General features: G+C 52.3%; 6 protein-coding genes across 12 annotated transcripts in view; 4 read left to right on the top strand and 2 right to left on the bottom strand.

The window, feature by feature from the left end:
• The window catches only part of IL2RB (interleukin 2 receptor subunit beta), a 19,226-nt gene extending 13,361 nt beyond the window's left edge, over nucleotides 1–5,865 (top strand). The window contains exon 10 of the mRNA XM_055396351.2: nucleotides 2,439–5,865. Coding sequence (XP_055252326.2) covers nucleotides 2,439–3,194 — 756 coding nt within the window. The 3' untranslated portion in view covers nucleotides 3,195–5,865. The remainder of the gene's footprint in view (nucleotides 1–2,438) is intronic.
• A 21,093-nt stretch (nucleotides 5,866–26,958) lies between these two features.
• Nucleotides 26,959–60,742, top strand: TMPRSS6 (transmembrane serine protease 6). Of its 3 annotated transcripts, none has more exons than XM_088836719.1 (18): nucleotides 26,959–27,154; nucleotides 31,964–32,097; nucleotides 33,509–33,576; nucleotides 34,161–34,345; nucleotides 34,603–34,644; nucleotides 38,745–38,949; nucleotides 41,687–41,823; nucleotides 43,212–43,324; nucleotides 43,621–43,730; nucleotides 52,213–52,358; nucleotides 52,721–52,819; nucleotides 53,801–53,914; nucleotides 55,282–55,398; nucleotides 55,690–55,858; nucleotides 57,216–57,487; nucleotides 59,419–59,581; nucleotides 59,614–59,659; nucleotides 60,086–60,742. In XM_088836719.1, the coding sequence occupies exons 1-18, from the start codon at nucleotides 26,959–26,961 to the stop codon at nucleotides 60,242–60,244; spliced, it is 2,475 nt and encodes an 824-aa protein (XP_088692845.1). In that variant the 3' UTR covers nucleotides 60,245–60,742. The 3 variants fall into 3 exon arrangements, with proteins under 3 accessions (XP_088692845.1, XP_088692846.1, XP_055251134.1); XM_088836720.1 differs by lacking the exon at nucleotides 59,614–59,659 and adding an exon at nucleotides 57,557–57,591 and having other exon boundaries at nucleotides 57,216–57,521; nucleotides 59,419–59,555; XM_055395159.2 differs by lacking the exon at nucleotides 59,614–59,659 and having other exon boundaries at nucleotides 59,419–59,555.
• A 3,154-nt stretch (nucleotides 60,743–63,896) lies between these two features.
• On the bottom strand, nucleotides 63,897–74,868 carry KCTD17 (potassium channel tetramerization domain containing 17). Of its 3 annotated transcripts, none has more exons than XM_055396185.2 (7): nucleotides 74,639–74,865; nucleotides 73,358–73,466; nucleotides 70,972–71,063; nucleotides 69,943–70,038; nucleotides 67,806–67,931; nucleotides 66,391–66,460; nucleotides 63,897–64,778 (listed from the first exon to the last, which is right to left on the bottom strand). In XM_055396185.2, the coding sequence occupies exons 1-7, from the start codon at nucleotides 74,831–74,833 to the stop codon at nucleotides 64,399–64,401; spliced, it is 1,068 nt and encodes a 355-aa protein (XP_055252160.2). In that variant the 5' UTR covers nucleotides 74,834–74,865; the 3' UTR covers nucleotides 63,897–64,398. The 3 variants fall into 3 exon arrangements, with proteins under 3 accessions (XP_055252160.2, XP_055252162.1, XP_055252161.1); XM_055396186.2 differs by lacking the exon at nucleotides 63,897–64,778 and adding an exon at nucleotides 65,699–66,198 and having other exon boundaries at nucleotides 74,639–74,868; XM_055396187.2 differs by lacking the exon at nucleotides 66,391–66,460 and having other exon boundaries at nucleotides 64,609–64,778; nucleotides 74,639–74,868.
• Nucleotides 74,869–89,616: 14,748 nt separating this feature from the next.
• On the bottom strand, nucleotides 89,617–100,187 carry MPST (mercaptopyruvate sulfurtransferase). Of its 2 annotated transcripts, none has more exons than XM_055395140.2 (3): nucleotides 100,071–100,187; nucleotides 94,331–94,952; nucleotides 89,617–91,255 (listed from the first exon to the last, which is right to left on the bottom strand). In XM_055395140.2, exons 2-3 carry the CDS (start codon nucleotides 94,923–94,925, stop codon nucleotides 90,957–90,959), a joined length of 894 nt encoding a protein of 297 aa, XP_055251115.1. In that variant the 5' UTR covers nucleotides 94,926–94,952; nucleotides 100,071–100,187; the 3' UTR covers nucleotides 89,617–90,956. The 2 variants fall into 2 exon arrangements, with proteins under 2 accessions (XP_055251115.1, XP_055251114.1); XM_055395139.2 differs by having other exon boundaries at nucleotides 99,975–100,128.
• A 128-nt stretch (nucleotides 100,188–100,315) lies between these two features.
• On the top strand, nucleotides 100,316–107,804 carry TST (thiosulfate sulfurtransferase). Its single transcript, XM_055395142.2, has 3 exons — nucleotides 100,316–100,446; nucleotides 101,096–101,712; nucleotides 107,337–107,804. Exons 2-3 carry the CDS (start codon nucleotides 101,118–101,120, stop codon nucleotides 107,633–107,635), a joined length of 894 nt encoding a protein of 297 aa, XP_055251117.1. The 5' UTR covers nucleotides 100,316–100,446; nucleotides 101,096–101,117; the 3' UTR covers nucleotides 107,636–107,804.
• Nucleotides 107,805–112,145: 4,341 nt separating this feature from the next.
• Nucleotides 112,146–128,424, top strand: CIMIP4 (ciliary microtubule inner protein 4). Of its 2 annotated transcripts, none has more exons than XM_055396418.2 (5): nucleotides 112,146–112,182; nucleotides 115,163–115,614; nucleotides 117,635–117,779; nucleotides 128,031–128,141; nucleotides 128,336–128,424. In XM_055396418.2, exons 1-5 carry the CDS (start codon nucleotides 112,161–112,163, stop codon nucleotides 128,422–128,424), a joined length of 819 nt encoding a protein of 272 aa, XP_055252393.2. In that variant the 5' UTR covers nucleotides 112,146–112,160. The 2 variants fall into 2 exon arrangements, with proteins under 2 accessions (XP_055252393.2, XP_088692844.1); XM_088836718.1 differs by lacking the exon at nucleotides 112,146–112,182 and adding an exon at nucleotides 113,576–113,783.
• Nucleotides 128,425–138,975: the final 10,551 nt, after the last annotated feature.

Here is a 138,975-nt window from a genome sequence, read left to right as displayed (position 1 = left end):
TGTTGGAGCAGGATTCACCAGGTCCAAGTTCTCACTCTGCTCTCTTGTGCAGATCTGCTCTGAGGGGCTAGTGCTTTCCCTGCTCTTGAAAAATTCTCCCAGCCAACCTCCCTGACTTATCACAAATGCTAGCAAGGCCTCTAGGCATTTCTAGTTACAATACAGATTCATTTTAAAAGTGCATGCCTGTATGTTGGAACGCTCTGAATGCCACGCAGAGTTCAGTCGTCTTCCTCAGCCGACACACACTTCAGGAAAGAAGCTTCCAGGAGGGAGGGGGGTGTGGTGGGCCGCTTATGCCACCCCACCCCATACTCTAGGCTCCCTAGATTGGTGTTGGTGGAGGGGAGTGAGGTGGGAGTGGACAGAGATGGAGAGAAATGCCCAGAGGCTGGGAAGCCATGCTGGAGCAGGCCTGTCACAAGTTGGCTTTGGCGTTCTCTATCGGGGCTGATCAGGGCCCCTTCTGGAAGTCTCTGGAAAACTCCCAGGACTGGGCACATCTTGCCTTCAGTGCTCTCTATGTGGGGGAATGTATCTCCTTAAAACTTTTCCTTTAGCACAGGTATTCAAGTCAGCCTTGGCTGACTATGTGTTGGTCACATAGCAGAAGGGATTCCTAGTGGGAACTGGACTAGATGCAGCCTCAGACCTCTTCCAGCTTGAGGTCCTTCTGAGTCTATGGGCTTGGGACATCTTGAGGCAGGACTGGGGTCCTTTCTAGAGAGCTGCATCTTCCCATGAGATCAACCCTAGATCGAAATGCTTGGCCCAGGCCTGCTGTGTGTGGTAGGGGGTATCGCAAAAAGGCCCTGGGGATGCAGATGTGACTGGGGGTGACAGATGACTGAGAAGGACCCCACCCTCTCCTCTGCATCTGGGTAACAGGCCAGCTTCTCTCTGTCTCTCTGCCCCAGAACCCCGAGCTCCAAGACCCCAGGACCCACTGCGTGTCCGTGGGACCCAGGAGCGCGTGTGCCAGTGTGTGTGATAAGGCTGAATTTCTTCCCGTGCCACACCACAGTCCCCCCTCCCCCACCACGTCCATTTCAAGGCATTGTGGGTGGAGGCCCAGGCCTCAGAAGAGGCTGACCACACAGCTCTGAGGCCCTGCACACCAGCGCAGGCCACAGGGCTGCCCTTTCCTTCTGGCCGCTGCTCAGCACTTGCCTGGCCCGGCCTTCTGCTGCCTCTTTGAGTGTTGGAGCCCCTGCCGGCCTGGCTTTTGCCCTCTCTCCCGCGCCTCTGTCCTTTGCCATCCTTAGTTGGCCCTCACTGTCCTCTCTCGGCCTTTTCTCCTGTAACACAAACACCTGGAAGGGGGTAGATGTTGTCGAGTGGTCCAGTCATTAATTAACCTGCGATATATCAAATGGGCCTCTGGATCCCCATGCTGGGCACAATGGAACTGAGCATGGTCCCTGTGCTCAGGGGACCACGGTCCAGCTGCAGAGGGCTCCCAGGACAGAAGGCTGTTGGGGTTTTCAAGGGCACCCTCCTGAAGCCCCATCACCCTGTCCTCAGGGGTGTACACACCTCTGCTGGGCATGTGCATTTTACCTGTGCCAGGAGTTTCCATCTTCATTTTCTTCTTTAACATCTCTTTGCTGGGCCATAGTCAGGCAGTCAGGAAAGAGGCAGCTAACTATTACAGAACTGAGGCTCAAGGGGTGCAGTCACCTGCCCAGGGTCACACGGCTAGTGAGTGCCAGGGCCAGGGCTGCAACTGGGTCTCCCTGCTCCTTGCCAGGGCTCTCCAGACTCCAGAGCAACTGAGAAGTGCTTGCCTTTGATGGGTGCTGGCCTCTCTCAGTGGGTGAAGGGTGTGGGAGGCAGGGGGCTGGACCATTAACTCCCCACTGGAGATGGGTCCATGGCAGTGTGAGTGGGGAACCTGAGGCCCAGCTTTTCTACCTGCTGGCTGTGTAATCAGGGCCAGGACACAGGCTCTCTCTGGGCATCCGCATGGTGGTCGTGATGTACTTTCAGGGCTCTTCCTGCTTCAGCAGTGGTTGGTTGGTTGGTTTACACACTCACACTCGTCCCCACCAGTCAGTCTGAGGATTCCACTCATCGCTATGTCCCTGGGACCTGGAGCAGCACTAGGTTCCCAATACTAGCCACTCAATAAGCAGTCAGGTATTGACCCAACACATCCCCTGGGCCCCTAGTGAGCCAGAAAGACCTGTGCTGAGGCTGGGAAGCAGGCACACCCACTGATGTGGAACATTCCCCAAGCCAGTGGGCAGAGTTTGTGTGTGTGTGCATGTGTGTGCGTTTGGGAGGTAGGGTAGCAGCAGGGTGGGGGTTTGCAGTCAGGGAGGGCTTCCTGGAGGGGGCAGCACTGAGTCTACTGCTAAAGAAGGAGGAGTTAGGGGTTATTGCTGAGTTTGGAACAGACGGCCTCCTCACCCTCCCACTGTCCTTTCTCTTCACAGAAGTGGCTCTCCTCACCCTTCCCCTCGTCCTCCTTCAGCCGCAGTGGCCCGGCCCCCGAGATCTCCCCACTGGAGGTGTTGGACAGGGATGCCAAGGCCACACAGCTGCTCCTGCTGCAGCAGGACAAGGGCTCGTCATCCTCAGCTGAGACCAGCGGCCACTCAGTGACCAGCTGCTTCACCAACCAAGGCTACTTCTTCTTCCACCTCCCAGATGCCCTGGAGATTGAGGCCTGCCAGGTGTACTTTGCTTATGACCCCTGCACAGAGGAGCTCGATGAGGGTGGGCCCAGGGCCCCTGAGGTAGCTCTCCTTCCACCCCTGCCGACTCCACCAGGGGATGATGATGCCTACTGCACCTTTCCCCCTGGAGAAGATCTGCTGCTCTTCTCTCCGAGTCTCCTCAGCGGCCCAAGCCCCCCAAACACTGCCCAGCGGGGCACTGGGACTGGTGAAGAGAGGCTGGCCGCCAGCCCACAGGAGGAAGTCCCTGGAGACTGGACCCCCCAGCCCCTGGGGCCTCCTGCTCTGGAAGCCCCTGACCTGGTGGATCTGCAATCACCCCCAGTTCTTGAGCTGGGAGAAGCAAGAGAGAAGGTGCCTGGCCCCAGTACAAGGGAGGGGACAAGCTTCCCCTGGGTCAGCCCTCCCGGTCCAGGCCAAGTCAGGGCCCCCACTGCCTGCCTGACCCTGAACACCGATGCCTACCTGTCCCTCCAAGAGCTCCAGGATCAGGATCCAGCTTACTTGGTGTAGACAGACAGCCAGAGCTGGGAGGCAGGTGGCCGTCCACTGCTGTGCCAGGCCTGCTTGAGGACTCTCTGTCCGTGAGGCTTGTCCCCTGCTGAGATACTCAGTGTCTTACAGCCTCTGGACATCTCTGCCCAGAAGGCCTCACCCAGTCCTGCACACTCAGCTGTTCATTTCCAAACCTCAGTTGCTGCTCCCTGGTCCTATGGCCCAAGCCAAGAACTTTGGGGGTGGGGTCCTTTGACTCCCCGACTCCTTCATTCATCGTGGAGTCCTGTGGCTTTTACCTCTGAAGCATTTCTCCTCTCCTGCCCTGCAGCTACTTTTCAGGGAGAGTTTGTGGTTCTCCAGAGATCTTCGCTCTGGCTTACTCACTGGGCTTCCTGCCCACCCACAACAGGACAATCAGCGGAATCTTTCCAAAACATAAATGAAGCTATGCTGCTCCTCCTGGAGAAGGAAATGGCAACCCACTCCAGTATTCTTGCCTGGAAAATCCCATGGACAGAGGAGCCTGGAGGGCTACAGTCCATGGGATTGCAAAGAGCTGGACACGACAGAGTGAATGAGCATACACGTGCTGCTCCTGGTTTAAAATCCCACCATGGCTCACCACTGCTCTCAGCACAACTTCTTGGCCTACCCGTTGGTCCTCCAGCATCATGTTGGGACATTCCCGTCCAGAACCCTCCCAACAGTCCTACTCAAAGACCCTGATGCTGGGAAAGGTTGAAGGCAGGAGGAGAAGGGGGCAACAGAGGATGAGATGGTTGGATGGCATCACTGACTGGATGGACATGAGTTTGAGCAAACTCCTGGAGATAGTGAAGGAGCCTGGCATACTGCAGTCCATGGAGTCTCAAGGAGTCAGACACAACCGAGTGACTGAACAACAGTCCTACAGAACCACTTGGAACTCTCTCATTTCCCCACAACTTTGTACATGTGATTTCCTGTTCCTGGGGGGCCCTCTCCTCCCTCATCTGGGTGACAAACTTCCCTTATCCTTCAGGTGGCAGGTCTGCTTCCCTTGCAGGGAAACACTGCCTCCTTTCTTGTGACCAAACTCAAGATTCAGTGCTGGAGGGACAGGTTCTCAGGGTCACAGGGTGGCAGGACAAAGTGTCTCTGTCACGTCCCCTTTGGGATCTCTTGTGACCTTGGAATGTTTGCCTACAGCTGTGGCCCAAATCTGTGCACAAATGCCCAGCAAAGTGGACCCTGGCTGGATCTTTCCACAATGGCAAGCCACTGGAAAGTAAACCCCTCTATGTGGCGGGTCCTGATGCTGTTGCAGGAGCCCTCCCTCGGGCCCCTCCTGCTCTACCCTCCACTGGAGGGGTCATTTCTTCAGCTCAAAGGCTGGCACTGCCTTCAGATGGTAGTTCCATTCCCTGCCCTTGACAGAGTGCACTTTACATCCTATCATAGTCCCTGGGTGAATTAATGAACTATCTGGCATCACCATGCCTGGTCTCCCTGTGCCCTTGCTGCCTTCATGCAGGGGGGGATACTATCGACCTCTCAGGAGCACCCCTGGCACTTTGACGTTTCTGAGGTCAAACCTTGGAGAGGCAGGCAGGCAGGCAGTCCAAGTCCACTAGGTTCCGGCATGCCCGCCCCAGCAAAAGGCTCATCCCCTCACATGGCAGTCCTGCCCCGCCACACACAGCGAGCCCCTTCCTTTCTGGTGCTCCCACCACCCGTCCACTTCTCGTCCTTCTATCCCTGGCACTGATCACACTTGTGACAACAAGAATTGTCCCGGAGGTGACAACTACAAGGGGTTCCCGGTAATCAGCCAAAGTGTGAAAGTGCACAGGGCCTGCTTTTATAGGCCCTGCTTTCAACTGATGGGGCACCTGACACAAGCCCACCCATTAGTTCATCAGCAGCCTATGAGGTAACTAACTGAGAACAGAAGCTCTGACCAATCAGGGAGGTCAGACCTGAACTGGCCAATCAGGTTTATCTCAGTCGGGTATTTGAATACAGAGCAGCGGGGGAGACCCTGGGAGCAGGTGCCACGTGGAACAGGGACAGGAGGGACAGAAAAGGCTAGAGGGGAGTTAGTTAGCAGAGGGTGTCTGGGCTCCTAGTACGGATGCGCCTGCTCCACAGGGGACTGCTGCCTTCACTCAGGATTCCTGTTGTTTTTATGTCCAAAATAAACTCCCCTTTTCCTGAGGACATCTGAATCTTGGATACTTACCACAGAATAGCTTAATTATCCGCTTGTTTCTCTTCTTGCCCCTGTCTTACAATGCTGTGTGTTCTGGACCGTGAATCATCTCAGTCCTGAGGAGAGCACCAGTCCCAAACTCAGTGCCTGCAGCTGTGCTGTGTGTACTGGGGCAAACTAGGAAATCTCTCTGAGAGTGATTTTCCACTTTGCAAAATTCTCCAGAGGTTACATTTCTCAGGCCTTGATCACTGTGTGAGGTATATATATATATATCTCACATGTGAATATGTTTATATATTTTAATGATCTGTGTGTATCATCTTTGTTATTGTTTACTTAGTATTTTTCTTTAAATCAGTTCAATTTTTGTTTAAATACTTTTATTTAAGGAAAAATCTTTATGTTGATTCTGTAAATGGAAAAACCAATATTCACTATAAATAAAAGGCAATAGCACAAAGTAAATACAATAAAACAGAATGTTTCAGTTTATTACCTGCTGAAAATATGCTCTCTTATTTTAAAGGGGAGTTGACTCACTGGAAAAGACTCTGATGCTGGGAAAGGTTGGGGGTGGGCGGAGAAGGGGACGACCGAGAATGAGATGGCTGGATGGCATCGCCGACTCTGTGGACGTGGGTTTGAGTGTACTCCGGGAGTTGGTGATGGACAGGGAGGCCTGGCGTGCTGTGATTCATGGGGTTGCGGAGAGTCGGACACGACTGAGCGACTGAACTGAACTGAACTGAAACAAGTGTTGGGAGGCTGATGAAGGCGTATGAAAACCAAACAGAGACTTCTTTCTTGAGAAGAAACTGAAGGATTGTAAATGGAATGTCTTTTTCACTAAAAGGAATCAGATTTATCTTATTCTGTGTCCAGGCACCATTTGACATGGTCTTATGGGAAAATATTGCACTTGATTATGTAAGTGAAAATTGCTCAGTTATGTCCAACTCTTTGCGAACCCATGGACTGTAGTCCATGGAATTCTCCAGGCCATAATACTGGAGTGTTGTAGCTGTCCCCTTCTCCAGGGGATCTTCCAACCCAGCAATCAACCCAGATTTCCTGGATTGCAGGTGGATTCTGTACCAGCTGAGCCACTAGGGAAGCCCCACTTGATTATACATATATATATATTCAAATTATATGTTTAATAAAATATATAACCAAACATGTATAATCATACATATAATGTTAAATTTATATGTAACAATAATTTTATATATGCTTAAGATATAATCTTATTTTTTTCAGTGTCCTTGATTCTGAAAAGTTGGCCCAGATCATGAATAGCAACGTCTGGCATTCATTAAGCTGCATTCAGGGCAGATATTGCTAATCAATCATATCAATAGTACTGGTGCTTGGCAGACCCTGCTCGCTGACCACAGCCCTCCTTTCTCTGGTGCTTGGACGCAATCTTAGATTCTGTAGGCAGGTCCCAATTGATCATAGCTGGCACCTGGTGGTAGCTCTAGACCAGATAACCCCTCAGGTTTCTTCCACAACAGAAGTTATTGCTCCCGACTCCGCTTTTCTTGGCAGGTAAAACTGAGGCTGAGATGACGGAGAGAGGGAAGCTGAGAAGGGCTTATGGGCAGGCACATCCAGGGAACCCAGCTGTCCCTACCCAGTCTGACAGGAGACCTGAGCTGCCAGTGAGCAGAGTAGGGAGTCACCTTACACCAAGTAGAGATGGACTGATGGGCTGGAAGCCAATGTGCCGTGTTTAGTGTGCAGTAGGGTATGGGTCTTGAGAGATGGGGTAAGGAGCGGCTGCTGGCAGGGGCAGAAGAGATGAAGGAAAGACAGGCTTGCTTGGGTCAGACTGTAGGAGAGAGGAGAGGCACCAGCTGGCGACCAGGCAGCCTAGGGTCTCAAAGAACTGTCAGGTGCAGAGCAGTAAGGAGGAGGCAGCCAGGGCTGATTGGGGGAAAAAAGAACAGAGAGGAGGGGTGAGAAGGGCCTTCCCGCTCCTCAGGTCTCCAATGTCTTGAGCTGTATTTATTCCTTCACCTCCCCAATCCCCCAATATCTCTGCTCTCCCTCTACCTACCAATTCCCACTCCAAGCAACTTCCACTGTCCACAGTCATCGAGCAAATTACTGTGGAAACAGTTCATGGCTAGGATGAATCACTTACCACTGTCCTCTGAATTATTGACATCCTAGATAACTTAAAAAATAATCAAGAAGCACCTTTACAAGTGGGAAGCCAGCTAATATTTTATGTTCCAGACACAGTGCCAGACATTTTCCAAGCAGCATTTTATCACCTGAAAAGAACTTTGAGAGGCAGGTGTCATGCTCCACATTTTGAAGATTAGGAAACTGAGGCTCATGGAGGTTAAGAAATGCAGGTGATCGTTGGTGGATCCAGAATTCAAACTCGGTGCATCTGGTGCCAAAGATTTTGGCGCTTTTGCATATACAAGGCTGCATAGGGGACAATTATATTAATGGGAAAAAGCAAGCAAAATTCCATTCTAAGCTTCCTGATTGTTTTTGTTGTTCAGTCACTCAGTCATGTCCGACTCTTTGTGAACCCATGGACTGCAGCACACCAGGCTTCCCTGTCCTCACCATCTCCTGGAGTTTGATCAAACACATGTTCATTGAGTCAGTGATGCCATCCTACCCTCTCATCTTCTGTCATCCCCTTCTCCTGCCCTCAGTCTTTCCCAGCATCAGTGTCTTTTCCAATGAATTGGCTCTTTGCATCAGGTGGCCAAAGTATGGGAGTTTTAGCTTCAGCATCAGTCCTTCCAATGAATATTCAGGACTGATTTCCTTTAGGATTGACTGGTTTGAGCTCCTTGCAGTCCAAGGATCTCTCAGGAGTCTTCTTCAGCACCCCAGTTCGAAAGCATCAATTCTTCAATGCTCAGCCTTCTATATGGTCCAACTCTCACATCCATACATGACCACAGGAAAAACCATAACTTTGACTATATGGACTTTTGTTGGCAGTGATGTCTCTGCTTTTTAATACGCTGTCTATATTTGTTATAGCTTTTCTTCCAAGGAGTAAGCACCTTTTAATTTCATGGCTGCAAGTCACTATCCACAGTGATTTTGGAGCCCAAGAAAATAAAGTCTGTCACTGTTTTCATGTTCTCTCCATCTATTTGCCATGAAATGATGGGACTGGATGCTTCCTGGTAACCAGTTAAAAAAAGAAAAGCAGACTATATTCCGTGATTGTGATTGTGATTGTGATCGAAACCATCCCATTCTTGTGACCTGGAAACATCGCTTCTCACTCAGGTTCCTGCTCAGCCTCCTCCTGGTCCACTGGTCCCCCTCCACTTGCCCCACCATTCTTCCACCTCTGAGCCCTTCGGGTGACCTTATCATAGGCACATCTGGGTCATGCCACATCCCCACCTAAACCCCCAACAACTCCCTGTTGTTTTCAGGACACTAGCTGAAAGCTTTAATGTAATACTGAATGACATGGGGACTCCATGCAGGTCCCATCTGGTTTCATGGCTCATTCATCCATCTGTGAATGGCATAGGCAGATAGATGATTTCTAAGTACTCTCCTAGCCTTGAGAGTCTGTAGTTTCAGGAGTCACACGGAATGTGGCTTGTGGCTGGGATTACATGTATTTCACTTCAAGAGTGGGAGGCTGGGGCTTGGGGATGGGGATGAGAATAGGGACCACAGCTGACTCACTAGCTTTGGGACATGCTGGTCTCTGGGTTTGAAGCAGACCCACCACCCAAACAATTCACTCCTGGACTCCTGCACATCCCTCAGGACCTTCAAGCATCCCCACTTCTGGAAGACCCTCTAATTCATTCCAAGTTGGATTGAGTACTTCCTCCTATTGCACCCCCCCTGAGATCCCTCTCTTAACCATCTCTCGTGCTATGGGCCAGAGAGATCCTGAGCTAGATTCTGGAGTTACAGGGCTGATAATAACAGCTATGGGAGAAAACCAGCTAGAGCCCCACTAGCACAAGCCTTTATTTGGAAATACCAGGCACGAGAAGACAATGAAGGAGTTTCTGACTCAGGGACAGAAGACGGAATGTTGCGCAGGGCTGCAGCAGGGGCTCAGCTGGAGTTCAGCTTGTATTGGGAACGATTGTTTGAGGGTGGTTCCTGAAAGAGAGAGAAACTGGTCTTACAGATCAGCAGCTACCATTTAGCAATTTGGATTTTATCAACAAGCAATGTGGGAGGGGCAGGTGCAGGGACAAGGACCTGTGAGGGCCACAGTGGAACATTCTCCATCATTCAGGGTCTCATCAAAGGGGCATTTTCTGAGCACTTAGCAGGCATCAGACTCTGTTCTGAATGCACTGCGTTACTAACTCACTTGATCTTTACAACATTGTCACAAGGGAAGGACTATTATCCATTTTACAGATGAGAAGACTAAGTCACAGAGTAGTTAATGACTTGCTCAAGGACACAACTGGAACACAGAAGAGCAAGAATTTGAACCCAGGCAGTCTTCAGCTCTCACATGGGCTACTCTTTACTGCTTTAAAGTGTGTGCACTCAAAGATCCCATACAATCTCTCAGCAACCCAGCATGACAAGAATGACCAAGATTCCAGGTTCTGCATTACAGATACAGACATGCAATCCTGAGAGGACGGTGCCCTGGGCCAGGCCATTCAGTGACGTTGACTTGGGGAATGACTGGAAACCCGGACTCCCACCCTTGCAGCCTGCTGTCTCCTGGCCTTTGTCACTGGGGATGGGGAGGGTGGTTGGGTTGTTGATTAAACTTGAGCTCAGCACCAACAGCCTGGGCCTGGCCCCTGTGACAGCCCCGGGACATCCCCTTGGGTGGCTCTGAGACATTTTCCACCACCGCAGGTATGACACACGTCCCATCACAGCGCCTGGGAGGGAGGCTGTCGGACAGAGCTGTGAGAAAGCAAGCCCGGAAGTGCTGAGTGGGGGGAGAGTTGCCTGTGGGGAGAAAAGGTACCCAGTCTACAATTCCAGGAAGTCAGGATGCAGAGGGGAGGGAGGAGCTGGCGGGAGATGCATCAGCTTCCAGTCCTCTGTGCATCTGGCCGCATGACTGCCTGCTGCCCAGAGGCAGAGACTCCAGCCCTTGGGGAAGGGCGTGACTGCAAAGGATGGATGAGTCTACACACAGTCACACCCTCCTGCTCTGCAGGGCTGTCAATCAGAGCCTTTATCAGAAATACCCAACCTGGGAAAGCTCCGCAGTCTCCTAGCTTGGGGAGGTAGGATGGAATTCTCTACAGGTCTTTAACAAGAGGAGTTCAGCCCCATTAGTTTCAGATACACATATAGCGGTCTCCCCTTATCCTTGGGGGACAGTCCAGACCCCCAGTGGATGCCTCCAACTGAGGACAGGGCTGTGTGCTAAGTTGCTTCAGTCATGTCCGACTCTTTGTGACCCCGTGGACTGTAGCCCACCAGGCTCCTCTGTCCGTGGGATTCTCCAGGCAAGAATACTGGAGAACCAAATCCCATATATACTGTTTTTACCTATACTGTACCTACATACCTATGATAGAGTTTAATTTATAAATGAGGCCCAGGGGACTTCCCCAGGGGTCTAGTAATTAAGACTCTGCCTTCCAATACAAGGGGCATGGGTTCAGTCCTTGGTCAGGGAACTAAGATCCCCTATGCAGCATGGTATGGCCAAAATATTTTTAAAAAATTTTTTTTAAATAAATGAAGCCCAATAAGAGAATATCTGAATTGCCAGCATCACTACTCTTGAACTTTAGGGCCATTACTAAGTAATACAAGGGTTACTTGACCACTGCTCTGAGATACTTCGACAGTCCATCTGATAACCAAGGTGGTTACTAAGTGACTAACAGCACAATATGCTGGATAAAGGAGTAATTCATGGCCCAGCAGGGGTAGAAAATGATTTGAAACTTAGGAGTTGTTGATTTCTGGAATTTCCCGTTTCATGTTTTTGAACTGAGGTTGACCGCGGGCAACTGAAACTGCAGATACAGGGGGGTTACTGTAGTTGACCAAAGTTGGCTCCTGGAGGAAGTGTTCTGAGAGATTCATTTATTCACTCAATGTGCATTTACTGAGGGTTCATTATGTGCAGGGGGTGTGCTCGTTGCCGGGAATGCAACGGTGGACAAAATACAGTCCAGCCTGCCTTGAGGCTCCTACAGCCCCTTTGGGACAATGGGTGTGGTGGTTAAAGCCCTAACTCTAGACCTAGGTGACATGGATTAAATCCTGGTTCTGCCACTTACCAGCTGTGACCTTGGGCAGGTGCCCAAACTTCTGTGTGCCTCCATGTTCTCATCTGTAAAAGGCAGAGGGAAGGACCAGGACTGTTGTCAGGATTAAAGAAGCAAGTGCACACAAAGTACTTAAAAGAGATGAGCTGGCTTCAGGGAGATAGGACAGGCAGATACAGGGCTGTGACCAGGGAAAACCCAAGGGCCGCAAGTGTGGAGGCAGCTGGCTTGCTGGGCAGCCTCTCAGATGCTCGCTGCTGTTTGGGGCAGGGCTGACTTGGATGCCACTGCAGTGTCTATCAACCTCAAGCACCTGGCAAGTCTCAGGGGGATAATGGCTTAAGGTGTGACCCTCCGTGCTGCTGCTGCTGCTAAGTCACTTCAGTCGTGTCCGACTCTGTGTGACCCCATAGACGGAAGCCCACCAGGCTCCCCCGTCCCTGGGATTCTCCAGGCAAGAACACTGGAGTGGGTTGCCATTTCCTTCTCCAGTGTGTGAAAGTGAAAAGTGAAAGTGAAGTCGCTCAGTCGTGTCCGACCCTTAGCGACCCCACGGACTGCAGTCTACCAGGCTCCTCCATCCATGGGATTCTCTAGGCAATAGTACTGGAGTGGCTTGCCATTGCCTTCTCCGGTGACCCTCCCTAGGGGGACACAAATGCCCCAAGGGATCAATCTCTAACAGGGGGATTCCAGAGGTGTGAGAAAGGCAGAAGGAAATCTACTACATCTTCCGCCTGCCTCTCAAATCCACCCACGTGAGCTGCTGCCAGCCTAGTCCAGGGTCAAGGGCATTCAGTCTGTCCAATTTGTCCCAGCTCTGAGCCACTCATCCCCTTTGAGGCTCAGTCTCTTCAACTGTAAACTGGGGTGAAAGGTGCAGGGGGAGGGAGTCTGTCTAACCTTAAAGCTCTCTTCTGACTCAACCAGTCTGGTCTGGATGCAGTCCTCACACTCGGCTAAAAATGACCCAGAAAATTTGCCTTGGCAATTTTCCTCCCCAACCCCTGTCTCAGTGTTAAGTACCCAGGGGAGATACTAATTAGATTAAACTTGTGTGACATGATTGGTAGCCCACTCTGCTGCAGGCAACCCATTCCCCATTCATTCTGATGCATTTATTGAGCTCCTACTGTGTGCACGGCACTGTTCAAAGTAGACATTGGATTGCAGGGAATTGGGATCGTTTGGGTCAGGGCTTGGTATTTATTGGTCAACCCTAGTGTTTGAGAGGGTGTCCCTGGCCAAGGGTCCAGTGACTCTAGTAAAAACAGGTGCAGGAGAGCTCCAGCTGCACTGGTCAAAGCAACCATCCGGGAGCTGAGTAAGTCAGTGAAGTCTGTTAATTGTGATTTATGCAAATAGGAGACTAACAACGAAAGCTTTACTGCTGGGATCCCAACTCAGATGCAGATGCTGCTGGGGGAAGCTGTGGGGGGCAGATCACAGCAACAGTGCTGAAAATGATGACTGCAACATGCAGTGAGTACTTAGTAGGTGCAGGCACTGTTCTGAGTTCCACTCATCAGTTCTTTCTTTCAGTTTTCACACCACTTATAGTTATTGTCTCATTTTCTATATGAGAGAGCAAAGGCATAACAAGATCAAATAACTTGTAACTCAGGTGTTATGCTAATAAGAGTCAGAGTCAAGACTTGAACCCAGGCTTCTGGCTTCAGTACTTGTGTTTTTAACACAGACAGTGGAAGACAATTAGGAGTGGTAGGGGTCTGTGTCATATTGAAATTGCTCAGGGGAGCCATCACTGACAGTGGCTGTGTTGGGAGGCAGACCCAGATCTTTGAAACATTTAAGGGAAGCTGGAGTATAGTATCCTGAGTTTTAAATACTGGCAGCTAACTTAAAAAAAAAAATTAAAACACAAACAGGCCAAGCAAATAGTGTCTTCTTGGGTGGAATAAAGGAATGCCATCTTCTGGGATTTACTGTAAAAGGTCGCTTCCTCCAGACCTTGGCCAGGCTGGGCGCTCCATCCTCCCCACCCTGTGCTCTGAGTCCCACTGTGAGCCTTTGCAGGTCCTGATCCTGAATGCCCCATTCATCACTGGATTCCAGCACCTGCCACAGGATGTTCATTGAGTGAATGTGTAGACTGTGAAGGGGTGAGGGGAGGGAGAGAGGAAGAAACAGAGGGAGGGAGAGGCAGTTGTATAGCGGTTCCAAGAACATGGACTTGCACAGAAATCAGAAACCAACAAGGACGGCTGAAGCGACAGAGCCCACAGGTGTTAGGACCTCATGCAGCCCCACAAGCATGAGCAGCTGCTCTGATGACATGGAACCTCAAGGAGAAGAGAGGCACCGTTTAAGGCCAGAGCCAGTGCTGGGGCTGCCTCTAAGGGCAGCAGAAAAGAGGCTCCTTGGAGAGAGCCTTCTGTTCCTTCAACCTTGAACAGGGATCCCCTGGAGGAGCAAGAGTCAGACTCTCAAACTCAACCGCCTATAGAGAGGAGCTCTGGCTGCAACAATATTAGAGGCTATACACACATGTGTGTGCGTGTGTCTTGGAAAATTTTTTTTAACTTTCTACCTAAGAACTTGCATGCTCGGTAATGATATTGCCCTTTGATTTTATTTTTAAACATTTAATTTGGGTCAGAGTGCTGGCAAGAGCACAGGCCTGGGAACCTGGGTGATTTGCGTTTCAGCCCCAACCCTGTTTCAGCCATGCCACGTGACTTTGGGTAGTCTTATTCACCCCAACTCCCTGCCTGGAACCCCTCCTGCTGGGACCCCATGGTGGAGAAGGCCAGGGTGAATGACGCATCAAGAGTTTCCATTCTGTGTCCCCAGCGGCCTGGCCTGAGGCAGTGCCTCTCAAACCTCAAACCCCTGATCAGAAGCCACTCCCCTGACCGCCCTGCTGGGAAAGGGCAGGCTGGAGACCTGTGAGTTCTCACCTGGCAGACAGAGGCCAAAGGCCAGGGTCCAGGAGGGCTGAGGGGACCAAGAGAGGGGTGGCAAGGGGGGAGGGACACCCACCCAGAGGGGATGAAGTCAGAGGGCTCTGAAGTCAGGGGTTCCTGGGTCTGAACCCCTGCACTTCCTGCCGTGTGACCAAGAGCGAACGACACCTGCTTTCTCAGCTCCACTTTCTCACCTGCAAAATGGGGTCAAGCGGACATTTTTTAAATTAGGGGATGAGACCAGCCTTGTGTTTGGTTAGTAGTAGCGTAAAGTCACAGATTCTCAGGGCCTCTATGGGGATCCTAGAGGAACTTAGGACTTTGAACCCCTCTGCAGGTGAGGGAACTCAGACCACCAAGATGATGACTCCTGCGAGGGCTCCTGTTTGGCTCCACGGCAGCCCCTTCCTATGGATTCCTCTTCCTGGAAGCACTAAGGAGCATCTCTAAGTCTACCAAGGGCTCTGTCCTCCATCTGCCTTTGTGAGGACAGAGTTCTTCATCTGTTCCTCCATCTCCTGGGGTGGGCTGCATCCCTCAGGGGCAGACACTGAGCCTTGATTGTTTCCGTGGCCTGGGGGTCAGCATAGGCCAGCACCCGTGTAGGTGCTTGACACCTGTTTAAAGAAGAAGTGAGCTAGTGACTGTAGGTGTGCAGTGCATTGGACAAAGGTAACAGAGGGACCCCTGCCTGGGCAGCCTCTGAAGGTTTGGTTGAGGCAACGGGAAAGATGGGTGCCGTTCAGGGAGTTTCCTCCCCGCCACTCACCTCCATACACTCACCTCTATACCACCACTCACCTCCATGGAGCTCCAGAGCCTGCAGGAGGGAGAAGGGGGCAGGTTGGACCCGTGTCTGTGTGGGAAGAGGGTGAGGAGGGTAGGAGTTCCGAGAGAAAACAGGCTTTGGAAGTGACGTGAGGACCCAGGGCAACATGGATCTTTGGAACAGCGGTCCACGGTGTTGTCAGTAACCAGCCTGTTCCCTGTCTGTAACAGGCTGAACTGTGTCCCCAGAAGATATGTGGAAATCCCAAACTCTAGTAGCTCTGGATGTGACCTTATTCGGATCTAGGAATTTTTGCAGCTGTGAATAGATGAGGTTGCTACATGTGCCCAGATCCAACATAATGGGTATCCTTAAAGGAAGAGAAGAGACACTGAGAAAGACACCCAGGGAGAAGGCCATGCGGCAAGGGACGCCGAGGTTGAAGTCATGCTGTCGCCACCCAAGCAAGAGTACCAGCAGCCACCAAAGCTGGGAGAGGCAGGAAGGAGCCTCCCTTAGAGCTTGCAAAAGGGCGTGGACCTGTAGGTACCTTGATCCTGGACCTGAGGCCTCCAGATCTACGAGAGAAAGAGTTTCTATTGTTTTAAGCCACGCGGCTGGTAGTTCCGTGTTAGGACAGTCCCGGGAAACAATTACACACCACCTTGGCTAGAAGAGCCTCCTCTTTCCAGACACTGTCTAGACAGCGTCTGTCGGGGACACCTGGAGCCCGCCCTTCACCCCTTATCGCAGCCCGGGGGCTGTGAGCCCTGTGCTTCCTCAGAGGGTGTCGGAGCCGGCTCAGTCGGTCAAGAACCTTCCCCAGGGATATCCCAGCTCTACCCTCACTAGCCTTCTTGAGCTCTGAGACTTGCTGGCCCACAGGACAGGCTGACCAGGAGGGTTAGCGCTCTCACGCCTCCCGGCCTCATCCCCCTGAGACAGCCAGTCCCTGTGCTGGACTGAACAGTGTCCACCAGAAATCTGGGACACACAGTCTGCAGATGTAAGCCGGCCACCATGAGGTCATCCTGGGTTAGAGGGGCCCAAGATCCTCTCTAACTGGTGTCCTTATACTAAGAGGGAATTTGGACCCATAGACTTAGACATACAAGTAAGAGAACACATGACCATAAAGGTAGAGATCAGAGTGATGCTTCTCCAAGCCAAGAAATGACAAGGATTGCTGGTGACAACCAGAAGCTAGGAAGAAGCAAGGGAGGGTTCTTTCTTCCTTCAGAGAGATAATGGACTGACGTGGGATTGTGGACTCCCCTCCAGAATTATGAGACAATATATCCCTGTCGTTTTAAGTCACCCAGTTTAAGCCAATTTGTTACGGCCACCTAGGAAACTGATAAACCTCCCATCAAAGAGGTCGGTTCCACCTGCCCTAGGCTGTGCGTCCTGGGGCGGGTCAACCTCTCCTCTCAGGACCTCGGTCTTTTCTTCTGCTGAGTGGAGACATGCAGTCCCACTCCCAAGCCTGAACCTGAGGCATCACTGGGGCTCCAGCTGGGGCCCCAAAACTCAAAAGATGAGGTTACCATCAATGGAGTAGACAGGAATTGTTATTTGTTTACTCAACAAATGTTGGCTTGTCCTGTTTGCCAGGCACTGTTCTAGGCTGGGATCCTAGATGGGATAAGACAGACAAACCCTTTGTCTTCATGGGGCTCACAGTCTAGGGGTGGGGAGAGTAGGGCAAGGATGATTTCAGAGGCGTGTTGTGACACAATTTGCCTCTGGGCTTTTGGAGTCCTCGCTGCGGGGCTTTCCTAAGTTCAGACAAGGTCAGTTTCCCCAGCCTCCTCCAACGTGACTGAGCTCAAGACATTGTTAAAAATGCAGATATTTGGCTCTTTAGCCTCTTTGGTGGCCAGTCGTGAGCACCTGCTGTGTTCACACAGCACAGACATGGTTGCTGTGGCATTTGCCCAGCACCTTCTGTTAGTTTCCTTGGGCTGTGTAACAAAGTACCCCAAACTGAGCAGCAAATTTTTGGCCATGCCCCATGGCATGTGGGACCTTAGTTCCCCAACCTGGGATCAAATTCGTTCCCCTGCAGTGGAAGCTCAGTGGAACCACTGGACCACCAGGGAAGTCCTAAAACTGAGCAGCTTAAACAATGGCAACATAATGTCTCACGGTTCTGGAGGTGAGAGGTCCAAGATCAGGGCTGTTAGCAGGCTTGGTTCTTTCTGCAACTGTGAGGGAGAATCCATTCCACGCCTCTTCCCTGCTCTCTGGTAGTTTGCTAGTGATCTTTTGGCTTACCTCAGCCAGTAGAAACATCACCCCGATCTCCACTTTCATGTTCACATGGAATTCTCCCTGTGTATCTGTCTCCAAATTTCCCCTTTTCATAAAGCCATCAGTCATATTTGATTAGGGACTCGCCCTTCTCCAGTGCGGTTGTCATCTTAACTAATTACATTTGTGACTACTCTATTTGTAAATAAGGTCACTTCTAGAGCTACTGGGGGTCCCGTATATGAATTGGGGTTCACAGTTCAATACATCACAGGCACCTTCTCTGTGCTTCCAGAAAGTCAGGCAGCACCTGTCCTGCTGGCAGGCAGCGAGGGCTGAGGTCAGGGTTGTGACTCGCTGCCCCCTGCCTCCGCCTCAGAGTGTCAGCTCATCTTCAGAATGTCTTGTGAAGAGGAATACTAATGTCCACCTATTTTCCTTTCCACCCAAGGACTTTTGCATAATGTCCTGCTCAGCTGAAAAGACATCAGACGTGTCTCCTTCACATCCCTTTCCCAGCACCCAGGACAGCCTGACCCTTCGTAGGCACTTAATGTATGTCTGTGTGATTAAATAAACTAGGAGTTGTGAGTTTAGATTTCACCAGGGCCTCAGTTTCTGCAAATTGGGGATAAAAAGATGGTTGGGAGAAGTAAGTTAAGTAATCCGAGAAGTGCTAGGGGCAGGGTCTGGCCCACAGTGAGCATTTCCCACAGCACTGACCAGGACCTGGAGGGCCCTTATCACAAGGCTGCGATGCAGGGTGAGGGAGCACACGTCTGCCTGCCCCTGCCCCTGACTCCTCCTTACCTTTGGATTAAAAGAAAGGCAGCCAGGGAAGTCCCTGGTGGTCCAGTGATTAAGACTCTGTACTCCCAATGCAGGGACCACAGACTCGATCCCTGACTGGGAAACTTGAGATTCTGTATGCTCCATGGCACAGCCAAAAGAATAATAACAATAAAACAAAAGGCAGCTGATGTTTTTTAAGAGCCTCCTGTGCACCAGGCAGAGAATCTGCCATTCACGTCCAGTTTCTTCTTTCTGCCTTCAACAACCCAGCATTCTTGTCCCCATTCCACAGGTGACAAGATGGCAGCGTGGGGAGGCAGTATGTCTTGCCAGGTCACAGCAGGTGGAGGCTTTGAGATTCGGGCCAGGTCCTCTGTTCTCCAGCTGGATCTTTGCCGCCTGAGCACAGTATACATGCTGAAGCCTGTCTCTCCTCGTCCTGCTGGGTCCAGCCTGCTGTGCCCCGTGGCCTCCAAGCCTCATGGGCCAGGCCTCCGGGTAGCTTCTCTGCCCCTAGAGACCAAGGAGAACCACTGTTAGTGTAAAATGCATATTCCCAGGGAACAGCAAGGCCTTCGTCCCTTATTGGTGGCTGTGTCTCGCTGCCTCAGGGACAAGGGGCACACTGTTGCCCCATTGACAGAAGTTTAATCAACATTTCTTTCTTTGGATTGCACCATGAGGCATGAGGGATCTTCCCTGACCAGGGATTGAACCTGCACCTCCTACACTAAGAGTGTGGAGTCTTAACCACTGGACCACCAGGGAAGTCCATCAGTTGACAGAGGGAAGCCTGTCCCAGTGGTGGGCGGCCCCGGCCCACAGTTCTCTGAGCTCTTGGGGAGTAGGCACGCTGCCCCTGCTTTCAAACGCCTCCCTTGGCACTTTGCTGCCCCCCCAACTCAGCCCCTCCCTCCAGGCTGTGACCAATCGATGGCTGGTTGCCGACAAGTACAGAGGACTGATTGCACAAGATCTGCTTTTCAAAGACTGTCCAGCTCCCAGGGAGAAGGGGGTGGTGGTGGGATGAACCGAGAGGTTGGGATTGACATATATACACCATTCATACTATGTATAGACGAGATAGGGATTCCCTGGCAGCTCAGCTGGTAAAGAATCTGCTTGCAATGCAGAAGACCCCAGTTAGATTCCTGGGTTGAGATCTGCTGGTGAAGGTATAGGCTACCCACTCCAGTACTCTTGGGTTTCCCTGGTGGCTCAGCTGGTAAAGAATCTGCGTGCAATGTGGGAAACCTGGGTTCAATCCCTGGGTTGGGAAGATGCCCTAGAGAAAGGAACAGCTACCCACTCCAGTATTCTGGCCTGGAGAATTCCATGGACTATATAGTCAATGGAGTCGCAAAGAGTTGGACACAATTGAGTGACTTTCACTTTCACTTTTCATAGAAGAGACGATAATGAGAACCGACTGTATAGCACAGGGAACTCCTCAGTGCTCTGCAGTGACTTAAATGGGAAGGAAATCCAAAAAAGAGAAGATACATGTATATGTATAGCTGAGTTATTTGCTGAACAGTGGAACAGTGGAAACACAACATTGTAAAACTACTATACTCCAGTTAAAAAAAAAAGACTCCCACTACCAGCCTGCCTTGTCCAGGGACCCAGGGTACTTTGGAGAAGGACAGAGGCAGGGCTTGGGGCGTCTCTGTCTACACCCCAATGCTCCTTGCTCCCATCCTAAGTGCCTCTCTCTTGGAACGTTTTCGGGGAGGGGGCTACCAGGGCCTAGCAAGAGAGGAGATTGGAGTGAGGAAGGAAAATTGCCCTGGGGCTGGGGGCGATGGAGGGGAGTCAAGGCTGAGGTCCTTGCCTTAGGTCAGGGTTAGGACTCAGGCAGGGTTAAAGAACAGGAGAAGTGAGGGACGGTATTCCCGACCCAGAATCCCTAACCAGCCTCTCCATGTGTCCTCTGCTGGAGCCCAAGCCAATCCTTCTCCTGCCTGGAGGTAGCCAGCAGCCTGTACACACCCAGAAAACCCTGGTTCCCAACACGTGCTTCAGAGCACGGTCACATCCATCCCACCATCTCTGCTGCATTCCGTTCACTACCACACTTGTGATTCCAATGTTCTTATGGTCGTATTAAAAAAAATGTAAAATTAAGCAGGTGAGATGAATTTTAACATTATATTTTATTAACCGCATATTGCTAAGTTATCATTTCAACATGTGATGAAGCTTAAAAATTCTTCTTCAGCGATTCTACTTTCTTTGCACTCAGACTTCAGTACCTGGTGTGTATCTCACCCATGCGGCACATCTCAGTGCAGACTGGCCATGTGCTGGGGTGCCAAGAGCCACACATGCCCAGAGGCCACCAAAGTGGACAGCACAGCTCTCCAGAATCAGGCTGCAATTCAAATAATTTCCAGCTAAACACAAAATAGCATCCCACCCCACCCCCACTCCGCCTTCTCCCCTCCCGTCCTGGAACACATGGGCGCTGCCTCCCTTGCTCTCTTGGAGCCACTGACTCCTCTGGTCTCACCTCTCCAGGTAGGGAGACCCGCGTGAGCCCCTGCCCGCACTGCCCGGGCCCCTGCCCAGCCCCCAGTCCTCAGCCATCCCCACCTCATGCTCCAGGGGACCAGGGGCTGTAGTCAGGCAGGAACATCACCAGGCAACGGGCCTCGAGGGAGAGCTCGGATCTCCTGCACCTGCCTGCCAGCCTCCCCGGGTGCCCAGGGGCGGGGTGAGGCGGGGCGGGGCGCTGCCTGCCTCCTGCCTCCTGGGCTGCCTCCGGCCTGTTTACCTGGGCTCAGTCACAGTGCTGTCCCCCACCCAGCAGGAAGCCCATGGAGCCTGGGGCCACAGGCCACAGGGGACAAGGGCCAGACACCCCGGCCATGGCTGTGGGTCATTGATCCCAGGCTGGCTGGGTGGGGGTGGGGAGACGTTGGCCTGGACAAACAGAGGCTCTGAGGCCTGTGTGCAGGCCTGGCACCCACCCGCCACTCCCAAAGGTAAGCGGGGACCTCCAAGACAGGAGATCAGGACCTAGGAATGACCCGGTGACGCAGTCCACCTGGAGAGTCGGGCCTGGTTCCCTGGGGCAGCAGCCAACTGCCCTGCTCTGAGACCTGGTCTGCTGGGCCTCATGGGCCAGAGTGTGACAGGGTGAGCTGAAGGTGAGGAGACCGGAGAGCTGGGGAGAGGCACAGGGCAGTGGGGGGGCTACAGCTTCTGGGGCCTGGGAGGTCCAGGGCTCAGCTGTGGTTGGTGGCCTCTGGGGCAGGCACGGGGCAGGGGAGAGGCCTGGTTTGCCAGGCTGAAGACCTCACCCTCATTCTGGGCTGGACAAGCTGCCCCTCCATATTCAGGTACTCCACCTGGGGTTTCTGGTACGGGAGACAGGCCCAGAGCTCCCCACTGCACTAGACAGGTGGCAGGCTCAGAGTTGAATGCAGCTTTGTGTGTGTGTGTGCGCGCGTATGTGTGTGTGTGCGTGTGCACGCACGTGTGTGTGCATGTGTCTGTGTGTGCGTGTATGTGTACACAAGCATGTACCTAGCCTTTGGTATATCACAGATAGCTATGTGTGTACTTCAGCCTGCTTCTGTTGGTGTACATCTGTGTGTGAGTTTGGGAGTGTGTGGAAGGGACTTTCACCCCTTTCCTACACTCAGGGACTCAGCGCAGCTCGTGGTGGGGGTGAACTCTAGGCCCAAATGGCCTCCCCAGTAGGTCCTAGATCAGAATCCCTGCCCCGCTCTGCTCTGTCTACCCTGGTGGAGTGACCCGAGTAAGTCCTCTTCTCTCTATATGTATTTTGGGTTCCCCAACCATTAAGTAGAGAAAACAAGGCTGCTAGAGGCAGAAATAGAACTTGACTGTGTCGGTGTCCAGCACGGGCTGGCACACAGGAGGAGCAATCGTCCGGCCCCAGCAAGCTCAGCCTCCCGTGGGCAGACTGAGGACCTGCAATGACCAGAAGGGATGGAGGGAGTGAGAAGCAGGTTCCGGGCTGGTGTCAAGTTTCAGGGGAGAAGCCCCAGACCCTGTGGCAGTTGGAGTACACCCAGTACCTCCTTCCAGGGGCTCACCGTCAAGGGGGACACAGAGAATGCCCCAAGATGAACTGTGCATTGATGGGAGAAGCCCAGGATGCTTTAGAGGAGCAACCGCCCCTCCAAGGCACTCTGGGAGAGCTGCCAGGAGCGTGTAAGAGCTGAGCAGAGGTGTGAAGGGGCTAGGTCAGGAGGTGGGCAGCCCAGATAGAAGGAAGAAAGCCAGGTTGTGAGCAAGAACTTTCAGGGTTTAAGACACAATCCTGCAAAGCTCTTCACCCAGAGCTAGCTAAGAACCCTAGATCTGGAAAAGCTTTTTACCATCTTCATTTTCAGAATCAAACACAGGGAAGCCCAATGTCACTAGTATGCAACAAGGGTAAAGTGGGAGAGGGGCGGAAGGAGGCAGGAGTTGGCCAGGCCACACGTGCACCCAGCACCCTGGCTGCACGGGAGGGAACCATGTTCTGCTCTCTGAGCAGGGTGTGCAGGGCAAATAGAATAAAGCCCCTGCTCCAGTACAGCCAGGGAGGAGACTGACCAAGGACACAGAAGCATATCAGGCAATTTCAGTCCTGAAAAGAGCTATAAAGAAAGATGCAGCCAAGAGAGGGGAGCAGTCAGGGAAGGTCTCAGTGAAGAGGTAACATTTGAGCAAAGACTTGAAGGAGGTAAAGGAGCAGGTCATGAGGCAAGACTGAAGGAAAAGCATTTCTGGAAGAGGGAACAGCAAGTGCAAAGGCCCTGAGGTAGCCTGTACTCCATCTGGTGAAGATCTGGCCAGGAGCTGGGTTTAGCTGCAGCAGAGGGAGAGAGAGGACAGAAAGGTACACAAGGGCCATGTCACGGAGGCCCTGGTGGGTTGTGACAAGGGCTTGGGCTCTGTTTTAGGGGGGCTTGTAAGCAGGATGCGTGGTGAAGACCACTCTGGTGGTTGTGTGGGAATTGGCTAGTGAAGGTGGCCATATGACTGGCTGGTGTAGGAGTCAAGGTGATAGATGATATTGACCTGGATGGTGGTGGGAGCCACAGAGTTGCCAAGACAGGGTTGGGTCCTGGAGCAGTTGGAAGATAGAGCCACAGACTTTTCTGGTGACTGGATTCTAAAAGCAATGGAAGAGTCATCATATAATAATGGTAAAAGACAGGAGGCTGGGGTCACCTTCACAATTGTCAATTGTCACAATTGTCCACCTCCTGCTGGACTGTCAGCCCCAAGAGGCTGGGAATGAGGTTTCTTATATTCACCAGTGTGACCCCCGTGCCCAGCACAGAGCCTGACACCAAGCAGGTGCTCAATAAACACAGAAGGGCCTGATAACTGAATCCTGGACCCCAGAAACCGGCACCACCTCCGTGACCCAGCTCCAAGCCTCATGTGTCCTGCTTCCCAGAAGCAGCAAGATGTGAAAGAAAGCACTGCAACGGGAGTCTAGACAACTGGGGCTCTACTCATACAGTCTTTTTTTTAAAGTTTTTTTTTTTAAATTTAATTCAGTTTTTGTTCACCCATTCTTTTATGAACTATTCATTCAAGTGGCAGGCCCTGTGCTGGGTTCTATGGGGATCCGGAAGTGGATAAGATACAGACTTGTCTCTCTTGTAGAGAAGAAGAAATGAAGCTGAAAGCCAGGCAGATTGCTGATCTTGACCAAGGGCTGCCTAGGGGAGAGAGTGGTTTACTCTCCAAGGCTTTGGGCCCCATCACTGGGCAGGTGACCTTGGAGCTGACATTTAGGGGTCCCATCGACCTTTAGGCAGAGGGTGTGACTGTACAAAGGCACACCTTGTAGACTTGCAGGGTGATGTGTGTGACGAAAGTAGGGCTATGGGGGCAAAGGCAGCAGCCTGGCCATGGAGGGTCTTGGGTGCCAGCTAGGGGTTTGGAGGTGGCTGGGGGCCTTGAGAGGACTCTGAGCAGGTGAATGGTTGGAGGTGGGCAGGGAAAGCTCTCTGCTGACAACATGGAAGATGTGCTAGAGACAGAGATGAAAGGCAGAGAGGGCATTAGGAGGCTGCCCTGAGAGTCCTAGTGGGAGGTGATGGGGAGCCCAGGTGTGTTCCTCACCTGTCCCACCAGTTTGGGCTGTGTCAGATCTTGGGTCTCACACAGGGGATTTTCTGTGATACTCAGAGTTCCCCCAGACGAATGTGAGCGTCATTTATGAGGGAGGCAAAACCCAGGGAGTGAAGGCGGTGCTTGGGGTACGGGGGGGAGGAAAGGGTGCCTACTGAACATCCTGCCTGGGACTACTCCCCTCTGTGCCTCCTCTATCAGATCTATGACCTTCTCTGAGCCTCGTTTTCCCCTTGTACCCTGATGATGTGTGAGGCAGTAAAGCATGGTGGTGAGGGCATTATCCTGGAAACAAATAGGTTTGCAGCCTGACTCTGCCATTGACCAACCCGCAGGATTTCAGTCAAGTTCCTCAGTCTCTCTGTGCCTCAACTTTCTCATCTGTAAAACGGGGATGGATAATAACAGACTCTATCCCCCAAGAGTCCACAGAAGGCCTACATGAGACAGTGCTTATAAAACACTGGAAAGTGAAAGTGTTAGTCACTCAGTCATGTCTGACTCTTTGCAACCCCATGGACTGTAGCCCACCAGGCTCTTCTATCCATGGAATTTTCCAGGCAAGAAATGGGTTGCCATTTCCTTCTCCAGGGCATCTTCCCAATCCAGGGGTCAAACCTGCCTCTCCTGCACCAGCAGATGTATTCTTTATTGTCTGAGCCACCAGGGAAATCACTAAAACACTGGAAAAAAACAATTCAAATAAATGGCATGGTCACCTCTGTGCTCTCCAAGTCCCCAGTAGGTCCTTGGTGATCCAGACTCAGTAAAATAGGGATGTGGCTCTCTGACAGAGGGAGTGGACTTGGGGCCGAGAGAGGGAAGGAATTGGCCCATCACAGGGCTCTCCTGGCTCTATCCACCCCACTCAGCTCATGGGGGCAGCTACCTTCATCTGGGGTGCCTCGGACACTCTGAGCAGTGGGCAGGGCTGTCCACTCATTGCAGGATCTTTACCATCCACAGTCCTGGCCCCATGAAAGCCAGCAGAGCCTGCCTGTGTGTAAGAAGTCCTCTGGTGGAGGGGAGTCCTATACCCAGTTGAGAATGACCAGCAGTTGCCTCCTTTCCTTGCATCCATGGAGGTCAATTAAGAGATCCATGTGCCTGGAGCCAGACCTCCTTGGCTGAGAAACTTCAAGCATCACAAATGAGCCCTGTTTTCAGAAACCCTTTGTGTGAAAACCCAAGACACAACCCAAAGGACCCCTCCGCCACACAGACACACACACACACCTGGGGATGTATTTTAAAGGTACAATGGCCTTTGGGTTGTGGGAAGAAGAGGCTAATTTCTCAGAGGTGTGGAATCCTTGCTCTGCTGGTGGGCGGGCGAGTGAAGGGCCCTCTCTGGACTGTGGAAAACCTGCCCAAGAAGCCAAATAGCTCTCAGCAGTTTCCTAGAGGGTCTAGAACGAGAAGCAGCTGCAGGCCTGAGGCACAGAGGGGTGAATTCAGGTATTATGTCATCATGATTTGTTATTTAACACCTCATTTCCAGGAAGTGGCTCAGAGTAGCGGAAAGATCAGGGAGTCAGACACCAGGGCTTGACCCCCACTTATCTGCTACGTAAGCTTTTGTGAGTGGCTTAGCCACTCTGGGCTTCAGTTTTTCCACCTGCAAATTGGGGCTGGTTGCCAGTACCAGACATTCATATTGCATTGATAAAAATGAGGCTAGGAAATCCCTGGATTGGGTTGTTGCTAAAATATTCTAGGTCTCAGTCTCCTCCTCTGTTTAATGGGTGCAGAACCTTGAAAGGCATTTGGAGGTTAAGCAAGAAAATACAAGTAGTGTCTACACAGAGAGGACCTGAGGAAGAGGAATGCATGGGGACGATGGTCCTCATATCCCAGAGACCAGAGGATTAAAGGGAGTGATATCTATGAACTTGTGCAGTGTCTTGTGCAGACACTACATGAATGTTAGTTTTTATCTCCTTCCTCTGCCTCTAAGATACTTTGGACAGTGGGGACACAAGAAGGGTGACAGTCTTGGAGGGCAGTCCCTGGCTCAACACAGAACTGACTCTGGACTTCTAGGCAGGGAGGGCCAAGTAAATGAATTGCATTGATGTTGAGGAAAGCTTTGCTGTTGAGAACGAGGAGCAAGGAAAAAGCATCCCCTGAACGGAAGAGAAGCCAAGGCGAGGAAATCCTGAGGGCAGGAAGAATTGTTTTATAGAAACATTTATGCCATGTACGCATACCACTTCCATCTGAGGGTACAGCCGTGGGGGTGGGGTTTAGGTAGTGAAACGTCCTTCTCTCCTCCGACAACAGATGCAAAGGTAGGGGTTCCAGCTGGCCACCTGGGGTGAGCAACTCTGAGGCGTGCTTCCCGCTTTGGGAGCTGGCTCAGGGCACGCTTTCAATTACTGGTACCTGGCTTATGATTCTGCTCCTCCAAAAGGCAGAGGTGATGTCTTACTGCTCTGCGAGGCTGGCATTCAGCAAAGTCTCCCTTGCAAATGCCAGGCTGTGTCCAACCCCGGTCTGTTTCCTTGCCAGGATGCCCATGGCCAAGGCCCCCCATGCGGCTGGCGGGCAGAGTGATGGAGGTGATGGCGAAGAGGCAGAGCCGGAAGGGATGTTCAAGGCCCCCAAGGACGCGAAGAGAAAAGTCCGAGACTACCTCCGCCTGGCTCCCCTGTGGCTGGCTCTGGTCATGTTGGCTTCAGTGGGGATCCTGCTCTGGTATTTCCTAGGTAACCACATGGGCCCCTTGGAGAGGCACCTGGGGAGGACTTAGGGTGGTCGAAGGGGCACAGCAGGACAGACCAGGATTCCAGGCTCAGCAACATCTGGAAACTCACTGTGTGGCCTTGGACATGCACTTCTCTTGGAGTCTCCCTTCCTGTCTTGTAAGATGGTAGTGCAAGATCCTTTCTGGGGCCAAGTGCCCCTAACTCCCAGCAGCTGAGGAAGAAGCGCTCTTCTAGTTCTTGTAAACTGACAAGCTGAAGGAGTGTAAGCATTGCTCCCTTGCCTGCAGCCCTCCTGGGTTGCCCCTGGGCTTGGAGCCAGCTGGCTCAGTTGGAGGAGGCCCAGTGATGCAGGTGGTGCCTGACACCAATTAGTGTTTCTGCTCACTTGAGTCCAACCCGGGAGCTCTTCTGGGCGTGGGGACCTTGGCTCTATCATCTCTGAGTCTCCAGGACCCAGCATGAGGTGGGATGAAGGGAAGGGGCACCCAGGACTCAGGTGTCCAGGGCGGTGTCCATGCATGCCGATGGCTTTATACCCCAGCCTGAGCACAACTGGAATTCAACCCAGACGAAAATGGGGGCAAGAATGTCCAGAGCAGGTGCGTCTCCCCATGTCCTGAATTTAGGCCCTCCGTCTCTGGTATCACAGCCCTCAATCAGTCTGTTGGGGCCCCAGGAGCAACGAGCCTGTGTTCTGGGTCCATTTTTGTCCATCCTTCACTCACTCATTCATTCAATACTGACCACCTCCTATACGCCAGCCGTGTGCAGGTTCTGGAGACAGTCCCTGCCCTCAGCATAAAGTCTGCCATGTGTTAGGACAGAGCAAGCTGAGGGGACCTAACAGAACCCTAGCAGGGACAGTCCACCTTGCCCAAGAGATAAGAGACCTCCCATTATGCACCCTGCAAAAGCTAGACCATTTTCTTACCGACTGCATCTCCTGGTGGAATTTCAGGTCCATTGAAAGGAATGGGGGACCCACTTTGGAGCAGCCACTGGGGAGAGCAGCCTACGCCCGACTCCAAAGGGAGTTGAGGTAGGGGGTGTTCTAGAACCAGCCCCTGGGCCAAAGCTCCTAGGAAGCCTGGGTTTGACGCTCACCCACTTGCCGTGATGCTGGGTGGATTGTGTTTCTGCTCAGAACCGAGCAACCCAGGCTAAGAGTGGAAGCTGTGTGCATTTCACCACCAGCAGGAAGCCAGCGTCCCAAATAGCACAGGGCTGCGAGGCCTCCTTAGGCTGCAGCATAATTAGTCTTCAGGGGAAACTGCAGAGCACCAAGCTGGGGCAGTGGGGTGGGGGCGGAGGAGCAGGAACTCACCTGCCAATTGTCTTCACAGCGTCTGATTTATCCTGGTTAGACTTCTGGAGTGAATCACCCCACTGGGGGCACAGGATGCTCCATGGGGCTGAGGGCCCAGGGGGTGAGAGCTCCTTCCAGCTGGGGGAGGGAGGGCAACCCTCTTCCCAGAGGGATGCAGGTAGAAGAACACTTTAGGAGATGTTTGAATAGTTTCTCCCATCCTGGGCCAGGCAGTGTTCTGGATATTGGGCACTGGGAAGAGGATGGATCACAGACATGCCCTGTCTGGTCTGGAAGGGGAGATGGACAAGAGGCCTATTGCACTGGAGCAGGATAAGCCTGAAGTAAGGAGCAAACGTCTGGATAAGTGGCAGCCTGACCCAATGGCCCAGGAGAGGATAGGATGAGGGTCAGCTTCCCAAGCCCAGTGGGCCCTGGGCTGGTCCACTCAGATCCGGGTAGCGGGGCCCTTCATGCTGCCCAGCTGTATTGCCCTGGTCCTTTCCCTCTCCTGCCCTCCTGGGACACAGTTTTATGCTTTCTTCTCAAACTCTCCCATATTCCCCACCTTTCAACGAGAAAGTGGAACCACTCAGAAGAGAAGCCCCATAGATGCCCTCCCAGCTGTACCCGTGTGCTCTGCCCTCCACCATCTGCATGGGTGAACCAGCCCTGCCTTATGTAAAGCCAGTTGTGGGACGTCCTTGATAGTTCTGTGGTTAAACTCTGGGCTCCCAATGCAGAGGGCGCAGGTTCGATTCCTGGTCAGAGAACCAGATCCCACGTGCTGCGTGGTGCGTCAGGCGGTGGGGAACAAACCGACCAACCGAACGAACAAAAAGCCTTGTAAAGCCTGCTGTCCTCCCAGCCTGGACCCCACCCCCTCTGCCCGTGCAGTGGCCCGGCTCCAGCCATGCCCCGCTCTCTCCTCTGGGGGCTCCATCAGCGTACAGTGCTTCTCTTCGCTCCTGTACCGAGTCCCTCTGGTCTCCCCACCCGCTGCCAGCCATTTCCCAGATTCCTCTTGCAGCAAACGCCTGCTGTTTCAAAATGCTGTGCCCTCCAGTTCCACACCTCTGTCTGGTACCCTTCCCAATCTGACTCCCTGCCCCCCACCCCCATAATCCCGAGTACTAGTCACGGTCACTGCTGAATCCAGCGGCCAGTCCTCCTGGCATTTGACCTGCAGGCAGCACTTGACTGGGTACCTCATCCCCTCCTCCTCAAAGCACTTTCCTCAGTTGGCTTCCGGGGCACCCACACTTTCTTTGTCCTCAGCTCATGATGGCTTCCCCTCTGTGTCTTTTGGAGGGATTCTCCTCCCCTCTGACTCCATTTACGCCCTTATTCTCTGATGATTCCCAAATTTGCATTTCCAGCCCTTGAGCTCCACTGCGCACGGGGTGTGGGGGCGGTGGGAAGGGAAGGGGTCGCTGCTCCCCTTCCAGGATGTCTAAGGGTATTTCAGACCTCACTGAGAGTTAACTCTTTTATGAATTGTCAGCCTGCCTTTGAAGTATATTTTGAAGGGGGCTTTAACTTTTTAATTGATTTGTACCAGTGGTTAACATAAAATGATATTGAAGTATTGATTTTCCATGTCTCTGAGGCAATGTGTCTTTATAGACAAGTTTTTCAGAAGTGTGAGATTTTGAGAAATGATTGTGACTTTACTGTATCATCATTAGTGACCTGGGCTTCGCGGGTGGTCCTGTGGTTAAGACTGTTTCCACTGCAGGAGGTTTTGGTTCAATCCCTGGTCAGGGAAGTTCTGCATACCTTGCAGTGTGCCAAAAAATAAAATAGAAAATCGTGACCTAAGAAAATCCTTTAAAATTGAAAAAAATGGAGAAAAATCCCAGGCGGTGGTCATTTTATCCTTCCTATGTTCCCCCTTACTCCTCTTTCTTTTACTGTCCAGCCCCCGTTTGCCAGCCAGCAAACCCAAAATATACCTTGACTCCAATCACTTCTCTCTTCCCTGCGCAGCCTGGTCAGGCTCCCCTGGACCACTCACACTGGGACAGCTGCAGGAGCCTCCTGTAGGTCCCCGTGCTTCTGCCCTGGCCTGCTTACAGCCTGTTCTCAACACAAAGGCAGAGGGATTGTTTTATAAAGTGAATCAAATCATCAGACTTCTTTGCTTAAAGCCTGCCATGGCTCCCATCTCACTCAGAGCAAAAATCAAAGTCCTCCCCGGGTTGCAAGGCCCTATGTGACCCTTCTTTCACCATCTTATCTCCTCCTGCTTTCCCTTTGTTCAAATCTTTGCTGTGCCTCAAACACAGCAGACAAGCTCCTGCTCAGGGCCTTTGCACTTGCCAGTCTGCTGCCTGGAATGCTCTTTCCGTAAGTTAACATCCACTTGGCCGACACCACTTCCCTCCTCTCTGGCCTCCATGTTGTAGCCCACAGCAACCCGTGATTTCCACACCACTTAACACCTCTAATATGTTATGTCCTGAGTTCACTGTCTATTGTCTGTCTTCCTTGTTAGACTACAAGCTCTTAAGGACAGGTTTGGTTTTTTTGTTGTTATTTGTTCACTGCCCTACTGGTATATTCCCATGTACTCTAGGCCAGTCCCTAAACATAGCAGGTTCTCAATAAATATGCATTGAATGAACGAATAAATGACTGAATAAGGCTAGAAAGTCCGGGCTGCGAATCTGTTGTCTTCACATCAGTCAAAACGATCTTTGCAAAACGGAAATCTGATGACATCATCCCTGATTGTAAACCTTTCATGGTTTCCCTTGTTCATCAGGGAAAGACCAAAATCCCGCCCTGTTGATGTCTCAGCCTCTTATTACCCCTGTCTGATTGCTCCAGCCTAACAGGCTCTTGGCCCTGGTCCCTACCATGACCCCCATTGTGGAGATTTTGCATATGCTATTCCTTCTGCCCTGAAGATACTCCGCTGCTTCCCCTCTTCTTAATTTATTCTCCATTCCTCCTGTCTCAGATGGAGTGCTGGCCTAGGGTTTACCATGAACCCTCAATAGCACCTCGTGCTTCTCCTTTAAGACATCCTGGCAGATGAATCCCACGGGCTGTATGGCTACTGGGGGAAAGTCTCTCTTGCTCATCACTGTCAGGTCCATGTGGGGATACCTGTCTGTCTTGGTTTACTAGTGTACCCCTCAGAGTAGGTACAGCCTGGACAACACAGAGGTGCTAAATCAAGAGCTTGACCTTCTGGGCCCAAGATGGGTTTCTTGGTATTCACGTCCTGGACTGATCAGTGGGTCAACTTCTGCCTGGGAGCCCCTGGGACACCACCTGCCCATGGGCCTCTGTCCTTCCTGGCTCCATGGGGCCAAGTTGTCACTACACAAACTCTGAATGAAAACGACAAAGATGATGGCAGTGATGATGGTGCCTTGGAGGCCCAAGATGCCGGAGGCTGTGCTGAGGGTTCAAGGTGGCAGGAGGAGTAGGGGACACAGGAATCATCCCCAACTACTCCCTTGGTTAACCTTCGCTGGTTTCTTCCTGGGCAGGGTACAAGGCAGAGGTGACGGTCAGCCAGGTGTACTCAGGCAGCCTCCGCGTGCTCAATCGCCACTTCTCCCAGGACCTTGCCCGCCGGGAGTCCAGTGCCTTCCGCAGTGAAACTGCCAAAGCTCAGAATATGGTAGGAAGGATAGTGGGGATGAGAAGGGAGAGGGGAGGGGCCTGATCATGTCCAGGCAGGGGGTGAATCCATCCAGAACACTCATTAGGATCAGAGCCCTGCTCTAGGCACCATGGAAGGTAGATGGTGTAGACTGGTGGGAAAGCTAGTGGACTCTGGGGTCAAGTTGCACTTGGATTAAATTCTGATTTTGCCACTTAGTAGAAGCATGACTTTTGAAAATTAGGGCAGCATAAGGATGCTGCCAGGACCCACCCACACCCCTTCTCCTCCTAGCAATGGCTTACTGCACTGGGGATGGTCTCCCTCGCAGCCAGCACCCTGTCAGGCAGGGTGGGCTAGAAGTGCTGAGGAGTAATTCCCAGCAGCAACCCTCAAGCACAAGAGACAGAGAAGGTGGATCCCTCAGCTTTTGGTGAGAACAGTTCTGAAGATGCCCCCACAGTCTCTTGGGCTTCCTTCATAGCTCAGTCAGTAAAGAATCTTCCTGCAATGCAGGAGACCCGGGTTCAATCCCTGGGTCGGGAAGACCCCCTGGAGAAAGAAATGGCAACCCACTCCAGTATTCTTGCCTGGAGAATCCCATGGACAGAGGAGCCTGGCAGGTTACAGTCCATGGGGTCGTAAGAGTCAGACACGACTTAATGACCAAACCACTACCTCCACCACAGTCTCACAGAGATCCCTGCTGGATCTGCTCCTCAGCCACCCACAGCTTTGCCCAGAACCTTCGCAGCCCATGTTGGCTGCCTTCCTGCCTATCTCCTTCCCCACTGATGTGCCTTGGAATCACCTGCAAATAAACCACTTGCCTCAGGACCTGCTTCGGGGAGACCCACCCAAGACTCTCTTTCCTTTTCTACATAGTGGAGTGATAACAACAGTGCCCGTCTGCAGGGCTGTCGTGGGGTTAAAGTGAGAGCATGTGGATGTTAGCTCTGTGCCCCTCAGAGATCTTTAAGAACCCACGATCCTGCATCCCACCCCGCAGCAGCACTGACATTGGATATGTGCGAAGACCAACCGTCTGAGCCCCCGTAGCTGGTGGTTGGGCCTAAGGAGGGGGCTCAGAAGCTCAGGGGGAGCTTCTCAGAGTCAAGGAGTGATTTGATGGAGGGGGAGGAGCCACTGGTAATCTGGTCAAGTTCAGAGCTAGTGGAAGGGGCAGGAAGATTCTTGACCACTGAGCCACCAGGGAAGCCCGCCTCTGTGCATGGGGAGGGAAATAAAGACTGAATGAGGTTTGCTTCCTGTCGTGGCCATTATCCACCGTGTGACCATGGGCAAGCCTCTCTATCCTACAGATTCCTCAGTCAAGGAGGGCTGTGGGAGGGTCAAAGGGTATCCCAGGGGAGGAGAGGGTTTCTGCAGAGTGTCATGAGGGGACTCTGATGGTTTTCCCTCCTTTTAGCTCAAGGAACTCATTGCCAGCACCCGCCTAGGTACTTACTACAACTCCAGTGCCGTCTACTCCTTTGGGTGAGTCTTCTTGCGCCACCCCCAACCCTCATCGGCCTTTGCTAGAGCCTTTGACTCGGAGAATGGGAGGGGATGCTGTAGGCTTCTGATGCAATGCCTTCACGTTTTAAAATGGGGAAACTGAGACACAGAGAGGAAACTTGGATTCCTGCATGTGACCTCCCTTTACTGACCTTGGTTTTCTCATCTGTAGAATGAAAACAAAGGTGTGGCAGGGATTATACTAGACAGTGACTGTAGTGTCTTTATCAAGGGCCTGACAGGTATCAGAGGAGACCACGGAGAAGTATTAGGGGTGGGGAGTGCAGTGGTCCCATTTACTTATAATAGAGTCTGTGGTATATAACCTAACCTCTCACGCCTCAGTCTCCTCATCTGTGAAATGGGTGGGCTCTCCAGAGCTCCTCCCTCAGAGGGTGTTAGGTTTCCACGTGAAGATGAAAAGGGATGCCTGGCTCCATCCCATGCCCATCACATGAGCCACAGTTGCTGGCCCCCTCTTAATTCTCACCAGGAGCAGGGGGCTGGGTGGGGCCCACACTCCAGGCTCCTCCCCCAGCCCCTCTCACTTCCGCCTGCCCCAGGGAGGGACCATTCACCTGCTTCTTCTGGTTCATCCTCCAAATCCCGGAGCACCTCCGGCCAATGCTGAGCCCCGACGTGGTGCGGGCCCTGCTGGCGGAGGAGCTGCTGTCTGCGGCCAACAGCTCGGTCCCCGCTCCCTATCGGACCGAGTACGAGGTGGACCCCGAGGGCCTGGTGATCCTGGGTCAGTACTGGAGACGAGGAACATGGGACGGTCTGGCGAGGCCCGACAAGCCTGCCTCCAGGGATGGGATGCTCTCGGGATGGCCCCTCCCACCCCCAACCCCAGTGGCCAGGAGCCAGGACTGAGGGGTGGGTAACCGGGGACGGTGGGCAATCAGGGTCAATCTCAGACAGGCTCTGATAGTCTCTTCTATTTTTATTTTCATTTCATTTATTTATTCTCTCTGTTCATTTGTTTGTTCGTTTCCTTTTTAACAGAAGCCAGCGTGAAAGACATAGTTGCACTGAATTCCACGCTGGGTACGCCACTTTGGTTTTTCCTCCCCACTTTCCTTTTGAGTTGGTATTTTTCTTGGTTTGGCTGAGTGTCAGGGGTCCACATGGCTTCTCTGGGTGCAGGGGGCACTGGTCTGGGGTCACCCAAGGGGCATGATAATAGACTCAGTGACAGATCCTGAGCAGGGCTGGGGGCCTCTGGGGGGAGGAGGTGTTGTGCACGTGTGAACAAAGTGTGTATTTGCACAAAAGTGTGTGTGTTTCATGTGTGGGGTGTGAGTGAGTAGCAGATTTAGTTGCACATCCGTGTGACCCTGCCTTTCTCTCATGGGATTCCATTTCTTCTGTTTCGAAATCTTATGTTTCCACTGATGGTAGAAAATAATCTTGTCGATTTGAGGTGTATCAGTCACTTTGGCTTTGAAACTTGGTCTTGGGAGCTATTTCTGTCACAGGTAAGGATGCTCGCTCCATCTTTTCCTTCCCTTTCTCAGCCAGTCGGGCCAGTCTGTCCTCTCCTCCCACCCCATCCCCATGCCCTATTGCTCGTGTCACCTTGTGCTTCTCCAAGAGGCTCCAGGCTTTCTGCTGAGCCCTGGGAAGCAAAGCACCAGCAGAGCCACCAGGAGCGTGGTCCACATCGTGGCTGTGTGACAGCTGACTTCCGGAATCGGGCAGTGCACCTCCTGGGCTTCTACTGTACCCTGTGGCTCTGAACCAGATCTCCTCAATTCCCAGAGTCTTCCTCTTCTACCTAGGGAAGCAGAGTTGAAATCATGGTTGGACCGTCTCTGACTTTCGTGTCCTCCCATGTGGCTAGTCAAAGGCTTATTTCTTGGTGGATGGAGGTGATGGGGTCAAAGGCCAGTTTTCAATTACTTAACATCATGATTCTCATACAAAGATATGAACACATGTCAAAGATTTGTTTAACTCACTGATGAAGGAAGCAGTAGGATTTCCCCTCATGTCTAAAGGAAAGCACAAGAAATTAATCTATATTTATTGATATGCATCATCCAACACCGCATTGGTGCACACATTGCCCTGATCCTTGGTCTCAAACAGGCCTTTCCATTGCACTTGGCTGTGCTGAGTGTTCACATGTCCCCAGGTTTCTGGCAGTTGCTTTATAATTATCTTTATTTGGTTCAATACATGTCTAGAGCCCCTGCCCTCCCAGAGCACAGTGTCTCATGGGGCAAAGATGACAATTTAAGTCCTCTAAGTAGGCTTTGGGGGCACTTCTCCCTGCCAGGCCCCACGCTGGCTCTGGAGACACCAGCTGACCGTGTCCTCACCCCTGCCCTCAGAGAAGCTGTGAGCCCCACGAGGGAGACAAACACATAAACAGAATCTCACAACACCAAGTGCCAGGGCAAGAATAGAGGTCCCGGGGGCAGTGCAGAAAGGGAACCATTCTGCCTTGGGACAGAGTTGGACCCCCGGGGCTGTGATCCAAAGCAGAGGATGGGATGTGTCTCTAGAGGGAGGAAGGAGTGCTCCTGATTAGAGAGGTCCTAGCAGGCTTCCTGGAGGAGGCAGGCTCAGGATTGGAGGATAGGTAGGAATCCGTCAGATCCAGCGGGGAAAGGACACTCTGGGTAGAGGGCGGAGCATGAGCAAAGGGCAGTGAGGAGAATATACAGGAGCTTCATTTACTTTCTCCCAGGCTCCCTGAAGGTGTTTCTGATGATCAACAGAGACCAGCACTCCCCTGAATCAGCTTCATCCAAAAAAGTAATTATTAAAGCAGCAAAAGCAAGCATCAGCTTGGAGCAAGATTCAAAGAATACAAATGCCTGGGAACAGCCAAGCACCTTTCCCCAGGCTCCCTCTCCCTTCCCCTTGGCGATGTCAGAGGTTTCTCCCTGGAGAGATCAGCTCCACAGCAGGGGTCAGGATGGCCAGGGGTCATCAGGAGGAGGGAGCTGAGCAAGTGGTAGCAGTCAGAGCAAAGCCTGTTCCTTCACCTCCGTGCCCTTCCTGGTTCTCAGAACCACACAGAGAAAGAGGTGGGACAGGGATTAGCATTATGTCCATTTGACAGAACTCAGAGTGACTGAACAACTGATCCGGCATCACACGGCAGTGAGAGGTGGCGCCAGGACAGTCACACAGAGTGTGAGCTCGCTGCACACCAGGCTGCCTCTCACATCCGGGGCTCACTCCCACATCCCTTCTGCTTCCTGGCAGAGCATGCGTCCTCCCTTCTTCATAGCTCAAGGCGAGGTTTAGATGACATACTTATGGCCCAGGTTCACTGCTGGTCCTTGGAGCCTAAGTCAAGCACATTGTAGGTGCCCATCAACTGTGATGAATGAGTGAGTGGTATAGGTGATACTGCTGTGCAAGGTCTGGCACTGCACTCAAAGCTCATGGAGAACCCCAAGAGAGGAAGCACAGCGGGGGTGTGGATGCAGACAGGTGTGAAGGAGAAGGAGGTGTGGCGCGAGGGCAGCCAGTGGGACGGGGTACATCTGAGCCTCAGGTGTGACCAACTGAAGGGTGAGAGTTCATAGGAGTCTCTTCCCAGCTCCACCTTCTCCCTTTCCCCCACACCTGCCTAAAGAAGAACGGTCACTACATGTATTGAGCACCTGCTATGTGCAAGGCTTCCCAGGTGGCTCAGTGGTAGAGAATCTGCCTGCAATGCAGAAGACCCGGGTTCGATCCCTGGGTCAGGAAGATTCTCTGGAGAAGGAAATGGTAACCCACTCCAGTATTCTTGCCTTGAGAATTCCTTGGACAGGGGAGCCTGGTGGGCCACAGTCCATGGGGTCGCAGAGTTGGACACGCCTGAAGTGACTGAGCATGCATGCATGTGCAAGGCACTATGCTGAGTGTTCAGACATGCACCCTCCTTAAGCTTTGTGGTAACCTAGCAAGGATCACCACTGCCTCCGTTCTATAGAGGAAAAAACTGAGGCCCAAGAAAGAGCAGGCGGACATTAGGTGAACCTAGATCTGCCTGGCCCAGGTCTGTAAAATGGGGACAATGATAGAAACTATTTCATGGAGCTGTTGAATGAGACGGTGAGTGTATTGCACTTGGTTCACTTCTGGGCGTGTATCAAAATGCCTGCTAAGTGCGATCTGTTTCATTCGTGCTGTTTGATGATCACTATGGCAAGCCACTCCAGTACTCTTGCCTGGAGAATCCCATGGATGGAGGAGCCTGGTGGGCTGCAGTCCATGGGGTCGCTAAGGGTCAGACACGACTGAGCGACTTCACTTTCACTTTTCACTTTCACACATTGGAGAAGGAAATGGCAACCCACTCCAGTGTTCTTGCCTGGAGAATCCCAGGGATGGGGGAGCCTGGTGGGCTTCCGTCTATGGGGTCACACAGAGTTGGACACCACTGAAGTGACTTAGCAGCAGCAGCAGCAGCTTGAGCTGACTTCCTCTACCTGGCTGCCTCCCAGCCCCACTGGAACACACTCCCTTCTCTCCATCTGAAATGCAGCCCTGAGCCTGCTCGCCTTATTGCTTGGCCATCCTGCTGGTCTCCTGGTCTCCTCGGCATTGCTCTCAGCAGCCAGAGGAGTCTGTGACTCAAGCCCAATTGTGTCCCAGCCTTACCTAACCTTCCGTGGCTCTCATGGCTGCAGGACCAAAAGGCTTCCCGCTTGGGCACGAGGGGGGCCCTGCCTCCCTCCTCCAGCTTGCCCTCGTGCCTCCAAGTCCCTAGCCTGAAGCCCTTTGTTTATTCTGTGATGCAACCCCCACCCTCCACAGGACTTCCCTGAGACCCCTCACTTCAGAGATATACAGCCCCCGCCCCCGCCCCCGCCCCCACTGTCTATATATTTCCCTGCTGTTCTCCTTATACCCGGGCAGTTGACCGAACCTTTCTCTAGCCTTCACCTGGTCTGGTGAGCTCAGTGAGGGTGAAGGGAACAAATGAATGAACCAGTGAATGTATGTGTGGATGAGGAGGCTGGAGATGGAAGCAGTGGGGAAACAGGAAGCTGGGACTGAGGGCCTCCGGGCTGACCCCCATCCAGCCGCTCTCCCCACCCCACCCCTGCCCGGGTGAGGACCTGGTGGGGCTGCTCCCCCTCCAGGTCCCTCCTCCCAGCTAACAGGGGTCAGGGGGCCTGTCCCTCTCCCCACTCCAGGCTGCTACCGCTACAGCTACGTGGGCCAGGGCCAGGTCCTCCGGCTGAAGGGGCCCGACACCCTGGCCTCCAGCTGCCTGTGGCACCTTCAGGGCCCCCAGGATCTCATGCTCAAACTCCGGCTCGAGTGGAAGCTGGCTGACTGCCGGGACCGGCTGGCCATGTATGACGTGGCGGGGCCTCTCGAGAGGAGGCTAATCACCTCGTGAGTCCCTGGGAAGGTGGTGGGGGGACGGTTGGGAAGGGAGTGATGGTGTAAGGTCAAAGCCATACCCAGTGCTCTGAGACAAGGGGCTGGGTGACCCTGGGCCCTGTATTTGGCATCTAGGAGACAGTGAGGCCAGAGGGAGGTGGTGAAAGAAGAGTGGAAGTGCCCGTGTACTTGGGGCAACCCCCTTCCCCTCCCCCAGCATGTTTTCCCATCTGTAACAAAGCAGTTGTACTAGATGATCTCTAAGCTCACTGGGAGGTGACATGATCTTGTAAGAATGCTCTGAAGGCTGGCAGTCCCTGACTTCCGACCCTACACTACTGCTTCCTAGCTGTGTGCCCTAAGGCAAGTTACTTTGCCTTTCTGAACCTCAGTTTGCTCACTTGTAAAATGGGTGCACAGGCATTCCTACCTTGCAGGGTTATTGAGAGGATTTCAATCAGATCTGGGCCAACATCTTTGCACACAGTAATGCTGTCCACTATTACCATATATTCGATGTATCCATTAAACCTCCAGCAGCTGCCAGCCTTTATTACTTATCATTATGTTCAGTCTAGCTGGGGTTAGGTCACAAAGGGCATGGACTGCAAGGGATAATCTGGTCTTTAACCCTTGGTAAGTGGGGAACCAACGGAAAGTTCTTGAGCAGAAGAGAAGAGCTTTAGGATAAGACGTGGAATGCAGAAGACAAGCAAGTAATGGGCCATGGGGAGACCACAAAGGGGCAGGAAATGGCATTGGCCTCCAGGAGCCTGATCACCTCCCCACCTGGTGGGGGTGGGGCAGGGGACTACAGGAGGTTGGGGGAGACCCTGGGGCACCGGGCTGCTGCCTTCTCTGTCCTGCTTGGGTACCAGCTTCCAAGCCCGATGGGGGTGCCACCTGCATGTTCAGGTCCAGGGCAGTCTTGCAGGGTGAGCTGAGTGAGGTTCTCTCCGGCCCCCTCCCCCAGGGACTCTCTGATTCTCCAGACTCTGAGGCTGCCTTCTCATCTGCGGCCCCACCCACTGCCATGTGCTGACCGCAGTCTAGGGTGTGCGTAGGCTGGGTTCCTGGAGGGCTCTGGGAAGCAGAGAAGCCAGACACCAGCTGATTTCCAGGCCTGATGAGGGTGGGGACACTTCAGGGCTTTCCCTGGGGCTTCTCCAAGTGCCCCTTTCAGCCTGCTACTGGAGAGGGGATCTGACTGCCATCTCAGGCCCTCAGAGAAGGTGTAAAATGATGGATCAGACAGGACTGGGGGGTTCTCAGACTTGCCCCCTCTACCATGACAGGGGTACTTTAGTGGTGATGGGAACACAGAACGAGGGGCGTAGGGTGGTAGGAGGAACTGGTGGGGCCTCCATCAACCTTCACCTCGTTTTAGTTACAACAAGGGCTCAGCTGTTTAAGTAAATAAAAGAAAAGAAATCCCCAACATTACAAATGAGGATTAAAGTTGACCTCTTATATCTTATCTCCCACCTCCTGAAAGAGAGGCGTGGTGGTGGCGGGGAGGGCGTGGTATAGGTGGGTGGCAGGCCCCTCAGCAGTGAGAGCAAGCTGGTGATGGTCAAAGCAGGTGGACCAGGGAGGGGTGAGCACCTCCTGGGCGAGCTGAGGCCAGGGGAAAGGACCCTTCCAGGACCGTGGGGCACCAAGACTCTCCTGGGGAAATTTCTGGGATTGCTCACTCTTCCCTCGCCAGCTGCAGGGTTCCCAGGGCTGGTGTGGATGGTGCTTCTGAGGCTGTGCTTGAGGTTTCTCACATTTGCCTGGGTGCCTGCAGTCCCCCCATTGCCGTCCACTCACACCGATCAAGTTCAGGGCTGGCACAGGGCGGACAGGCAGTACCTCCCTGCTGGATGCCGGCGCACCCCCTCCAGGGGAGGCAGGGTTACTAGCTTCCTAGGAATTGGTCTACTGATGAGCACGTCTCCAGAGAATTCTGAGTCAAGAGGAAGTTTGGCAGAGGTTGGCCAAGAGTGAGGGAGGGGGAAGCCTGGAGCATCCTACCCTGAAATGGGTTGAATGGGGGCACAGACATTGCAAGAGTGCCAGCCACTATCACAGGCAGTGTCCAGCATGGGTCTGTCTGTGCTGTGGACCCAGAGTGGAGCCTTAGCAGCTTCATGAGCCTCAGTTTCCCCACCTGGTAACCAAGCAGTTAACCTTGAAAATCCCTGAAGAACTTTATCATGGTTGACATTCCTCTGCGTTTAGAATTCTAAGATATGGTTATTTATCCTGTGCCTCCTCCAAGCCATGCTCTGGGTAGAGTCCTGGGGTACCCAGGGGATCACCAGACTGTACACCTGTCTTCTCTCTGTTCCAGCCAGGATAGCCAGGAGTTAGGTATGATCAGCCAGAGTGCATGCCCCCCATAGGTGCCAGTCTGGTCTTGCAGTGCATAGGCTGGGCACTCAGGGGTCACGGGAATTCTGAGGGGGCTGGAGGGGTGCTGTGGGACAGGAGTCAGCAGTCACAGTGGAATTGTAAGCTCCAGAAGTCTGAGAAACCCCTTGTCTTCTCTCTCCTGAGGAGCTGGTTTGACCCTCATAGGGCCTCTGGTCAGCCCCCTGGCCAGAGAGGGTCAGACACCTGCCTGAGGACACACAGCAGCCTGGCCGTAGACTCAGATGTACAGGCTCCCAATCCCTCCTCATCTGTTCCTCTGGGCAACCCGCAGCCCTCCCAGATGTCCTTCCCAGGCCCTGCCCCTCCTCGTCACCTCTCTCTGTCCCACCAGGGTCTATGGCTGCAGTCGCCAGGAGCCTGTGGTGGAGGTCCTAGCCTCAGGCGCCATCATGGCAGTGGTCTGGAAGAAGGGCCTTCACAGCTACTACGACCCCTTTGTGCTCTCCGTGCAGCCTGTGACCTTCCAGGGTGAGGGTCAGGAGTCCTTCGGGGAGGAGGGGGGCTCAGCGGCAGAAGCCAGGGGTGCTTCTTGGGCTTGCCTTCCCCTTCTTTGCTCTGGTTGGAGATGGGATGGGGGCAGGAAGGTTCCGGAAGCATCTCTGCTCTGAAACTCACACCCACCCCTCTGACCCCCTTTATCTCTCTTTGTTCGGGCTCTGTCACCCCCTCCCCGGCCCCCCATGCTTCCTCCGTCCTCCTCACCTCATCCTCTCTCCTGCCCTCTTGCAGACAACTTGCATCTGTCGTGCCTCCTCTCTCTTCTCTCCCTCGTCTTGGCTGTCTCCTCTCCGGGTCCCCTCCCCTGCCCCTCCTCCCTCTGTGCGCACCCTGGCTGAGCGTGGAGAGTGGGGTCCCCCAGACGACCCTCTAACACTAAAGGTCAGCTCATTTGTCCCTAGAGATGGCAGGGGAGGGGTGTTCAGAGGCGGGCGATTCATGGGAAAGGGTGCCCGGGCTGCCCCTCTGGGCCTTCCCCGCTCTCTCCTGCTTCCAGATCCCCCTCTGCCACTTGCTTTCTCAGGAAGAGCAGGCCCCACCCTTCACGCCTGCCAACTGTCATCACCACCATCAATTATCATCGATCTGCTGTCTCTGGGCAGACAAAGCAAAACTTGAAGTTTCCCGGGCTCCGTGGAGGGAGGGTTACGCCAAAGACACACAGCTTGCCCCCTTTCCCTTCTTCTGGGGTCAGCCTCAATCTCCTCACCCACTTCCCCCTCCCTCCCCTGGTTCCATCCCCTTGGTCTCTTGTTGGTCACCCAGATCCACAGGTGACCCTTTGGGAATCCCTGAGGTTGAAGAAGTGCCAGAGTTGGCCTTTTCTCATGGGTGTCTCTGATATAACTCTAGGGGGAGGGGAAGGAGGGCTTTAGGGACCCTGGCTCCATGGGAGGTGTTGAGGCAGCTGGGGACATAGCTCCCCATCCCTCACCCTCTCACTGTGCAACCTCATCCAAGTTGCTGAGGTTGGGTCTTCTCTGAACCTCATCATCTTTGAAAAGGGAAATGGTTCTTTCTCCCCAGTCCCTATAACCGTGAGGCTGGCACAGCAGTGAACACGTCCAGTAAATGGTCAAGGGCTGCACAGCTGATGTCAGTAGCAAACATTCATTGAGCATTTACTACATGCCATGTCTGTGTAATCTGCTCAACTACCCTACGAAGTATGTACTGTTATTGTCCCCATTTCACAGAGGGGGAAACTGAGGCCCAAGTTCGTGCATTCTCACTCAGTCTTTAGGCTGTACTGTTTAGTGGCAGTCAGGGTGGTGGGGTTTCAGCTGCCTCCCAACTGCTGGCAGGTGCAGTGGGGCGGGGCTGAGGAACCCTCTGTAACTTCTGTTCTCTGGGCCCAGCCTGCGAGGTGAACCTGACCCTGGAGGGCCGGCTGGAGCCACAGGGTGTCCTCAGCACACCATACTTCCCCAGCTACTACTCACCCAGCACCCACTGCTCCTGGCACCTGACGGTGAGCGCACCTACCCTCTGACCACAGCGCCCTATAGACCTCCGGGGACCCCAGCTGGGAGGGGAGCACTGTCCTGCCTCTGACCCAGGCTGTGCCCTGGGTACTAGTACCTCTGGGGTGGGTGGGATGGCTCCCTTGGCCATGGCAACACTTGATTGTTGAGTGACTGACAGACCTCAGCCCCAGCCAGCACCCTGTATTGGCAGGCCTCCTTCCAGCCTTGTGATCCTGGGAGATGGGGCCATCAGCCCAGTCACAGCCCACGGGCCACCTAGTGACCAGCTCCTCTGTTCCAGGTGCCCTCTCTGGACTACGGCTTGGCTCTCTGGTTTGACGCCTATGCACTGCGGAGGCAGAAATATGACATGCCATGCACCCAGGGCCAGTGGACCATCCAAAACAGAAGGTACCCACCCCTGGACCCCCTCCCTTTCTCTGCAGATAACCTCCCTTGGGAGCTCAAGTGTGGAATCTCAGAGGGGCATCACGGGAAGAGAGCAGAGGTGGGGTTGGTCAGGCCTGTTGGCTTACCCTTGACCCCGTCCCTGTTCACTTCCAGCCCCAGCCTCGCCTCCTGCCACTCAGAGGTCTCAGACACACATTTGTCCTCAGTCACCTTGGATATCAATGCTAGTTAGAGTGAAATGGTTTCATTGCTGTAGGCACTGCCACCCCACTGCCTGGCACCCCGAATCCTTAAATGAGATGATGCAGAGTCGCAGGACTCAGCAGTGCTGGGGCACCTTTCCAAAACCCACCCCAGTGCCATCCCTTATCCTCCCCCCCCCCATTGTTGGTCAAAGTAAAGCAGCTTCTGGGCCTCAACACTGCTTAGCCAGAGTCCACGCCACTTCTGCTAAGCTGACCACTCCCCGAGGCCACCTGAGTCACCTGCATCCCTCGTGGGATGCCGGCCCTGCTCTCTGTCCTACCCTTGGCCCCCGGTGACAGAGTTCCTGAGGAAGAACTGAGTCCTTTGGTGAGGTGGTCAGGACGCAGCAGAGCCAGGCCATCCTCTGGTCAGCGTGAATGCAGTTTGATCAGCAGGATGAGGGGGGCTGGCCCCCTGAGGGCCACAGGTGGTCCTGGCAGTTGCAAAGGAGTGGGGTGAGTGGAGAGGTGGGGAGTGGAGACATTGCAGACGAGCTTCCCCTGGTCTGGAGAGAGACAGAGAACTGGGGCGTTCAGGGAGGGGATGTGTACAATGGGAGGGGCATTGTGTCTAAATTCTGTGCGGGAGCATTCCATAGCGGGAGAGGGTGGCTCAGGCAGAGGTCGTAGCAGGGAGGGAGGTGAAGCAGGAGGTGAGTAGGAGGCGCGACGGGCAGCAGCAGAGCATCCTGCCACGGCACCACTGTTGCAGGGGTGGGCCAGAGGCTTGGGGAGCAAGAAGGGATCTCAAAACAGCCTCGCAGAACTGGGGAGCCCCCTCCCCTCCTGGGGTCCAAGAATGCCCAAGAGAAGATTCTACATCTCATCGCAGGTTGGCACTCTGCTCTTCCTTCCAACCCTGAGATCCTATGAGAGGCTGGGATTCTAATGTGCAAGTTTCCTGATTTCTTGGTTTCATGGATTTTCCGTATCAAAGATTCCAATACATTAAAATTGGAAAGTTCTGGGACTCTGGAATTCTTGGATTCTGGCGTTAGTGTTCATGCTCACCCACGCGTGGATCTTGCTTATTTGTTAATCCTATTGAAAAGTGTCAACCAGACAGAGAGGGACAGGGATGGGACTACACTTGTTGACTCGTCACCATCCTTTCCAGGGATTTGGGAAGCTATCAGGGACTGTGATTAAAAGGGAAGAGAAGACATGCCAAGGGTGTGAGTTTGGGCCTGTGCTATTTGGGGGTGATATCAAATGGTGTGACTCTGGCCCTGTGCTTTTTGGACAGCAGAAGGCATCTTGTCCCACGGGTCCCAGCATGTGGGTGGCCTTTCTGGGCATGACTGCTTTCATGGAGCTCCCTCAGGGCCCCTCCCCATGGGCTTGGGGCCATGCAGATTGAGGATGACTGGGCTGACCTCCCACCCAGCATCAGGAGCCCACAGAGTGACCTTGAGAGTGGTCCTTGATTCATGGTTCTCTGAATGAGGTTAACGTCTTTTCCTTTTGCCTTCTCAACCCTAGAGGTGAATCTGATATCTCAAAGAGGAGCTAGGAAGACAGAAGGACCCTGGGTCTGTTGCTTCTTCATGTACCTCCCACCCCCAAGGCTATTCCATGGGCTGGGAGGAGGGCCCTGGCATCAGGTGCCCCTTTCCACTTGCTTGGTGGTCAGCACAGGGCATCAGTTCACTGGCCTGACAGCCTGTGACGTCACCAGTATCATTTCCCAGAGAAGGAAATCAAGGCTCAGTGGGATTAAGTGGTACCCGGATGGGTCCAGAGTCAGGGCCCACCCATGCACCCCATGGGGACAGTGGGACACACCATGCTCCCCGGAGGGCCTCCTTCCTGCCTCCCTGATGCAGCCAGGAGGGCTGCGCAGAGGTGGGGGCACTAGGTGGTAGGACTTCATGAGTTGCCCTTGGGTTTCAAGGGTGGATCACAGATGGGGAGAGTCTTCATCAAAAGGAATGATGCTGCAATGGTGAAATTTCAGGCACGGTGACAGAATCTACCAAAATTGGAGGAGTCTCACCCTCCCTAGTGTCTCAAAGCACCGTTGAGCCACAGAAAAGTGGGCTGGGCTGGCCGTTGAACCCTGTCTTTACCCATTGTACAGGTGGGAAAACTGAGGCGAAAAGGACTAAAGACTTGTTCTTTTATTATTATTATTTATTATTTTTTGTCTGTGCTGGGTCTTCCTTGTGACTTTCTCTAGTTGCAGCACACTGACTTCTCTTGGGGCATGTGGGATCTTAGTTCCTTGATCAGGGATCAAACCCACATCCCCTCCATTGGAAGGCAGCTTCTTAACCACTGGACCACCAGGGAAGTCCCTGGCCTCTTGTGCTTGTCTCTTTGTCTCGAAGTGGTGGCAAGGGACCCGGATGTAGCTGGGTGGTGGGTGGGGTGGGGAGGTGAAGCCTCACAGGACCTGGCGCTCCCACCCACCTCTTCTCTTCTGAAGCCTCTTCCACCTTGGCCGTTGATGAGGAGTGACAGAGGGGAGGCTGGGGTGATAAGATGTGCTCAGGGAAGCCTGTCCACCTGGTTTTGCATATAACTCTGGGTACATCCCATTCCTTATCTATAAAACAAGGGGGTTAGGCCAGGCCAAGGCCCTTTTTATTATTTTACCGAAGAAAGATGTCTCCCAGTAAGGTGTGTTTATTAGTTCCTAATGAAATGTCATTCCAAGTTGGGCTGGAGAGGTAGAAAGAGGTTAGCTGGTGAAACAAGAAAACCGGGTTCAAGTCCTGGCTCCTCTCTTTCTATTTGGCAAGGACTCACCTTTCTCAGCCTCAAGTAGCCCATCTAAAAAGCGGGCATGAAGCAGACCTCCCATCCAGGGAAGAGTAACTGAAATGATGGGTAGAAGATGCTGGCTCTTGCAGGCTGGGATAAAGCCCAGTTTAAGAAGGCACCAACCATGCATTCAGAACTGGCTCCTGACTCTGCACCAGGCACCCCTGAGCTCGGGTGCCATTTCCTTCATCCTCAGCAACCTGGAGAGGGAGCTGGCCCCACGCTGCCTTCATAGACCTATGAGGGGCTGAGGCACAGAGAGGCAAAGGTGTTCCCACCAAATCACCCAGCTCATAACTAGAGAAACCAGAGTTGAGCGGTAAGATCCAAAGCATGCATGAGGGCGTGTGGGCCTGTGAGTGTGTGTCTGTGAGAGTACGCACACTCACGCTTGTGCACTCTTCCCTCGGAGCCTTGGGGCAGCCATGTCAGCTGTTCCTTCCCATGGCCAAGGCACCCTGCTGAGGGGACTGACCACTGCTGTGTCTCTCACCACATCTGAGAGCCACCTGGGAAGTCCCATCTCTGTCTTCGCAGACCTTTGTAAGGGTCAGGGTCCCTGGGAGAGACTCGTGGCCCCCTGCTCCGAGGCTCCTGCCCACGTCTGAGTGCAAAAGGGGAGGCAGAGGTGTACCTCCAGATTGCAAGCACTGGGCAAACCGTTTCCTCTAGTTCTGATCATTTTTGATAACCATCAGCCCATGTAGTTGCTGGGAAATTCTTTGAATAAGCATTTGTTGGAAAATCTGCTTGTGTGGGTGGCAGAGACACGAGAGGTCTGGGGAAGGGCGTAGATTTCCAGGCACAGGATTTGTAGGGAGGGGGATGCACAGAATGGCCATTGATGAGGCGACAGAGAGTAGGCTGGGGGAGAGGGGGTCTCACTCCTCAGTGCCAGCATTGGGATAAGGAGAGGCTGGCCGGGCTCCCTCCATTGGCGAGGCATCTTGGGCATGTCACCTTCCTCCTCTGAGCCCTTTCTGCCTTTCCCCCACCTCCCTGTTTCCTCCCCAGTTTCTCCCTGGCCAAGGCTTCATGCCCTTTGAGTGGCCTGAAGGCGGGGGAGGGAGCTAACCTCGTGACATCCGGCCAGCAGCAGCTGGGTTTCACAGAACCCACTCTGACGGGGCGTCAATACGGTACAGGCTTCCCCCTTTCCGGGAACCTGCCTCCTGCCAGCTTCCTCCCCTGTGATGTCACTTTTCTTGTGATCTGCCCAACCATTTCCACTTCGCCGATGGCGATGGGCAGAGTCACAGGCTCCTTAAGCCTGCTGGAGCCCCTCAGGCTGGGCCAGCTATGGGGTAGCCCTTCTGGTCTCCAGAGCTCCTGGGTGGCCCCAGAGACTCCCCGGGCACTGCTGGGGGCTGGCAATGTGGAAGGAGGAGCTACTGTCTTCAGTGAGCTCACAGCCCGACGACGTCAGCAGCTAGTTTTCAAAGAAATCCTTTCTCATTCATGCCATAAAACATCCTACGGGGAGCTACCACCCCGTCTTACTACAGACATGAAAACAGAAGTTTGCTGAAGTTGAGCGAGATGCCCAAGGTCACATAGCTGGTTCACGTGGCAAAGCCCAGCCTCAGCCTCAGTTCTGCAGCTTCAGGTCCAGTGCTCTGGCCACGTGAGACACTGCTGACCTCCCTTTTTCAGTGCTTGCCTTCTCTGACTCTCTTTCCCATTTAGCCTGTCTTGCGGGAAGGGAATATCTGTGTGTGTATATTCATCCACCTATCCATTCACCCACCTTCATTCCTTCATTTATCATCAATCTTTCCTTCTTTCCATCCATTCATCCATCCATCAGTACACCAACCCACCCTTCCTTCTTTCCATCTACCCACTCTTCTATCCACCCACCATCCAATCTTTCTTGAACTCCCTGAGTTCAGCTAGAGATGCTGATATGCAAGGTTGATTGGATCCCTGCTTACTGTCTACGTAAGGCAATAAGCAAAATTCCCCACATTCAGAGAAGGGAGAAAGCAAGGCAGGCATGAGTGCAAAAATGGTGCCTTCAGACCCTGAGCACTTTGTAGCTGAGATGAGAGGTGGGCTCCACAGTCTTAAGACTTTTGACGCTCGTTGGAGAGGGTGCATGAGGGTGGGGCAGCATTTGATAGATAAGGAGGGATTGGAGAGTCAGGGGATTTAAACCCTCTCCCAGAAGGCACTGTAGTAAGAACCAGAAACGAAAATATGTGAAGAGGCCAAGCCAGTGAGTAGTTCCATAAGCCGGGCTGCCGGAGGGAGAGGGAGCAAGGGAGGGAGGAGCCTCGTTAGCTGGACTATACATGCCCTGGCTAATTCGGGCAGCCTCTGATTACTTCCAGCCAATGTTTCTGGGGTATATTTTTCAGAAGCAAGAATCTAAACCGTTATCTGAAATTAGCTGGCACATGCATTTTTTAACAGGTTTTAAACGCTGCATAGGCTAAATAGATCCTCTTTCGATTGAGTAATTTAGCCTGCGTCGCCAGATTTCAGCCTCTGCCTTGAATTCTTTTGGTCGTGTCTGCTAACGAAGAGCCTTGCCCCAAAATGTCCTTAGAGCCTCTGGCCACAGTGACCACGCAGCCCTCAAAATAAACATAATGTTTCCCTCCCCTCTAACCCAGCTCTGGTTTCGTCCCTGTCCACAGTAAGCAGGTGGGGACAATGCCCCAGGCCCCTGAACCTTAAGTACATTAAGGATGCCCCTGATTTCTCATTTCCCCTTGTTCAGTATTTCCCAACCCCCAGATTCCCTGTCCACTCCCCAGGACAAGTCTCTGGGGATAGTAATCATTCATAACTTTTACTAAAATACTTTAAAAACAAACAGACGATCCCCACGGCCATCCACGCCTTGTTTCCTTAGCTTTGAAAGGATAAGGACGAGGTTTGCTCGGGACGCCCCCTGGTGGCACCTCATCCCTCTCTGGTCCCCCTGGGCTGTACTGCCCTGGTTCTCGAAAATTTCCATTTCAGAATCCTCTACACTCTTTTAAAAATTATTGAGCAACCCAGAGAGTTATATGCCTTGTATAAAAACTATATTTGTAATATATATGTACAGTAGTAGAAATGAAAACTTAAAACATTTAAACATATTTATCAATTCATTTAAAATAAGAAACCCATTACATTTTAACATAAAATGAAATATATTTTCCCAAACTAAAAACATTCGGTGAAGAAAAATATCCTCGTTTTATGTTTTTGCGACTTTATTTAGTAATTGGATTAATAGACCAGGTCTGAATCCCCACACCTGCTTCTTCGTTCAGTGGGTTACAGTATCACATATCCCGTAGTCTCTGGAAAATTTTACTCTGTTCTTACATGAGGGCTTCCCTGGTGTCTCAGACAGTAAGGAATCCGCCTGCAATGCAGGAGACCCAGGTTTGATCTCTGGGTCAGGAAGATCTCTTGGAGAAGGGAATGGCTACCTACTCCAGTATTCTTGCCTGGAGAATCCCATGAGTGGAGGAGCCTGGTGGGCCTCAGTCCATGGGATTGCAGAGAGTCGGACACAACTGAGTGACTGAACACACATGCACATCCTTACATAGTCTCTGGAAAATTCTACTTTATCCTTGTGGAGAATGAGAGTGAAAAAAGCAAATGATACCTGAGAATTAGTATAAAAATAGTTTTCTCTTTGAACCTCCAAGGGTCCCCAGACCACATTTTGAGAACTGTTCATTGGTGTAGGAGCAAGAATGTGGTTCCTGCAGCCAGACAGTATGGCCAGGTCTGAGGGGGGCCATAGGGGACATGAGGGCTCAGCCTCTGGAGCTCATGTGGCGTGAGGGTCAGGGTGCCCACCTCCCTGTAGAGCAGGCCAGATGAGGCCTTCTGCATCCTGAGGAGGCTGTATTCTTGCCTACCTTGGCATTTTCCTTGCTGAGCCTCTTCTGGAAAACAGGATGAGAACAATTCCTGCTTATAGGGTGGAGCTGCTGTACCTCAAAATCCCCATGCAATGAGGCCTCCAACTATTACTGAACCAGTAAGTGCTTGCCATGTTCTAGGAGTTATGAGGAAGCCTCTGACCCCTGGGAATTAGGGGACCTGAAGTGTGGGCTGCTGTATCTGCTGTGAGATGTTCCCATCATGCTTTGGGGCACTCTCACTTACTCTCCTGACTTCCTCCTACCTTCTCTGCTAGGGGCATTTTCACTTCTTCCGCAGACTTTCCCACCCATATTCTGGGTGTTTCTCTTATCTGTAAAGGCATTCCCTATAGGGGCGGGCATTCCTATGATCTGATGGGGCTGACCCATCTGTTCTGTAAGGGTGTTCCGCCTGGGAAGTCAGGGTACCCTCGGTTGCTCTCTGCGGCGGGTCCTGCCACTCTGGGGGCGTGGCTGCACCTTCCATGAAAGCATGTCCACTTGCTCTGTGAGGCAAGCTGGGACCAATGCTGTGTGGGAAAAGCCCCCTTTGCGCCCTGCCCTGGAGTTGGGAGGATTCCTACCTGCTCCCCAGGGGGTGGGATTCCACCTATCCGTGGAGGTCTCCCACCTGCTCTGTGGGAACAAAATCATCATCCGTGGGGGCAGGGGACCAGCAGGGATATGAGTGTGCTCCCATGGTTGGGGGATGGTCCCACCTGGGTGTGGCCATGCTTGAGAAGGTGCTGCCCATCACTGTTGGTCCTGGACCAGCACTGGTGCCTCCCTTGTGTCCAGAGAGCCACAGGGAAGCCCCCAGGGCTATGGAGACTTCTCAGTGGGAGGCACAGGCTTGACTGGAGAGCATGGCTGCCTTCTTGCCCCACTCTGACTGAGTACAGTAGGAACATCCCCTCTCACCTATGAAGTGACCCCATAGACGGAAGCCCACCAGGCTCCCCCGTCCCTGGGATTCTCCAGGCAAGAACACTGGAGTGGGTTGCCATTTCCTTCTCCAATGTGTGAAAGTGAAAAGTGAAAGTGAAGTCGCTCAGTCATGTCTGACTTGTAGCGACCCCAAGGACTGCAGCCTACCAGGCTCCTCCATCCATGGAATTTTCTAGGCAAGAGTACTGGAGTGGCTTGCCATTGCCTTCTCCGGAAGAGTAGACCAGTAAAGGAATTTTCCTTCCACTGACACATTGCAGCCTTTTGTCAGGTCAACAGAAATGAGAGTTTCCCTTGTTATAACAAGCGAGGAAAGTGAGATTCAGAGGACTCTGACCTGCTAGAATCTCACAGCTCCTAGGTGACTGGGACTAGAATCCAGACGATAAATTTTATCCTGCCGGCAATGGGGAGGCATCAAGGGCTTCTGAGCAGGGCAGTGACACTGCCAGGCTGCTTTCTAGATTACTCTGGGGGTTAGCGGTCACCCAGGGGAGAAACCAAGAGGTGGGGGTGGGGTCGGGGTGCAGCTCCCCTTTCTTCCCCAACTGCCCTGTCCTTGCTCTGTCTGTGCACCGGGACCCAGGCTGTCCCGTGCCTTGGACCAGCCTGTGTAGCCCTCAGTCCGTCTCTGGTCCCCCCCAGGCTGTGTGGCCTGCGCACCCTGCAGCCCTACGCTGAGAGGATCCCCGTGGTGGCCAGCGCCGGCATCACCATCAACTTCACGTCCCAGATCTCCCTCACCGGACCCGGCGTGCAGGTGCACTACAGCTTGTACAACCAGTCAGACCGTGAGTATGGGCAGGTCGGGGAGTGGGGGGACCCCAAAGCCCCTTCAGCTTCTCCCTGCTTCTTAACCCTCCCTGGAAGCACCTAGAGGCTGGTCTAAAGGAGTGTTGTGTGTGTGTTCACTCATCTGTGCATGAACATAGGCAGATTTGCATGTGCCCACATGTGCAAGGCACTCACAGGTGTTTACGAGGTATATGCACTCAGACATACGCAAGTGTGTGCCGTGTGCATGTCCCCAGACACGTCTGTCCACATGGACCGTGTACACAGGCACATGGGTTCTCATGTGAGCACACGGGTGTGGTGTGTCTGCTCGTGTTTTCATAATGACGTGTGTCCTGATGGTGCCCTCCCCATCCAGCCTGCCCTGGAGAGTTCCTCTGCTCTGTGAATGGACTCTGTGTGCCCGCCTGCGACGGGGTCAAGGATTGCCCCAACGGCCTGGATGAGAGAAACTGCGGTGAGCAGTCCACCCACTCTGTCCCTCCTCTCTCCCCACCTCTGTGCTACTGGGCTAAGCCTATCGTTTGGAGATCTCCCAACGGGCAGCTCCCACTATCAGCATTCAGGAAAGTCCCTGGCAGCTCCCATTATCAGCATTCAGGAAACTCCCTCGCTGTGTTGAGATGCAGGGTGGATGCAAAGGATGGGCAAGTGTCCTCTCCAGGGCTACCCCGTGGGGCAGTGGCAGAGACAAACAGGGACCCAGGCATGCTGCTTCCCAGCTCATGGCTTCTTGCCACCAGGCTATCACCCGCAGCCTTCTGCCCAGGCAGCCATCTGAGAAGGAACAGAGCAGACGAGGGAGGGCAGGACCAGGAGGAAGAAAGCTGTTAAGCAGGGTCGGGCAGGCCCAGGGTGGCCGAAGAGAGGACCCTGTATCTGCCTCTTTTGAGCAGGACCCTCCACTGCAGGGGTTCAGACTGGAGCTGCTGACTCTTCCTGGGGCCGTGCTCACCGCCACCCAGCCCTGGCAGAAGGGGAGCAGAAGGGGCTTCTGACGGTCCCCAAGCCAGGATTCTCTTGGAATAATGACTCTGCCTCTGAATCCTGGCTTCTGGCCCCTAGAGTCACCATCACAGCAACCTGCATCCCATCAAAATCTTATACACGTTGGGAGGAAAGTAGGAGGGAAGGGGGATGTGCCTGCCTCTGGACTGATCCCACCTTCGTGTGGGGAAGGCACCTCATATTTGGAACCAGAGCATCTGGCTTAAAGTTCTCGCTCAGCCAGGTGACCTCAGACAAGTCACTTTATTTCTGTTTTTCCACCAGTGAAATGGATTATCCCACCGGGTTGCTGTGAGACTCAGGTGTAAAGTAGCTGAGAAAGAGATTTGTGATCATAACTTGCGATACCATGCCGGGTCTCCAGGCGACGCAAAGTCCAGCCTGGTGCCTCTGGCTTCCTCCCACTTGTCCCCCCTTTGTCTCCTCACAGTCTGCAGAGCCACATTCCAGTGCCAAGAGGACAGCACGTGCATCCCCCTGTCCAGGGTCTGTGACCGGCAGCCCGACTGTCTCAATGGGAGTGACGAAGAGCAATGCCAGGAAGGTAGGGCAGGGTGTGACTAGGTGTCTGGAGGGAAACCGAAGAATGGGCTCAGCCAGACAGCCTGGCCCTTCTCCATGCTTCTTCCACAAAGGTTTCTGCCCTCTTGTCCAAATCCTTACCAGCCCATCTATAAGTGTGTCTATATGTCCATCTGTCTACCCATCCATCTGTCCATCCATCCGTCTATCTACTCATCCATCCATCTACCCATCCACCCATCCATCCATACATTCGTCTGTCCATCCATCTTGTCTCTCCAACCATTTGTCTGTCCATTGATTCATACATCCACTCACTGATCCATCCATCAGCCTGTCCAACCATCTGTCTCCCTGTCCACTAAGCCATCGGTCTAGTCATTTATTGGTTTTATTTGTTTATCTAATTACCTGTCTGTATGTCCATTGTTCCATCCTCCATCCATCATCCATGAATGCATGTGTGCATGCATCCATCCAGGGATCTAACTACTTGTTTGTCCATTGGTACTTACATCCACTCATTTGTCCAGCTAAATAGGTTCTTATCAGACCATCAAACCACACGTTTGTTGGTCTGCCCAATATCTTGTCTGAGTCTCTATTGTTTTATCCATCCATCCATCCACCCACCCATCCATCCCTCAGACCAGCCAACCTTCACTTGCAGATTACCCAATGATATGCAAGGCAGAGTAAGGAAACTGAAATAAAAGGCACCAGAGAAGTGGTCCCTGTCCTCTGGGGATTGTCTGATTTAAAATTTTAAACAAAGATGGGTTACTCCCTCTGGGCCAGAGCCTCTGAACATCATGTCCAGTAGTACAGGAAGACTGGAGGGTGAGGAGATGCGGCTGGGGAAACTAGAGCAGATGGGCTGTGAACTGGGCCTGGAGGAATAAACAGAGGAGGAAAGGAGGCCAGGTGAAGACTGGCCGGTGGGGCAGAGGCTCTTCACAGTGGAGGTGGTGAGAGCAGCTGGGTGTCTAGGTGGGTCGGGGCCTGGAGGGCTGCCAGGCCAAGGCAGTGTGATGGGAGGGCACAGCCTTGCTCTTGGGAGCCTCGCTTATCTCACGGTGGAGGCACAGCTCTGGCTTCAGGTTCCACACCCAGGGAAGGCATGACCCTACCGTCAGGAGCCCAGGTCTGAGAGAGGAGACCTCACCTTCTCTCAAAAAACCAGTCTGAAGGAGCGAGGGGTCGGGAGGGGAAGCGGCCCGCCTCTAGGGGACCCTAAAGGAGCCTCAGGGGACCTTTTAGTGTGATCGAGGGACCCCTCCCCAGTCGTCTCCTGGCCTCTTTCAGGCTCCATCTTCCCTGGGCCTTGTTTTGGAGGCTCCTTCGGGCTCAGGGACCCACCCTCTGCGCCCTGCCCCCTTCCAATCCTAGGGGTGCCTTGTGGGACCTTCACCTTTCAGTGTGAGGACCGCAGCTGTGTGAAGAAGCCCAACCCGCAGTGTGACGGGCACCCCGACTGCAGGGACGGCTCGGACGAGCAGCACTGCGGTGAGCCCTGGGCGCTCCGACAGGCTGCGGTGGGCAGGACACCCTCCACCTGCTGGGCCCACGAGCATGGGAGGGAGGGAGGTGTCCCCCCGGGGGCTGGAGGGAGAGCTCCCCGTCTGTCCCTCTGTCTCTTCTCACCCTTCCTCTGCCCCGTCGTGGGGGTCCTGCCCACCTCTCCTGCTCCCTCATTCTCTTTCCCAGCCCGCTCTGTGCCTCTCCTCTCTCCTCTTCCACGCCTCCCCTTCTGTCTCTGTCTGTTTCTCACTGGCTCTCTCCTGCCCCTGCCCCCAGACTGTGGCCTTCAGGGCCCCTCGGGCCGCATCGTGGGCGGGGCCGTGTCCTCGGAGGGTGAGTGGCCATGGCAGGCCAGCCTCCAGGTTCGCGGCCGACACATCTGTGGGGGGGCCCTCATCGCTGACCGCTGGGTGATCACCGCTGCCCACTGCTTCCAGGAGGAAAGGTGAGCCTGGGGACCCAGGCCACGAGAGGTGGGTAGGGAAGGTGGTGGTGAGGGGGCGGGAGCAGTGTGTCTGAGCTCTCAGCAGACAGAGGGGAGGGTTGTGGGAAGCCCCTCAGACTTGCTGTCCCGACGCCTGGGTTCAGCCCTGACTCTACCGCGAACACACCCTCTGCCCTGGGAAAGGTTGCTCACCCTTGCCGTGCTCTGCTTCTGCTGTATTGCTTTCAGCTGGGCCAGTGAGCCATTCACTCACTCAGCCCTCCATTCAGCGATGTTTGCTGTGCTTCTGCTTTGTGCCAGGGGCTGTGCTAGCCACTGGCGTAGAGCTGAGAACAGAATTCCCGCCCTGGTTATAGGTCATGACACCCTCCTCCAGGTGTGCCTGTCCCCCACCCCGGGGAGAGAGAGATGCAGAGAAGCCCACAAGAAGGGCCATCTCACCCCACCCACAGACATCCCCCCCATCTCCGTGCTGGGCTGACAGCTCCCCTCTCCACATCCAGCCTGATGCCCTGTGCTCCAGACCCACCCCCAGCACGGCAGCCCTGGACTCTCTCCCCACACCTCCTCCTCTTTCCTGGGTCTGCACAGTCCAAGCCAAAGGCCTGGAGCCACCTGGGCACCCTTCCTTCTCCCCCACATTCAACCAAGCAGCAAGCCCTCTCAGTGGTCCAAACGCATCTTCAGCCACTGTCCGTCCATGCTGCCACCATCACCCCTGGGTCACTGCAGCAGCCCAGAGTCCAGCTCCCTTCTGCATCCTATGCCTGGGTGCCCAGGTGCCCTTTTGGGTGAGCTCTACCCAGATTCTTTCACTCCGTCCCTGACTCCCCACTGTCCACAGGGTAGAGAAAGACCTGGATACTGACCTGGCCTCCAGGGGTCTGCACAGCCCAGTCTCTGCCAATTCTTTCACACTCAACTCCCACACGATCCTCCTGAGGACCTGCAAATTCCAGGGGTTTCCCAGTTTCTCCATCTATAAAGTGCGCAGAAAACATCTGCCGGTGCCTGGCACTGTGCTGATTTTTTTTTTTTTTTTTTTACATCCACAGTCTTATTGAATTCCCCCAGGAACACATGAGCAGAACATGCTATTCCCACTTCACAGATGGGGTGACTGAGGCCTAGAGAGGTACACTCACCTCTAGGAAGTGATGAAGCTGGGGCTGAGATCCAGGCAGTCAGACTCCAGGGCCAGCAATGAGCACCACACTGCCAGCTGCAAGGTCTACCAGAGCAGGGTGGGGATGGATGTGGGGGACCGGGTCCCAGGTGGGAATGCTGGCTGTCAGAGGGATCCAGGATGGGATGGGGGAGGCGGCCGCTGAGCGAGTCCCCCCCCCCCCGCCCCCAGCATGGCGTCCCCAGCGCTGTGGACCGTGTTCCTGGGCAAAGTGTGGCAGAGCTCACGCTGGCCGGGTGAGGTGTCCTTCAAGGTGAGCCGTCTGCTCCTGCACCCGTACCACGAGGAGGACAGCCACGACTACGATGTGGCCCTGCTGCAGCTCGACCATCCTGTGGTGCGCTCGGCTGCCGTGCATCCGGTCTGCCTGCCTGCCCGCTCTCACTTCTTTGAGCCGGGCCTGCACTGCTGGATCACAGGCTGGGGTGCCCTGCGAGAAGGCGGTGAGCTGGACTGCGAGCAGGGGAGGCGGGGTGGGTCTGGCTCGCCTAACTTCTGAGCCTGGAAGGGAGTTGGCAAGGAACCCTGGGGCTCTACTCTTGCTGCTGCTGCTGCTGCTGCTAAGTCACTTCAGTCGTGTCCGACTCTGTGCGACCCCATAGACGGAAGCCCACCAGGCTCCCCCCTCCCTGGGATTCTCCAGGCAAGAACACTGGAGTGGGTTGCCATTTCCTTCTCCAATGTGTGAAAGTGAAAATTGAAAGTGAAGTCGCTCAGTTGTGTCCGACCCTTAGCGACCCCACGGACTGCAGCCTACCAGGCTCCTCCATCCATGCTAGTCCTGGATTAAATGGGGTTGTATTTCATAGAAAAAAAAAAACGCTACAGCCATGGGTTGTCTCCCTGGCCCTTCCCTTCCTTCCAGAAGGGCACTTAAGGAGAACCAAAGTCCTGGGAGGCGATCCTGGGGGATATGTGTGGGGTGACAGGGCAAGCCAGGACACCCATGGTCCATGGGCAAACTCCAATCCTCTGCTCCTTGGACAGTGGAAAGTATATGTCTGTGTTGGGGGGAGACTTTTAATTATTAACACTTACCACATGGAAGTTAGATTTTAGGGGAACATGATTTCATTTAATCCATCCAACTACTCTAAATATTGGTTATTATAGACCCCATCTTAAGGATGGGAAAACAGAGACATTTAGCATTGACTTAAAGTCACACAGCCAGGGAGGTTTGGAATAGAGACTAGAACCCAGGACTGTCTGACCCCAGAGACTGCTGTTCCTGCTACTGCCTCTCAGAAACATGGGCTTCTGTCCTTCCCTCCTGCACTGACCAGAGGTTGCTGTCCCTCGAGGCCAGCTCTCAGTTCTGTGCATGACTACAGCCATGCCATGTGCCCTTCCTGGCGGTGGCTTTCAGGAGTGTATACTGTGCTTTACAATCTGGAGGTGGGTGAGGTTGAGGGATAATGTAAAGATGGAGAAGCTGAGGCTCACGTGTAAAGGGACTTGTCCAAGAGGATAACAGAGAACAGTGGTCAAGGATCAGTTCACTTGCTCATTCATTCATTCAGTGACACGTTTGTGAGCACCCGCTATATGGCAGGCATTGCGTTGGACAAAGCAGCATAAAAATGAATGGGAGACAGTGCTAAGAGCTGACACAGATGGGGGTGTGGGGGCAACGGCAGCCCAGAGGAGGGGTGGGCTGAGCTGAGGCTTGCAGGGTGGGTCAGCAGTGTCCCAGCAAAGGGGAAAGGTGTTTCTGGTAAGAGCGTAGGTGGCAACCCACCGGAGAACACCCAGCACCAGAGGGGAACCGGGAGCAGGTGGATCTGGGTGAGGATTGGCAGGAAGGACAGGCAGGGGGTCTCAGTCAGAATCTTAAGCCAGGATTCCTATTCCTGACCTGAATGAAGGGCTCAGGGCTTCGGGAAAGAAAACCAGCGTCTGGGTCCCACCCCAGCTGAACAGACCGGATCCTCCAGTGGAGCTAGGCACAGGGTGTATATTGAAACTCCATGGTGGGGTGGCGGGGTCCTAACATGCATCTTCGTGGAGAAGCGCTGGCTGAACAGTGAGCAGACGCTGACTGAGCTTTAGGTGGGAGCGGAGGCGTGAGGTGTGTGCTCTGGAAAAATTCCCCAGGGCTGTCACAGAGAAGAGGGGAGGCGGCCAAGAGGCCTCAGGCACGAGGAGTGGGTGGAGGAGAACCTGAGGACGCTGGCCCTGGTGGGCGGGGGTGCTCTGTCCCCAGGAGCCCCTTGGAGAAGGAGCCAGAACAGAGTGCGAGGGCAGAGATGGGACGGAGGGCAGAGCGGGACGAGGAAGGAGCTCTTGAGATGCGAAAGGAACAGCCAGGAGAAGAGATGGGGCCCCGGGCATCTCAGATCCTCTTACCTTTGCCCTCAACCCTGCCGGGCAGGCCCCACCAGCAACGGCCTGCAGAAGGTGGACGTGCAGCTGATCCCGCAGGACCTGTGCAGTGAGGCCTACCGCTACCAGGTGACACCCCGCATGCTGTGTGCCGGCTACCGCAAGGGCAAGAAGGATGCCTGCCAGGTGACTCCCCCGGAGTGTGCCAGGAGGCAGGGGAGAGGGCACTGCTCTCATCACCCAGGGCCCAGCCCTCGGCTCACAGCAGCCTGCAGCAGCCTCACGGCATGGTGGGCTTGGCTGTCCCCACTTTGTGGATGAGGAAACTGAGGGTTGGGATGTTGAGAGACTGGCTCCAGGTTGCAGACCCCAGATCAGAAGAGACCCCGGGTGCCAGGTCTGAGACCCAACCCCAGCTCTGCTTCTTATCCTCTGAGAGGCACTTTGCCCAAGTGACCCAGCAGAGAGGACTAGATGGAGCCCACAGAAGGAAGGCAGAGCTGGGCAGGGCATTGGGACACACATTCAAGCTTCCATGACAGCCAGGCCCCGCTGGAGGCCAGGCTGGCTTTGTTCGGGCTCCCTCCATGTATCGGAGGCTTCCAAAGGGGATGTGATTTTCCTGCTGTCACTCTCAAAATATCCCCAGTAGTCCAGCCCTTTACCTGGAAGTGGATTCCTTTACCCTGACATAGGCCTCTCTCCCTGCCTTACAGGGTGATTCAGGTGGCCCGCTGGTGTGCAAGGAGCCCAGTGGCCGTTGGTTCCTGGCAGGGCTGGTCAGCTGGGGTCTGGGCTGCGGCCGGCCCAACTATTTTGGCGTCTACACCCGCATCACTGGTGTGATCGGCTGGATCCAGCAGGTGCTGACTTGAGGAACTGCCCTCCTGCAGAGCAGGGGCCTACCTCTTGGACTCAGAGAGCCCAGGGCACCCACCGGGGGGTTGGGAGCAAGTATTCTGCAGGCAGCAGGGCCTGGAGGGGACAGGAGGTGGTGTCTTTCCTGTCCCCCAACCTAATGCCTGATATCAGCCTCAGTGAGGGTACAAGGAGGGAGGAGGGCCGTCTGCTGGTGGTCCAGACCACCCTGAGGGCCGGGGATGGTGACCAGTCCCGGATGGGGGGTTCTCATCCAGGCTGTTGCCTCCTGATTCTCTCTTCTCCTCCCTGCTCCGCCACTGCTGACTTTGGGGGGAAGAGTTGAGCAGTGATCCTGTGGTCGCCAGGTCCTCCCGCCACCACCCCTGCCCCAGTACAAAGACTGTTGGGATGGCATCTTCTCTAGACAGCAGATTCCAGCCTTTGAAGCCCTCAGCCTAACTTGAGTGGTGAAGGAGGAAGGTGCTCCCACAGGAAGGGCCCTCAGAGTCCTGGAGACAGCCAAGTGGGCCAGCCGCCACTGCAAGCCAAAGGGTGGGGAGCCCTGGGTCCAGGGTCCTCCCAACCCCACCTGCCCCTTGGGACTTCACTGTCCATTCTCACCAGGAGGTGAGCTCAGCTGCCCTGTGGAATAAAGCTGTCTGACCCAAGGTCCTGCTCTGGGGGTTGAATGGGGCCCCAGCACCAATCTCATGCCCGTGACTGAACAAACCCTTGCTATCTGCTCAGCCTGTTGGCTAAGTATCCAGAAGGCCATGGCGGGGTCACTGGGGGCAGGGCTGGCCTCCAGGGCAGCTGCCTAAGTCCCAGGAGCCACCCTGGGAAGGCAGTGGTTGAGTGCCCTCAGGTAAGAGTCTGGCTTCTCAGGTGGCGCTAGTGGTAAAGAATCCACCTGCCAAGCAGGAGACGCAAGAGACACAGGTTCAACCTCTGGGTTGGGAAGATCCCCTGGAATAGGAAATGACACCCCACTTCAGTATTCTTGCCTGGAAAATCCCTTGGACAGAGGAATGTGGCGGGCTACAGTCCATTGGGCCACAAAGAGTCAGATACACACAGGTCAGAGTCAGGGCTGGGTCAAGTGATGGGCTCCTTCTGGAAGCCTGGGAGGAAACTGATGGGCAGAGAGCCTCCTGATCGCACCAGGGAGGGGTCAGAAGTTGGGCCTGGGGCGGAAGCCCTGTCTCCTGATTCCCAGGTGACCACTTCTCTATCTCAGCACTACCTCTGCATTCTGCGTCCCTTATTCAGCACCTCACAGGCTCTGATCACGTGCCAAGTGCTGTAGTGGGGTCGTGAAGCTGCACAGAACTCGGCTCCTGATCTTGGGAGGGGTGGGATGGTGATCCAGTGTGAAGGGTTCTGGGGGAGGCAGGCAGTAACTCGGAAAGTCAGGGAGGGCTGCCTGGAGGAAACTTGAGTTGGGATTCAAAGGCAGCCAAGGTAGGGAAGAGCATTCCAGGCAGGGGAAGAGGATGTGCAAAGGCAGTGTCCTCAAAGTCAGTGGCCTCTTGGGGAAAGCCAGTTGTTTTTAGTTGGGACAGAGGTTTGGGGTTAGGGGCAAAGCAAAGGAATTCTTTGCAGAATTCTTTTAGGGAGGGGCAAACTGAGATGAGATGGCAAAGAACTTGGAGTGGAGCTAAAGATCTGATGCTGGGTACTCTGGGGAACCACGAAAGGTTCTAGAGCAGGAAGGTGACACACAAGTGGCTTCACATTTAGGACCAACACTGACATCAGCGTGGAGAAAAATGGGAGGCAGGGAGGCTGGTGAGGAGGCTGCTATAGAACTCAAGAAGAGAAGGAGGAGGCCAGGACTGAGCAGGGCAGTGGGGATGGACACAGCATTGAAGGACCTTCATTATCCTCCAGGTGCGTTGGTGGTGGGGGTAATCTGAAGACCTCTCCAGGCTGGGCTGGTGGAGGACCCATTGCCTGACCTGGGGTACCTGGGGAAGGAAAGGCTCTGGGAAGGTATCATGAACTTAGGGTGCCTCTCGGAGGGAGATGTCCAGGAGATAGGCAGAGCCTGAGAGAGATTTGGAGGGGGGATTTTCCAACCACCCTGCATGGAAGGTGGTCCAGGGAAGACCAAAGAGGTAGGAGAGACACACTGCAGAGTAGGAGGCTGAGGGGCATGTCCAGTGGTGGGAGGGGAGCTGAGGGGGTGGCATCTCAGCAGCCAAGGCTGTGGCCTGAGTGGGAGTGATCAGGGAGGGCCGTGGGGTGGCCCTGGTGGAGGTGAGGAAGGGGGGTGTCAAGCACAGACAAGTCTTCCGTGGAGCCTAACTGAGTGGGAAGAAGAAGCAGCGGGGAGCCTTGGCAGGGACCTAGTCTCCAGAGGGTTTTCAAAGGGAGACAAGGAGTGGCTACCGGAGCCACACGTGGGGAGCCGTCCACCTGCTGGGTCCTGCCTGTGGAGATGGAACAGATGGAGCAGCTGCTATGGGTGGTGGGCACCTTTGGGGAGGGGACAGGACTACCCCAGGGGGCCTCTCAGAGGGGGAACAGAACACTGCCAGAGGGTACTTTGCTGCAATGCAAATTCCTGGCCCTATCCTAGTCTTAGTGGAAATTGGGGCTGTGGGGCTTGTAATCTGTTCTTTAACAAGCCTCCTGGTGACCCTTTTGTGATGCAGAAAGTGAAGTCAACTCCAGAGAGCCAGATGGCCCCAAGGGAAGTGGTGAGGGCCCCCAGACCATCGGGCGGGCTTGGCAGGGCCTCTGCTTAGGGGATCATGGCTTTGCAGAGACGTCCCCCCCACACCTGCAAGAGAAACTGCTGGGGGGAGGGGAGGAGGGAGGCAAGGTAGACACGCAGGAGGACCAGTACATGGTGAAGGAATTGGCCAAGTGGGGTGGGGGCAGGTGGGGCTCTGTTGGACTCTGAGAAGATGGAGGGGAGCCTGGGGTTTGTATTTTTTAGGACTTGGGACAGAGGGTGGAGGTGACCAAAAGGTATCATAGCGGGAATCAGAGGGGACATCCTGGGAGGTTAGGATGGAGCAGAGGTGGCAGGGTGAAGCCGGGGAGCAGAGGGCCAGCTGAATGGTGAGGTGAGGTAGGGAAACTCCAGATGCCCAGAAGCCCGGCTCCCCATCCCTCAGCATCCCAGCTAATCCAGACCTGCCTGGAGGCCGTGAGAGACTGAGGGACTCTGGGGGCAGGGCCTTAGAAGTCACCTCGTCCAACCCCTTGCTTTACCCGTGAAGAAACAGACCCAGAGAAGGGCAGATACTTTCCAAAGTTCACCCAGCAAGGCGGCATTGGTCCCCAGGATGCCCACCCACGGGACGGAGGATCCAGCCGTGATGCTTCCCCTCAGGCAGGTCCCAGGACTTTGGGAAAACGCCCCGTTGCCTTTGTGCTGTCTATCCCACCTTAAGTTTAGCCCCTGATCCAAGGGACTTCCCTGACGACTCAGCAGCTAAAGAATCCACCTGCAATGCAGGAGACATGGGTTCAATCCCTGGGTCAGGAAGATCCCCTGGAGGAAAATGGCAACCCACTCCAGTATTCTTACCTGGAAAGTCCCATGGACAGAGGAGCCTGGTGGACTCATCCACAGGGTCACAAGAATCAGACACAACTAAATGCACAGAGCACTGTCCCCAAATGTGGCCCAGAGAAAGGGAGGCAGCCAGGCCGGCTGTTTCTTCAGGTTTTATTACACGATGGGGTTGGACACAACTGAGAAGCAAATACCTGGCCCAGGAGCCCATAAACGTGAGAGGCCCCTCGCTCAGCCCCTGCTAGCCCCAGACTCTCCCCTGGGTGAAGGAAGGACAGTCCCCTTTCCCTTGTCATCAGTTCCTGAAGGGCCCCGCTGCCCCTGCTGAATCAGTGCCTGCCTCCCTCCTGGCCAGGTCACCCTGCGCCCAGCAGGACAGATGGTGGGGATGGGCTGGGTGTGGGCGTGGGCGTGGGGAGCAGCCAAGCTGAAGGCCAAGTCAACCATCCCCTCCTTCCGATGTGGCCGACCCTCAGATCTTTCACCCCCAACAATCCCTGCATCTCTGTGCTGGGCTAGCCTGCATTTTACACCCTCCCCGAGGGCATTCAGGGCCCTCGCCCCTCTTGGTAACCTCACAACAACCTTGTGAGGTAGGTAGGGCAGGACGTGACCCGGGTGACACAGGGAGACTAAGGCTTAAGGAGGTGACATGACTGGGCTGGGGGGGAGCGTGGTATTCGCCATGCAGCTGGGGGCCCTGGGGACAGGGGCATGGGGGCCTGGGAGACACAGCTGGACAACACCACACTTGGGCCACAGGCAGGCAGCTCTGCCCAGGGGTCCCAGGGCCCACCTCAGGGCTTGAGAGGTCACCGCGGGCCCCCTCCTGGACCCTGGAGGCAGGGGTGAATGACATCCCCCAGGGTGTAGACAGAGGTGACAGCGGGGAGAGCTCTTCCTCTGCCTCGGGCCGGGGGCCCACCCCGTGATACAAAAATAAAGGATTTCAGAACGGAACCCCAAGTCCCTGGAGGCGATCTGGGGCCTTACATCCGGGTGCCTCTGGCTTGTAACAGCTAGAAAATAAGAGGGGCAGGGGGACGGGGTTGGGGTGGTCAGGAAACGGGAGGGGGAGGTGGGGGTGGGGCCAGTGAGGAGAAGGGAGTGCAGGGCCAGGAGCAGGGCGGAGGGGAGATCGAAATGGAGGGGGGGGGTGGGGGAGACAGGGAGAGAGAAAGAGTTAGGTGAGTCACTAGGTCCTTTCTGGGAGGAAGGAGGAGAGCTGAGGCCCAGAAAAAGTGGATTCAGAGCTTAGGAGGAGGGGATACAGGAAGGGGACCCGGCTTGCCTGTCTGCTGGGAACCCCACGCCCTATCTTGGGCTGAGTGGTGGCCTCCTAGGAGTCCATATTCTGCCAAGACTCTGGCCGGGAGAGTGAAGGCCAAGAGAGGCTGGTCACCAATGTCTCAGGCAAAAGGTCACGGAGAACAGCTGTCTGTCCCCATTTTAGAGGCAACTGTGGCCCAGAGAGGGACAGTGACTTGCCCAAGGTCACACAGCAGGTAGATAAGATGGAGTGGGGGCTTGTGGGCTCCTGGCCAGGGCTTCTTCTGCCACAGCCCAATCCTTAGCCAGCTCCTGCTGACTCCTCCTAGGCCACGGGCATCCAAGTGTGGCCTGTCCTTCCCAGCCCCACAGAAACCAGGGACCCAGTGTCCCGAGGCTGTGATTAGGAGTCCTGGGCATCAGGGATGAGGTCTGGGCACCTGGCTTCCGTCTCCCTTCACTCCTTCTCAGTGTGGCTCTGGTGCTGATGGGCAGGTGGGAGAGAATTTCCTCCCCCTCTTGTCTGCTCTCAGAGCCTCATACCCAAAGCCAACATAGGCTGAGAAACTTGGGTGAGGGGAGAAAATCAGCCGGAAGTTAGGCTCAAGTTCAAGAAATACGAGATGAGCACCCTTCTGGCTTCTGCCCCTCCCTCCAGCTCCGCCAGGCTATGAACCAGGCATGGCAGCTCTGAGGGCAGGCGAGGGGCCCAGGAAAGGCCCTCCCTGCAAGCACCACCTCAGGTCTGAGGGGGTGCAGACAGAAACCTGCAAGGAGGAAACGTGAGGAGGTGAAGCGCTGGAGCAGTGCCTCAGACGTGGCCGGCAGGGGGCGCCGAGGAGGTGCAGCTGCTCCCCTCCCCCGCGGCCCGGGAGGCAGGAGGTGCCAGAAGGGGTGCAGGAGGCGGCAGGCAGGGTGCTCTGGGATGCGGGGCCGGGGCGCCTGGGTGGAGGGCACAGGAGGCTGGGACCAGGGCAGCCCCGGGATGGAGGTGTGAGCAGGCAGAGAGAAAACCCGGACAGGGGCAGAGAGGGAAGAGGCAGGGTGTAGGTGAGATCCAGGAGGAAGAAGAGGCGGATGAAGATGAGGCAGGGCCTCCGGCGGGAAGCGGAGGAGGAGGAGGCGGTGGTGGGAGGGAGAAAAGGTTAGCGGGATCCTGAGATGACTGGGCTGCAAAGAGAAAGTGAGAGAAGGGATGGTTATGCAGGTGAGGCGCCAGGCATGCGGCTGAGCTAACCCTGGTGGGCCCGCCCGACCCCCGGCCGCCCCCAGGACCCCAGGATCTGCAGCTGGCTCCAGCAGGGAGCGGGCGGGAGGCTCTGGCTTCTACTAGCAATCATTCTCCTCGGGGGTTGGCGGCACCTTTCTCCTGCGTATCTGCCTCCACCTGCACCTCCTGCTCCTGCTGCTGCTCCAGCTGCTCCTCCGCGCTCTGTGAACCAGCCGGCGGACCCAGGGAAGAAAGAGCGCAGAACTGACGGGGGACCGGGGCCTGCTGGCGGCTGGCCCCGAGGGCCCCGTCTCAGGGTGAAGGGGAAGGGCAAGAGAATGGGGACCTCCAGGGGAGGGGAGCGCTACAGCCACAGAAGCCGGGGCATCGTGTCCGGTCCTGGGAAGCCTGGGGAGGGGCCTGGGGGAACCAGCGGGAGGGTGGGGACCTGCAGAGGATGCTGGCGGCTGGGCCCAGCCGCTGTGACAGCGGTGGAAGACCAAGAGGGTGGGTGTGTGGCTGGGGTATCCTTGAGGGGCGCCCGGGAAGGCCTCATTTTAGAAGAACCAACCCAGAGTACATATGAGGCCAGGGAAGGCCCAGGGCAGACACCAGCCAGATCTGAGATGCCAGCACTGGCTCTGACATCCCAGATCCTTAGGTCTCTCCCAGAGAGGCAGGAGCAGCCGGCTCACCCTGCACCCCTCCAAGGCCACGTCAGCCACTGGCCCCACTGGGGGTGGGGTGGGCACGGGAAGTCACAGCACAGGAAGGCAGACAAACAGACGGGAAGCAGAGTTCCTAAATCTTCACCACACAGGGACAAGCTTCTAGAAGGAACGCTCTTCTCCTTTCTTTCCAGCCTGGCTGCTGCCTGCCCCGCTGGTTCCACCCCGGGCTCCTGAGGCTTCTGACCAACTCAGGGTCCAGGGTGATAGCACTGTCAATCAAAACCCTCCCCGCAGCCAGCTGAGGCTGCCTCACAGGCCAGGACGGAAACACAGGGTTGGACCCTGAGGGCTCCAGACCCCTCTGCTGCTGAGTCCTATGTGGGGGAGCCTGCAGGAGGGGCAGAATGAACAGATTCGGCTTCCCTGCCCCAGCCCTGGTCCCTAGGAACTAAACTGGCCCCTTGGATCCCAGAAGTTCCAAGCTGGTGGTCCACCCCCTCACTTCTCTGAGAATACAACCAAGGTGCACAGAGAGGATGTGACCTGTCTGTCCAAGGTCACACAGAGCGCTCACACCACTCCCAGACCCCTAGTCCAGTGCATTCCCCCGGTGCCATGCTGCCCGGGGCCGCCATGTGACCACCATCCCAGAAACATCTACGTCCGCTTTGGCCACACCCTGGGGCTAATCTCATCTCACTGTCCCCGGAGCCTGGGCCTGGGTAACTGGCATGGGCAGACAGGACCATGGGTGGCATGGGATGGATGGCATCGGCTGTGATCAGGGGGTCAGGCGTGTGCAGCAGGAGGGAGAAAGAAGCAGCACAGATGGCCAGGCAGAGGGCAGCAAGGGGAGGGAGGGGAGGCAGGGAGGCTGAGGTCAGGCGGGGGCTCACCTTGGTTTTGCGACTGGTCTCGGAGCTCAGCCCATGTGGGGAGCTGTGGAGTTCCTTGGACACCACACACAGGAACTCTGCCTGGTCCTCGCTGCCGTAGGTGTAGGAGGAGCCGATGTTCACCAGCTGGAGGGGTGGGGCGCGGGGAGAAAGTGACTGGTCAGGTGGGGTTGGGGGCAGGGGTGGGCAAACACTGGCACTTGTCAAGATACTGACTGTGCCCTGATCTTGCTGCTCCATTCAGGCCCATCCTCCTGGCTTTCCAGAAGACACCTCTGGCCCAAAGTCAGAGTCCTCTCCACCTCCCCTACCTATGCCTCTGGTCAATTTCCAGGGCCAGCCTCCCCACATGGCTTGGCCAGGCCTGATCCTTAGAGGAAGGCACTTATCATTGCTGTTTCTCCCCAACTTGGCCTAGTCCAAAATCTAGGAGGCCACTTCCAGAAGCAGGCAGAGATCTGTAACAGGCAGACTGTGCTCCTGTGTCCCGGGTGTGGCTGAAGCAGCCCCAGAACCAAGTCACAGGATGGGGTCCACATGACCTGGTGGAGCACCATGGAATATTCTGTGTGCTCTCGGAAGCAGAGGTAGACCAGCTCACCCGTTCCTTAGGCCAGTGGTGCCTGGCATGTTTGCTCAGCCTCTGAGAGCCCATGCAATTGCCAAAGACTCTCACCTAGAGAGAAAAGGAAAGCAGCCCCACTTTTGGTCTGGGATCCCTAAAATAACTACATCTCCAGGCCCCTCCTGGCTGATGAAAACTCTGCACACGGTGGGTCTCATTCAGCCTCCAGGGACCCTCATTCTGCAGACGGAGGAAAAACCAGCCCCTTTGGCAGATGAGGCCTGGAGGGGTGATCATGTCCCACAGCCAGAATGAGTGGAACAGGATTTGAATCCAGGACCCTAAGTCCACTCTAGAATCCTACAGAGTCAAATGTTTCTAATAATTCATAGGATGCTAGCTAGCTTCAATGTTTTGAGGCCTACCCTGGGCTAGAGACTTGATCTATGGTCTTTCTAATCCACACAATGTTCTGGCAAAAGAAGCACTACTGGCCCATGTCACAGATTGGGAAACTGAGGCCAAGTGAGAGATGACCTGCTCAAGGTCCCAGAGCACGTCAGTGGTGAAGCCTAGATGTGAATCCAGGCTTCCGGTTCCTGGACTGGGCTTGTTCCTTCCCCCAGGCCTGGCCATCCTGGGGAGCCTGGTCTTCCTCTCCCTTCTTCAACCTCCAGGTGTGAGGGAGCTTGTGCGGATAAAAGGCAGCCCAACCCTTCTCTTCTCTAAGGGCCAATCTGACCTTGGGATGGCTTGCTGGCTCTGATCCTCTGGAAACCTGAGAGAGGTGTGACGTCAACTGGATTACTAGGGCAACCTGTTTATGATAAAAATCTCTCCTGGCTGGTAAACTGCATCAGGACTGGGAGGAAATGCAGGTCATCATGAATACCTCAGGGGAGGCTGCTGCTCTGTGCTTCTGAAGGTGGCCATGCTTGGAACTGGGCATGTCCCTTGTGGGGACCTGGAATCTATGCCTGTGGAGTTGCTACAAGAGGTGTGGCCCCCCAGGGACCTCCGCTCTCCTCTGCGGATCTTGTGTCCTCTCATCAGAACTGTCGCTTGGTGTAAACGCTACCCAGCTCCTGGGAGGCTTTGCCAGAGCTGCCTTGTGGCCCGTGGGGCTTCCTTTGTCTCTCCTTCGCAATCAATCTGCTGCCAAGTGTGCTGCTGCTGCTGCTGCTAAGTCGCGTCAGTCGTGTCCGACTCTATGCGACCCCATAGATGGCAGCCCAACAGGCTCCTCTGTCCCTGGGATTCTCCAGGCAAGAATACTGGAGTGGGTTGCCAGTTCCTTCTCCAATGCATGAAAGTGAAAAGTGAAAGTGAAGTCGCTCAGTCGTGTCCAACTCTTAGCGACCCCATGGACTGTAACCTACCAGGCTCCTCTGTCCATGGGATTCTCCAGGCAAGAGTACTGGAGTCGGTTGCCATTGCCTTCTTCTTTCTTAATCTTGTTTGCCTTAAGAAGACTCTTGGGTAGGGGCTGCGATGGGGAAACCCAAGGCTGGGGCTACGGGAAGGGAGGAGCTTGCTTTGCCTGGAGGTGTGGCTCCCGCGCACTCCACCCACCTGCTCGAAGCGCCAGCCATCAGACATGGTGGAGACCATCTGCGTCAGCTCCTCCTCCTGGCATTGCAGCACGCGGTACACATGCTTGGGTGGGACCTGTGGGCAGAGGGTGACGGGCAGGGCACCTTGTGGGAGTGCCCAGCATCCCGGGATGGGAGAGCACCTGCTCTTCACCTACCCCCCTACCCCTAAGAAGGACAGAAGACGGGGATGGGGTTGGGGTGGTAAGCCAGAAGTCACATTCCGACTAACTGTGATGTGCCAGGCACTCAACATGCATGACTTCACTTAATCCCTTCAAAAACCCTAGGAAGGTTCACGGAAGCTCTGAGAGGATTGGTTACTGGCCCAGGGTCACCCAGCTAAAGTGTTGCAGAACCAGAATTGGGACACAGGTAATACAAGGGGTAAGGAAGAAGGGTTTAGGAGGCATCCTGGGTCACTAACTGAGGCAGGTCCTCCGGGAGACAGAGCACCCCCTCTTCAAGCTCCTGGGGAGAGGACAGTGGAAGACAGTGCCTCCCTACCCATCTCTCATCCTCTACCTCTCCCCCAGGGTGGGCAGAGAATCCCACCAGCTCCTCCTACAGACTGGCCACTTAGGCCCAGGGTCCAAGCTCAGACATGCTAGCTCCAGGGGGCCACCTGAGCCCATGAAATGGATGGTGTACTAATCCCCATTGCCCCTACAGGGGCCCCTGTACCCTCACACTGACTCCATACTGCCTGTGAGGGAGGGAAGGATGGGCAGTTCTCAGCACCTCTGTATGACACAAAAGGAAATCAGGGTCCAGAGAGGGGCGTGACTGGCCCAAGGTCACACAGCAAGCAGAGCCAAGGCAAGGACAGAACCTGGTATATGTCTCCCAGTCTGGGGTTTTGTGGGGCGATCTGGGAGCTGGACAACCCCTTACAGGGCAGCTCGGCCTTCCCAAGAAAAGCTAGTTCTGCCTCTCCTGACCTCCCTTCTGTTCCCGCCCCCCACCACCCCCTGCTCTGGCCACGGATGCTGCCCTGCTGCCCCCTGACCTGTGTGACGGTGTAATCCTTTTCCTCCATCCGGTCTTTGATGATGCGGATCAGTGGGCCAATGTTGTAGAATTCCGCTTCCTCCAGGACCCCTGACACAGAGCAGCAGCCCCATCACTCCCACTGCCCCCGTGCCCCATTCTCCTCTTGTCCCCTCCATCCCCACCCCCTGCTCCAGTCACACCAGGGTGATGAGCCTTTCTGAGTTCAGGGGTCAGGCAAGAGGGAACCCTTCCTTCTTGGGGACCCACACTCTCTATAGCAGGGCTAAGAGGCTGCCGTTCAACCGCACCATATCCCTGCTGGGCTGAGCACAACGACCCGGGACACCTGCCAGCCCCCCAGTCTGGGTAACCAGAGGCAGCGGGCCTGTGGGACTGGACCCTAGAAGGCCACAGTGAGAGGGGCCTTGGCTGACCCGAGATCACATGCTGCCACTGATGAAGCACATGCTGAGTGGCAGGCACCACTCCAGGCGTGTTGCATTCTTTACTGTCGCTCATTCTCAGCACGAGAAGCAGGTACCTTCATCAACCCACCGAGCAAACAGGGAAACCACGGGCCAGGCAAAGCAGAAGCTGTGCAACAGCCAGCACGGGGCAGAGCTGGGGTTCACACTCAAGTTCCTCTGCCCTCCAGTCCCACTGAGTGCATGATCTTTATGCACGTGCAGCTCCCTGACCAACCACACCTCACAGTCTGCAGAGCCTGTCCTGTGCTCATCACAAGCCCCAGGGCGTTCTTGTCCCCACGCGGCCAAGGGAACAATCTTAGAGACTGAGCGAGTCCCTCTCTGGCGAAGGGGACAGCCCTCAGCCTTTGGACTCCCCTCAGCTCCTCAGGGCAGGGACACTTCTGGTCCTCTGCACAACTGGCCTCTGGGTTCCTGGGGGACTGGAGCCACATCTGATGTCCCTGGCTGTCCCCAGTGCTCACATCCACCTAACACAGAGGGGGCGGTGAGTGAGTGCTACTGCCAGGATGCCCCCCGTGGAGCCCGACAGATGACACACAACTAAGTGACACACTTGTATTAGCTCCTTTTATCTTCACAGCAGCTCAGCAAGGTGGGTGCTATTGTTACCCCATTCCACAGATACAGGCATGGAGGCACAAGAGGATAGGTGACTTTCTAGGGTTCACACAACTAGTCAGTTTCCTGTCAAAGCCCCTGGCCCCTTGGAGCAGGACCCTAGTCCTGTCTGAAGGTGCTGGGAATGCCAGGGCTTTGACAAGCCCAGAACCTGTAAACAGGTGTTAGCTGTGACGCTGGAGTGTTTACCTCTCTTCCCCATGGGAGCGGCTTTTGGGCCCAGGCCACGCCCATGGTGTCTGCTCCCCCAGGGGCCACCAGGAAAGCTGTGGGGCTCCCAGAGCCGATGCCTAGAGTGGGCTCTGATCCTGCCCTGGTCCTCTGGAGAGCCACCTGGCCTCTAGATCACCATGTCCCACAGGGGTCAGGAGGGAAGACTGTGGGCTCAAGTGAGGAGGGAGGGGCTGTGTTAGACCCCTTCAGGGTACAAGCCCCGGGACTTGCGATGTCTGTTTACCCAGAACACATCCCTAATGGAGATCACCGCCCCACTTTATACACACAGTGGAGACTCAGAAAGGAAAACTGACATGTCCAAGCTGGCCTGGCTGGGTCAGCTGACCCAAAGCCACACCCTGTGCCCTAAGGAAAAGTGGGCTTGGCACCCACCTATAGTCCCTGCTCCAGGCTGGGGTTCTGCCAAGAAGCCATTCTCCCAGGCACGGCTTCCCTGCCATCTGCTGGGCCAGGAAGTGGACATCTACAGGGCCTCAGCTACCCGGCCTGGGAGGGACCAAACGCCCGCTGGGGAGCAACCTCCCCACTCCCTTTCCTCCACCCACAACCAGCACTGCGCAGCAGAGGCTGTCAGATCTCGGAAAGAGTCACCCGTTCCACCTCCCTGCTGACTGTGAGCCCTCACCAGGCATCTGAGATACCCCGATCACTCAAAGAAAGAGGCATACCTCTTCCCATGGCCATTTCTACCCCCACCCAGCTCACCACTGGCTTCCCAGGAAGCCAGGGGAAAGGACACCCCTGCCCCCAGCAGAGGCTGCCAGCCTTACGGGCTCCCTCTCTCTTCTGCCTATGTTTCTGCCACTTCCCCAGAAGCATCGCCCAGTGGAAGCACCCAGTGGAAGCATGGGCCAGTCGCCCTGGTCCTAGGCTCAGCCTGGGCAGAGGCTTTGGCATCCAGTCCTGTCTGGGATGAGAAGAAGCAGGAAACATGGAAGAAAACAGAGGTCTCCTCTGGATGGGAGAAATGGCTCTGGACCTCCATGGAAGGCCCTGGCAGGCTAGAGAAGACAGGCTTAGGATGCAGGCCCTGGCCAGCCCCCTGGACCAACTTACCCTCCTCGGCCATGTCCTTGTCTAGCACCAGCTTGCCATGCCGGAGGAAGTTGAGGATGGGCCCAAAGTAGGTGGGGTCGCGGTCGATGAGGTAGGCCCCCGTCTCATCCTACAAAGGCAAGGGGCACAGGCAGTGAGAAAAGAGTGAGCCCCCCTTCCCTGCTGACCCTGCACTTACCCCCACCCTTCAGTCCCAGTAAAGGATAAAGGGAGGATAGGTGGGGGTGCAGTGTTTGCTCCAAAACGGAGTGGTGTGATGGAGTAAAAGGGCCTTGGAGTCAGATACAGCTAGGTTCAGAACCTGCCTCTGCCTTTTCCTGACTCTGTGACCTCGGGTCAGTGACTTGACCTCTCTGAGCCTTGCTCCTCTCCCCCACAACCAGGGAGATAGTGAGCAGCCAGTGAAGTTTCAGTGGCACCCAATCCAGTGCAGGGCTCAGGGATCGTCCCTCTTAGAGGTTGTTCCCTGAAGCCAGCCCTACACTGTCTCCACCAGACCCCAGTTATTCTGAGGATGTTTACAAGTTTCCAAAAGAGCTGCTATCTCATTGGATACCCTCAGCCTGTAGGGAGGCTTGACAGAGTTTCAGTGCAACTCTACAGAGAGAAGACAGAGTAAAGAGACTCGCTCAAGGTCACAGCATCAGAAGGTCAGGAAATGGGAGAGAGGGGGCCTTAGAGGTCATCGCCAGGCTGGCCCTCTGGGGTTACAAACAGGAGGCTGAGCTGGAGCAGGGAAGGATCTGACCCAAGGTCATGCAGGCATTTTGCAGCAGAACCGAGATGGGAACCTAGAAATGGTGCCCCAGGCCAGCGTTCCTGCCCATGAAGCCCAGCTCAGAAGGAACCTGGGATTTCTCCACCCAGCTCCCAGTACCCCTAGGCCACCCACACCCCAAAGGGCAGGGAGAAGCAGACTCAGTAACTTCTGTGATGCAGGAGTCCAGTTTGGGCAGGGGAGAAGGCCCTTCGTGTCTGTCCTCCCCACAGCCCCAAAGAAACGGGAGAGACCTTATCCAATAGTCTCCTGGGTGGGGAGCCCAGGGTAGAGCTCAAAAGCTCCAAATGGCCCCAGCCTGGCGTTGTCCTGTTGCCAAGGCAATGGGCACATCGCTCACTCTCTGATCCTCTTCCTTCTCCCCTCCTCCGACCATTTCTTCTTGCCTCCAGCTCTTCGGAAAGAAACCCAGCCGGTTTCCAGCCCTGGGAGCAGGCCTGGCTGGATGGCCGGATTCCAGCGAGCGAGGGATCCCCAACGGCCACCCACCCCGTGGGCCTCACCCGGTCGGACTGCAGCTCTTCCCCCTGGCATAGGCGGCTGAGGAAGGACTTCTGCTCGCGGCACAGCGTCTGCCTGGTGGTCAGGAACACCGTGCCCCCCACGTTGAGCCGCACCCACTTGCCCCAGCCGCCCGCCCCCGCCGGCGGCGCTGCCTCACCGGCCTCCATCCTCATCGCTCGCCCCAGCGTCTGCATCCTCCGGGCAAGGAGCTGGAGGTGGGCAGGTACCGAGCGCAGGGCATGCCGGGAGCTGTAGTCCGCGCCGCCGCGGGCGGCTGCGGCGGGCGTGACATCCTGCCTTTCCCGAGCCCCGCCCTGCTGTGTCCTTTTTGGGAGGTCTACCAACGAGGGTCTCTTAAAGACGCTCTTGGCCAAAGAGCTCTGTGTTTGGGGAAGGTCAAATTCGAGGTCACTGGGAAAATAATGAGTGATACCCCAAATAGGCAATCCTCCCATTCTGTCTCCACATTGCTTTCCCTTTGTCCAGTCTGGGTTGTCAAACAACTGACAAGAGAAGAAACTTTTCCCTCCCCCCACAATTTTATAGCAGCATTTACCTGTATCTGTTTTCTAATATTCTTTCATTCTGCTTTTGGCTGGCGGGGCTTGAGGGAGAAGGGAGCTGTGCTCTTTCCCCACGAAAACTCTCTTTGAGGACAACAGAGCTGGGCTGGCAGTTGGCTCATCACCTTCTATATTCCAGATGCTTTATACATCTGTATTATTCATTGATTCTCTTAGTAGCCTTGTGAAGTTGGCGTTACTGTACCCATTTTACAGATGATGACACAGAAACCAAGTGACTTTCTGCATTCACACAGCTAGTGAGGGTCAGGCTGGCAGGAACCCAGGTGGGTTTCAAGTGCATTTCCACCACCAAGGCCCCTTTCCTGCTCCGTGGGAAACATTTCTAAGGAGGAAGAGTGGAGAGGACACTGGATGAGTGTCTGGAGAGCTAGGTTTTCACTCTGGCTTTTGTAGGATGAAGCGCTGGGAAACTCTCAGTTTACTCATCTGTATTTCGGGAAGGGGAGGAGGGATTGATTCTGTGGATGTACTTCTGAGCCAGATAACTTGGCAGGGGTGGGGGGGAGGTGCTTCTACTGAGGGTTCTGCCGGGTGTGGGAAGGGGACAGCTCCTCATGTGGTTTGGGTCCCAGGAGAGAAAGGAGCAGAAGGGAAGTTGCCCTCCTTTATTTATTTCCAAGTAGCTTGTGGGATCTTAGTTCCCCGACCAGGAATTGAATCCAAGCCCTTGGCAGTGAAAGCACCAAGCCCTAACCACTGGGACACCAGAGAACTCCTGAGAGCTGCCTTCTGTGACTCCCCTTGCCTCTCACTGCTTCCGTCAGTGGTCTCTGTGTCACACACAGGCCCCACCCACTGGGCAGCCTGGCCCTGTGGCGGCGTGGGGAGGGAAGGTTCTGCTATCCCTCAGGTTCTGTCTCTGTAAACCTTTCCCCCTGGCAGGGAGTGGATCACAGCTGCTAGACTCCTGCTCCTGGGAGCTTGTGTTCTCTTAAACACAAATTCGAGTGTGATCTTGAATCACCTCCTTTCTGAATCTCAATTTTCCCTTTTGCGAAGTGGGAAGTGCCACTGAAGAACACTGTCATGAAGATTCAATTATGTTGGTAAAACAGCTGGCATAATCCATGGCTTGTAGTATACGGAATACATGAATGAATGAAATAGGATATAAGTTATGAACTGGCCTTGGAAGAGCAGCAGCACTCCAGGCGCTTGGTGAGTCCTCTACCGTCGTTAGCTGAAACAAAACCATAGCAGGGAATATGTCATCTTCCACTTAAGGGTCATAGGCAGGGAGTAACGTGGTCAGATGTGTAACTTGAGCTACTCTGGAGACTGCAGAGGAAATGGCTCAAAGCCCTGAGAGACTAGCCAGGAGGGCTCCTAGGTGAGGGGTAGGGAAGCCGCAACCAAGGCAGCGTCAACCAGGAGTAGGCAACTTCAGTGGATACTTGGGAAGCAGAAGTGAAGCTTGAAGGGGCTGTGGGAAGGAAGGAGAAGGAGGGAAAAAGAGGAAGGAGGAGGGGCCATGCTGACAACCCTGGCTTCTGGCTTGAACCAGCAGTGTTTCCCTGAAGCAGGAGAAGCTGGTCTGGGGAGGCATCATGGGTGAGGAGGTCGGTTTGGAGCCTGTATCTGCAGTGCCTGTGGAGCAAGAGACCATTGTCCTGCAGGTGTGATACTCAGCAGAGCAGCTTAGGCGGGAGAGGCCTGGTGGGCTGGCCTGAGCCTAGAGCAGGGAGGAGACCCCTTCAAAGAAGACCTGAAAAGTCCCAGAGCTAGAGACCCAGGAAGGCCCTCTCAGGGGGTGGCTCCAGTGAATGAAGAGGATGGGACAAAGTCTGGAGAGAGAGGAGCAAGAGCCATACTCCAGAGACCAAGAAGGGGCCAGTTTGAATGAGCAAGTTCACAGGAGGAATGAACGCTGAGAAAGTGGAGCTGTAGCGTTCTGGAGCTGTGGCAACCCACGGCTTGCCTGAACAAACCTGCTCCTGCAGGTGTGACAGAGCCGAGGCCTGGAGGCAGAGAATAACTTGCACAGGGTCACTCAGCGAATATGGAGCAGACCCCAGATTTCTTGGGCCGCCAGCCCTCACCCATCGGGGGTTGCCTCTCCCCGGCGAGGAGCACAGACCACGCAGCACACGTGGACAGTGTAGAGCTTTTAAACTAAAGAGGCATGTCACGGGACAAAATTCAGATCTCTCTTTAGGTGAGGTGAAATTCCTTACTACATTGAATTATTTCACAATAAAACTGATATTAAAAAGAGAGAGAGAAAGAAAGAAGGGCTTTCCTGGTGGCTCAGTGGTAAAGAATTCCCGTGCCAATTCAGGAGACATGGGTTTGATCCCTGGTTTGGGAGGATCCCACATGCCGCAGAGCAACTAAGCCTGTGCTCCGCGACTACTGAGCCTGTGCTCTAGAGCCCCGGAGCTGCAACCACTGAAGCGCATGCACCATGGGACCTGTGCTCCACAACAAGAGAAGCTATCAGAATGAGAAGCCCATGCACCGCAGCTAGAGAGTAGCCCCTGCTCACCACAACTAGAGAAAAGCCCTCGCAGCAACAAAGACCCAGCACTGGTCCTGGCCTAGAGGGGCAAATGGATCAACCCCTGCCCAATACTGGGAGTCTTTAGGACAGGGATCAGCCTTCTTCCTTTACACTGGCTTCTGATGTGTTTAATTTCACTGCTTCAGTGCTTCCTATGTGCCAGATGCTATTCTAAGCCCATCTCTCCCATGTAACAGGTATGCTCAGGGAGCCGGGTGAGAGCAGGAGCTACCGTTTATGCTTCTAACATGCTGGAGGCTGTGCACCAGGCATTCTGTACTGGTGGCGGCTGCTGTCACTGATAAAGGGCTTATTCTGGACCAGGTCAAGTGTGTGCAGAATTCTTAAAACAGCCCCATGTGTTTGATCCTGTCCCCACCTCCATCTTATGGAAGATGAGATTGAGGCTCTGAGACCATGGGCCTTTCCAGGTGATGCTGGGAATGGCAACCAAGGGCAGATCTGGCCTTCAAGCTTGTCTCACTGACTCTGAAACTCAAGCTGACACGGAGTCCCAGTACACCCTTGCACAGGCCTTCTTAACTCTGAGGATGCTGGGGGGAGACTGTACCCACCTGGGTGGTCCAGGGCAAGTTTGCTTGGCTCTTTGCCATCGTGGACTGTCATGGGGTCCTGAAGGTGTCACAGAGGCTCAGCCAGCATCTGTGGTCCCAGAGTGGAGGGGGAGGCTTATCCCCGCTTCTTCCTCCGAAGCCCCCACTTATACCTAAACACTAGCATCCCCTGAGTAAGCACTTAAAATGTTCCCACCTGAGGCTGTACAACCTCCCTCCCACCAACCATCATCCAGTGATATTACTGCTTACTGAGCACCAACTGTGTGCCAGGCATTGAAACAGAGATGAAGGCACTAGGGGTGGTCCCTTCCCTAGAGGGGGCTTAGGATTAGAGGAGGTGGGCTTGAGTCTCTGAAAAAACATGGAATCCCAGACAATTCTGCTTGTAATCGTGGACTGGGACTCTTCATAGTTCTATGCATGTCTTCTGAATTTAGAGGATAAAATTGAACATCCCTTAGACACTCTCTCAGGATGATGGTTACCCTGCAGAAGGGTCAGACTTCAAATGCCTGCTCGTTACACTGCCCCCTGCTGTCCCCTTCTGGGAAGAGCAGCTTTCAGGTTCTTTTTAACATGGCTCGGAACAGGGCTTAAAAGTGAAACAGGAGAGAGAGATGGATTAAGGCGCACAGAGCTCCCAGACAAGGATGCCAGCCAAGGCTTTTGTGGCTTGCTAGCTGGGTGATCTTGGCAAAATCACTTAACCTCTCTGAACCTTAGTTCTCCCGTATCTAAATTGAGAATAATCGTGCCTAGCTCATGCTGTTGTGTGAGGATTCAATAAGCTAACAACACATGAAACCACATGAAGAGCACTCAGCACGCTGCCTGGACAAAGCCTCAGGTCCTGTGAATATTGGCTTTCATGAAACCAATCTGCCACTCTGCCTGTTGTCCTTTGGGTCCAAGATCAGGGGCTAACCCAAAGACTACCCCTTAAGATGCATTTCCCAGCAGCCTGGAATGAACCAGCCCAACCAACACTTCTCTGCTAGGGTCAGAGGGAGAGGCAGAGAGAAAAGCCACCCCAAATGACCCAGCCTCCAGAGCAGAGCGGCTGCCATTTTCTCATGCTAAACCCCCAAGATCTAAAGGGGCCTGGGACGCTTTCTACTGCCAGACAGAGCTGAAGGAACAGAAAATACATCCTGAAGTTCTCACCTGAGCACATCACCGTGTCCTATTTTGAATCTTCTCATTTTCTAAACATCATCCCCCGCATCTGAAGGTTTTGTTCACATCTGCTGTCACTTCCATGACTAAGATGTCTTTCATCTCTGCTCGGTTTTTTGGAGTCAGTCCTCCTCTGCCCCACGTTCAGAATGTCAGAACATTCTGATTCATCTCAACTCTTCTTTTTTTGTGTGGTTTTTTTTAACATCAAATCCAATCTCATCCCTGCCTTGGCTGACAGATCTGCCTCTTTGGGATGGAGATTGTAGGTTCTGAGTTGGCACCTCTTCAGGTCACCTGAGGAGAAGAACAAGCTCATGCAGTAAAAGAGAGGGTGTCTTTACCAGCCAGAAATATTCAAACAGGCTTTTCAGAGGCCCATGATCCATAGTTTGCATCTCTGCTCCATGGTTTCCTGTGAGACCTCACTAATTAGTTATGTAAAATTAGTTAATGTAACTTCTTCAACTCTCACTTTACACCATTTTCAATATTTATATCACAATGCTATTCTTTTTTTTTCATAATGTTATTCTTACTTCTTAGTGTTATTACATGCAGTTAATGTTAGTTATTATGACTGAGCACCTACTATGTGCCACACCTGGGATAGAAGTGTTATTATACCCATTTTACAGATGGGGCTCAGAGAGGCTAGATACCTGGTCCACAGACTTGAATGTCTGTAAGATAACAAGTTGGAGAAGATCATAGCAACCCACTTCAGTACTCTTGCCTGGAGAATCCCATGGACAGAGGAACCTGGTGGGCTACAGTTCATAGGGTCACAAAGAGTCAGAAACGGCTGAAGTGACTGAGCACCCACGCATGCACGATAACAAGTAAACCAGAATGCATTTACCTAGAACTTCCTCTAATTGTCAACAAATATTCACAGAGCCTGCCCCAAGTGCTGGATTTTAGAATTCTGAACTGGAGGTGCAGACCCTACTACCCTTGAAGAGCTCACCCAGAGGGCTCAATAATGTCTGCAGACTCCAGGGGTCGCCTTTCGCATGACAGAAGGACAATCAAGGGTCTGGAGGAAAGGATGCCTGCCTTTCTCCAATTTGCACAGAAATGTAGCTGAGTTTGACCCTGACACTTTCATATTGTCGGGGCCCCTGCTGAATGCCCTCAGCCTGCACTCTGCTCTCCTCAATCAGCGATGCCGGGTCGGGGGTGGGGAACGGGTGGTTAGCGGGGCTTTCGGCCTGTCTGGACTCTGTGGGAGTGTGGCCGGCGATTAGACTTCACCAGTGGGGAGCGCACCAGACTGCCTGGGTCCTTGGTGGCCCTCACAACGTTTTCCTGCCCGCCCTATCCATGCGGTTCATCTGCTCTTGTTGGCTACCCTTTCCAGAAGCTCTGCTCTGGAATACTGAGGTCATAACAGTCAACTAAGTTACCAGCCTCCCTCAGAGATCCCACTCTTCCCTATAAAGGTCCTTCTGGTTCCTGGGAAGATCATCCCACAGGTGCAATCAGGAACCAAACTTGAATCAGGAATTGCACAGAATCAAGAGCTCCTGCCTGACCCCCGGGGCTTCCTGGACCACCCCCAGACCCGGCCCCTGCTTCCAGAGATTTATGAGCACGTCAATGGGCCCTGCTCTGCACCAAGAAGTCTCGTGGATTAGCTCTTTTAATCCCACTCTAACAGGGAGATTTGACTATAATTGTATTGTACAGAGGAGGAGCCCTCCGCATGTTCTGTGCGCTCTCCTGGGCCCCCAGCTCCTGCACCTTCACTCCCCAACGCCTCCTGCTCCTGCATGGCCTGGCAAGCAGAATGGGGGGTGTGAAAGGACAGATTTTTCTTGCCTGGTGCCCACGTCCTCTGTTGAGGCTTTGCTCTGGCCAGAACAATGATTCATGTGGGCTTGTTTGCCTGGAGGACAGCTTTGAGGGTTCTTTGGAGCCCACATTGCTGGGAGTGGCTTACTCTGGGGTTTCCTACCCTGGCAGAGACTCCTCCTGTTGGCTGTCTGGGGCACCCCACTGGGAGTGAGGACCACCTCATTGGGTCCTGCTCCCTCCTGCCCTACCCCACAGCCCTCTGGACCAAGTCCCTTCTGGGCAGCCCCTAGGCATCTTCTTCACCTGGGTCTTCTGTGGGTTCCCCAGAAATCCTGGCTAGCTAATTGCTGACATGATTCACCCTGTGCAGCCGCATCCACTGACCCCACCACCCAGCAGCCAGCCAGGCCAGCACCTCGCCTGAGGCTTTCCCAGGCAGGGGTCTCGCCCAGCCTTTGAGTTCCTTTCACCCCCAACCCCCTGAATCCAGGAGACACAGCTCAAGTTCTTCAAGTGGACTCCCTGAAACCCCTACCCACCCAGTCAACCTGTGGAGAAGGGAGGCAACTCCTACCATGGGAAGTGCCACAGCACCCCAACAACTGCCCCTAGAGAAAGCCTCCCTCTGCCTTCCAATGGCTCCTGTTGGCATGTCTCCTGTCTCTGCTGTGGGTGGGAGGTGAGGTCTCCTACAGTTTCTAAATTAGTTCTTAACCAAGGCGGCTGAAAGAACTGCTTTAGATGGTCTAGCACCTTGTTTTGGAATGTGGGTGCAGTTAGCAGCCCTGTGAAACTGAATCAGAAACTTGGTGTTTGAAAAAAAAAACAACTAGAGAAGAAACTTGTGGTTACCTGTGTGTGGCGGGGGAGGGGCAATATAAGGGGAGGGGAGTGGGAGATCCAAACCATTAGGTGCAAAAGAGCCTCAAGGATGTGTTGCATAACACGGGGATCACAGCCAATATCTTGTAATAACTGTAAATGGAAAGTAACCTTTAAAATTGTATTACCATTTGTTGAAATAAAATTTTATTTTGAAGTAATTTCAGACTTGGAGAAAAGTTGCAAAAATAATACCAAGAATTCTGGTAGAGCCGTTACCCAGTATGTTACCATTTTTACTTCATTTGCTTTTTCATTCTCTCTCCTTTTCTTGTTCTCCTGAACCATTTGGGAGTAAATTACAGAGTTCATGACCTTGCACTCAAACTCTTCAGTGTGATCTGAAAATAAGGACATTCTTTTCTACAACCACAGTACAATGATCAAAGTCAGGAAATTAGCTTTGATACAATGCCATTAACTTATCTAAGGATTTCTTCAAATATTAATTTGTCTCACTAGTATGTTTTATAGAAAATAAAAATCCAATCCAGGATGTATTGCCTTCAACTGTCATGTCTTATTTAATCTCCTTTGATGAGAAACAGTCCCTCAGTCTTTGTCTCCCATTTTCAAAGAGGGCAGGCTGCTTATTTTATAGAAGGGCCCTCAGTCTGGGTTTATCAGATGTGTACTCATGATTTGTTCATGGGATACATCTTCGGCAGGGACACCAGAGGTGATGCTGTGTTCTCAGCGAATCATCGCAAGAGGTACACATGTCAGTTTACCCCATTACTGGAGGTTTGTTGTTGTTCAGTCGCTCGGTTGTGTCCAACCCTTTGTGACCCCACAGACTGTAGCACGCCAGGTCTCCCTGTCCTTCACTATCTCCTACAGCCTGCTCAAACTCATGTCCATCGAGTCAGTGATGCCATCCAACCATCTCATCCTCTGTCGTCCCCTTCTCCTCCTGCCCTCAATCTTTCCCAGTGCTCGTCACATCAGGTGGCCAAAGTATTGGAGCTTCAGCTTCAGCATCAGTCCTTCCAATGAATATTCAGGACTGATTTCCTTTAGGATTGATTGGTTTGACCTCCTTGCAGTCCAAGGGGCTCTTAAGAGTCTTCTCCAACACCACAGTTTAAAAGTATCAGTTCTTCGGCGCTCAACTTTATGGTCCAACTCTCACATCCATACATGGCTACTGGAAAATAACAAATACTGCTATAACAAGCAACCCAATTATGCATAAGTGTTTTCCTATTGTTGGAGGTGTATCTTCAGGGGAAATTCCCGGAGGTGGAATGGCTGGTTCCAAGGTAAGGGCATATACAGTTTCATTTAATAGCTATGTGATTTTTCAAGCCTTACATGATTCAGAAATAAAGGAAAGCCTCCAGAGGCAGGAGTGAGAGGGAACAGAGGGGAAGAAGGGCCAAAGACAGAATGGACAGGAACCAGCCTCCCTGGGGACTGCACCACTGCACTCGTTCCCAGAAGCCTCTCTGGTACCTAGCTTACTTGGGAACTTTCAGAAGCCCCTCCCACCTCATTCTGGACCACACAATTCTGCAGTTTATCACATGCTTGCACCTAATTACTGGGTGTGGTTGTTAGCACTCAACAATTGCCCCTTTTCTCCTGTTTTTCTCTGCCGATTGCTACTATGTTCTTTAAAGAGATAAGTACTGCAAGGAGATCCAACCAGTCCATTCTAAAGGAGATCAATCCTGGGTGTTCATTGGAGGGACTGATGCTAAAGCTGAAACTGCAATACTTTGGCCACCTCATGCGACGAGTTGACTCACTGGAAAAGACTCTGATGCTGGAAAAGGTTGGGGGCAGGAGGAGAAGGGGACGACGGAGAATGAGATGGCTGGATGGCATCACCGACTCTGTGGACATGAGTTTGAGTGAACTCCGGGAGTTGGTGATGGACAGGGAGGCCTGGCGTGCTGTGATTCATGGGGTTGCGGAGAGTCGGACACGACTGAGCGACTGAACTGAACTGAACAACCTTTATAAAGAGTCCTGGAGATATGCATCAAAGTGCACACATAAGTTGGCAAACCATCTAGCCTGGTTCCATTATTCCTCCCCTGTGAGCAAAGGTGTGAGCATGTGTGAGTGCATTCCTACGGGGCTTACGAACCCCCCACCCAGACAGAAACCCCACCCCTCTTCCGTGACCCCCTTCTCCAGTTCTGTCTCACCATGATGAAACCATTCCATCCAGAATTCCAATCCCAGCCCTATCCTTCCCAAGATCTCAGGCGAGTCGCCTCACCTAAGCCACCATCTTCCTTATCTGTAGAATGAGAGGAAGGGGTAATAACACCTATTTCTCAGGGTTGTTGGATTAAGTGGGTACAAAACACTTAGCGTTGTCCCTGGATATGGAAAGTGCTCAGTAAAGAGGAGGGATTTTTTTTTAATATTTATTTTATTTAGTATTTATTTGGTTGCATTGGGTTTTTCTTAGTTGCAGCACTCAGGCTCTTCCATCTTCACTGCAGCCTGCAGGATCTTTAGCCATGGCATGTGAACTCTTAGCAGCAGATGCTGACTCTAGTTCCCCAACCAGGGATTGAATCCAAGTCCCCTGAATTGGGAGCTTGGAGTCTTAGCCACCAGACCACCAGGACAGTCCCGAGTGTTTTAGGGTCTTTCTTAGCCCTGCCAGGATATTTATACACACAACAGATGCTCATTAAGCCCTGACTATGTCACTGTGCTAGGGCCAGGAAGAGAACCACGAATAAGATATGCTACCCTCAGGGGCATCCAGGCAGGTAAAAGGAGGCAGGAGTGACCTGAGTAGGACAGAATATTAGTAATTTATAATGCATGGATGTCAGGCTCACTGTGCAGGCTCTGTTCTCAATGCTTGTATCAATCTGATCCTGTGAGGAGGGTACTGGATTATTCCACGACAGATGAGGAAATCGAAGCACACTCATAGCCAGTGAGCTGGAAGTCCAGATGCCTCCGGAGGCTGGGCTTTGAACCCCATCCCCTGTTGTTATTCCACATGGAGTGAGGAGGCACAGGCCAGGGGATTCAGAAAGGGGCTACTGGCCTGTGCAGATCAGCCTCTCAGACCCAGAGCCATCTGCTCCACCCTCCCCTGTTTTGTTTCATCTCTTAGATCCTCCCCGCCACACCCATCATGGTCTGTCTGTCTGTCTGCCCCTCTCCACTAGGCCAGTTCCCCTTATGTCTTTATCCTCCATGCCCCAGATCCCAGTACAAGGCCTGTTCCTGAAGGTGTGTGCTGGAATTAATGACTGGACAGGTTGTCTGATCTGTGTGTCTTTGGCATGGGGGTGGGGGTGGTGACCTGCTCATCATGGCAATGAGAACAGAGGCGGAAATCATGGGCCTGGGTGTTGACTGGCTATGCGGAAGAGAGGCCAGCTCTGGAGAACGGGCTGTCAGGCAGGGCTCGGCATAGGGGAGCCCTGCGTGCTGGTGTGCACACTGAGACAGGGGACACGGCAGAGGAGCAGGGGGAGGGCACCGCAGGCAGGACCCCAGTGGGCTGCGGAGGCCCTGGTTCACCGGTGGTTTAAGCCCTGAACAGTCAGTCTCATCTGGAGAGTGGGCCCACTGAGAAGGAGGTGGAGACTCTGGAGAGCAAGATATTAACCACGGTGGACAGTGGTCCAGGACGATCTGGAGATGCAAGGACTTGAGGACTAGAAAGTCACAGCAATGGGGGCCGTTTAGTTTAGGGGCAAACAGTGCCCACAGTAAAGTGATGAAACAAAGCCACAGAGTGCTGGTACCCTCAGTGTACTGTGTCCCAGCCCCTGTTCAGTTTGGGGGTGCTTAAAACGATAAAGCTTCGGGTGTAGAGAACAAACATGCGGACACCAAGGGGGAAAGAGAGGGTGGGGTGAATAGGTTTGACACACATACAAATTGACACTGCGTAAAGTCGATAACCAGTGAGAACCTACTGCATGATACAGGGCATCTGCTCAGTACTCCACGGTGACCTAAGTGGGAAGGAAATCCAAAAACGAGGGGATCCATACTGGAGAAGGAAATGGCAACCCACTCCAGTATTCTTGCCTGGGAAATCCCACGGACAGAGGAGCCTGGCAGGCTACAGTCCATGGGATCGCAAAGAGTCAGACAACACTTATCGACTAAACCACCACCATGTATACATATAGCTGATTCACTTGCTGCGCGGCAGAAACACAACATTGTAAAGCAGTTATACTCCCATAAAAGTTAATTTAAAAAATTATAAAGCTTCAGTTAATCTGAAAATTTCACCTCCTCCCAAATGACTCATTCTCCTTATGTTAAGGATAATAAAGTTGCATCCTTCTTATATAGCTGGGGTTATTTATTTTCAGTGGGAATGACCTACAATAGAAAATGTCTTAGATCATTTAGAGTGCTCCTTTATCTGACATCACATCCACCCTGTATGCAGCAGGGCAGTTTGCTCCCATTTTCCAGACGAGATGACTGAGGTCCCAACTGGGAAGGGTCTGGAAAGCAGACCTTCTGAGGCCTCGAGCAGAGCCAGGACTGAATCAGCACATTACTTTGTTATTCAGCCCACTATGCAGGGTGGGGGCTCCTTGGTGCCATGATCTCTCCAGGCAACAAGCCAGAGAGTGGACAGAATCCAATGCACATGTGAGACAAGGCTTGCAAACTTCCAGTTGTCCCTGACTCAGAAGGGGGTGCTCAGCAAATATTTACCAAGTGGACAAAACTTTCATCATCCCTGTTGTACGATGTTGCAAGTTCCTGGAACACACGTGGCGAGGTAGGACGGATGCTGGCAGAGGCTAGGACCCTGCAGGGAACAGTTAATTATTCTGGGAGTTCAGACTTGCAAGGCAGGGCTCAGGAAGGCCCTGGGTCTTTCCTAGCCAACTCCTCCAAAGTTAAACCAACCGCAGCTCCGAGAAATCTAGAGAGGCACGTCTCCATCTCCCTTCTCCCACCCCCAAGAATGTTGCCTCTGAACTTTTCTAGATCCATGGAAAACCTTCCCAGGAGGAGAAAGCCCCAGCTCAGATTAGCAGGTTCCTTGCTTGTGGGCAGGGGTGGGGGAGGGAAGGGTGATGGGTCTGGGGTTGGGGGTGGGAGCCTAAACAAATCTCCTTGCTCAAAACTCAGGGCCTGGCTCAAGATACTTGGCCACCTTCCACAAGCTTGCCACATGTGTATCCAAACCCCGAGTTCTACTCCCTTCTCCCCTTGATCCTGAAATTGGGAAAACCAACTCAGATTTTCCTAATCCACCAGAGAGGCTCCTACCCTGAGAATTCTAACTCCCATTAGGCTCCTCTCTCAAAATAGCTGTGCGCCCTTAGGCAAATCACTCAATATCCCTGAGCCTATCTTTCCACTTGTGAAATGTTGTTCAGCAGTTAAGTCATGTCTGATACTGTGACTTCATGGACTGAAGCACACCAAGCTTCTCTGTCCTCCACTATCTCCTGGAGTTTGCTCAAATTCATGTCTATCGAGTCGGTGATGCTATCTAATCATCTCATTCTCTGTTGTCCCCGTCTCCTCCTGCCTTCAACCTTTCCCAGCATCAGGGTCTTTTCCAACGTGTTGGCTCTTCGCATCAGGAAGCCAAAGTACTGGAGCTTTGGTTTCAGCATCACTCCTTCCAATGAATATTCAGGGTTGATTTCCTTTAGGACTGACTGCTTTGATCTCCTTGCTGTCCGAGAGACCCTCAAGAGTCTTCTCCAGCACCACAGGTCGAAAACATCAAATCTTCAGCACTCAGCTTTCTTTATGGTCCAACTCTCACATCCATACATGACTACTGGAAAAACCAGAGCTTTGACTAGATGGACGTTTGTCGGCAAAGTGGTGTCTTTGCTTTTTAACACCCTCTCTAGGTTTATCATAGCTTTTCTTCCAAAGAGCAAGCATCTTTTAATTTTATGGCTGCAGTCACTGTTTGCAGTGATTTTGGAGCCCAAGAAAATAAAGTCTGTCACCGTTTCCATTGTTATCCCATCTACTTGCCATAAAGTGATGGGCCCAAATGTTATGATCTTTTGAATGTTGAGTTTTAAGCCAGCGTTTTCACTCTCCTCTTTCACCTTCATCAAAAGGCTCTTGTGAAATGAGTCTGTTGTAAAATAGATCATTTCACCATTTCTCTCTAAAAATATACCCTGGGCCAGTTTCTCCTTCCTGGCTGGGAGGCTTTTCCAGGGCTGGAACATAATTTGCATACTCACGTTCCCTTCCCCTAATGCTGGAAGTACAGGAGACACTCAACATGCTGATAAAGTAAAAGTCCTTTACAAGATAACAGTAACACTCGATATTGACTCTGTGCCTGCCACCAACCTAAACAGTTGTTATGGATTTTCTCATTGAATCCCCATGTTGCTCAATGAAGATATGAATACACTCATTTTGAAAGTGAAGACTTCAAAGTGAAACTGGGACTTCCCTGTTGCTCCAGTGGTGAAGACTCCACAATTCCAGTTCAGGGGGCATGGGTTCAATCCCTGGTGGGAGAACAGATCCCACTTGTGGTTCACAACAAAAATAAATAGACAATTAAAAAGAAAAAGATGGGGGGCTTCCCTGGTGGCTTGGTGGCAAAGAATCTGCCTGCCAATTCAAGAGACACCGGTTCGATCCCTAGTCGGGAAAGTGTGCCACAACTACTGAGCCCGCACTCTAGAACCCAGGAGCTGTAACTACTGAAGTCTTCGAGCCCTAAAGCCTGTGCTCCATAAGAAGAGAAGCCACCGTGATGAGAAGCCCGGGCACCATAACTAGAGAAAACATATGCAGCAACGAAGACCCAGCATAGCCAAAAATAAATAAATTTTAACAGCAACAACAAAAGATGAAGAAACTGAGGCTCAAAGGGGCTCAGCCTTGTGTCCAAGGTCAGGCAGCCTTGCGTGGGGCAGGGGAACCGGAAGCCAGATCAGACCTCACGTGTGTTTGCCAACAAACCAAACTCCTTGAAGAGGCAGGGACATTTTTAAGAGAGAAAACGAGGTTTGTTTCAAACCAGCTGGAAAGGAAGATTCCTAAACTGTTAAATTCGGCCCCCAGGGGAAAGTGTTTATGATGGGGAGATGGGGGTTCCCTCCATGTGGAAATCCCCGTCTATATTGGTCCTGACTGCTGTCATCAAGTACAGCCATTGCTCCTACATCACTGGTGCTCAACTAGGGGGTTATTTTTGCCTCTTGGGGGTCATTTGGCCTTATCTGGAGACATTTCTTTTTCTCACAACTGGTTGGAGCTGCTGGCATCTCATGAGTAGAGGCCACAAACACCATTAAACATCCTCTGATGCCCAGGATGCTCTTACAAAGAAAGATTATCCAGCCCAAATGTCAGTTGTCCTAAGGTTGAGAAGCCCTGAGCTATGAAGATAGGGCTCAGGGCTGGGCTCTTGGCCAGGTCCTTGTCTGAAATCCCTTCTTCAAAGGTACGTATTATTCCCATTTTATAGGTAAGAAAACTGAGGCTCAGAGAGGTAGCACTTACTTTAGACCTTTTATTCAGAAAACCAGGATTCTGTCCCATTGGTTCCCCACCATCCCTGTGGACTTGGGAGAGACGACTCAGAGTCAGAGGGGAAAAAAAAGTAAATTCAGAGTCAGAAAATCTGGATCTGGTTCCAGCTGTGTAGTGAGTCCATCATGTGAACTTGAGTAAGTCACTGCTCCTTCTGCTTTTTTTTTTCCTTCTGGAGGTCCTCCCAGTACTGGCTAACACCTGGGCCTTTGCTACCAAGAGATGCCTCGGGTGCTGGAAGATGCCTGGGAGAGGGGTGACCCAGGTTCCAACAGGGGGCACCTGGGGCCTTCTGACACCCATGTCCATCCTTGCACAAAGAACAAACACAGAGGCAGAAGAACAGATTCCTTACCCTTGAGAAACCTGGGGGATAAGGGTTCTTTCTCCTTGAGCAGAAAGGATCAAAGCTCCTCATATTGCCCATCCCCAGGTAGCCCTAAACGCAAGGCTCTCAGAGTCTAGAACTAGATTCCCCTCTAACTTGATTAAACTTTGCCCTTCTCCAAAAACATCCTGGCTGGGCTAGAATGGGCCTCCTCGGTGTGGTACAGCCTCCTATTAAGTTCTGGAACCATCTGTCTTGAAATGAGATGTATTACTTACGCATGGGGAGGGGCCGGCTTTGGGTGGGACTCCAGACATGGCACAGCAGATTCACCTTAAATAACCCAGAAGCCAGAAGGGAGACCCCAGCAAAGATCCCCTGGAAAGGGGAATGGCTACCCACACCAGTGTTCTTGCCTGGGGAATTCCATGGATAGAGGAGCCTGGCAGGCTACAGTCCATGAGGTTGCAGAGAGTCAGACACTACATTCATTCATTCACACAGCAAAAGAAGAAGACAGCTGTCAGGGAGACATTCGGTCTCAGGACTGGAAGGTCTTTGGGGCCCCAGCACTGCTCAGAAGGCAGAAGGGACACCGTCCTCAAGACACTCTGGCTCCGTGGAGCTCCTGAGCTGGGCATGTTGGAGCCGTCAGCCAGGAGCAGAGGAGAGCTGAGGCAGCCCCGCAGTCAGAAGGGTTTAGCACTTGACTGTTTTATTTCTTCAACAGAAGGGAATCTGGGCTCCAGTTCAGCACCACGAGGGCAGCTCCCCTCCCCCTGTGCCCACTGCCTCCTCTTCTGCTGCCTCCAATGGGAGCACCCAAGTCCACAGAGTTCCTGGCCTCTGGGATGTCGCCCTACGTACCATCTGAGTTGGAGGAAGAAACACAATCCTGGTCAGAGCAGAGTTGGAACCACCGGGCTGGGTACCGCTGGTGGCTGGGTGTCACCCAAGCTTCCCGTGTCCTGCCACGCCTCAGTGAGTCTTCCCCCGGCCCTCAGAGATGATGTCCTCAGGTTGGGCACGCATGTACCACTCCATCCAGGAGCCATCGTAGATGGGTACATCCGCCTTGCCACAGAGGTAGGCCCCCAGGGCCACATGGCAGGCTGTGACTCCAGAGCCACACGTGGCCACCAGGGGCAGGGACAGGTCCACCTTCTTGTCCTGGAAGAGGCGGCGGATCTCCTCGGGGCTCTTCTCCAGGCCATCCTCAGTCAGGAAATCCGTGAAGGGGATGTTGATAGTGCCGGGGATGTGGCCAGGCTCGATGCCTGCAACAGGAGAGCAGGAGGCAGGGAACAAACATTTGTACAAGGGCGGTAGGAACGGCCCCTGCGGGACTGAGAACCTTCTATGTAGCCACAGCACTACCCTCTCTAAGCATCATCTCAGGTAGGCCACCAGGAAACCCAGGCAGCAACTGTCTACAGGAATCTGTTTTATAGCAGATGCTGAGGTTCGCTCCTGTCCAGGGTCACGCATCTAGTGAACTGCTGCCTGGGATCTGAACCCAGGACTCAAACTCCACAGAAGCCACAGTCTGCCCCAGGTTTCCTGAAGACTGACTGTGCTCACAATTAGAGGAAGTTCTAGGTAAATGCATGCTGGCATACTCGTTATTTTGCGTGTGTGCATGCTCAGTAGCTTCAGTCACATCCAACTCTCTGCAACCCCGTGGACTGTAGCCCGCCAAGCTCCTCTGTCCATAGGATTCTCCAGGCAAGAATACTGGAGTGGGTTGCCATTTCCTTCTCCAGGGATGATGGATGTTACAAAAAGGCCCTCTTGGGTGGCATGGGGATATACTGCATATCGTAAAGAACAGTAATACACAGTAACAGGGATCACTGTACCTGACCTTGCTGAGGGTTTACTTTGTGCGAGGAGCCCCTCAGCTCTATTTCCCCCCTTAATCCTTGCTCTGATACTATGGGGAAGCAATTACTATTCTCCTGTTTGTACAGATGAGGAGACAGAGGCACACGGAACAGACTGGCCCAAGCTAGTTGGAACAGAGAGGCCCCAGAGTCTGTGCTGCCAAGCAGGACCCACTGCCTGGGAGGGGGAGGGGCAGGGAAGCTTCTCTGAGTAAGCCCTGAAGGCTGAATAAGATTTAACCAGGTTGAAGGGTCTGGCTGGTAGAAGCTGAGAGCATCCCAGGCAGAGGGCATCAAGCAGGCCAGGTCTCAGGCTGTGGAGGGGGGACAATGAGGATGCTGATATTCTCCACTGATTTAGACGGAGCCTGTACACACATCAGCTAGTTCACCTTGACAACAGGCCGACTGGGCATTTATCCTTATCTGCCATTTTACGAATGAGTGAGCACGATGGAGGTAAGCATTAAGCACCCCTGTAAAGACCCACAGCCAGGGAAGCACACGTTAATTATCCCACTTCCCGTTTCTCAAGTGCATCCTGTAAGTGCAAACACGGAGCTAAGTGCTTAACACACTTGCTCTCATTTAACCCTCACTGCATCCAGGGACAGGGGAGCCTGGTGGGCTTCCATCTATGGGGTCACACAGAGTCGGACACGACTGAAGTGACTTAGCAGCAGCAGCAGCAGCATCCTTTAAGCTCCATGTTCTGCCCTGACATTCCCATGCAGAAGCTGCAGTTCAGAGACGAGGTGAGCTGCCAGGTGTCACACAACTAGTGCAACCGGGGAGGGCTCTGAACCCAGGTCTGGCTCTGGCTCACTGCCCTACATTGCTCCATCACCCCCACCCCCACCCAGGGGCTAAGCTGAAGGGTCCCACAGGTTCAAGGTGGCATCCCTATTGGGCTGAACCATCTCAAACTGCCACCAACCTAGGTTCAAAAAAGCTTGGCCATCAGCAGTTTCCCACAGTCATGTCTACACAGCTCTGCAGGGTCCCCTGTGTTGGGACCTTGTGAATTCACCAAACCTCTCTGGACTCCATCCAGCTGCTGAATTAGTCTTCAGGACGCACTGGGAGCATGGATGGTCCTTGCCCTCAGATCACCCTAGCAGTGCTAGGACAGGGTGAGCCCAAGTTGCTCTAGAAACAGAAGCGCCAGCCAGCCCTGATTCAGGGATAGAGGGGTCTATTCAGGGAGAGCTTCCCAGAGGAAATGGCAAGTTCCCTGCGCCCTCCTCAAAGCAGACATGAGAGAAACGACTGGGAGATTACTGGTTGTTCAGTGCAGTTAAAGGTACTGCACTGGAGTTCAATGCCTGGCTGCCTCCTGAGATCTGGGAAAAGGTGGCCCTTCTAAGGCTCCATGTCCCCTTCTGTATGAGAAGAGCATCCATCTCATGGGATCTTTTTTTTTTTTTGGGCTGTGCTGGGTGTTCGATGCAGCACACAGGCTTCTCTTGTTGCAAGAGAACAGGCTCTCTAGTTGTGGCTTGGGCTTAGTTGCTCTGCAGCATGTGGGATCTTAGTTCCCCGATCAGGGATCAAACCCATGTGGCCTGCATTGGAAGGCAGATTTTTAACCACTGGACCACCAGGGAAAGAAGGGAACAGCAAACCCCCTCCAGTATTCTTGCCTGAAGAATCCCAGGGACAGAGGAGCCTGGTGGGCTACAGTCCATGGGGTAACAAGAGAATCAGACACGACTCACCGGCTAAACCACCACCACCAGGGAAGTCCTCTTGTGAGATCATTAAAAATCTCACACCAAAGTGGTTACTGATCCACCTGCTTTGTGGGGACCCCTTCCCAACCCTGCTCCTTACAGAGGGGGAGGTGAAGCCTTAGAATGGCTGCCTCTCTCCAGATCTCAGGAAGCAGCCAGATGTTGAACTCCATGGGGAACCCAGCCCATGTGGGGGAGGCCCTGCCCCAGCTGAGGCCAGCAACCACCCTCTATTCAGTTTCTGCTCCAATCTGGGGCAGCAATCTCTCTCCGTACTTGAGGCTCCTGTGTCCTGCTCTCTGCTAGCCTTTGGCCCCTCTGACGACTTTCATTCTCCACTTTCTCTCTCCTCTTTCCTGGCTCCATCATCCTCAGAGATGGTGGTAGACCTGATCAAGCACCATCTATTTGGGGCTTTCCCCCAACTGGGCCTGTCCCCTCCTCCCATTTGGCAGTGACTCCCATCCATAGTACTGGGAGGGGGCCGTTTGGAGTCTCACACTTACACAGGGCATTCTGGGTTTCCAACTAGTTTGGGGGTGGAGGCGGGGTAAATATTATTGCCTCCTCTTTAGAATAAAGCCCAGTGAGACGACTAGAAAGTGGATCTCAGCCGGCACCCCCACGCTATGGGGTGAATCTCAGCTGGCACCCCACCACCCTACCCTTAAAGGCAAGAGTGAGGCGAGGGCAGTGCTCAGGCAGGGACTTCCAGGGCGCTTCGCTCATTGGTTACCGTCTCGGGGCTCGGGCTCCGTGCCCCGGAAGCGGCCGGCGGCACGGGCATCCACCACCTGGAAGCGCCGGGATTCAAGGTTCTCCTTGATGTCCTCGAACGTCTTGATGTAGGCGGGGACCAGCACCGCGTGGAACTCGGCGGGCTCCGGGCGGCTCTTCCCCGAGCTCAGCGGGAGGCCCTGGCGCAGCCAGTTGCGGAGGCCGCCGTCCAGCAGAGACACCGTGCGGTGGCCGAAGACGCGGAACATCCACCAGACGCGCGGCGCCGCGTAGAGGCCCTGGTCGCTGGCGTCGTAGACCACCACGTGGGTGGCGGCGCCCACGCCCAGGCGGCCCGCATACTCTGAGAAGTGCGCCGCGCTGGGCAGCATGTGGTCATAGGGCGACGTGCGGTCGCTGCACTGGTCGATGTCAAAGAAGGCGGCGCCCGGGATGTGGCGCTCCTCGAACTCGCGGCGCGCGTCGCGGCCCAGCTTGGCCAGGTACCATGAGGCATCGAGCAGCCGCAAGGGCTGCCCGGCCCTTGGGGCCCGGAGCGCCTCGGCCACCCACTGCGCTGACACGAGCGCGCGGAAGAGCTGCTTCGACGCCATGGCGGCGGCGACACCGGGGCTGCAGGCCTGGGCGACAAGGAGGTCAAGAGGATATTAAGGAAGAGGCGAGTGGCCCAGGGGCAGGAATCGCCTGTGCCCCTGGGGCGAGGGCGGGGTCCTGGGCCGGAGGGCAGAGTCCAGGGAACGCGGAAAACCAGCCGTGGAGAAGCCAAGATACAGACTTAGATCACCGGGAGCCTCCCCTCCCTTGCCCTGCTAAGCCTGGGACATACACACAGAGTGATCACCAGAATCACCATGACCCCTTAGAGGGGGCAAGGCGATGGCTCTCACCACTGCTTGAAGCAGGGTGGATAGGGAGAGAGCCCAATTAGGAGAAGGCCCTGCTGGCTTCCCAGGTGGCGCGAGTGGTGAAGAACCCACCTGCCAATGCAGGAGACATAAGAGACTTGAGTTCTATCCCTGGTTTGCCAAGACCCCCTGGAGAAGGGCATGGAAACCTATTCCAGTACTCTTGCCTGCAGAATCCCATGGACAGAGGAGCCTGGTGGACTACAGTCCATACATAGGATCGCCGAGTCAGACAGGACTGAAGTGACTTGGACCACAAGCTCCTGGCACTTTAAGGCAAGTAGGGGCAAGGTCTTAGCCCCTCCCTAAGATGCAGCTCAGCTTTGCTTGCAATCAACCAAGATCCCTGGTGGAATTCACCCATTCATCAAACATTTATATAAACAGCCTCAGAGGACTAGCAACTGGAATTAGTAAATTAATCCTCCTTCAGTTCAGTTCCCTCAGTCATGTCCGACTCTTTGCGATCCCATGGACTGCAGCACGCCAGGCTTCCCTGTCCATCACCAACTCTGAGAGCTTGCTCAAACTCATGTCCATCGAGTCGGTGATGCCATCCAACCATCTCATCCCTATGTGTGCTTTAATCCTCACAACACCTTACAACTCTACAGAACACAGGGTAGGCTCTCAGTTATTTGTTATATGAGTAACCTCAAGAAGGTTGGTATTCTTCTCATTGTTTCCCGGAGGGGACACTGAAGTTCACAGAAGTGCACTAAAGACCAAGGGTCAACAGTTAAGAAGTGGTGGTGGTGTCAGGTTTCACAGCAACTGCCAGGCAGTTCAGCAAAGTCTGATTTCACCCTTTGAGTTTCCTCTCTTGGGGCTTTCCTGGCCTGCAATGCAGGAGACTGGGGTTCAATCTCCTGGGGAAGATTCTCTGGAGAAGGAAATGTCAACCCACTCCAATATGCTTGTCAAGAGAATTCCACAGACAGAGGAGTCTGGCGGGCTACAGTCCATGGGATCACAAAGAATTGGACATGACTGAGCGGTTCACTTTCTTTCTCTCTGGAAACAGTGATTAGGGCCTCACTCCCCACCCTATTCTCTCCCTTGCAGGCCAGCAGTTCTGAGTATAGCAGTTTACCAGCCCCCCATGACAAATCAGCTCACAGCCTTCCAGGGCCAGGCTCCAAACACGTGGACACCCTAGGTGCCTTTGGGCAGGTTAGAGAAAGGTGCCCCTTCTGCCAAGCAGAGGCACAGTCTCCACCAGAGAATGTGGCTGGGTGAGTGGAGTTTGAGCTACAGGTCAGCTCCACCCACCACCTTGGCTGTGTACCCCCAGTGCAGGGTGCAACCGTGCCTCCATGCCAAGCAGCCCTGCCACCAAGGGGAAGGGGGTGGGTAGAGAATGGAGCATTTTGTGGAGTGCCCCTGCAGGCCATGTACTAAGCAACACAGCCTTCAGCAGTCACTAGGTGGGGTTGCCTGTTTCTGAATGAGACCACCGGTGGTTAGAGATAAAAATGCCTTGCCCTAGTCACAGAGCTGCTGGTCAAGGGCAGCCTCAAGATTTACAATTGGGTTGTAACTTCTGAGGCTAAAGTTTCCCAGCCTGAAGGTCAGTGATGACCAGGGCCTTGTGTGTCCACAGTGTGATATCTGGTGCCCAGTCCCTCCCTCAGTCTCGGTGCAGCCTGGCTTTTAGAAACCATGCTGCCCATGTGACCAGGCCCTGGGAGTCAGCGGCCACAGGCCTGCTCAAAAGAATCTAACTGCAGGACTTCCCTGGTAGTCCCGTGGTTAAGACTCTGCCTGCTGATGCAAGGGACAGGGGTTCAATCCCAGGTCTAGGGAAATCCCACATGTTCATGCTGCGGGGCAACTAAGCCGGTGCACCGCCAACTACTGAGCCTGTGCTCTAGAGCCCACGAGCCACACTCCTGAGCCTAAGTGCTGCATCCGCTGAAGCCTGCATGCCCCAGAGATGGTGCTCCGCAATAAGAGAGGTCACCACAGTGAGCAGCCTGAGCACAACAAAGAACAGCCCCCGCTTGCTGCAACTGGAGAAAACCTGCATGCAGCAACGAAGATCCAGTGCTACCAAAAAGAAAGAAAAGAGACACAACGTAATTGTAGAAAGTCTGGAGTTCAGTGGGAGCAGAGGGGGCACATAGCTCAGCCTGAGGTGTGAAGGTGGGAGGAAGGGAAAATCCAAGCTGATTTGACATGTTCAGGGTGAGGCTGCCAGAGGCTTTGGCTAAGGGGCGATCACAGTGCCTGTGGGCTACATTGCACTAGGTTATGCTGAAGGATTCAGCAGGCCTCTACCTGGTGCTGGAGGAGACTCTTGAGAGTCCCTCGGACTGCAAGGAGATCCAACCAGTCCATCCTAAAGGAAATCAGTCCTGGGTGTTCCGTGGAAGGACTGATATTGAAGCTCAAACTCCAATATTTTGGCCACCTGATGTGAAGGGCTGACTCATTTGAAAAGACCCTGATGTTGGGAAAGATAGAAGGCAGAAGGAGAAGGGGACGACAGAGGATGAGATGGTTGGATGGCATCACCAACTCAATAGACATGATTTTCGGTGAACTCCGGGAGTTGGTGATGGACAAGGAGACCTGGCATGCTGCGGTTCATGGTGTTGCAAAGAGTTGGACATGACTGAGTGACTGAAATGAACTGAACTACCTGAAGACCCCATTGTGAACCACAGCAGCCCCTCCCCACTCCTCATTCTTGAGGCTCCTTGGTTTTTTCCACAGGGATCTATTTAGAGTGAAAAGAACGCTGACTTGGGAGCCAAAGCCCCTCCAAAGTCAATGCCAGTCCCATGCCCCTCTTAACCAGGTGTGTGCTGGGCAGGCATGTGAGGGGACCAGAACCATTTCCATTTCTTATAAATTGAGCTTCCAATCTTCACCTCTTAATGGTGAAAATTAAATAATGAACATCAAGTGTTAGTCACTCAGTCATGTCTGACTCTTTGTGGCCCCATGGACTTTAGCCATCAGGCTCCTCTGTCCATGGAATTCTCCAGGCAAGAATAATGGAGTGGGTTGCCATTTCCTTCTCCAGGGGATCTTCCTGACCCAGGGATCGAATCCGGGCCTCCTGCATTGCAGGCAGATTCTTTACCAACTGAGCCAGCAGCGAAGCCCCAATAAACATCAAAGCACCACCATAATGCCCTGCATATGGCTGGTTTTAATAGTCATTAAAGACAGCTTCATAAAAATCACATTATTTCTTCAAAGTTACTCTCATGGGTGGCCTCTGATGCATCGTCAGCAAGTCTAGAATCAGGACTTCAGAGGTCTGAGGTCATCCTGCCACACACACACACACACACACACACACACACACACACTCTCCCTATGCTGGATTGGCAGTTCCCATTAAGGACTGTAGGAGGTAGAGGAGGTTTTGGGAGAGCAGGCCGTGTGTGTCACTGAAGGGTGTGGACCAGGTTCCGATGTGCTTGGGCAGGCCTGGATGGCTGTAGGTGGGGCTGCTCCAGGAGTCAAGGGCCCCCAGACAAACAGGACAGCCCCAGGCCCATCTCCCGGTTGCACACTGTGCTAGGGGAGGTGTAAGCGCCAGGCTGCCATCTGGGATGGGCCCTGGAATAGCAGGGTCCAGTCAGACTCGACCTTCTACAAGGGCTTCCCTGGTCTTAGACTTCCTGGCCCCCTCTCTCCCTTGACTGCAAAGCACAAAGCTCAGAGAATTCCCTGGGTAAATACTTATCAAAGTACAAATTTTTGCAACTTTCCCTGAGACTATCATTGTTTCAGCATAAAAAAAATTTTTTCCAAGGGGGAAGAGAAAAGCACTCCAAGCATACATAATAGCATATACAAAAACTAAGTAGGGGCGGGTAGGGGTGTCCCAGTAGCCTGCAAGAAGCAGTTGTTAGATTTTCAGGAATTAAGCCAACTGGCTGTTAAATACCGCCATTATTAAAAATTAAATTATATACACTTATAATGAAATAAGTGAAGTGAAGTTGCTCAGTCGTGTCCGACTCTTTGCAACCCCATGGACTGTAGCCTACCGGGCTTTTCCGTCCATGGGATTTTCCAGGCAAGGGTCCTGGAGTGGGTTGCCATTTCCTTCTCCAGGCGATCTTCCTGACCCAGGAATCGAACCTGGGTCAGGCAGACGCGTTACCCTCTGAGCCACCAGAGAAGCCTGGTGTGGACAAAGGCAGTTTTTTTAAAAATATGTGACTTCAGGGGTGAGCAAGTACACAAAAGCAGCCTCTGCCACATGGGCTTCAGATCCAGGATTAACAAACGTCCTGGCCTCAATGTCACCGCCAGCCCCTGGGCAACTCTTTTCCAAGTCTTTAAAGAAGTTTCTGGCCTACTCCCAGGGTTGTTATGGAAAGTAAGTGACAGCCATTGGAGTCCCCAGTAAACTGCCTCACCAAGCAGACCTCGACAAATATTAGTTTCGTTTCACTCCAGCAAGTTCTTTGCCAGGCCTGTGGGTCAGCTGGCCTCCTCTTCCTGGCCTCTCGGTCAGGATTTATTAGTCCTCCTCCCTGTCACCAGAGGACAACCCCCTCCCCCTGCCACTTACCCCGACCCCACCCAGCGGGCCGACCCCTGGCGGCCGCGGACAGCCGTCCTTCCCTCCTAGACTACGGAAGGGGTGCGTCTTCCCTCCTAGACTACGGCCCCTTGCTCTGCTCAGGCCCCTCGGGGGAGCCCCACTCTGCGCACACCGACGATCGGCCTCCCCCTAAAGAAAGGCAAGAACCACGCCGCAGCAGTTACCGGAGTTTCGGGCTCCCGGCTTCCGGGTTCGGCCATGACCTCGCGCAGAGAGCCCCCTCCCCGAGCCCTCAGCAGTCCCCTCCTCCCGCCACCAACCTGCAGCGGGCCAAAGGGAGGAGACTCGGGCACAGCCCACGGCCCGGGCCACTGGGAGCCTCGGCTGCCGGCACCTTCCACTGGCCGGGCCGCGGGGGGACGCCCGCGCCGCCGAGCCCCGCCCCGCGCCGCCCCCTCTGCCGTCCGGTTTCCCCCCCGGGTCCCCGCGGGTCCGAGAGGCGCCGAGAGCCCGGGGACTGGCCCGGGGCGGGCGCGGCGCGGGCCCGGGGCGCCTGGAGTGGCGGGCGGCGCGCCATCCCCCCCGGCGGGCGGCGGCGCGATGGTGTGGGCCGGCCGGGGAGTTGCGGGCTCCGGGTTTGAACCTGCCAACTTCTCCTGCGGGCAGGGGCAAGCGCCAGGGCGGCGGCGAGGGCGAGTGAGTGCGGCGGGGTGGGGGCTGCGGTAGGCGCCCGGGCCGCTCGGGATCGGGCCGCCGGCCAAACCACCTGCGACCCTGGGGAGGGTCCCGGTGGCGAGAGCGGGGCGGGGGTGCCCCGGGAACCCTGGACCCAACTCGGGCAGAGGACACCGGGCTGGGCCGGACGCGGGCGTTTAGGAAGAGACTGCAGGAAGGTTTGCGAGGCGAGAGGCTCGGGTGAGGGCGGCTGCGGGCCTCCACCGGACAGTGCCCCATGCGCCCACTTCCCTACGCTCCCAGGAAGGGGTCTCTAAGCCCAAGATGCATTCTCCTCCCATCTTGGACGTCTTTTCGCTGCTCCTGGAGGATCCTGAGGGAGAGTATAGTAGCTTCTAGGGCCAGACACCCTCCCAGCCAGCTCCGCGATCCCCAGTCCTCTCGCTCCACCCACTTCTGCGCGGGCGGGGGGCGCAGGGAGAGAGGCGGAAGCGGACTTTCCCTAGGGAATCTGCAAACCTTACCCACTGCACACCCAACCCTGCCGGGTTGCCATAAACACGACACCCCTGGGGGAGTGCAGTGGGGAAAAAGCTCCTCCTCCCAGGCCCCAGCCCACTGCACGAACAGTCCTCACGCCGATCTCTTTCCTGGTTCCCACCCGCGCCAGGTGACACGGGAGAGCTGACACCATGGTTCAGCAGGTGCTCTACCGGGCGCTGGTCTCCACCAAGTGGCTGGCGGAGTCCGTCCGGGCTGGCAAGCTGGGCCCTGGCCTTCGGGTTCTGGATGCGTCCTGGTACTCGCCGGGCACCCGCGAGGCCCGCAAGGAATACCTGGAACGCCATGTGCCCGGCGCCTCCTTTTTTGACATAGAGGAGTGTCGGGACAAGGCCTCGCCTTACGAGGTGATGCTGCCCAGCGAGGCTGGCTTCGCCGACTACGTGGGCAGTCTGGGCATCAGCAACGACACGCATGTGGTGGTGTACGATGGTGACGACCTGGGCAGCTTCTATGCGCCGCGGGTCTGGTGGATGTTCCGTGTGTTTGGCCACCGTACCGTGTCCGTGCTCAATGGTGGCTTCCGGAACTGGCTGAAGGAGGGCCACCCGGTGACATCTGAGCCCTCACGCCCAGAGCCAGCCATCTTCAAAGCCACGCTGAACCGCTCCCTGCTCAAGACCTACGAGCAGGTGCTGGAGAACCTCGAATCAAAGAGGTTCCAGCTGGTGGATTCACGGGCCCAAGGGCGGTACCTGGGCACACAGCCGGAGCCAGATGCAGTAGGTAGGTGTCCTTGTGGGGGGATGGTCCCTGGGGTGCAATGTTCATGGAGAGATGGGGAGTAGGATGTCTGGGACCCTCTCCAGGTTTTGCCTGCAGCAGCCCCCACGAAAGCCTCAGTCTTTCCATCTGTAAAATGAAAGGCGAGAGCACAACCTAAAGGTTTTTCCAGCTGTGATGCATGGGAACAGACACGTGCCTTCCCGTAGCCACATGCTAAGGCACAACCGAGCATCTGTGTGGAGTGGCATCAGCAGAGGTAACTGACAACATATCCATCTGCATCCATGCCCATTCACTAGCTCCCCAACATGCTCAATAGCGTCCATGAGCCACATAAGCATCACTGTACAGAAGTCTCCTCAGGACCCCTCAAGTTCTTCAGAAATTCTTAACATGAACAGTGCTGTTCCCCAGCACCTTTTCCCACCTCCAGCTCTCCCAGACCCCCTGACCTTCGTTAGGTTGCTTGCTCAGCTCAGTGGCAGAGTCCAGATTTGAACCCAGTGCTGCTTAGTTTCAAACCAGGATGCACCACTGTCCTGCCCCACCCTCACCTCCCGGGGCCCCTCCGCTAGGCATCTCCAACGATATGGCTCATGAGTCCCCTTCTGTCGACAAAGACTGGAGGATTCTACACTGGTGGAAGTTGGGGTGGGGGGAGTCTCAGAAGTGCATTCTAGAACCTCCTAACAGGACCACAGAGGTCTTGCCATCACCTCTCCTGGACACCTCCGGTGGCCGGGACCTCACTGCTCTCAGGGCATGGGATGGCCCCAGGGGGGCTGCAGCGCTGTCCTCAGGAAATCTCTGTGGAATCCACCTCCATGCAACATTTGGACTAACTTGTTGAAAAGTCTCTTCCTTTCTGTGCCTCTGTGGAGAGCACTGTGAAAGCCATTCCAACACTCTTAGAACTGGAGGGTATGAAAAGTCACCTCTCTGGTCAGAGGGGAGGCTGTGGTACACAGAGGAAGGAGTGGGTGAAGGCCACTTGGGTTGTTGGAGGCAGAACCAGGAAGGCACAGGACTCTGCCCTCCCCGCCATGGCTTTCTCCTGGACTGTGTTTTCCTGTCCAGCTTGCTCTCTGAAGGTCTGAAGTTGAAGATTCAAGTTTGTTTAGCTCTTGGCACCAGATCCTGCAGCCCCTTCCTGGCCTTGGTTCAAGGCACCTTCCACTCCTTGGTACTTGAGATGCCGCTGCAGGGAGGAGAGATGGCATTGTTTCTTTAGCTAGCCCCCAGCTTGCTCTGAAGCAAACAGAATAAATGAGCGGAGTGCGTAGAGACGACAGATTCGGCCTCTGTTCTCCCATTTTAGAGATGAGGAAACTAAGGCTCAGAGAGGGGGGAAAAGCTAGCTGCTGCAGGTAGGACTTCCTGCAAGCCCCTGATTCTAAAGTCCCTGGCTGCTCCCTTATAGCCAGCTTCTCCCCTCCGGTTCCCATCTGGAGACCAGGGAGTGCAGGCCCCAGTTTGAATCCTGCTCCTCCTTTATACTGGGACCTCAGTTCATTGCTCAGCCTCTCTGCGTTCCCTTATAAAATGAAAAGAGGAATGCCAGCCCTACCCACCTGGCTAAGTATTTATTAAACACAGCAATGGCTGGAAAGGTCCTTTGAGAAGGATGAAGAGCAGTGCAAAGCCTGGGGCTGTCTGTAAAGCCTCTTTAAGAGGGTTTGCTGGCCTCCTGTACAAGACTTTAGGCACATGAGGCTCTGCTGAGCTCATGGTATCAAGGAGGCACCCCATGGGCTTAGCCATCCGGATATAACACCCAGGGGAGTATGGGTGGCAGGCCCTGGGTGTCCCTGGAAGGAATGATCCCCAAAAGGAGCTGGAAGCAGGGCCTTAGAAACCCCACAGCCACTTTCTGCCCATTTCAGGCAAGCAATCTCCCACCTGGCCTCAGTTATGTGCTCCCAGTGCCTTTGGTCCTGTTTGTAAGAGGAGAAAAGTGAGAGTCAGACAGACCTGAGTTTACATCCTTGTGTGGGACTCAGGTGTGGCCTCAGGCCTGTCCCTTCACCTCTGAACCCTCCTATTGAATACCATCGCTCACTTTATAGGAGGAGCCTTAGGGAAAGGGAGAGAACAGAGGTGGGAGTTGATCCAGCTCAGTATCTTTATAAACCTTGTTCTCTTTTCCTCCCCTCTGCTTGGAAGTGGGGTCCATGAGGGTTAGGAGGGAGAATATTGACTCCTTAATGCATACTGTTATTTGCTGCTGCTACTGCTAAGTCACTTCAGTCGTGTCCGACTCTGTGTGACCCCATAGATGGAAGCCCACCAGGCTCCCCCGTCCCTGGGATTCTCCAAGCAAGAACACTGGAGTGGGTTGCCATTTCCTTCTCCAATGAGTGAAAGTGAAGTCGCTCAGTCGTGTCCGACCCTTAGCGACCCCACGGACTGCAGCCTACCAGGCTGCTCCATCCATGGGATTTTCTAGGCATGAGTACTGGAGTGGCTTGCCATTGCCTTCTCCGACTGTTATTTGCAGGACCCTTTATATACATTCTCCCCTGGGCAACTATAGCAGCCCAGCAGGGGAGGCAGGTGGGGGTTCCAAGTGGTCCCACTTTGCAGGTAGGGAAAGGAAGCAGAAACTTCTGCAGTGAGACACTGAGGCCAAGACTCGATCCCAGTCACAGGATCAAAGTGGGGTTATTGCCCAAGGCCACTGCTGTGTCAGCATGCATGGGGTGGTCACAGCTCCAAAGCATTGCTTCATGGGGTCATGTGACTTCTGCCTGTGTGTCTTCCGAGGGCTGCGGACTAGGGAGGAGAGGGTAGGGGGTGCCAAGTTGACTCCCAGCATGCAGGGCTGGTGGCTGCCTGCGCTGGGTTCCTTGGAGGAAAGGAAGAAAAAGCTACTCAGGTTTTCCTGGCCTTGAACGCCCACACCTATCAGTGACCTGTGGGATGCTAACTTGCCAACTCGACTACCATCTTCTTGGCCAAAGTTGGAATACCAAGTCCCAGACCTCTGAACTGGTCATCACGAGAGGTCATCTCAGCCTGACTCAGTCACTCTTTCTAGGAAGGCTCAGGGTAGTCAGAGTACACAGGCCTTGAGGTCGGACACACCTGAGTGTACATCACCCCTGTACTGTGTGTCATGGGGCAAGTTACCTTACCCCTTTGAGCCTGGGCCCCCCGTTAGTGCCAGGAGGCCCATCTGTATGGTATTGTGTGGACAGAGGAAAAGTTCTTCAGATAAGCCGCCTGGGTGCCTGATGCCAGAGGTTTGGCATGGTGGCTGGGGAGAGGAGATCCACAAGCCTGCAGCTAAAGCTGGGCCTGGAGGAACAGCAGGAGTCCTTGCCCCTGGGTGCAAAGTGCCTTTCCCCTAGTTGGCTGGTCTCCGAGGTTCTCCGGCCAAGTTCATCCCAGCCCTCCCACTACGCAGGCGGTCAGTTTCTGCTCATTTAAATTCATCGGACAGGCCCTGAGCACTAGCTGGCAGAAAGGGAGGGCCTCCAACTCCTGAGGCTTGCCCAGCTTTGGGGGGCAGAGTCTACAGAACACCCCCTCCACCCCTACTACCACCACTTTTTTACTCAGAAGAAGTGCCTTTTCTGTAATTAGAAAAAAAAATAATAAAGCTGTTTCATCAGGGATGGGTGGAAAGAAAGAAAACAGCATTCAGGACTCAATAAAGGCTGGTGTTTTTTAATGTACTTCATCCAGCCCACTGCCTGGGTACTGAGCCATTTTTTGTGTGTGTGCCTGCATGGAATTTCAGTTCCTTGACCAGGGCCCCAGCAATTAAAGCCCAGAATCCTAACCTCTAGGCTACCGGGGAGCTCCATGAGACATTTTAAGTTGGTTTCTTGGAAAAGAACACCCTTGAAGCCAATTGACCAATTGTTCCTCATCGGTAGGGTCAGTTCACATCAGATCTCAGATCAAAATTTCCAGACAAAAGAATGAAATCACAACAGGAATAAAGTGTTAGTCGCTCAGTTGTGACTCTTTGCAACCCCATTTACTGTAGCCCTCCAGGCTTCTCTGTCCTTGGAACTTCCCAGGCAAGAATACTCAACCCATAAATCACTATAATTTAATAAGTCAGGACATCTATAGTCAATCAAAGGAATTCTTGACTGGGCCAGTAAATTTCAAATTCTCTTTGGCCTTGAGGTGAGGAGAATGGGACACTGTTGGCATGATTGCCCACCTCCTGGGTGCCCAGGTTGTTAAGGGCTTTTATCTGCTGAAGCTGACTTCCCCACAAGCCTGTGAGATAGGTGTGGTTATCTCCCCATTTCCCAGAGAGAAAACTGAGGCTCAGACATACAGGGCACAGCTGGCTTCATACTGCCCCAGGATGTGCCCTGGTTACCCTGGTCAGATCTCTTTCTCACACTGCTGCCCACCTGGTCCTGCCCCACAGTCTGGGTTAAGCAGGAGCTGTGGGAGACAAGGAGGCCCCACTCTCAGTGGGCACTCTAGTCTGCCACGGTGTGGGGCATTTGAGGAAGAGGAGTGACCAGGGCCATACTGGAGACTGAACCTTGGCCTTGGCTTTGCACGTGGCACCAGCTCAGCTATGGCCCAGTTCCATTTGCCCCACATGATGGCTATTCTGAAGCCCAGACTTGGCCGAGGGGCCTAACTAGGTGTAGAGAAGTCTCTGGAATGGACCCTGGAGCTAACCTAAAACCCCATTCTGCTTCTGTCAAAGCCTCTCAGGGTTGCTAGGAAGGTCCTCAAGGGACCACAGGGCCCCCACTCTCACCTGTCCCCCAGGGTAGGTGGGAAAGTGATGGAGAAGCAGCAGTATATGAGGGTAGTGGGCCGATTGAGGTAGTCGGTGCTTCACCCTTTACAGCAGCCCTTCCCACGTTACCCATGGGGACACTGAGGCTCAGAGAGGTGGGGCCTCTTCTCTGCTTAAGGGCACCCCTCAGTAAGTGGCAGAGCTGGGATTTGAACTTCTGTCTAATAACAGATCACAGGCTCTTTACACACTGTAGGCTTGACAGGAAAACCAGGGGACTTGGCACAATCCTGGCCCTGCCTTTACCTCGCTGTGTGGCCTCAGGCTAGTCTTTTCACTTTGTCAAGCCTCAGTCTACTCATCTGTAAAATAGAGCAATGTTATATTTAGTGAATCATGCTTATGTATTTAACCTCTATCTTCCTTGCTAGACTGTAATCTCCCTGAGAGCATGGTCTGTGTCTCCCCTTCACCCAATGTTCTTAGCAATTAGCACACCCCATAGCATTGGCATTCCTTGTCCCATTTGCTCTTCTCCACAGCCCTATAATACAGGAATGTAACAGTGAGCCCATTTGACAGATGAGAAAACTGAGGTTCAGAGAGGTGAAGCAATTTGCCCAAGATAAAGGTTAGTAGATGGTAGAGCTGAGACTCCTCCCTATCCTCTCAAGCAGATAGAAGATACCTATATCAGGTAGATTTGATGGGGGGCTGGGGGTGGTGGTCATGAGCATTGGATATAGCCAGGGCTGGAATAAATTGAGCTCTGCGAAAGGCAAGGGCGTTATTTTTTGTTTGCAAAGCTCTCTATCCTAACCATGGTTGATTCTGGCCTCCAGGCCCACTCGCCCCCACCCCTTGTGCTGCTCCTAACCCTGTCCTGTCCTCCGCCTTCACCCAGGACTGGACTCAGGCCACATCCGAGGCTCAGTCAACATGCCTTTCATGGACTTCCTGACAGAGGATGGCTTTGAGAAGAGCCCGGAGGAGCTCCGTGCCATGTTCGAGGCCAAGAAGGTGGACCTCGCAAAGCCCCTCATTGCCACATGCCGGAAGGGTGTCACTGCCTGCCACATCGCCCTGGCTGCTTACCTCTGTGGCAAGCCCGACGTGGCCATCTATGATGGCTCCTGGTTTGAGTGGTTCCACCGGGCCCCCCCAGAGACCCGGGTGTCCCAGGGGAAGGGTGGGAAGTCCTGAGTGGTGGCCTCTTCTCCCCTTGCCCACAAGTCCTGCCGGTGGAATGATCCAGCATGGCCTGCAGATAATCTTTGCCTCCTCAGCCAAGGAAATTGACAAGTTTTTAGAATTAATGTGTAGAGTGCTCCTTTCCCCAACAACACTGGAATAAACTTGGCCTTTTCAAGTAGCTGTGTATGCCTCTTTCTCCCTGGTTCCTTCCTTGACCTGTGCTTCCTTCTCTTTCAAATTCCTTAGAACCTACCAAGGAAGGAAACTTCACAGCAGCCCCCACACTGGGGATACCACTTTTTAGTTTTGGCAAAAGAAGTTGCCCGTTGATGCCTGTCAGATGGAGCACACCAGGACCTTACCTGGAAAGGGCATCAGTAAGCCAGAAAGAGGTCGAGACCCAGGCTTGCTGGGGGCCACCCCTTCCAGCTGTGGGTCCAGCCCTCTGGGAGGAGGGGGTGGAAGAGAAGACAACTGGTCTTCCACTTGAAATGAGTGTTCAGAGAGGTGTCCCACAGGCCCTGGGGCCTTTCAGAAGAGGTGATGCTCAGATGCTGCTCAGTGAACCCAGTGTTCACTGCAGCATGCTTTACAAAAAGCAAGACATGGAAGTAACCTAAATGTCCATCAACAGATGAATAGATAGAGAAGATGTGGTACATATTATATATCCAATGGAATAATACTCAGCCATAAAAAAGAATGAAACAATGCCATTTGTAGCAACATGGAGGGCCTAGAGATTATCGTACTAAGTGAGGTAAGTCAGAGAAAGATAAACATCGCATGATATCACTTACATGTGGAATCTAAAAAGATAATACAAGTGAACTTACTTACAAAACAAAAACAGACTCACAGTCTTCAAAAACAAATTTATGGTTACCAAAGGGGAAAGGTTGGGGTGGGGGGAGGGAGGAACAAATTAGAAGTTTGGAAGTAACATATACAGACTTCTTAATATGAAATAGGTAATCAGCAAGGACTTGTATATCACAGGGAACTCTACTCAATATTCTTTAATAATTTATATGGGAAAGGAATCTGAAAAAAGAATAAATATATGTATAACTGAATCACTTTGCAGTACACATGAAACTAACACAACATGATAAATTAATTGTATTGTAGTATAAAGAAAAATTAAATTAAAAAAATAGACCAAAGGAAGGTGGTCTCTACCTTGGGTGTCTTTCCTGGCTCAGAATAAGACCTTTTGAGGAGTGATGGGGAGGACCAGAGAAAGAGATTCAGTCCCTGGGAGAAGGTCTCAGAGCTCTGGCAGCGGGAATCAGGAAGCTTCAAGAGAAGAAAGTAACCTTGGGGTTTAAGGGGAAGAGAGTAGATCCTTGCTGTTCCACTCCTGCTCTCATTTTGCTCTGATCCCTAATCCCTTTGCAACCAGCTCAGACAGCTCCAGGTATTTCTTTCCTTTCCCTCCCCACTCCCCTTAACCTAATTTATGCTCAAAATCACACCTGGGCCTTTAATAGTCTAGTCTCTCCTAACCATTAAACTCCTACGCATACGTCAAGACCCAGCTCAAATGGCCCTTCTGTGAGCCTCGCCTCTTTCTCCCTAAATAAAACTAATTACCCTCTCTTAACAAATTTGTAATCCCAAGAACATCCTTCACACTTGATGACCTCTGAGTCCTCTGTGCCTAGAATGCAACCAAACCCATAGTGAATACTCAGGACATTTTGAATGCATGAGAGAGTGAGCAATGCCTGAAGGTCCCTGCTGCCCCCTCAGTACTGGCTCTCCCTGGCCTCTGTTCCCCAGGGTGGGCTTATCAGCCCTCTGAGGTAACAGAGTCCTGTGTACAGTGATCACCATGGCAACTCCAATGGACAGGGGTGGGCTGCTCCCCAGCAACTATCCATTGGTCTCCAGCAGCAGTTGTGCAGCACAGATCTTCACTCCTGGGCATCAGGGCAGTTCACATGTTTTCTGACGTTATGAGAGAGAGTGGACAGGTGAGGCAGGGACCCAGAGGTGGGCCAGGAGTCTGCCAGGGCACAGGACTTCATCTTCTTTCTCTCTATGCAGAGCTGCTTGTGAGTGGAGCTCCCAGACTGCAAGGGATCTACTTTCCCTCCCTCCTTGACCAACTTCTCTTGGGATCTTTCTCTCCAGGTCAGAAATTGGCAGTAAGCCTATACTTCTGTCCAGACTGACCTGGACTGGGGGTGTCACCGGAGCTGTCCACCAGAGTGGACATATCGGGGGCAGGGGGAGGCTGGGGATGAGGAACAGGGCCAGGAGCAGAGAGAGAACTCAAAGGAGACCGAAGTGGGGCTCGGTTTCAGCACCACCTGCGCGAGGTCCTATTTCTTTTCTGAGCCTCAGTTTCTCCAGTTGTGAAAGAGGGTGAGTTAATATATTCTCCAAATACCTCACTGAGTTCTCGTGAAGAGAGGCTAGTCTCCTAGGTGGGGGAATGCTTAACACATGAGCTGCATTTGTCATCTCCTGCTGTATGACAAATCACCCCCAAACTGAGTGACTTAAGACAGCATTTATTACCTCATAGTTTCTGTGGGTCAGATTAGCTTCAATGGGCCATCTGTCTCAGGATCTCTCACAGACGGTGATCAAAGTATTGGCCGGGGTTTCTGTCTCATCTCAAAGGACAGTTCGTGAAGGCCCTCTTTCCATGACCATGCCCAAGGTAAGACTCAGTCCCTCAGGTTGTCGAATTGAGAGTCGCATCTTTCCTTGAGCTCGTGGCCACAGGCCTTCAGTTCTTTGCCATGGGGACCTCTCCAGAAGGCAGCTCACAACACAGAAGCTGCTTCCATCAGCACAAGAAGAGCCAAGAAGAGTCAGAGAAATTGTGAACAAGACAGAAATCACAGCCCAACCCAGCCCACCCCCTAGCTTCTGATGACAAGTATCCCTTCCAGGACTTCCCTGGTGGTTCAGTGGTTCAGAATCTGCCTTGCAGTACAGGGGACATAACTTCAGTCCCTGGTTGGGGAACTAAGATACCACACGCCTTAGAGCGACTAAGCCCATGAGCCACAACTGGAGTCCATTTGCTGCAACGCAAGATTTCGCATGATGCAATGAGGACCGACACAGCCAAAAAAGAAATAATTTTTTTTCTTAAAGGAAGCAAATCACTAGGTCCAGCCCAGACTCAAGGGTTGAGGGGAAACACAGTGTATGAATACAGGGGGCTAAGGGTCATTAAGAGTCATACCAGAAGCTGCACAATCACCAAACAATTAAGTCAAAATTAATACGGTGTTTTGTTTGGGGTGATTTTTCAAGAGAATACAATTCATTTGGTTCTTAACCTCTCTGAGTTTATTGGCAGAGACCAATTTGCTGGGTGACCTGACAAATCACACCCTCTGAGTCTCAGTTTCTTTATCTGTAAATAAAGGGATTGGGTTATCTAATCTCAGAGACCCTTTCCAGCTCTGACTTGATGCTCCTATGTTTTCCTTATTAAAAGATACTTACCACTTAGATCTAGGTATTAATCATCATTTATCCTAAATCATTTTATCCTATTCATATTACAAATTTCACAAGAGTCCTTTAAAAACACATGCAAAAGAATAAGAGAATATGAATAAAGAAAAAATTCACTTAGAAGAAAGGAACATAAACCTGAAAGCTGCAGAGGCTTTTGAAGATGCCAGCGCTGGCCCTCAAATTTGACCCAAAGGCCTGTTCTTTGGAAGAAAGAGATTATCCCAGAGTCGATTCCTGCTCTTGGCTCTCCTCCATGTTGGCCAAGCTGGTTCCTCTCTTTGAATGCTGCTGCTGCTGCTGCTGCGTCACTTCAGTCGTGTCCAACTCTGTGTGACCCCATAAACAGAAGCCCACCAGGCTCCCCCGTCCCTGGGATTCTCCAGGAAAGAAGACTGGAGTGGGTTGCCATTTCCTTCTCCAATGTGTGAAAGTGAAAAGTGAAAGTGAAGTCGCTCAGTCGTGTCCGACCTTTAGCGACCCCACGGACTGCAGCCTACCAGGCTCCTCCATCCATGGGATTTTCTAGGCAAGAGTACTGGAGTGGCTTGCCATTGCCTTCTCCGCTCTTTGAATGACCAGTTAGTAAAAATAGACAAAATCCTATTTGCAGAAAGCAAGTAGTCTCCAGGTTGGGGGCTTGGGGTAATGCCCCTCCCAGCTAGGGGCCTGCTGGGGGCCCCTAGAGAGGGTTGGGTGGTACAGATCGGGGAGGAAATAGAAGAAAAAGATTGCAAAGGAGGAAGAGGGACCCCAGGTTCCTTGAGAAAGAGGCACTGGGGATGGGGTGATCCAGCCTGCCAGGGTCCAGGAAGCAGGTCCAGTGCCAGGGGTGATGGGTGGATGGAGCAGGGGGCTCCTTGGTGCCAGAGAACCCTGGAGGCAGCACGGGGAGCCCTCTGGTCAGGGGCTGGGCAGATGGCCACAGGCCTCCCTGTTCAGCCCTCCATTCATCTTTGTTTATAGAGACTTGTCATTTGAGATGACCCTGTGTGTCTCTTTGTCTGCAGGACTAAGCTTGGAATTACCTGTTCCACAGCAAGAGCCGATGGAGCTGGGCCACCGAGCAGGTAGGACGGGCAAGTAGGGACATGCTGAATGCACATGCAGGGCCTCTGGAGGGACCCCAGAGGACAGCAGGGACCAACCCCTCCCCCTCTTAGTCTTGCTTTGGCCTCTAGACCTGCTGTGTGGCCCCGACTTCCTTGAGGCTTCTATCTGAAGACGGAAGAGGAAGGGCACAGAGGATTGCTGCTCCCCTCCCATCTGCCAGGTCTGGGGATTATGACCCCACCTTAGTGTCCCCTTTTGTGCCCATGGCACAGTGAGGCCATATAAGCTAAAGCATCAGAGTTTGGAGCAAAAAAAAGGTTCCTTACAGGGCCAAGCAAGGAAAATGGGTGGCTCATGCTCAAAACCCCTGAACTCTTCAATGGTTTTCAGGCATAAGATTTTTCAGGCTTTGGGGTGAAGGCTGAAAGGTGTGTGACTTCCTTCTGATTGGGCAGTCGTGAGGTAACAGAGTGGTGCTCTAGGAACCGTGTGCTCCACTCTGAAGTGTTCATCCTCCACCGGGGTGGGGACCTTGGTTCCTGCAGAAAAACTCAAAGGTATCCCTTGAGGAGGAACTAGGATCCTGCTGCAATCACTGCATTATTGCTTCTTTTTTTTTCAGGCTGCACCACGCAACTTGCGGGGTCTTAGTTCCCCGACCAGAGATTGAACCTGCACACTCGGCAGTGAGAGTGTGGAGTCCTAACCACTAGAGTGCCAGGGAATCCCCTGCAATATTTTTATTTATTTATTTGGCTGGGCTTCCCAGGTGACTCTGTGCATAAAGAATCCATCTGCAATGCAGGAGACACAGGAGTTGCGAGTTCAATCCCTGGCTCCAGAAGGTCCCCTGGAGGAGGGCATGGCAATCCACTCCAGTATTCTTGCCTGGAGAATCCCATGGACAAAGGAGCCTGGTGGGCTACTGTCCATACGGTCAGACATGACTGAGCACACACACACACACACATTGGCTTTCTGAGCCAGGGGCAGGACATATGTTCCCAGCCATTGCAGCTCTCCTAACCCTAAAGGGCAAGTGGAGGGTGAGCAGGAAGTTAAGATACACTGTGTTTAGAGGAGGCAGGCACAGCCTGGGAGAAACAGGAGTATGGATCCTGGAGACCTGCCGGCTTCCTCCTCACTATTCTCCCCACCATCATTACCCCCATGGAGCTGAAGTCAGAGTATCCTGTTCTTGCCCCTTTGTTGTCTGTACAAAAGAGGAGAAACCTGTTCCCCGAGACCAGACTGCCTTCCCGCCCTCCTGTCTTGTGGTTCTGGCCAACAAACAGGCAGCCAAGAAAAGGGCGCCTCTGGGGACAAGGCTTCCAGGATGCGGACAGAGAATCTTCTCAAGAGAATGCAGGCTAACAGCAGTAAAAGCACTCAGCACCGGCCTGATCAACCATGGCCCTGCCTTGTGCTTGTGGGGAGATGGAAGCCCAGCTCAGGGCAGGGCTCCTCCTGAGCCCACAGGGCTGTGTATCTTTCAGGAGTATTGGAGGATCCATTCAAAGCATTGTGGAGGGACAGCTACCACCTAAGACTGAGGATTGTGGGGGTGGCTGTATGTGGGGAGGGGGCAGAGACAGACCTGTCTTCTGTATTTTGCCCAGTAAGAAGCTGTTTATTATATACCACGTGTAAAATGCTATATAAAATGTGTTGTAAGTCACTGTCCAGGGGGTTGTAAGGTGAACTGTTACTTACTTGCTGGTCATTAAGAAAGAAAACATCGCTGGTTAGACCACAGTGCATTGATTGTCAGATGCAGCCGGATGTCAAGGATGCTAACGTGAGAAGAAAGGACATTTCAGAGTTGATGAGCTGCAGGGTGACCCTGGGTCTGACACCCCTGCAGCCATCTACTCATTCACTCGCTCACCGATGGGTGCCACCAGCATCTCTGATGCACAGGCTTCTGGTGGGTGCTGAGGGGAGGCCCAGGACCGACTCAACTGTGGACCCATTACCATGACTCCCCTCCCCGATCAGGGGGAGAAAATAACAGGGTGTGAAGCTTACAGGGATGGTGAGAGGGGAAAACCCAGAGAGATGCATGGAGCATGCTGGGAACAGAGTTGTGGAGTTGAAAAGGAGGTGTTGGCTCCACCAGCTTGGGGTGGGTGTCAGTGAGGACTTCCTGGTGAGGCTGAGTTGGAAAGAGGATTTTGACTCAGGGGAAAGGAGGAGTTGGACTTCCAGATAGCAGAACCAGTCTGAGCAAAGGCTGGGAGGTCGGATGTCATGAGGTGTGGTGGGGAAGGAGTGGCAGTTTGGCTGGAGCCAGGGATCAGGGAAGAGAATGAGGAGACCTGTGGGCGTGGGGCAGGAGATTCCCGGGAACTGGAAGTCAGGGCAGGAGTGGGGATGGTTACAGGGAAGGGGAGAGATGGGGTGTGAGAGCCCGGAAGTGGCTGGGATGACACTACTCCATGAGCTGGAGAACAGAGGAGAGAAGCGGGGCTGGGAAGCAACTCTAAATGGGGAGCAAAAGCCAGCCCAACCCAGCTCTAGTACTAGCTGTGTGACTTGGCCAAGCCGAAAGATGCCCTCTGCCAGCTTTCACAGATTCACTGGATTGTTGGGGGTCAAGGGTCGGGGGTGTTGAATGGAGGAGATTCAAGGTGCAGAAGGGAACTAACCAAATGGAGTCAGTTCACTAAAGCACCTCCCTTTCTGAAGGTCACACAGTTAGCCTCAAGGCTGGTCAGGCTGGGGCTGCAGCCCCTGTGGTCAAAAACAGTGAGGGCTGCCTTGTCCAGTGGGACACTTTTCAGGCTACTACCCTCTCTCTCGGTCTCTCTACTAATTTCTCACCCATACTTCTGTCTCCCGTGACTTCTTTCCGTCCACCCCGCCAACACCCCATACCGTCTTTTTTTTCTACTCTGGGTTGTCTGTCTGTTCCCCCTCCCCACCCCATCACCGTTCTCCTACCCTCCACTCTCTATCTGTCTCCTCTCCTTCCTTCCCTGTCTCTTCCCTTTTCAGGTACAACCACTCTGACCAGGGCCCATCCGAACAACAACAAGGAAGGCCAGCAGGACACGGACCCCTGGAGAGCTGCCCATAGCCCCTTGGATACCTCCAAGCTCAAGTACCAGGCCCCAGTCTCCCCGAAGCCATCCCTGTACCGAGGAGACAGCCCCCGAAGCAGCTCCCTGGGGCGGGCCTCCTTGGAGGAGATCCCGCCTCCACCCCCTTCAGCCGTCAGCCGGGGATCCCCCTGGAGGGACTCAGACCGGGAATCCCTGAAGAAAGGGAGCTTCAGACCCTCCTCGAGGGAGAGCAGAGCTTCCTTACAGGAAGGGGCTCAGCCGTGCCAGGCGCCGAAGGAAGACCCCAACTCTGGGGCCCAGGGCCAGAGTGGCAGCAGCATTCCCAACAACATTCGTCACAAGTTTGGGAGCAACGTGGTGGATCAGCTGGTCTCTGAAGAACAGGTGTCCGAATGGGGCACAGGAAGCTAAGGGGGGCAGGAGGGTCAAGCATGGAGATGGGCAATGAGGACCCCTAAGGAAGTTGCTCTTGAGTACAGAGTCCCTGTAATAATGTCATCCGAGACCAGTGTTTACTGCACACTTGCTATGGGCCAAGCACTGTGCACTGTTTAGTATTCACATCTAACCATTCAATTTTCCCAGTGAGGAAGGTACTATAATAATCCTCATTTTACAGATTAGAAACCCAAGCTTTAGCACGCTTAAGTAAATTAACCCAAGTTAAATGGGATCCAAACTGGCTGGCAGATTCTGGAGCCCTGGTCTGTAATGATTTTGCACTTACAAGATTTATGTTAGAATTAGATGCTTTTAACTTAAGTCTCCTCAAGGGGACAGGGTTGACTGGGAATCAGAAGATTTAGGTTTGAGTCCTGGCTCTGCCCCTGAATCCTGGGAGACTTTGTATAGCTACTTCTCCTCTCTGGAGCCAGTCTCCACATCTGTCAAGTCAGGCTGACTAGATCAGGCTGGCAGATAACAGAGCCTGGATTCACAGCAGATGTCACCAGTGGATGCTGGCCCTTCCCCCACTTGATACATCATTGCAGGAACTCAGTGCTGATCAACTGAACGTTGAGAGAAAACTTATCTGCCTACCTGCCATTTCTGGTCAAATAGAGACATTATGAGGGCTTTTGAGACACATTTTCAAAGTCACCATCTCAACCCTCATAACGGATACATTGTGCAGCAGGCCAGGCACCAGTCGTCGTTTCGCTTTTTGCTGTTGGTCAGTTGCTGAGTCATGTCCAACTCTTCTCTACCGCATGGACTGCAGCGCACCAGGCTCCCCTGTCCTTCACCGTCTTTTTAAACATGATAAATCTGGAGCTCAGAGAAGTGAAATGATCTGCCTGGGGTCACACAGAACAAGTAGAAGAGGCAGGGTCAGAAAGGCTATGGGTGGGTCCCTTTCTACTTTATCATCTTAAGTTGGGGTGACCCTTGCACCTGTTAGTCTGGGAGGTCAAAATCCTAAACCTCCCACTCCACTTGGAGGGTCTTGCCCCAACTTGAGGTGGGCAGTGTGGTCACTGTCTCTGCCCTTCTTGGCTGAGGGAATGTGCCATTTCTCTCTTTGGCCATCGTTGTCTTGGGCTTAAATCAAGAGATCTGTGTTTTGTTTTGTTTTGAATCCAGCTGTGAGCCAGATCACAAGTGTCATCAGGCCAGCAAGTATTAGAACTGGAAGTTACTACAAAGACCACCCAGTTCTTCCCCCACCCCCATTTTAAGAGTAGGGGAACTAAGGCCCAGAGAGGAGCAGAGACTTGCCCAAATTAGCAGCTGGTATATGGCAGAGTTAGGACCCAAACCAGGTTTCTGGCTCCTAGGCTTGGACTCAACCACTCCTACCATTGTAGGAGGCCAGCCAGGGCTCCCTTCTCCAGCTGTATGCTGGGTTGAGTCCCTGCTGTGAGGCCCAGTTTCCTTACTTATAAACTATGGAAATAATATCACCTTACAAAGATGTCCCCTGGTGATGTTCCATAGGGCTTCCCTGGTAGCTCACATGGTAAAGAATCCTCCTGTAATGCAGGAGACCTGGGTTTGATTCCTGGGTAGGAAAGATCCCCTGGAGAAGGGAATGGCAACCCACTCCACTATTCTTGCCTGGAAAATCCCATGGAGAGAGGAGCCTGGTGGGCTATAGTCCATGGGATCGCAAAGAGTTAGACAAGACTGAGCAACTGATATGTTCATACATTCAGTGTAGGGAGAAGTTTTCCTGATCATTTTCTTCCTTGATGCCTGAGGCCCATGTGAAAGTTGAGGTGGTATGGGAGGGCCTTCAGCTATGCCACTCCCAGGACTGGGAGTTGGTTGCAGGCTGCAGGCTTAGGGTGGGGAGGGGTGGTGAGGGCAGGCTCCAAGGGAGGAGAAGTTAAAGGGGAGATATGGAATTCACTTTGCTTCCCTACCTTTTGTCTTCTCTCTCCCTCCTTCCCTTCCTACTTAGGCTCGAAAGGCCATTGGGGAAGCCTTAGAGGGCCAGAAGAGGGCAGGTTCATTGCCCAGCAGGATCCAGAGCCCCATGGAAATTACCTCCATCTTTTCAGACTACTATGATCTGGGCTACAACATGCGGTCAAACTTGTTTCAAGGTCAGGCCAAAAGACAAGGGTATGGGCTATGAAAACCCACAGCCTTCAAGTCACTGGGCCAGGAAGGACCTGGATCCCCAAAGGAATCTAAGACCCCAGGACACATCCCCAGGGACACTCATTTCACAGCCACCAAGGGCCACCTGTATGCCAAGCCTTGTGCCAAGCTCTGGGAATGTCCAGTCCCCTGGCAAGCCTGTCCTCATGGAGTAGATGGTCCCTCCCATTTGGCAGTCAGCCCTACCTCCCCCCTGTACCTCTGGTGTCCTAATCTGCCAAGAGGAGGCCAGTGTGTCTCTGGTCTGGCCTACGTTGGTTACAGTGACAGTATCAGATTTCCTGGGTTCAAAGTTCAGCTTAGTCAATGAGTATGGCCTCAGGCAGGATCCTTAACCTCTCTGAGACTCAGCCAACTTTCTTGGTTGTTGTTGTTCAGTTGCTGAGTCATGTTCAACTCTTTGCTACCCCATGGACTGCCAAGCTCCTCTGTCCTCCACTGTCTCTCAGAGTTTGCTCAAATTCATGTCCATTGCATCAGTGATGCTATCTATGCATCTCATCCTCTGCCTCCCCCTTCTCCTTTTGCCTTCAATCTTTCTTTCCCAATGAATCGGCTCTTTCCATTAGGTGGCCAAAGTATTGGAGCTTCAGCTTCAGCAATAATCCTGCCAATGACTATTCAGGGTTGATTTCCTTTAGGATTGACTGATTTGACGATCTTGCAGTTCAAGGGACTCTTAAGAGTCTTCTCCAGCACCACAATTTGAAAGCATCAATTCTTCATCGCTCAGCCTTCTTTACGGTCCTTCTTTATGTACTTTCTTGGTACAATGGGGCTTATAACATGACAGGATTTTATGAGGAACCAGCTTACTATCTGACAGACCAGTATTTTTCTTTCCCAGAGCCCAGCGGGGGCACCTCTGAGGCAAAGTGTGGGTTGGAGGCCAGGACATCTGCAGCGAGTCCTGTGGGCCTCTGAGGTCCTATTTGTCAGAGGAGTACCCCTAGCTCCATCTCACAGGCTGATGGGAAACAATTTCCCCAGGGCTTCTTGGTCGTACAAGGTTGGTCTGAAACTCAAATCCAGGTTTTTCTTCCACCTGCAAAGCCCCAGAGTCTTTTCCCAGTACTTGGTCACCTCCCAAAATATGACCCTGTTCCCAGGGGTCTAACTGATTGCTCGGATGGGGGTCCTCAGTGAGCAAGGGGCAGCTTCTCTCTGTCCCTACACTCCAGTTTGGCCTCATTGCAAAATATCAAGTCTTTCTGGCCCCCTTCTTTCCTCCCTCCTTACTCTCTGCCTTCTCAGTGTCCTCAGGGTCTGGCAAACCTCCTACCTGGCTCAGATCCTCATCACCCAAGGAACCAGACAACCACTGGAAAACTTTCTGAGTTTTTCTTTGAGCTTGAAGAAAGGGTAGTGCTTGGGGAGAGAAGAGAGAATACAGCCTCAGATTGTCCCTTTCTGAGTCTTGGGAGTCGGCCTTCCATTACAATTATCACTCAATAATTTTATGTGTGTAATGTCCGAAGTGAAGTCGCTCAGTCATATCCGACTCTTTGCGACCCCATGGACTGCAGCCTACCAGGCTCCTCTGTCCATAGGATTTTCCAAGCAAGAATACTGGAGTGAGTTGCCATTTCCTTCTCCAGGAGATCTTCCCGACCCAGGTAAAGCGTCTGAGCCACTAGGGAAATCTCTCTACATACATTTAAAAGAATGATATAAAAAGCATCTGTGTATACTTGACCCAGGGCTTCCCTGGTGGTCACATGGTAAGGACTCAGCCTGCAATGCAAGAGACCCTGGGCTCTTCCAGACAACCTACTACAGTATTCTTGTCTGGAAAATTCCATGGACAGAGGATCCTGGCCAACTTCAGTCCAGGGGGTCACAAAGAGTCGGACACGACTGAGCGACTAACAGGCACATGCACACTTCAGCCAGCCTGAGAAACACAATTGTGCCAGGGAAGCAAAAAATGGCAACCCACTCCAGTGTTTTTGCCTGGAGAATCTCAGGGATGGCGGAGCCTGGTGAGCTGCTGTCTACGGGGTTGCACAGAGTCGGACACGACTGAAGCGACTTAGCAGCAGTAGCAGCAAACCCATGGAGGCAGTGCAAACTAGCCTGCATCAGCTTCTAAGAGCTGATTGTTAAATTTTACCAAATTGTTAATATCATGAGCTATCTTACAATTGGCCATAGTCCTACAATTGACCTTTGAACACAGAGCAGTCAGGGTGTCAACCACTGCCCCACCCATACCTCCAGCACACAGTCAACAATTCAAATACTACTATCTCTGCCCCCTAAACAAAGGAATTGATAAATGACCCACCCAAGAGAGGACGCTGAGATAGTTGAAACAGAATCAGGACTCAAATCCTAGTTCTTTTGACTCCATGTATGGTGACCCATAACCAAACACAAACTTCCCCTTCAGTTCAGTTGCTCAGTCGTGTCCGACTCTTTGCAACCCCATGAATCACAGCATACCAGGCCTCCCTGTCCATCACCAACTCCCAGAGTTCACTCAAACTCATGTCCATCGAGTCGGTGACGCCATCCAGCCATCTCATTCTCTGTCGTCCCCTTCTCCTCCTGCCCCCAATCCCTCCCAGCATCTGAGTCTTTTCCAGTGAGTCAACTCTTCGCATGAGATGGCCAAAGTATTGCAGTTTCAGCTTTAGCATCAGTCCTGCCAATGAACACCCAGGACTAATCTCCTTTAGAATGGACTGGTTGGACTTCCCCTGCTGCTGCTGCTGCTAAGTCACTTCAGTCGTGTCCGACTCTGTCTGACCCCATAGACGGAAGCCCATCAGGCTCCCCAGTCCCTGGGATTCTCCAGGCAAGAACACTGGAGTGGGTTGCCATTTCCTTCTCCAATGTGTGAAAGTGAAGTTGCTCAGTCGTGTCCGACCCTTAGCGACCCCACGGACTGCAGCCTACCAGGCTCCTCCATCCATGGGATTTTCTAGGCAAGAGTACTGGAGTGGCTTGCCATTGCCTTCTCCTACACCTAGTTAATTTTCAAAGATCTATAGAAGGGAAATGCATGTACTATATTTATTGAAAAAAAATACACATATAGGTGGACCCGTGCATTTCAAAGCCATATTGTTCAAGGGTCAACTGTATTGACACTCCAGAAATTGGCAAGGGCTTACAAATTAGGGAGTTGTTTTCTGCACCCAGCAGAAAGCAGACAGGCAGTGTTCACCCATCCACCCCCTCCATCCACCCAGGTTGGTCTTGGCATTTGCTGCTCCAGGCTGAGGAGGCGCCTGTGGCTGGACAGGAGTGGGAGGGAAGAAGCAGGCTAGGTGGGGAAGGCTACAGGAAGGTCTTTTCTTTTAGTGAGGTGAGGAGCCAAGGGAGGGTCTTAAGCAGAGAATGGCATTGACTCAGATTAAAGGATCGCTCCAATTGCTGTGTTGAGAACACAGGAATCTGGGATAGAAACAGGGAGACCAGTGAGGAGGTGCCTGCAAAAATCCAGGGTAAATGATGGGGGCTTGGTCTAGAGAGCAGGGCTGCTGCATTTTATGACTCTGATGGGTACCACTGTGCAAGAATGGGCTTCCCAGGTGGCTCAAGTGGTAAAGAACCTGCCTGCCAATGCAGGAGATGTAGGAGATGCTGCTTCGATGTCTGGGGCGGGAAGATCCCCTGGAGGAGGAAACGGCAACCCACTCCAGTATTCTGGCCATGGAAATCCCATGGACAGAGGAGCCTGATGGGCTTCAGTCCATGGGATCACAAAGAGTTGGACACAAGTGAGCACGCACACACATTGTGCAGTATGGCGGCACAGGGAGGTAATGGTGAAGGTGATCTGATGCAGAAGGAGCGTGGCTATTTGTGTAAGGCAGGGCAAACACAACGTACTAACCAACGGATTTGGGGCGCATGAGAGGGAATAAAGGTTGATGTCATGGTTTTTGACCTGAACAACTTAAAGGATGAGATTGTCATTGACTGAGATAGAGAAGGGTCCAGGAGGAGTGGCTTGAAGAAATCCTATGCCATGCTGAGTCATAAAGATAATCTTTTATATAGTCTACTAAAAATATTTAGTTTTGGCTTTCATACCTAAGTCTTTAATCCATGTGGAGTTGATTTCTGTTTTCAGTGTGAAGCAGGGATTCATTGTTAATTTCTCCTTTGTGTGAATTACCAATTTTCTCAGTACTTTTTACTGAATTATCTCATCATTTCCCCTCAGTGACCTGCAGCGGTACCACTGGTCTCCATCAAGTTTCCTTATGTGCATGGATCAGTTTCCAGGCTCTCTATTCTATCCACTGGTCTAATATTACACTTTTAATTATCAGGGTAATATAAGTGGCCTAATATCTGGTTAGGCTGTCTTCACTCCCCACCCCTTCACTACCACCAGCAGGAACAGCTAACAGCTTATTCTAGGCTCTTTGCTCTTCATATAAATTCTAAATCAGCTTGTCAATATCCATGAAAAATCCTGTTGGCATTTTGATTGAAAGTATTGATACATTGAATCTACAGCTCAATTTAGGGGCAGTTGTCAGTTTTATGACAATGAATTTTCCAATCCATGAGTATGGTCTACAACCCCATTAATTTAAATCTACCTTCAAAATGTGTCGATAACACTTTATAACTTTTTTCTGCAAAGATTACACAACTTTTGTTAGACTTGCTTTGAAAAATCTTTTATTTATCTACTGTTTGCTGCTTATTGCAAATAGTATCTTTTTTAAAATGTGATTTTTTTCTAACTTTGCTGCTTATATACACAGAGGTGATTTTAATTTTTGTACATTAATCTTATATCCGGGCTTCCCTGGTGGCTCAGAGGTTAAAGCGTCTGCCTCCAATGCGGGAGACCCGGGTTCGATCCCTGGGTCGGGAAGATCCCCTGGAGAAGGAAATGGTAACCCACTCCAGTATTCTTGCCTGGAGAATCCCATGGACGGAGAAGCCTGGTAGGCTACAGTCCACGGGGTCACAAAGAGTCAGACGCGACTGAACGGAACGGAATCTTCTATCCAGAGGGCTTACTCAATTCACATATTAACTCCAATAATTTGTTTGTAGATTCTTTGGGGCTTCTTATTTTTAATAATAACAATGGCTCTATTTATGTGTAGCATGTAACATGAGCCAGGCACTGCTCTAAGCACTTTATATACACTTTAATTTTCATAAGAACCTTAGGCAGTATTGCTATAATCTGCCCCTGCCTCCTTTTTAAGATGGAAAAAAATGACTTGCTTAAGGCCACTTGCTTAAATAACTTGCTTAAGGCCACACAGCTAGGAATAGTCAGAGTTGGGGTTAAACTCTGGCAGCCTGGGACCAGAGTTCACATTATTACCTATGAGGCTCTATTCCATCTTTGTACCATCTGTCCCAGCTGGCTAATCTGGGACAATGGTGCAAATAAGCAGGTATCCTTCTCTGCTTCTTGATTCTAACATTTTACTATTAAATCCGATATTTTAAAAAGAATTTGAAGGTACCTTTTATCATATTGAGGTTTCCATTTATTCCTAGTTAGCTAGCACTTTAATTTTTTAAAAAGTCAGGCATGAGTGCTGAGTTGTATTAACTATTCCTACAGCTGTTTTTGTTTAGTTTTTTTTACTGTACTGCTCTGCTTGCATGGATGAGTTCCCCACCCAGACCCTCGGCAGGGTGGAGTCCTAACCACTGGACCACCAGGGAAGCCCCATAAAGTTTTTCTATTTTTGGCTGCGTCTCACAACATCTTAGTTCCCCGACCAGGGTTGGAACCCATGAACCCCACATTAGGAGCACATAGTCTTAACGTCTAGACCACCAGGGAAATCATACAGCTGTTACTTAGATGATCACATGATTTTTTCCTTTCATCTGTTGATATGGTAAATTATAGTAACTGATTTTTAAATATTAAAACAAATTTGTATACCTGCATCTAAATTAGTATCAATGCATTATCAGGCTTCCTGTGTGGCTCAGGGGTAAAGAATCCACCTGCCAACACAGGAATCAAGGATTCAATCCCTGAGTTAGGAAGATCCCTTGGAGGAAGGCATGGCTACCCACTCCTTGCCTGGGAAATCCCAAGGACAGAGGAGGCTGGTGGGCTATAGTCCACGGGGATCACAAAAGAGTTGGACACGACTTAGCGATTAAAAAACAGATGCATTATTATTTTTTAATTATAAAGGCTGTCATGTAGAAGAGTGTATAAAGCCTATGCATAGAGTATAAAGAATAATAATAACTAGTTGTGTGCCACCTCCTGGGTCAATGGGTGGCTTTACAGGGACCTCAGAAGCCTCTCCTGTATTTCTCCCAGCTGCCTCAGCTCACTTTTGTTTGACCTATTTTTTTGTTGTTTTTGGCTCATGGCTGTGAAAGTGCTGAGTCCTAATCACTTGACTGGCAGGGAAGTCCCTGTCTGACTCTTATTAACAATCCCTTTGCTTTTCTCTATAGTGTCAGACCTCCTGGGCAGGAGACATTTGAGTACAGACCAGAAGGAGTGGGGCTCGGCCTGTGAATTGCAGGGGAAGAACAGTCAGGCACAAGGGCCACGCTAAGGACATAGGCTCTTTCTGGCCCTTTTACTGGGAACCACTGTAGGATTTTGTACTAAGGAGCGACTTCTGTTTCCAAGGATCCATCTGGCTGTAATGTTACAGGACAGAACCCAAAGGGGCAGGACTAGAAGCAGGGGGACCAGTGAGGAGGACCAGATCAGAGGCAGGATTGAAAATGGCTCCAGGGTGTTCCTCTCTCCACCAGCTCACCTCTGGTTCATGGAAACACATGCATGTACATCCTTGCACTTGAGGGATTATGCCTGGCGCATTCTTGTCTGGGGCCAATGCCTCTTGTTCCAAGCCTTGGTGCACCCCAAACTTTCGGGCAATGTGTCAAGCTCCCCAAGTGACCCCAGGAGTCATTTCACAGCTCAGTCTGTTATCTGATCTCTACTAGCCTTAGGGCTTCAGTCCAAGTCTCTGACTTAACATTGTGTTCTGGAAGCATTTAAATCGATAAATAAAGAACACCATAAAAATCACTTTTTAAAAAAGTGGATTTCTTTCTCAATAGCATCATGGTTAGAAAACACAACCTGTAATGATTGCAGCTCTTTCAAATGTGAAGCTTTATAACCCAGCAGATGGTCAATTTTTATAGATAATCAATATATATGTGAAAATAATTTGAGTTCAGGGTTCTGAATTTGTTCAATAAAGCAGGCTTGCTAATTATTTCCATAGAAATCTTCGAATTCCTTGTTAATATTTTTTGCTTAATCTATTAATTACTGAAAGACGTACCCTCAAGTCTTTCCCTGTGATCGCAGCCTTGTCAATTGCTCTTTGTAGTTATGTCAGTGTTGCTTTACCAATTTTGTGATTATTCCAGCGCAGCTAGTTTAGAATTATTATGTCACTGGAAAGAACTGCAGTTACTTTTATGTCTTACAGTGCTTTTGCTTTACAGTCTACTTTATCCGATATTAATGTAGTGTGACTAGATTGCTTTGTGATTTTGTGATTATTAATCCTTTTCTGTATTTCTATGTTTATCTTCTCTTTGTGCCCTTTTGCTTTAAATGTGCTTTAAATAATATATATCTTAAAACATCTATAGCCTGATCATCTGTTTTTTAAACAGCTGGTCTACCCCACTTATATTTATTTTAATTACTGATAGACTTGTATTTATTTTTATGATCTTATTTTGTACTTTTTGTTTGACCTAATTTTTCTATGCTGCTTTTTTTTCTCCTTCCCTTGTTCTGGATTTGAGTGAGCTTTCTTTCTTCCCCCAATCTAATTTTTGTCTTTACGCTTCCTATTCTCTCAGTGGTTATCCTTGACTTTTTTTCTTTCTGGCCAAACTGTGTGACCTGCAGGATCTTAGTTCCCCTACCATGGAAGCTCAGTCCTAACCACTGGACCTTCAGGGAATTTCCTATCTTTGACATTTTCACATGCATAGTTAGCAAATTTTAAAGTTAATCAAGGTATTTCAGCTTTTCTGAACAATATAAAGGGGTTTGAATGCTTCACCTTTATTCTTGCCACTCCTCCAATATCAGCCAATGTGTGATTATTTTAGAGGTTTTTTACTCTACATAAGCAAAGTAGTTTAAGCTGTGGATTCTGGAGCCACAGAGTCCGAGTTTGAGTCCTCCATTTTTCACTTACCAGCTGCGTGACTTTAGACAAGTGATTAACCTTTCTGTGCTTCAGTGACTTCAACAGCAAAACGGGGGTAATAACCACACATCTTAGGGTTGTTGGGAAAATTCAGTGAGGAAATTCTATAAAGTTTGAATGAAACTGTCTGTGCTTAGCACCTGCTAAATCTTCAAAAATACTTACCTGTCACAGTCATTATTTTGCTCCATATGTTTAACATTGGTACTGTTGTTATAATTGATGTGTATTTAAATTTATTCAAGGTTTCCAATATCTTTGCCTACCATCCCTTCTTTTACCTCAGATTTTCCTTCCGGGATTATTTTTTCTTTCTGAATTATGTTGTTTAGAAGATATTTAGGGGGTGGAGAAGATATCTGGGGTGAGATTCTGTTGTTGGTATTTTTTTTTTCTTCTAAGCTATGTGATCGATGGGAACTCAGTTCCCCAAGCAGGGATCAAACCTGTGTCCCTTGCATTGGGAGCATGGAGTCTTAACCACTGGACTGCCCAGGAAATCCCTGTTGTTGGTAAATTTTAAGCTCAGAAAGATTTTTATTTCATCCTATTCTTGGAGGAGTTATTGTAAACAGTTCGGGATTGTTGATTTCTTTTTGTCAGCACTTTGATGATGCTAATTTATCTCCATCTCACTTGGATGGTTGATTAAACTCATTATTATTCTCTATAAGTAATCTGTCTCTTCTCTGTGGCTATTTCTAAGATTTCTTTGTCTCTGGTATTCTAAATTTTACTTGATTGTACCTAGGTAAGGAATTCTTTTTGCTTAAACTGACTGGGGAATTGTGATTCTTGAATCTAAGGATTCATGTATTTCATCAATTCTGAAAAATTTCCAGCCACTATCTTTCCAAATATTGTCTCTCCCTGTTTTCTCCACTCTCTCTTTTAGAACTGCAATTAGACATATGTCAGGCCTTCTCATTTAATCTTATTTAACAGTTTTTTGTTTTCCACATCTTTATTTCCCCCCTCTATGCTGCGTTCTACTTAATTTCTTTAGATATTATCTACTGGTTCACCATTTTTTCTCATCTGTATCTAATCCTGTCCGTTGAATTTGTTTTTAAAAGTTATGATGTCAATTTTCAAACTTAAAGAAAATAGAGAGAAGAATTTAATAAGCAGATATTGCACTTACCATCCAGCTTCAATAATTATCAATACACAACTAATCTTGTTTCATCATTTTCCTCACCCACCCATTTATTCCCACCCCAGATAATTCTGAAGCAAATCCCAGGCCTCTTACCATCCATCACCTTTATTTTATTTTCCATCCATTGTGTGTGCATGCTCAGTCACTTCAGTCGTGTTCGACTCTTTGCGACTCTATGAATTGTAGCCCACTAGGCTTCTCTGTCTATGGGATTCTTCAGGCAAAAATACTGGAGTCGGTTGCCATGCCCTCCTTCAGGGGCTCTTCCTGACCTAGGGATTGAACCCATTACCTTTCAACTATTACATTTCATTTCTGAAATTCCATTTGCTTCTTTTACTAACCTGTCTGTTCTTTATGGGTAGTTTTTTATTCTTTGCTTATGTTTTTGTTCTCTTTTTCACAACTTCACACATTGAAGGACAATAATTTTATATTCTGTAACTGATCATTCAAAGCCTTGTGTCTTTTGGAATTTGGTCCTTTGATGATTTTTCTGACTTTTGATCATGGTAACTATTTCCTTGTGTGTGTTTTAACTTAACACACAGACCTAAATGAAAATATAGGTACCAACTGCCACATGCCAGCTGCTCCAAGGAATGTAATCTTCCCAATATTGGGAGAACATTGTATTCTTTTGAACAGATCAAGAGGTCAAAGCTCTAAGAGGTTAAAATCTTATCTGAAGCCATACTGTCCATAAATGATGCACCTTGGATTTGAGTCCAGGCCAGCCTTTCTCTGCCTAACTCTTCCTATCCCCTGCCCTTCCACAACCCATGATCCACATGGGAAACTGACACCCAGATATGAACCCTGGAGTACTTGACGTCTGTTGATTTGGGGCTTCTTTTCTTCATGGGGTTCCATAGGGGCCCCACAGGAGACGAAGAGCCTCATGAAGGCTTCCTACACCCCCGAGGTGATTGAGAAATCGGTGAGGGACTTAGAGCACTGGCATGGCAGGAAGACGGATGATCTGGGTAGGTGGGAAGCTGGGGGTGGGGGATGAGGGAACTCCCTGGGTAGGGTGTGTTGGCCTAAGGTCCTGAGAGAAACCACAGCAGCGGCTAGAGCCCTGGGGTGGGCCCGGAAGACATATGGGTTGCCACTGGGACCTGCACACTCCAGAGGTCTTCTTGGTGATTTGTGCTGGCTCCTTCTCTCCTTTCTGCAGGAAGGTGGCACCAGAAAAATGCGATGAACATGAACTTGCAGAAAGCACTGGATGAGAAAGAAAAGAGCAAAAACAAGAACTCAAAGTAGATACAACCCAGCAGAGGTGCCCTCCGCTCAGAGAAAGTGCTAATAAAGAAAGGCACACACCCGGACCTTTTTCTCAGCTTGGCTCCTATCTTCAGGTTGGGGGACAGGGCAATGTGCAGTGCTGGAGAAACCTGAGAAAGGACAGAAGCCCGAAGGACTCCTATAGGGCACCCCTGCTGGATCTTACTGCACGGCCTCCCCAGCACAACCCCAATTATTTCCAGACATCTGTTCCATCCCCAAGATCCAATGGACTTCAGAGGAACTGACCACGCCTCTTCCAATCCAGGGGTGATTTTGATCGGTTTTCAGGAATCCTAACCGTTCCTTCTACACACAAGTAATTGGTTCAGAAAGGGGCATGTGATTCAACTTGGGCCAATGAGATGCAAGAAAAGGTGTGGGTGTGTGGAGCATTCTGGGAAATTATTTTCTCTATTTGGAAAGCTTGGGAGCCTTCCTTGCTCCTCCTGTGGTGAGAGAAACGTGCAGAGCAGAGAGCTCTTGGCAGATACTCTATGACTAAAGGAACTGCAGACACTGCAGCACAATCTGGTCCCCCGTGATCTCACCGAACTCCACCCTCCTGGCCAGAAGTTTCGCCCCCAACACCCACCGCCCACTCCCTCTGGACTTCTTATAATGTGCACCTGGGCATCTTCTCACTGTTTAAGTCAAACTTATCTTGAACCAATAAGGGCCCCTGGTAACAAGAGAGGAGGGACCTCAGAATTGGCCCACCAAGGAAAAATCCCCAGAGAAGGGGTTCCAGGTTAGACAGTCATGCTTGCCATCTGATCCCGAAGCTTATAACCTGGTGGGCCTCCAAGACATAGCACTCCCCAACACCCTGATCACTGACTTACACTAAACCAACCCCAAACCTAGGAGCTTAAAATGACCACAATCATTTATTTACTTAGATTGTGTAGTTTGAGCAGGATTAGAAGGTATGGCTCATTTCTGCTCCATGGGGCATCTGCTGTGAAAATGGCTGCTTCTCTCACATACCCGATGCCTCAGGTGGAGGCCGGTTGGGTATCACTTTTTCTTTGTTGGAGCTCCGCCTCTCCTTGTAGCCAGCTTGGGCTTCTTCCTGGAATGGTTACTGTGTTCCAAGAAGGAGTGTCTCAAGGAGACAAGACTCGATGTGTTAGAACTTATCACGTCTTAACACTGGCTTGTTAATGTCCCTGTGGTCAAAGACAAATATGGTTAAGTCAGATTTCTAGTGGGAGGTGGCTAAACAAGAGCATTCCTATCAGCAGAAATAGTTCACTGGGGACTCACCACAATAACTGTCTACCACAGTGACCATCATCCTCTGGAAAAATCAAAAGTAGATTTTTGGAAGAAAAAGGGGGCGGGCCCCTTCATCCACAAAAAGGAGTGACATCTTTAAGGTAGCATTGGATGTAGTACAGGGAGGTGAATTTGGCTTGATTTAATATTTACTGGGAACCTGACTGTGTAAGACATTGAGTTCAGCTCAGCTTCTTAATATTCAGTTCAGTTCAGTTCAGTCACTCAGTCGTGTCCGACTCTTTGCAACCCCAAGAATCACAGCACACCAAGCCTCCCTGTCCATAACCAACTCCCGGAGTTCACTGGTACCTAATTTCTGCAAGACACTGTTCTTGTATGAGAAAAACTAGATTTCATCTTTCAGTTCAGAGAAGTCCAGTCACTCACTTATGTCCGACTCTTTGTGACCCCATGGACTGCAGCACACCAGGCTTCACTCTCCTTCACCAACGTCCGGAGCTTGCTCAAACTCATGTCCATCGAGTGGGTGATGCCATCCAACCATCTCATCTTCTATCGTCCCCTTCTCCTCCTGCCTTCAGTCTTTCCCAGCATCAGGGTTTTTTCCAAGGAGTCAGTTCTTCACATCAGGTGGCCAAAGTATTGGAGTTTCAGCTTCAACATCAGTCCCTCCAATGAATGTTCAGGACTGATTTCCTTTAGGATAGACTGGTTGGATCTTCTTGTAGTCCAAGGGACTCTCAAAAGTCTTCTCCAACACCAGAGTTCAAAAGCATCAATTCCTAGGTGCTCAGCTTTCTTTATAGTCCAACTCTCACATCCATACATGACCACTGGAAAAATCATAGCTTTGGCCAGATGGACCTTTGTTCACAAAGTAATGTCTCTGCTTTTTAATATGCTGTCTAGGTTGGTCATAACTTTACTTCCAAGGAGCCAGTGTCTTTTAATTTGAAGGCTGCAGTTACCATCTGCAGTGACTTTGGAGCCCCCCAAAATAAAGCCTGTCACTGTTTCCATTGTTTCCCCATCTATTTGCCATGAAGTGATGGGACCAGATGCCATGATCTTAGTTTTCTGAATGTTGAGCTTTAAGCCAACTTTTTCACTCTCCTCTTTCACTTTCATCATGAGGCTTTTTAATTCTTCTTCACTTTCTGCCATAAAGGTGGTGTCATCTGCATATCTGAGGTTATTGATATTTTTCCTGGCAATCTTGATTCTAGCTTGCACTTCATCCAGCCCAGCATTTCTCATGATGTACTCTGCATATAAATTAAATAAGCAGGGGGACAATATACAACCTTGACATACTCCTTTCCCGATTTGAAACCAATCTGCTGTTCCATGTCCAGTTCTAACTGTTGCTTCTTGACCTGCATACAGATTTCTCAGGAGGCAGGTCAGGTGGTCTGGGATTCCCATCTCTTGAAAAATTTTCCAGTTTGTTATGATCCACATAGTCAAAGGCTTTGGCATAGTCAATAAAGCAGAAGTAGATGTTTTTCTGGAACTCTCTTGCTTTTTTGATGATCCAACAGATGTTGGCAACTTGATCTCTGGTTCCTCTGCTTTTTCTAAATCCAGCTTGAACATCTGGATTCAATAGTTGTTATTGAGTAGCTACTATCTGCTCTGTCTTCTCAAAGCCTGCCACTGTTTTATCAATTAAGTCTGGTGGTGGTTTAGTTGCTAAGTCATGTCCGACTCTTGCGAACCCATGGACTGTGGCCTCCTAGGCTCCTTCGTCCATGGGATTCTCCAGGCAAAAATACTAGAGTGGGTGCCATTTCTTTATCCAGGGGATCTTCCCAACCTAGGAACTGAACCCGTGCCTCCTGTATTGTAGGCAGATTCTTTACCGACTGAGCTATGACTTTGGCCACCTGATGTGAAGAACTGACTCATTGGAAAAGACCCTGGTGTTGGGAAGGATTGAAGGCAGGAAGAGAAGGGGATGACAGAGGATGAGATGGTTGGATGGCATCACCGATTTGGTGGCCATGAGTTTGAGCAAGCTCCGGGAATTGGTGATGGACAGAGAAGCCTGGCGTGTTGCAGTCCATAGAGTTGCAAAGAGTCAGACAGGACTGAGCGACTGAACTGAACTGAACTATCTGCTCATCACATATGGCAACTGAAAAAAAATGAGCCATCTGGAGAATTGTAGCTAAAGTAGACCACACCCTGTTCTGATGTAAAAATTATAATATGCCAGATGTTTATGGTTGTGTGCCAGATGCTTTACACACACAGCCTTGTTTCATCCTTCTGCCATCCTCAATGTTCTTACCATCCTCTTTATAAAGATGAGGAAACTGAGGCTTGGAGAGACCAAGGAAATCCCCCAGCAGGAAGCTGGGGTGGAAAGTTCAGGAAATTCTGTCCAAAGTTGTTTTCTGATCCACCAGGCAATCATCGGTACTGAGGGCCATAATCACTTGGCTCTGTTAGCCACCGTAGGGCACAATGGTATGAGTTAATACAGTTCTGTCCTTAAGGACATCACAGTCTGCAGAGAATGGATGTGGAAGGAGCTGGCCTTGAGGCTCGTCCACCCATCTGACAAACACATACTATGCATCTACCCTCTGTCCAGTACTGAACAATAAACCAGAAGTTCAGAGATGAATAAGACATGTGCCTGTCCTCAAGGAGTCCAGAGCCTGGTGGAGAGATGAATCAATCAAAGACACTCATAAGTTTTACACATGCAGTGAGAAGGTCATATGGGGCCAATGGAAGCACAGAGGTGAATCTGGGGTAGGAGAGAGGTCTGGGGGCTCATAGGTGGCCTCGTAGAAGAGGAAGATCTTGAGGTGAACCTTGGGACATGAGTAGGTAGGTTCAGATGGCCTGGAGGAGATACAGCATTCCAGACTGAAGGTATTGTGTGAGCACAAACCTATCATGCTTATTTGAGGAGCTGCTTATTTGTTAATCTTGGAGGGTAGGACTCCAAGGTGGGGCACAAAGGTCAAGGGGGAAAGGTTCATAAAAACAGAATCTATCCTTGGATGGGACTGTGCCTTCTGAGGGTTTCGGATGTGAGATCCAACCCTCCCTCCAGGAGCTTAGAGTCTGGCTGGAACACAAAGGGCTGATAATGACAGAAGCAACCACATAGCCAAGTTGAAAAGATGCTCAGTACCTCCAATAATTAGAGAGACCATTATGCAAATTAAAACAATAAATTCATAGAGTTGGCAAACATTAAAATGCAAGTATAGGTGAGGAGAGAAATGAGAAGTTGCATACACTCTGTGAATCATAAGTCCAGAATAGCAAGGAAGAATTTAGCAAGGTTGAAATTAAATTTTACAACCTAGTACTTCAATTTCTGCATAGCTTAGAAAGACTCTGAAACATGCATACAAGGAACCTCATGCAAAGATATTCATTGCAGCATTGTTTGTAACAGCAAGACAATGCACAGATCTGTTAGGAGGAGAATGGACAAGGCGGGTAATTTATGACAGTGGAAAGGGCCAAACCACATCTACATACACCAGCATGGAAAGATCTCACAATATATCATAGTGGGTGGAAATGACAGTCTGCAGAATGAGACTTACAATATGAAGTGTGCCATTTAGGTAACCTTCAAAAAGCATACACCCAACAGCTTCATTGCTCATCAGAGCTGAGCGATTTTCCACCTTCACAGTATGGAAGGTGGATTGAAAGGATACTGCAGAAATTCAACTTCACATTACAATTGTTTTGTTTCTGTAACTGCTTGTGAGAGCTGGCAAGATGCCCTCTGAGAGAACTCAGATGCTCAGGAAGAACCTCCGAGTAACAGAATGTGGGGAAGGTGATTTTAAGTTAAATGAGCAATTTCAATTTGAACAAAATGAACAAATGAACAAAGACATTTTATGTCTTTGCTTCAGTTAAAGATTTTATCTCCGGACATTAAGAGAAGCCCTTTTTAATTAAACATTGAATATTTTGGAGAGAAAGAAGCTGCAATCTTGGCAAAATAAAACATGCACAGCTTTTAAAACTTAAATGAGATCTTTATTTCACTGGTGCTGTTTCCAACAGCATTCCTTGTTCCTTGTGTTTCTGAGGTCATCAGATGGTGGTGGTGGTATAGTCGCTAAGTTGTGTCCAACTCTTGCAACCCCATGGACTGTAGCCTGCCAGGCTCCTTTGTCCATGGGATTCTCCAGGCAAGAATACTTAAGTGGATTGCCATTACCTTCTCCAGGGGATCTTCCTGATCCAGGGATTGAACCCATGTCTCCTGCATTGCAGGCAGATTCTTTACTGACCGAGCTACGAGGGAAGCCCATTAGATGGTAGACATGGTGATTCTTAAGTTTCTAGGGGGTACAGGGACCAGGTCTTAAGTAGCATTAGTGCATAGAATGGAAAAACTCTTCATCCTTCCATTCTGGCAGGACTTCATTTACTCAAAGTGACTCAGATCTGTCTTCATATTTTCTGTGATATTCAAGTACCACCTGAGGGAGAAACCTATAAAAGCAGCTTCCAGTGCTCTGTCCTGGGGCTCGGGCGACCTGCTCTCCCTGGCTGTTATCCTAGTCCAGCTCACCCCCTGGTGGCAGTGTGTCTGAATTACAGCAAAGGACTTAGACCTTAGAAATCCAGCATGTATGTGCTAAGGAGGGGACCCAGAGACCGTTTAATTACACCTTTCTAACCTCATGCGTCGAGTTGACTCACTGGAAAAGAGTGATGCTAGGAAGAATTGGGGGTGGGAAGAGACGGGGACGACAGAAAATGAGATGGCTGGATGGCATCACCGACTCGATGGACATGAGTTTGAGTGAACTCCGGGAGTTGGTGATGGACAGGGAGGCCTGGCGTGCTGTGATTCATGGGGTCGCAAAGAGTCGGACACGACTGAGCGACTGAACTGAACTGAACCATGTATTTCCTGCTCTTCATTCATAGCTCCATTTTATAGCTGTGGAAGCTAAGTTCCAATTGAGTGAATTTCTGTTTAATCTGGAAGTGAACAGTACACATGGTCAGCTTTGCAAATCCAAACTGTCAGTGAGAGTCCGGAGAGGCTGGAAGAGGCTCTCTGCCTTCTCCCTCCAGGAATCATTGTCTCTGTGGTAAATGGGAGCTAGCAGGAGGTGTAGTAAGTCCCAGCTTCCCCCGTGGCTCAAGCGGTAAAGAATCTGCCTGCAATGCAGGAGCTTCAGGAGACCTAGGTTTGATCCCTGGGTCAGAAAGATCCCCTGGAGAAGGGAATGGCAACCCACTCCAGTATTCTTGCTTGAAGAATCCCATGGACAGAGGAGCCTGGCAGACTACAGTCCCTGGGGTCACAAAGAGTCAGACATGACTGAAGTGAGAGCATGCACGCATGAATGCACGCAGTAGGTCCAGAGGAAATCCAAGAGGCAACAAGAGGCTCTGCAGCCGTAAGTGACTCTCCAGCTGGCTCTAGTCCCTGGGAAGATCACCTTGCTTATCAGAGACTCATTCTCATTTACCTCAGGGGAACCAACACCAGTCTCAGGACTGTCTGAGAAAATGCACGTCCAGGACCAGGCATAGCGCATAGCCCTCTTTCAGGCATGTAATAAATGCTTATTCTTTTCTTTCAGGCCTAGGTTTCCTAACTATGTTTCAAGAAACACTGGGACATATTAATAGGTATGATGTAAAGAATTGTCCCATTGTCAAGTGGATGATGCTGATTTAATTTTCTTTTTGTGCAAGATTTCTTAGGACCTGGAGTATGCAAAGATTCATTGTGCCAATGCAAATTATTGCCTAGTCTTCACTGTTTTCCATTGTGCCTAGCACAGACAGAGCAAGCCACCAAGAGCTGTGACAATAAAACTGATTTTATTAAAATTGCAGGTTCAGAATCTTGGGGAATCATCTGGGGGAGAGGAGCCTTTTTTTGAGGTCGGGGGAGAGTGGTGGTGGATGGACTCATGTGTCAAGCAGGATGCTTTGTATCAAGGCCAAAGGGCCTGGCCTCCTCCCTCTGGCCAAGCCAGGAGGCATCTCATCTGGGGAGCTTATAAGTAATAAGAGAAGGCTTGAGCCTGTCCTTAGGACAAGGGGGTGAGTTTCATGGTGATCCTGTGTGAATTAGGCCACATGAGGGATAACCCAGCCTCTTCTCCCACTCCTGTGCTGCTGGCTTCCCTGGATTACAAGCTGGAGGGTGACTTGCTCCAGGCAGTGGACAGAAGGCAGGCCTGGATCTCCCCCATTCCTAATCTCTTTCCGGTGGACTTGCATTTACCAAGCACCTAGTATGTACTGGGTGTTTGGCACCGTGGAGGAGACAGAGATGAGTTGTCCTTATGCTCAGAGGGCTCCCAGGCTACAGGGTAATAATAACAGAGGACAGAGGGAATTCCTTGATGTCTGGTGGTCAAAACTCTCCCTTGCAGTGCTGGGGATGTGAGTTTAATCCTCGTCAGGGAACTAAGACCCCACATGCCAAGGAGCAACCATGCCTGTGTAACTGAGAGTCTGTGCACTGCAATGAAAGATCCTGCATAATGCAACAAAGATTCTGCATGCTGCAACAAGACCCGGCATAGCCAAATAAAATTAAATAAATATTTTAAAAATATTGGAATACAGATATGAGCAGAATACTAAGGAGTGTAGAGGGCAAGCCCTGAAGACTGCTTTTTTCTTCTTTGCAATGCAAGGGCCTGATTTAAGCTTTCATTACAGAGGCATCCACTTGAAAGATGGAGATCACAAAGAATAACATTGTGCAGCCACAGGACTAAGAAAAGAGCCATGCCACCCCCGACCCCATGCCCCTACCCCTCCACTGAGTCTCCTCAGTTTTAGAGATCTTGGTTGATTTCATTCACTGACTATTTGGGTCACTTGTTCTCACACTTTAAATTTCTGTGCTTATGTTTTAAATTCACCAATAAACAGTGCCAACTTAAAAAAAAAAAGGCACAATATGAGAGTTGTGAATTAAGTTTTATTTGGGGCAAAATGAGGACTATAGCCCAGGAGATAGCATCTCAGATAGCTCTGAGAGACTGCTCCAAAGAGGTAAGGGAAGGTCAGTATATATGTGATTTTGGAAAGGGGGGAATACAGGCAATCAAGCACACATTTTTTACAGAAGGTTGCTGCTACTCATGGTAGCTCAGCTGATAAAGAATGTGCCTGCAATGCAGGAGACCCTGGTTAGATTCCTGGGTTGGGAAGATCCCTTGGACTAGGAGATGGCAACTCACTCCAGTATTCTTGCCTGGAGAATCCCTGTGGACAGAGGAGCCTGGTGAGCTACAGCCCATGGGGTCACAGAGCGTCGGACACCACTGAGGGACTAAGAACAGTACAGTACTGCTAGTCATGAGGAGAATACATGTCACAAAGACATCTCCATGAGGAGGTACAAGAATCAGGCTCATAAATTGGCTCCTGAAAATATTTATCTGAAGACCTGTTCTGCCAGTTTTCCCAGAGCTCAGAGTGCCTCATTTCTGTCCTCTGCCCTGAACTCCTTTCAGAGAGCATTGAAAGTCAGCAGCTACAGCAGCAACTGATTAAACAATCCTAGTAGAGGTGGATGGCAAGGGCCAATCTGTAGCTGACAAGAATGAGCACTCAGAACCATAATCCCCCACCTCTGACCCCAGTTAAAGTAGAAACCCAGGTCCTCCTGTTCTCTCTCTCTCTCCCCAGGACCTTGCTCTCTGGCCCCACCATACTGTGTAATTTCCAGGTCTTGTAAGTATTAAACCTTTATTTTCTCAGTGTTTCCTGATGGTTATTGCTGAAGGCGGCCTTGAAATTATAATAAGAATCATAAGGGCTTCCCTGGTGGCCCAGTGGTTAAAAAGCCGCCATGCAGTGCAAAGTCTAGGAAGATCCCAGTCTGGTTGATCCCTGAGCTGGAAAGATCTCACATGCTCTGGAGCAACTAATCCCATGCTCTACAAAAAGAGAAGCCTTTGCCATGAGAAACTGCAATGAAGAGTAGCCACAGGTAGGGGTGGGGGGAAACAACCTAAGAGTTGAGAGTTGTGCTATATTAGGTGGATTTTTTGAGAACTTCAACCCCAGGAGACAGACTCTCAGATCCCTCTGAGGAACTGCTCCTCAGAAGTAAGTGCGGAGGGGTGGGGTGGCGGGTCCTGGCTATAGAGGGGTTTTCTAACAAAGACTAGGTAGCTGGAACATCAAAAAATTACCATTAATTAAAGAAAACCAGGTATCTAGTTAAGGAATTTCGCTTTTCTCTATATGGGAAGATACCAGAGTCTGGGCTCACTGAAATCATTCTTTTGATATGTACCGCTGATATCTTGGGCTTCCCTGGTGGCTCAGAGGTTAAAGCATCTGCCTGCAATGTGGGAGACCTGGGTTCGATCTTTGGATCAGGAAGATCCCCTGGAGAAGGAAATGGCAACCCACTCCAGTATTCTTGCCTGGAGAATCCCATGGACGGAGGAGTCTGGTGGGCTATAGTCCATGGGGTCCCAAAGAGCCGGACACGACTGAGTGACTTCATTTCACTGTGATATCTAGGGCTGGTATCCTGTGCTTTCTCATCCTGAGTCCCCTCAGGGCTCACCGTTTGAGTGGCTATAGTGGTTGACAGATGCAACATTCTTTGTTTGCTGATAAGCAAGCAACATTTTTCAGTCACAGATCTTAACCTATGATCCTTAAGAGATAGTCCCTAGGTTCTGCTTTCCCTTCCATTCTATTTCCTATTTACTCTGTTGCCCAGGGTAAGACCCACTCCTCAGCCTCCGCACAGGAGTCCACCGCAGGAAAGGCCAGTCACTGTGGAGAGCCTCTGTGTCCTTGGATTTAAGGGACTAGAAACCCAGGCAGACTCCATTTGGGAAACAGCACAGAGAGCTTTACATATATCAAGTCAGTCACAATGCTCCTTCAAAGTCATTTCCTTTAATGACCCCATTTTACAGATCTGGAAATGGTGGCACGGAGAGGTCCACGCAGTCGTAAATGGTGGAGCTGGGATCTGAATTCTGAGGGTCTAACTCTGAAGTCCTTGCCCTTAACCACAGGTTACATTGCTCTGAAGAAATGTAAACAGTGGTTTCCTCAGGAATTAGTGTGGGCATGGGGCGAGACTTCTAAAATGTTTGTATCTGAGTCCAGAGGAGGAAGTTCACACAGCGATTTTCATGTTGGCTGATCCTTAAATTCTTTCTGATAATGGAATGCCAGTGATCTTTTAAAAGCTGAGTGAAGGAGGAGGCAAGTTCTCGAGTATTTGATCTGAGTGAGAGCCAGATAATGTCAACAAGGAAAATTAACCTGGGTAAATTG

Source organism: Moschus berezovskii, chromosome 6 (genome assembly GCF_049115385.1).
Source record: "Moschus berezovskii isolate FMDL1 chromosome 6, NW_MosBer_1.0, whole genome shotgun sequence".
Taxonomy (NCBI): Eukaryota; Metazoa; Chordata; class Mammalia; order Artiodactyla; family Moschidae; genus Moschus; species Moschus berezovskii.
Note: the sequence above shows the minus strand (reverse complement) of the source record. Positions and strands in the feature narration are given on the sequence as shown.

Coding starts and splice junctions, on each gene's coding strand:
- KCTD17 (XM_055396185.2), bottom strand. CDS start 74,833: ATGCAGACGCTGGGGCGAGCGATGAGGATGGAGGCCGGTGAGGCAGCG. Junction 71,064..73,357: donor CAAGGACATGGCCGAGGAGG/GTAAGTTGGTCC, acceptor GCTCTGTGTCAG/GGGTCCTGGAGGAAGCGGAA. Junction 66,461..67,805: donor AGACCAGTCGCAAAACCAAG/GTGAGCCCCCGC, acceptor GCTGGTTCACAG/AGCGCGGAGGAGCAGCTGGA.
- CIMIP4 (XM_088836718.1), top strand. CDS start 113,576: ATGGCCCTGCCTTGTGCTTGTGGGGAGATGGAAGCCCAGCTCAGGGCA. Junction 113,784..115,162: donor TGTCTTCTGTATTTTGCCCA/GTAAGAAGCTGT, acceptor TTCCCTTTTCAG/GTACAACCACTCTGACCAGG. Junction 115,615..117,634: donor AGCTGGTCTCTGAAGAACAG/GTGTCCGAATGG, acceptor CTTCCTACTTAG/GCTCGAAAGGCCATTGGGGA.
- TST (XM_055395142.2), top strand. CDS start 101,118: ATGGTTCAGCAGGTGCTCTACCGGGCGCTGGTCTCCACCAAGTGGCTG. Junction 101,713..107,336: donor GCCGGAGCCAGATGCAGTAG/GTAGGTGTCCTT, acceptor GCCTTCACCCAG/GACTGGACTCAGGCCACATC.
- MPST (XM_055395139.2), bottom strand. CDS start 100,010: ATGGCCGAACCCGGAAGCCGGGAGCCCGAAACTCCG. Junction 94,953..99,974: donor GCCGGGAGCCCGAAACTCCG/GTAACTGCTGCG, acceptor CTTGTCGCCCAG/GCCTGCAGCCCCGGTGTCGC. Junction 91,256..94,330: donor GGAGCCCGAGCCCCGAGACG/GTAACCAATGAG, acceptor CTCCTGTTGCAG/GCATCGAGCCTGGCCACATC.
- TMPRSS6 (XM_088836719.1), top strand. CDS start 26,959: ATGCCCATGGCCAAGGCCCCCCATGCGGCTGGCGGGCAGAGTGATGGA. Junction 41,824..43,211: donor GCAGCCTGTGACCTTCCAGG/GTGAGGGTCAGG, acceptor CTCTGGGCCCAG/CCTGCGAGGTGAACCTGACC. Junction 57,488..59,418: donor GGGTGCCCTGCGAGAAGGCG/GTGAGCTGGACT, acceptor CCTGCCGGGCAG/GCCCCACCAGCAACGGCCTG.